Genomic DNA, 138,941 nt, shown 5'->3' with positions numbered 1-138,941 from the left:
GCTTCGGTTGAAGAACCACTTGATGACAAATGGGCCTGGATTCGGCCGGCCCGCCTTCCACCCTCCCAGTCGTTCGTTTGAGATAAAACCACAATTATCTCGCCGTTGATTGTGGTGACCTTTTCATTTTTGTAGTCCGTCAGCTGAAGGACATCTGCATATATACAAAGTATCACCACATTTTGAAGTCTGGCGTGGTGTTCTTTATTTTATTCATCATATTTTATGTACTTAGCTGAGCCAGTAACACAAAAATTGCTCAATAGATTCATAAAAGGCTGGCGTTTATGCAAACAGCATGGCCATATAGCTCACTGAGGCAGTAAAAGATCCGGACATGATTGAATCACCGCCAGTTTATGTGGCAGTGCGAGGATACCAACCGCTGAGCGCTGCGCCTCTTAGGTCATAACCTTGCCTATTACTCCCTTCGTGTCGCATCGTTTTGCGTGTGGGGCACAACAGTCAGCGTTCAAACAGTTTTTGGTCTTGCGGCCGAAATTTCAACAACCAATGAGAAACACACTGTGTATTTACGTTTTGATTTTCAATGCATTTGGGTGGGTAAACCCAACTATCTTTTAAATGCTTTGAATTGTTCCAAGCATCTAAATAGGCAGGTTCTTGGCGACTTTGTCAAATATTGCTGTTTGAATTTTTACATTTTGGAAGCCCGCTTTTGGAAGTTTAAAACAATGTGCTCTAGAAGGAGACCCACACCAAAAGTAGATGGTTTAAAAACCAAACAGATATGTTCAAATGGTGAAAACAAGCATTGCAACATACCGATTAGAAGGTTGTACAACTTGCTGTCTTTAAATGCCTTTTTGTTGTGTTGGCGTTTGTAGTCAAGACCAGACCATGAATAAGTGACCACCAACTCCTTTTTCATAAAGAGGCGCAGAAACTCTCGAATTGTGCTGCGCAATCCTTTTCTTTCCACCCTCAATGCTATGGCTTGTTGGTCCTACAAAAAAACTGTTTTTAAATATTTTGCAGAAAATTGTTGTAAGTAAATCTACAAACCTCAATACTTTCAATGGTTTCATTTAGTTCTTCATCATTAGCAGCAGGTTCAACCATGCTAGAATGACAATTAGATAGACTTTGTAAGTTGTTCATCTCTCCAATTTTTTGCACTAGCACATCTCTAGTAAAAGAGAGGTCAGTGCAAAGGCCAGCTATTTGGGTAAGAGACCTTCTCACATCTGCTTGTAAGCCCTTAACACAGTGCCAGATTTCTGTGTATTCAGTGCCTACTGGCAAAGAGGGGGGCAGTTTTCTAAAAAAACACTTTAGGCAGATAATGTTAGACAGATAAACACAAATTTCCTGTACCGTTTTTGTGCTTTTTTTCCTGGCGAAGATATAATATCACGGGGTCGCCTAAAAGGTGATAAAGTTTGTGGACTTGCAGGTGTTACAAATGTTGGTTCATCTTCTGCTGTTGCATCAGATGTAGCCGATGTTTTATACCCATTTTCCGCATTGCCTTTTTAATACAGCGATCAAATGAATCTGAAAAATGTTAGTTGTTGTCATTCACACTTGTTTATCTTTACTATATTGCAACACAGGTGCTTGGAACTTACTGGATTGACACAGCACCTCACATTTGTATGCTTTCCAATTCTCCCCTGGAGCGACTTTGTCCCTTGCTTGCTGTTGAATATTGCAACCTGCAGGCCATTTGCATTTAGTGTCAGAAACCATCCAACTTTGATGTACCAAATCAGATTGGCCAGATGAAAACTTTACAAATACAAATTCTTTCATTTTTGCTAAATTTCTAAAAACAAAATTTTCAACGTGAGTGAATAAGTTCAATAGCAACAAACTCCGCCTTGTAAGGCAGCATAACACATTTCACAACATTACTATTCAAATTAACCACACAAAATTTTTTATCTAATGGCCCCAGCCTGTAAACTCCAACAGACACAGATGAAACAGGGTATTTAAATAGTGGTCTGACATGAAGAAAATTTTGCACAATGAAACAAACTGATCCACTTTGACATGCAATAGTGCAAACTTTAGCAACACTGGTGGTCCCATATTTAATGATACAATCTGCTTTGAATTTTGTGTTAATGACACAAGAATTTAACAATGTAGCCATTTTGTAATAAGTTACAGACAAGCCTTCTGTAACATGCAAGGTAATTTCGGGGAGTGTACATTTGTATGCAGTTCCCTTTGCCTTGCCACTGTGCAGAGAATGCGTTGTTGCGACAATATTTTCATTTTGGTGAAACACAAGGCGTCCAATTTGCTGCAAGCAATTTTTTAAGATACCTAAATAACTTTCAAAAGGAAAACAATTAATTTTCTCCAATGACCCATAGTTTAGATAATCATCTGGTAGATGTATGAGACAGTGCACATTATAAGATACAAAACCCTTGCCATACAAAGTAATGGAATCTTTCACAAATTGTTTCAACATGTCACAACAATGGGTAACATCTTCATTTTGAGTGCATGGACTAATTAAAAAGCGCAAGGCAATGACATACTTTAAAAAGTGTTTAAAATACCTTTTTGGAAGAATTTTTTCATTTTTTAGAGTAACCATACCAACATATAGCATAAACAACCGAAATTCAGCAGCCTTCCAATATGCCAATTCTGACAATGGTCTTAATTTCCTGTTAAATTCTACTGGAACCCAGGCTTTTACCTGAAGCAATTTTTGGTTTAGTAAGGCCATTCCTTGGGATGACAATTTTCCTTGATGCTGCCTAAACAAAAGCATTTTTTCAGCATTTTTGGCTTTTTTTGCATGTAAAATTTTACCTTCGAATTCCTTTCCACCTTGAAAGGAGCCGCTTCATGACCCCAAGGCAACACAGGTGCATATAGTCCAGCACAAATCCAGTAACCATTTTAACCTTGTACTTCGCAAGGTGTGACTCTCCTTTATGGTGAGATTTGTATTGTTGTGCTACAAAGGCATTATCAGTTCTTAGCGGACAGTTTGTTTCAAGCAAACATACATGGCCCGATGCAGAGTCATATTGTCCATGAACTACACATCTTTCACAACAACTATACCCAGAATGGCTCTTAATACTTTTCAATGAAGACCATGCTGGAGCATCACACACATAAATGCCATTGCCAAGTAATGAGAATATTCTTTTTCCATTAATGATGTTGTTTTCTTTAATTTTTTTAACATCACTCAAGAAATGTTTGAGAAACAACTGAACTGGGGGCATTTCTCTATTGCTTGATTTCTCAGTGGAATAAATCCCAGCACATATTGGCCGCATTTTTGCTTTATAAATTGTCAACAGAATTGGATATAGTTTGAAGTCAGGGGAATGATTAAATAAGGGTAATCCATCAATGTTAATTAAAAGACAAAATGATATATTGCCTTCAACATCCTTGTAAAAATGTGACAACATTTTTGTAAGTGAATTAATCCAATTTGGAAAATGTACATACAGTCCATCCTCCATGGGCTCATAAGAAATGTTTGGTTTGGGAAAGAGGCCTTTATATGATTTTGGAAGCTCATCATGAATGCTATGTAAGCTTTTTAGAAGTCTGGTTATAGACATTTATTTGTTCCACATGTTTACTTGATAACATACTTGAATCACTTTCTTGTTCTTCAATTTCCTGCAGGTCTGCAGTGTGATCAGTGTCACTGGAAGAAGCATTTAAAATATTTATGCCACCAACTGCAGCAGGTCTTTGTTTATTCATCCTTTTTTTTTTTTTTTAGACTTTTACTACGAGGCATTAGATCAAATGACAAGACAATTTAATGCTGCAATTTAAATCTAATAAAAACACAGATTAATTTTAATGTATGAATCACAATACATTCTCTCAACACCATAGCCACAACAGCATAAATCTGCTGTTTTCCTAACCAAACCAATCCAAACTTTACAAACAATTTACAATTTTCGTTAGCATTATCATTTTGCTACCAACCTTGATGCCAACATCAGCTCACAACCACAAGACACAGCGTGGCGTCTGCGAGCACATGGTCGCACGCAGTCCCGGATGAACTTGAAAAAAAGGCAAACGGAACAAACAATTCTCGTTGTAATACCCACCCGATTCGTCAACAAGTGCTCGATTAGAAGCGCTTGTGTTATGAAAAAATCCCCGTTTCTTATCGGGCGGTGTTATAATTTTAGAACATGTGTTATAACACAGCCCGATTTTATCGGCAATGGTAGTGAACCATTACATTTATTTTTTATTGAAAAATATTGTATTTTCTGTGGAAATAATCGAAGGTGAAATGGGTTTTACATGAAATTGGCAGTTAAATGTGAACTGTTATGACAAAAGCAAACGCATTTTAAGCAGTGAAATAGCAGCAGTACCAGATTCTCCTCGATTGTAAACTGTAAAATACAAAATGGGCCAAGGTTGTTGTATCTAATAGGCATCCATGTTCTGATAACAAATGGAGTAATAAAAAGTGACAGTTCAGGGTGGGGGAAGCATTTCTAGTGCTTCATCAAGCAAACTAAGGCCCAGCACACTATCAAATGAAGGACTTGGGACATTGGATTTGAAAAGCAATGATACATGGTAAGTGGTTGTCAATTGTCATGATATGCCTGTCATTCTCAACTGTTTCTATTATTTTAGCAGATGGTAATTTGTTATTTTTTAGGCATGTTTAAAAATATGGTAGCTCATCTCTAGTGTGATCCTGGTTTTGTAAAACATTGGCTTTCATTTCTCCTGGCCTAACTCAAGCATTTTTGTGTAAACTCCTACTTGTTAAATTAAATATTGCATACACTTTTTCTTTTATTTTTTGTTGCAGTTCAACATCTGGAAAACTAAATAGAAGCAGAAAAAAGCAGCAGAATCAATCAAAAGGTAATTCAAGATTGCCTTCGACAACATGGAAGAAAGGAATTGATTGTGGAAGAATGGTGTGGGTGAAATGAGCTCACTGAAGTGTCAGCTAAATCATTGATGCATACTAAATGATTCTTGCCTCATTTGCAGGGGAACATTTTATTTTAAGATATTCACCACACACTTCAGTTTTATATATATCAAATCAAAATATGTGTGTTTTTTGCCGCTGTACTACCCGAAGGCAGGTTTATTTAACAATTCTTGTGCCCAATTTAAAGCAAACTTGTTATGTTAGATGTGTTCAATGATTTGTTGGTGTTATTTTAATCTCGTACCCAAATTAAGGCAAAATTGTTGTGTTGGTTAGATGTGTTTAAACATTTGTTGGTATTAACGCTGTCTTACCAACATGACATAATCATGGCGTCGTTAAAAAAGCATCTTTTGGGTAAATATTTATACATTTTCACTTTGATGTAGGCTCTTTCAGTAAAAGTGATTCATCAGACATGAATGAAAAACCTTTATTTTCAACCAGTAATCTCTATGATAGCTTGTTTGATACAACCTCATCTTTCACATGGTAGCTGGTTTAATTTTATTTCAGTAACTCGCAACACATTGCATTTTCAGCTGAACAATGTTGTTTCACCTTTTTTGTTTCTCAGTCTGTTTACTTGATGACCCCTTTTTAGTGTACTCATTGTAAATGCAGGTTTTTGCTTGATAAATCAATCTTGTAATTATTTATCCTCTTCACATTTATTTCTTCTTTCATATAACTGTGGCACCCAATATGAGTATGTTATTGTGTGGAAATTGGGTTTATGAGGTGCTTTATTTTTTCATTAATAAAATGTTGCCCTTAACTGTGCATTTGTTATTTCATCATTTTAAGTACTAGTCTTAACTGGTTTAAAATCACAAAGGGCTTGATGTAAACAACAACGGTTTTCACAGGTCAACTCTAAACTACATCTAGTAAACGCATAAAAAATATCTTTAGAATCTAACCACGACATCATAAATGAGAGGCGTACATTATGAGCGAACGAAGGGCATGACCGCTTCAAAATGATTTTTCGCGCTGACAACCCTTGTAGAATATACAGGCTCCAGATCACAAACGGTTTAAGGTAAACAAAAACGGTTTTCACAGGTCAACTCTAAAATACATCTAGTAAACGCATACCAAATATCTTTACAATCTAACCACCACATCATAAATGAGAGGCGTACATCATGAGCGAACGAAGGGCATGACCGCTTTAAAATGAATTTTTGCGCTGACGACCCTTGTAGCATATACAGGCTCCAGATCACAAACGGTTTAAGGTAAATGAAAATGGTTTTCACAGGTCAACTCTAAAATACATTGAGTAAACACATACCAAATATCTTTATCTTCTAAGAAGAACATCAAAAACAAGAGGCGTACATCATAAGCGAGCGCAGGGCACGACCGCTAGTGCTGTCGATTTCATGTAGGCCTATAGCATGTAAATTTCTTGTAGCGTGTAGAATACAATCTCAACGTATAGTGATGATGAGCGCCTCTTGATTTTAGGGTAATGATAGGAATTGATTGATATTTTGCATGCGTTCACTCGACGTAGGTCTAGTTTAACGTTAACCTGTGAAAACCGTTTTCAATACATGTCGTTTGTGTTCTGGAGCCTGTACATGCTACTCGGTCGACAGCGCATAAAATTATTTTGAAGCGGTCATCCCCTTCGTTCGCTTGTACGCCTCTCATTTATGATGTGGTGGTTAGATTCTAAAGAAATTTTTTATACGTTTACTAGATGTAGTTTAGAGTTGACCTGTGAAAACCGTTTTCATTTATCTTAATCCGTTTGTGATCTGGAGCCTGTATATGCTACAAAGGTCGTCAGCGCATAAGATTATTTTAGAGCGGTCATGCCCTTCATTCGCTTATGATGTACGCCTCTCATTTATGATGTGGTGGTTAGATTGTAAAGATATTTGGTATGTGTTTACTAGATGTATTTTAGAGTTGACCTGTGAAAACCGTTTTTATTTATCTTAATCCGTTTGTGATCTGGAGCCTGTATATGCTACAAGGGTCGTCAGCGCAAATAAATCATTTTAAAGCGGTCATGCCCTTCGTTTGCTAATGATGTACGCCTCTCATTTATGATGTGGTGGTTAGATTCTTAAGATATTTTTTATGCGTTTACTAGATGTATTTTAGAGTTGACCTGTGAAAACCGTTTTCATTTATCTTAATCCGTTTGTGATCTGGAGCCTGTATATGCTACAAGGGTCGTCAGCGCAAAAAAAATCATTTTAAAGCGGCCATGGCCTTCGTTTGCTTATGATGTACGCCTCTCATTTATGATGTGGTGGTTAGATTGTAAAGATATTTGGTATGTGTTTACTAGATGTATTTTAGAGTTGACCTGTGAAAACCGTTTTCATTTATCTTAATCCGTTTGTGATCTGGAGCCTGTATATGCTACAAGGGTTGTCAGCGCGAAAAATCATTTTAAAGCGGTCATGCCCTTCATTCGCTTATGATGTACGCCTCTCATTTATGATGTCGTGGTTAGATTCTAAAGATATTTTTTATGCGTTTACTAGATGTAGTTTAGAGTTGACCTGTGAAAACCGTTGTTGTTTACATCAAGTCCTTTGTGATTTTAAACCAGTTAAGACTAGTACTTAAAATGATGAAATAACAAATGCACAGTTAAGGGCAACATTTTATTAATGAAAAAATAAAGCACCTCATAAACCCAATTTCCACACAATAACATACTCATATTGGGTGCCACAGTTATATGAAAGAAGAAATAAATGTGAAGAGGATAAATAATTACAAGATTGATTTATCAAGCAAAAACCTGCATTTACAATGAGTACACTAAAAAGGGGTCATCAAGTAAACAGACTGAGAAACAAAAAAGGTGAAACAACATTGTTCAGCTGAAAATGCAATGTGTTGCGAGTTACTGAAATAAAATTAAACCAGCTACCATGTGAAAGATGAGGTTGTATCAAACAAGCTATCATAGAGATTACTGGTTGAAAATAAAGGTTTTTCATTCCTGTCTGATGAATCACTTTTACTGAAAGAGTCTACATCAAAGTGAAAATGTATAAATATTTACCCAAAAGATGCGTTTTTAACGACGCCATGATTATGTCATGTAGGTAAGACAGCGTTAATACCAACAAATGTAACCAACACAACAATTTTGCCTTAATTTGGGTACGAGATTAAAATAACACCAACAAATCATTGAACACATCTAACATAACAAGTTTGCTTTAAATTGGGCACAAGAATTGTTAAATAAACCTGCCTTCGGGTGGTACAGCGGCAAAAAACACACAAATTTCGATTTGATTCATGTAAAACTGAAGTGTGTGGTGAATATCTTAAAATAAAATGTTCCCCTGCAAGTGAGGCAAGAATCATTTAGTATGCATCAATGATTTAGCTGACACTTCAGTGAGCTCATTTCACCCACATCATTCTTCCACAATCAATTCCTTTCTTCCATGTGGTCCAAGGCAATCTTGAATTACCTTTGGAATGATTCTGCTGCCTTTTTCTGCTTCTATTCAGTTTTCCAGATGTTGAACTGCAACAAAAAATAAAAGAAAAAGTGTATGCAACATTTAATTTGACAAGTAGGAGTTTACACAAAAATGCTTGAGTTAGGCCAGGAGAAATGAAAGTCAATGTTTTACAAAACCAGGATCACACTAGAGATGAGCTACCATATTTTTAAACATGCCTAAAAAATAACAAATTACCATCTGCTAAAATAATAGAAACAGTTGAGAATGACAGGCATATCATGACAATTGACAACCACTTACCATGTATCATTGCTTTTCAAATCCAATGTCCCAAGTCCTTCATTTGATAGTGTGCTGGGCCTTAGTTTGCTTGATGAAGCACTAGAAATGCTTCCCCCACCCTGAACTGTCACTTTTTATTACTCCATTTGTTATCAGAACATGGATGCCTATTAGATACAACAACCTTGGCCCATTTTGTATTTTACAGTTTACAATCGAGGAGAATCTGGTACTGCTGCTATTTCACTGCTTAAAATGCGTTTGCTTTTGTCATAACAGTTCACATTTAACTGCCAATTTCATGTAAAACCCATTTCACCTTCGATTATTTCCACAGAAAATACAATATTTTTCAATAAAAAATAAATGTAATGGTTCACTACCATTGCCGATAAAATCGGGCTGTGTTATAACACATGTTCTAAAATTATAACACCGCCCGATAAGAAACGGGGATTTTTTCATAACACAAGCGCTTCTAATCGAGCACTTGTTGACGAATCGGGTGCGTGGCCTGTGATAAAGCGAAAACATGTGACCATTACTGAGTATTTTTTTTTTAATTTAATGACACAATTGATAACTCAAAGTTGTGATTACGGCTGCGCGAACGTCGTCTGCAACCTAGTTTAAAACTTTAGCGAGCATACTACTATGAAAAGTGTGGTGAAGTTCGTGTTGCCATCAATGCCTTGGTTTTAATTTTGTTAAAAGAAGTGTAGAAAAAGTTACATATTATTCTTTGGATTTTCCAACCACTCCCTGGAGGCAATCCGTAGTGGTCGTTACGTTTTTTTTTTGTCCAGGACCTTCGCCAACAGCCATATTGTACCTGGAGTGAGGGACAGGATGCAAAGCTTTATCTGATTTTGAAATGAAATCTGTTTAAACAATTTGTGAATTGAATATAGGGCGATAAATGTAAATTCAGCAATGAGTATGTGAGATAGATATCAGGTGGCCAAACAACAGACATTGTTTATTAAAACTACCTGTTTTTTGGAAGGGATTTCATTTAAAAAAAAAAGTTAACCAAAACCATTTGTTTTAAAAAGCAAACAAAATACTTACCAAAAATAATAAAAACTATGTTGTTTAGAAACTTATCTGTTTGATTTTGACAACAGAAGTGGATTAAAAGGAAATTAATATTACGTTTCTTTATGAAGCATGTATTATGTCTCCCTAAGTTTGGTCACGCAATGAGAGCACACATTTTTGTAAATTGCTGTAATGTTTCTTCGTATCAGAGTTGCTTTGAAATTCAGGATTGCAAATTTTAAACAAAGATTTGTTGTCATTGACTGGCACGGTGTGGCTAACCCAGCTATTACACAGAAATACAACTAAATCACAAATACGAGAATTTAGTCTTGTCCATGGTATATTTAACATACAAAATCAATCAAACAAAAACGGTTAGTGTTTTCCTTTTAAAACACACAATAAACTTTTAAAAACGAATAAAATACACGAGATACATGACACTTACGTAACCTGCAAGTTTATTATCACTTCTATTCCAAAGTTATTTGACGTTTAATGCAATAAATTGCGATTTTTTGCCAATATCTTCACTCTTCACCCATTGCCCGCCATTGTAAAGAAGCTAATGTGTAACGGTTCATTCAAGCGTGACCTGTCTGAGCGATTTCGCCGAGTTGCGCATCTAGTGAATTAAGGTATCTATGGCAGTGCTCTTCAACCTTTTTCCCCGTTGTATACCTTTTACAATTCTGCAGCAGCTTTGTATACCCCACACATAGCATTTTTTTATGTGAACATAGGTTAAATAGTCAACGAAAAATTAGTAGCTGGGTCAACTGAAACGAAAGTATAAGAAACGAAACAATCAAAGATGATTCAATGGCTAGCTTGCTGCTGCATTGTTTCTGCAATTTGGACATAACGTGGTGTTAACACGTTCTCAATAGCCCCCCTCATTAAAGAATCAATGTCAAGTATCGAGTTTCGTTTGTTTGACTTTATCTCGACAAGACTGGAAAATCCTTCTTCGCATAAATAAGTGGTAGGCATCTGTACCAAAATATCAATGGCCTTTTTTGCAATATTTTCGTATTCAGGATATTGTAAAAGAGATACCCAGAATTCTGAGTAATCCACTCCTCGAAATAAGTACTTTTGGTTTAAATCAGCGCGGAGTTCCAGCAATTCCTCGTCCACTGTAAGCTCATCATTAAATGGCTGAATAATCCACGAGTTGGTTTCCAGATATTGGTCGTTGTCGTCAGGAAAGTACGCGGCCAAATTATCGCCAAGTAAGTTCAAGAGACCAACAATAAGGACAGCCAGTTTATCTTCAATAGAAACATCCTCAAACTCCCAACCACACTCTTTCATATATTGGCTTAATAAAGGGAAGTCATTGAAGTTTCTTGATTGAGCATTATTTTTCCAGAGTGGAATTTTTAGTTTCAGTGCATTGATCTTGCTCGTAGAGCGAAATATATCACCCCCTTTACCTTGAAGAGAGATGTTGACTTGGTTGAAACGATCAAAAATCGATGCCAAGTACGCCAATTTTGCAACCCAGAATATGTCAAGGAACTTTATAGCTCTTTCGTCTTTATGTTGAGTGTAATACTCTGTTAATGGTTTACGAAGTTCGAACACACGGGAAAGAACTTTCCCCCTGGATAGCCACCGTACCTCCGAGTGCATAATCAGTTTTTTGGAAGAGGATGTCATTTCATCACAAAGTTTTGAAAACAATCTGTGTTGCTTAGCACTTTTTCGAATTGCGTTTACAATGTCTACAACTGCCCGCAGAACATCGTTTAATTCATGTTCACAGACATCTATCATGCCTGCATTCAGTTTCATTTTCTTTGTTACTAATGCTTCGCGATGAAGAATGCAATGAATTCCTACGCACTTTGGAGACAGACGTTGTATTCTTTTAATCACGCCCTTTTGTGAACCTCGCATAGCTGCAGCGCCATCTGTTGTCACAGCCTTACACTTTGACCAATCTAACTTCTCGTTTTCAAAGAATTTGTTTATTTTGTTGAAAATCGCTTCAGCAGTTGCTGTTTCTCCAACTGGTTGACAAAAAAGATAGTGTTCGACTATTCTGTTTACTTCTACATCAGGAAACCTACAGAAAACCATTAGCTGAGACTCACTACTTACATCAGTACTTTCATCCAACTGTATGCCGAAAGAGGAGGCTTTTAGTAGCTTCTGGATTAGTTGCTCTTTTAAATCTTTGGCTATAACGACACAGCGTCGCCCAACAGTAGTGTCGGAAATTGGAAGTTGTTTGACTTTATCAATTGCCCTTTTTCCTCCATGAATATAATCAGCCGCAATTTCCAAACAAGGCTGAACTACACGTTCAAGTTCAATATACGGACGTTTGACTTTCATTATGTGATGTGACATTTTTAACGAGGCTAATATGAGGTTTTTGTCATCGATTACCTGGTGTCCCATTTGCTTACCAAACAAACTGCTCTGCTTGTTCTGGGCAGCCAATTGTAACTGGAAGAATTTATTTGACTTGTTTTGGTGTTCTGGATGCTGTTTTGTAAGATGACCTAAAAGCTTTGATTAGACAAGATTAACATTGCCATATACGGTTGGCATATTTCCAAAATGTTTCCGAATTCGAACCACAGGGCTTTTTCAGCCAATCACAGCAGCGGAAATCTGCGGGTTGTCGATACGTCACGTCCAGGTTGCTAAGCGGTTACTTTGACTTCAGTATTGTCGACGTTGCAAGTTTTATGTCAGTTTTGAATGAAAAAAACATTTTTACAAGTCGGAACATAGTAAAGACTGATGCATTTTGGATGTTTAAACTGAAGGTAATGTTTATTAGGTTAAGTATAGCAGTAAATTATACACACATAATTTTTATTGGGTGTAAAATCACTTTTGTGCAATATATGCTCCATTAATGTTAGATTATACACTGATACTTTTTATTAAGTCTGAAATAGCTTTTGTGCAAAATATTTTCTATTATTAATGCTATGTGTTTGTTTAGGATAGCAACGCAACCCCTTCAATCCATCAATGTCAAAATTTTACTTTGTATATGATGAGCACTGCATGCAGGAAAGTTTGCATGGCATAAAAACAGTGTATTATGCCTCATTGTCTCTAGTGCAAGCACCTATGATCAACGCAATTTAACACATGCATAGCATGCCATACCTTGGGATCAACAAACTGTTCCTAACCTACGGAGATGAATGGTTTATAATTGTACACAGTGCAGTTCTAACATAAGTGTACACTAGGCATGCCATTTGCATAGTTGTTCCAATTACTCCCCGTATTTTCAGTTTTGAATGTTGTTCTGTGCCACCAATGTATATGTTATTTTGATTGTGCATGCTGGAATTCTGTCGTAAGTTTACAATAAAACAGAAGCGATTTTAAATAGCAAATTGAAGTAGTGTGCTTGAGAACAAATGCAGGATTAAGAAAAACTACTACAGTATAAAGTAAGTTATGAGAAGATTTACTTGTGCTAGCAAATTTATTGTTTTTCTTGTGACATTGAAATGATAATAGTCCCAAAAAATGTTGTACAGAATAGCTGCCATCTAAAACTATGCAGCAGTGTCAGAAATTTATTTTCTTATCTCACCTGATGTGAGCAGCTTTTTCTCAGATATTTTATTTTTCTTGTTTACACCAGTTTTTTTTATTCATTTATAATCACATGTATAATACAAAACACCATTTTACTTACAATACTCTAAATTAGGGTAAGCAAGCTTGGGTAGTATTGACAGCACTCTATATTACCAGTCATATTTGTCAGCAAGTTAAATTAGTTTGTCTTGACCTTGCTACACAGGCTATTTATTTTCCTTCATGGTTTACATTAGTTTATTTAATTGCAACTCTTTTTTGGAACAAAACAGTTGTACCTAAATTAAAACACTATATCACTCATTTCAACAGTCATCCAAAAGTTTGTTTATTATTCATGCAGTAACCACAGTCAAAAATAATCAGTCAACAGTTCTATAAAGTAGATCCAATGATAATCTATTGGTATAATGCAGGTTCTGGAATAGCAAATAGGTAATAACACAAAAATACACGGAAAAGCTGCAGGAAAAGAGTAAAACACAAAAGGAAATGAATTTTTGTACCAACCATACCAAGAAAATATATCATTTTAATGTCAATACCAGAAATACAATGTATTTTGCTATTAAGCATTGCGGTTGCCAATTGAGTTTCTTCCAAATGAATGAAGTGCTGATCTTATTTGTGCAACAAAATGAGCAGAAGAGATAAAGTTCTTAAACCTTTCTACTGCTTCATTAGTTTTCTTTTAATGAAAGTCACTAGAGTGCTTGTAAGCTCAGAACGCTATCAAATTTAAGAAAAGTTCTCTGCAGTGTAGTCTGGACATTCAGTCACTGGTTTATGTTTATGAGGGTCCCGCAATGCCATCAGACAATGAAGTGGGTGGATTGATTTCCATGGCATTTGAACAGCCACCATGATCTTGTGTAGATGTGTGGTGGCCAAATCACTAATGAATTCCACAGATGGTGCCTGCTACTGACCAAAAGCAACTACTACATACATATGCTTCTGAGGTGCTGATCCCTGATACATCCCCAATTGGACTACCACATAACAGGACTGTAAGTGAGGCATTAGTCCGGTCCAGATTGGTTGTAGAAGCCACAAACACCATCTCAGAAGATTGTAACATCATTTTGTCGATTCTTTCCATGATCGGACTTACAATGGCACGAACATAAAATCCTTTAAACTGCTAAAGGCAGATCCTAGCCTCAGATTTATCGGCATACTTCTGTATAGCACAAAACAAATTTATACCACTTGATGCCCCAAAGTTATATTTACGCCACTGATCCCAGAGATAGTACATAGAGCAGGGTTTTGGATTATGGCAGTTGTTAGTGACTGCTGCACTTATTCCATCTGTAACAAGCAACTTGGTCTCATGGGTTTGAACTTTTTAATGCTTGAGACACTAACAATCATTGCCAAAAATTTTTTGTAGATTCACTGATCTTTAGCTAACCAAGGTTTCCGGCAGCTTTAAGCAAGTGATTGTCGTTAACTGGCATACACGGATGAGTAGAAACCAACTTATCTGATGTTTAGTTGACTTGGTGTAAAGTTTGATTTTAACATCCATAGACACAGGACACAAAGTGTTGAATTTGATGCACCAATTTTATGTTGGCAAAACTGATTAAGATGGCATTTAAAGGTTTCCCCAAAATACTTTAGGGTTGAAAAATGTTTGGCATACATTCCAGCTAGTACTAGAAACTACACAAAAAGACTCAAGCCACTCGTCCCAGTCTTTTGCTGATTGTGAGGTCAATCTAAAAACCATTTCTTCATTTCCTTTTGTTACTAATTTTCCTTCAAGTTTCACAATTTGCTGCATGCCTTCAAGTTCCGCAATTTGCTGCATGGAATCCACTTAACAATATCCGATAATTATTTATAAAAAAGCTTGTGATTAATTATTAAAAATGCCTTTTAAAATGCTTTTATTTTAGTAATACAATTATAAAACCACGCACATGTGCGTTGCAACCTTAACTTTCAAATATAGTAACTCAAGGCAGATTGACTGGTTACTACGCAAGCTGTCTTCTGATTGGTTCAATGAGTCGACTACGCTGATTTGTTAAAAAGTCACATGACCCGGGAAAACCCGCCTTTGTGATTGGCTTAAAAAGCCCTGTGGTTCGAATTCGGAAACATTTTGGAAATATGCATACGGTTGAGCAAAAAAGGCACTGGGCAGAAGAAAAAGAACTCTCCTCTTCACCGATTGGGCGACGAAATCCATAATTTATGAAATCGTCATTCCATTTTCGTCTTTTTGGTGCTGTTTTTTGGCGCTTAGCAGCATTAAGCTCATTTGTAGAGGACGTGGTTGGAGATTCTGTGCTACCAAAGTGCTTAAACAACGACATTGCAACTTCCAAACTATCATAAATTAGCCACAGTTGTTATCTTATCATGCAGATTTACGTTCACGCTGCCAATTTATCTCAAACACTAGCTACACTTGAAACTTAAAAGCACAACTAAGCATGTCGTGCACGTAGTCCAGGAGTGTATGCGGCCTATTACGTCATAATCGTTTTTATTAGTTAATGCTTCATAGTTCACATTACTGACGCAATAATAGAGAATCTGGTCAATATCACTTTGGCCAGGATGTGGTGCTTTTCTGATAGGATATGTAAAAACATTTGTTGTGAGAAAATTGTTGTCAGTAACACTAACCTCAGCTGTATTCCCTTCGTATACCCTTGTCTCCTTGTATACCCTAGTTTTGATGCGGTATACACTTGGGTATACAGTATACCCGGTTGAAGAGCACTGATCTATGGCTTAACAATGCAAATAGTCACGTGACTTGCCGAAGTTTCATCTCATGTTTTTAATACTCTTTGCACTGCTGTTTACACTCATGTGCACCCAGGCATGACGAAAACACGTCACAATGTAGTTGCTAAGTTAGACGTGTGCTGTTTTGTTTTTTCACAGTTACAAAGGCTAAAAAATACAAACAACATCCCCAATAATTTTAGGCACGACCCGCCACTGTTATAGAATAGCGAAAGGTAGGTTTACTGTTATTTTAGTTGTGCACAACTTGCGTTCTCCCCCTAATGCCATGTTCAAGCATTTGCTTATACAAGGTGTACTAATTTTGTGCATGCTTTATCCAATACGTCTCACGGTCGACTCGAAGACATTGTATTAATGAAAAGAAAAGTACCAGCATAGTTCCGTTGTCCAATCGTTGCTTCTGTCACGTCTGATAGCACGCTAGACACGTCTGATTGCAGGTATGTGCGCGCTTGTCGGTTGGTTGGTTTTACGCGTCTAAACAAAAACTTGTCCGAGCTTTAGGTTCGGGTGAAGACCGTTTTTGTCTTTGTTGGTAGGTGGTGTTTGGTTACAGGCCAAAATAGGTTTGCGAACAGAACTAGAGTTGTAGCAGAATTGTAAGCAAGTTGTTTACCGCGCAACCACAGGACCAGCTTCTTTTGTTTATTAAGCAAAAGTCTGGAAGTTTTAATTATCCTTTAACTGAGTTTCTGCATGCATATTTATTGGTCGCGAGAAACCACAAAACTAATTTTTAAAAGAAACTGAAGCGTCTTTAGAAGTTAGGAAATCACTGTGCTAGGGTACAGGCAACTGATTTTATTACGATTTAATAAAAGTGTGATCAGAACCTTCACTAAAGTTCTGTAGCTCTTTTTAAATAGGACTAAAACGGGTATTTGTATGTATTGTTTTAAGTAGCTGCATTACAATTTAAAGCTCGTCCGAGACACTATAGCTATGAAGAAACAAGTTGTACCCAACAGCAGGACCGAGAAAGAAAACAAAAATCGCAAAACTTAGTAAACTACATGAAATACAAGCAACAATTCTGAATTTGCACAGCGATAGGGCAAGAATCGCAAAACGCAACACATAGAAAATAAGACACAAATTTAGGAATATATTATTGACATATAAGTTACCACACCTTATATCGTTCTGAACGTAAAGAACCATCAGTCTTTGTAATAAGATATTTCCAAGAGGTAAAAGTAATCGTTGTTGTCAACATGCAGGTTTGCATTCTCTTAAATACAGAAAGTTTAGACATTTTATAAATGAATAGGCTATAAGTGATATTTAAAAAAAGATTTTTCAAAAACATATACAATCTTGTCGATTTAGAAAGATGAAGTACGCTAAAAGTTACTTTCTCATTCTCAATGTGGTACTGGTGTTAACAACACCTGTTGGTACGTTGCCATTGCTGTTGGTACGTTAACTATTAGAAAACTAAAATATGTAAATTTTGTCTTGCAGTTCCTACTTGTTCCAGACCAGATATTTTGAATGGCAATGTGGTTCCAGACTCCGCCGTATATAACAATGCAGAAGTAGTAGATTTTTCCTGCAAAAGCGGTTACACTCTTAATGGAATACCAACTGCAACATGCGTAGCAAACGAAACCGATGCCAGTTGGGACAGTCCAATTCCAACATGCACAGGTATATTTACTTTTACACATAGACAATTAATATGTACACAAATTTGCAAGAGTGTATGTCACATAATCAACAAACCAACGCGTTGGGTTTGCAGAGACTCCAGCACCAGTCTGTGGTAAACGGTCCAGCTCGTTCAGAACGGTAAACCTTTTGCATACTCACTATACTTGTCAGACATTTTTAAACTTTTACGTTTTTGAATGTTCCAGAGCGCAAGAATACACGGCGGGTCAACTTCAACAAGCGGCTCTTGGCCCTGGATGGTGCAAGTGTTTAAAAACAATGTCCTATTCCATGAATTTTTATGTGGAGGAAGTATTTTGTCTGCAAAATGGGTCATGACGGGAGCCGACTGTTTCAGTGACTCTGAAACGTGAGTAAACATAAGACAACACAACAAAACAAACAAAGTAATATGGACCTTAACTTAGGTTGGTGATCTACGCTGGAACACTGACGCTTTCTGAAAATGCGCCAGGAGAACAAAGGTTACCAGTGAGAAGAAAGGTCAAACACCCAAGTTTTATGTACGTAAATATTCAAACATGGACACATATAGTTTGTGTAGTGAAAATATTAAGATACTTACTTTTTCAGAAATTATCAGTCAGGAAACGACGCAGCGCTTTTAGAAGTGTCGTCAAGAATTGTGTTTAATGATGATGTGAGACCCATCTGTTTACCACCTGGAACGAATTACGAATTGCCTCCAAACACAAAATGTTTCTTTGCGGGTTGGGGAAGAACACATGGTATGATTTTAGGAGTAAATTTTTGATTTGTTTGTTTACACCTTACGATAATACATTTATAAGTTAGTCGTGAACAACAATAGGGTCATTCGTCCTTAGGATTTTAAGATATGATATGTGTATAAAACTTATAGGTTTTCATGAACTTTGGTCTTCGATCATTGATGGTTTTATTTAAGCAGGCCTGAATAAGATAATGCTTCCCGCGGAACGATTTTAAATCGTAGAGTTGTAAACGGGCCTGAAACTGGAGCCAGAACACAGCCCGAACCCGAAAGTACAAGCCCGAAACCCGGCCCGATCCCGCATGGTTTTGTGGAAGCCCTTTTAGGTCCGAAAGTTTGATTGACAGGCGTTTAAATTAAAGCCTCAGAAAAACTAAGACAACCAACACAACAGACAATTGGTCTTAAACAAGGCGTTTAAGGGCTGTTCAAAATTAGGTCAGGCCCATCAACTGGCTACTGAGCTAGTTAAAGATATTTAAAAAATGTTGACACCAAGTGTAAAGTTAGGCCCGAATCAAGCCCGCATTTTTTAAGAAACCCAAGCCCGAAACCGAAACCGAAACCGGCCCGCAAAGCCCGGTCCGACTTACAACTTTAGGACGTCTTGTGTTCGAAATGACACTTTTTATTGCTGTTATTATTAGCGAAATCAGTCGAAGGTTTATTGTATAGTTTTGTACAAAATAGGTGAGTGTCTGGCGTGATCCATTGTGGATGTGTGACAAAGAAGTATTGTCATTTCACGGATCTGCATTTTTCACTCAACTTCATTTTACAGACTTTAATTTCAATATTTATACACGAAATTTTGATTGATTAGTTATTTTTGCCGTTGTCCACGATATCTTCTATTTCACGATTACTTAATATAAATGTTATAGCAACAATAGCATCCGTCCCGCGCCAAAGAATTTTCCTGTCGCTAACCTACCGTTTTGACTTGGGCAGGCCTAACTATGACCAAACAATAAACTGAGTGGATCTTTTTAAGGTATGAAGTATTGCAGTTTGCAAAAAAAATCCTGATTTTCCTTTAGACCAGCGTGGTCCAACTGCAGGCCCGCGGGCCAATTGTGGCCCGCGAGATAATTTTGTTGGCCCGCGAAAGTCCCAACATTTTAATGACAACTATAAGTTTTGTCTTCAGTAATTCAATGTTTTCAATATATCAGGATTAACGCACACTAAATGCTATAAAATCTCCTATTGTGACGCATGACACGGCATTGTTATGTAATAAAGGGTTCTGCTTCTCCAAACCGTTCAGGGGCATTTCTGCGCTAGAGTGGAAACTGAATATTTTTGACAGCTTCTGCTAAGTAAATAACTACAAAGTATAAAAATAAACTTATCTGTAGGTAAAAAAGGTGTATAGTTACCCTAGAGTTGGCCCAGAAAAAGTTTTTTCCTGCAAAAATTTAAACCTTGGCCCGCGTAGTAAGTTAACGATTTTAAATGGCCCGCAACAAAATAAAGTTGGACCACACTGCTTTAGACCATACATTTCGTCCTTCTGAGACGTTACAAGAAGTAGAAATGCAGATACAAACCAGGACATACTGTGATCCAAACTACAGAAGATTTCGCGGTGCGTCGCCTGATGGGCTCCCCAGCACCCTTCTGTGTGCCCATGCAGACAACAAAGATACTTGTGCGGTAATAACTACTTTTATGTTTAATGTTTCCAGGCTTTCACTCTTTTATTCCGCAATGGGTAAAATGGGTCACAGTCATATTTGGTCCGTAAATTCCAACTAAAGGGAAAACTAAGCATGTTAAAACCATTGTTTGGGACGATGCGTGAATTTATAGTTTTCCCATACTAAAACTGATAACAAAATAACAATATTATTTCAGGGAGATTGGGGCGGACCACTGATGTGCGATGTTGGCGACGGGACATGGTACCAATATGGTGTGAACAGTTTTAGTGACGACAGATGTGATAATGGGCCAACATTTTACACACAAATGACACAAGTGTACTCTTGGATTGAAACGGGTAAACGAAGTAGAATATACCAAATGTTAATATTTGTCACATCGTTTGGAACTGATTTATTTCATGGGTCATAAATCAATCAATCAATAATACTAATTAATCTGCAACGTAAATAACCGTAGCTCGTTGTTTTTGCAGTTACAGGTTTAAACTTCACTGCACCGGATGGTAAGTCGAGATTTTACATTTTAGTTTTATTTTCAAACTTTTACAGCGTATGTGTTATCCAATTTAGAATAACTGAGTAATATTTCACCACATATTTTCCAGATGTCAATGAATGCGAACAAACGCCTGATCCATGTCCAAATGATAAATGCATTAACTACGTTGGGAGTTATACCTGTGGCGCAATAAGTGGACTGCGCGTTCACCATGCATTTCAAGTCATTTGGGGCGTCTGTCTTATGTTTTGTTTAATCATTTAAGGCTTACATTTTAAGCGCTTGTTTCACCATTTATGTTCCAAGTTTTGATTGTACATTAACAAAAATGAATAATTCATTCAAAGAAACGTGGGTACTAATAAAAATGAAAGAAAACAATTGAAAACCATCTGACATGGCACAAGCTTTTAGAAATCTTTGCATCAAATCTATACGAAAAAATCCACTTGAATTCCCACTTAACAAAGAAATATAGTTTTTACGACGGTAAAATTTACAATCGACTGGTAAAACATAGGACTTGAACGTGCGTAAAGGCGCCACTCATGCGCATCGCGGCGTGCCATTTGCCGTTTTCGTTTACCGCGTTGCCTGTTTATAAACGCCTGATTTGCGTTGCTCTATCTTTTTCACGTTTCTAACATACTTCTGACATGGCTTCGTTGCACAATAAAGCTTTGGCCGCTTCAGTAAACCATTTTCTTATAAGTAAAGAGGACATATAGTGTGTGTTTTTGCCAAGTTTTAGACCAGGGGTGGGGAACCTGCGGCCTAAACGATGTCAGAATACAATTAACGATGTTGATAATACACACTGCACCATGCGCTAAAAACTAGACAGAAACGTATTTTTTTACCTTTATTCCACATTACGATTTGATTGGTTTAAGCGCAGCGGTTTAGAGCCAAATGTTTGCGTACTGGTACACAAAGCGATATCCGTAGAACTGCCAAGAGACCAAGTTTCTACAATCTTACTTCTGCTGCAAACGAACAATTGTTTGCGCACAATCGAATGTCTTAAACTCGTCTGTGATGTCACAAGATGCTCTTAGATTGATATTAATAAACAAGCGAGTTTATATGTTAATAAAATCCTGAATGTTGTGGAGAGGGTAGAAATGTAGTGACGAATTTTATTTAGCTTGGACCGTAAGTCCAGTAGCACATCAACCGATCACGTATAAAACTGCGGGCCCACTTGGATCACTTGGCCCGCTTGGCCCAGCACTTCATGCAATTGAAAAACTGCGGGCCCACTATATCCATTTGCTTAGCCCGTCTCTCGCTGGGAAAAACGGGCCAAGTGCTGGGCCAAGTGCTGGGCCAAGCGGGCCCGCAGTTTTAGACGTGACCCCACATCAACCATTCTGTAAGTCAAAAAGTTTGAATGTCACTGTCCTTGGCCTGAGAAATAGTCTGTGTGGCCTGAACGAGTGTCGATAAACCGTTTGGCGGCCTTCACAAACAAAAAGGTTCCCCACCCCTGTTTTAGACCAATCCAAAACAAAAACAAAAACAAAGCAGAAAGCCATAGCGCAACTTCTCTCAATAACTGGCTACAACGTTTATTATTCGTGAAAATATTTTTAACTTTTATCAGAGTGTCACCATTGGATGTCGCAATTGTTCCACGGTATTTTTTTACGCAGGAGTACTAAAGCACTTGAATTAATTACATACGCCATACACATAGGCGTCGATTTTTCAGCAAAAAGTTTCGTTTGTGGGGTGGCAAAATTTGGCGAAGAAAAGTGGTTTGTTACGTGATCAAAACACAACGTTGTACGCGTTTAGGTTCGTATGGCTTTCGCGGATATTGGCAGGGCATAAACACGAACATTAATCTGTACTCGCAAACTTGCTTCACTTGGATGTGACACCTGTGAAAGTACGTCACACATCGTCTAGTTGTGCATTTTATTTATCCCTTAAGAAAGAGTGTGGTTAAAAAGGTATCAAGACGAACAAATCGCAAATGCGCTTGCAATACCTAAACAGAGAACTGTAAATTAGTTTTACACGTTCAATTTTGCAAAAGTATCGAATCGGCTTTGCAGTTTCGACAAGAACTTTACGCACATGGGTGGCCGCTACAATTCTGTTTCTCGGGCATGGAAAAGGAATATATTCTCGAACTGCCAATCAACCTCCAGAATACACACAAACAAACGTCACGTTATAAGTCCTGTCCAGAATTGCTCTGGCGGACTAAACTTGACGAAAGTCGCTAAAGCGAGTAGCACAAAATCGGTTTTCCCCAAGCGTTGTTTGAAAACAATAAGGATTTTGCGCATCTTGCTTTGCACATGCTCGAAGTGTACCGGCCGTTAGAAAGAGCGCATGTCAATAAAAGAAATGCATATCTATAATGCACGAATGTAAATAAGGCCAGGCAATTTCTGGGGTGGCAGCATAGCTTTTTTATAACGGCTGCCACCCCAGAGATTTTTAATGGGGAGGCACGCCACCCCTGTCACCCCGGGAATCGACGGCTATGGCCATACACACCTAAAAAAGAAACGAGCCAAAAACTTAAAGCAATGGCGGGATTACTTCATAGTCAACATCCTTTATATACTGCTCAAGAAATTGACAGTTTTACCTAAAAGCAGTCGTCACAATACAAAAGCTTTGCAAAATACCTTTAGATGACGTAAAGAGCAGTTATTTAAATGAACAGTGAGACTGAGGTTGGGTTAGGGACTAAATTTTTGGTTTTTAGGTTGATTTTATTGTTATTATTATTACAAGACTCCACACCAACCCTAATAGCCCTATCCGTCAGCATTTTTCACACGAACTGCATTTAAATATTTCCGTTTCGTCACCTACAGGAAAGTAGCAGGCATGTGAGTTCCAGTGTTAGTAGCTCTATCAATGAATTAAACCTATAACACATAGCTTCGTCACACAACGACAATGTCATCATACAAATAAGTAGCAATTTAAAAATACATTGCATGCGTTTATTTTTGAAAATCCAATATATGACACAATTAAAACACGACCGGCATTTAATCAGTGACCCCTTATTTATGGATACTAGGGAAAAAAAACTATGATTTCACCCCAATGTTCCAGGTCCTCCTTGCTATTAGATCGTCATTAACTTTGTATCGCAACACAACAATTTCCCAAATATTGACTGTAGCATATCGCCTTGCCTATAGAGCATGGTCGGCAATCCCTGACACACAAGCCCAGGTCAGCAAGTCAAAATACAGTATTTCGAACAAAAAAATTGACATACAAAGCCATTACTTTTTTACATAAAAATTAAATTTGTCACGCGGTTTTTGAAAGGTTGCCGACGCGGCCGGTGAAAATTTGACCATATTTATAACTGTACCTCTTTAAAGTTGACTTTGGTGACCGGTCTTGGTGCATTTTTCTGATAAGGTCTCTTCTGATTGCTATTTGGCTTTCACCTATTTGAAATAGAGATTTCTGATTGGCAGAACAGAATATCTGTTGGTTTTGTTTCAAGTCAGTAAACACAATACAACAGTTTCGCCAGCAAAGCACCTGAAAATAAAAAAAGAAGTAAGTATTGCATTTTACATCACTGACCGGCGATGTTCCATGTCAATTTCCATTTCCCAATCTGTAAGTTAAGCAACCACTACAGCACTTCATTTCACACTGAAAGTGAACAAACTTTAATACCTATATAGACAGTTGGTGCCTTTTTACTTAAAAATTGGGAACAGTTCACACTTTTGCTGTTTGGTACGTACATTTAAAGTGTACAATATTAATGTAGCATTTAATTCCAAGTTTAAGAATAGCTTTTTCTTCACACACACACATACATGTAAACCTGCAAAAAGAAACAAAACTGTTTTGCACTCACTTTCACAGAGCACTATTTTCACTTGCATTCAGACAACTTTAGAATTTAGAATAAATGCATCTTTATGACGCAACAATTGCTGCCTAAACTGCACAACAAAATGCAGTGAGATTTTTAACAAATGTTTTTTGTCTGTAAATTTGTGCTAGTAAACATTATCAGACGAAAAGTTTACAATGAATCCACTACCACAGTATGTGTCTCATACTACATTGCAGAAACTGTAGGTTTATCATTATTTTACTGTGTAAAACTACTCAACAGTGGCCAGTGGTTCTTCCTGGGGATATGCAAGGCGCGTTTTCCACAAAAGCCGTCGAGCCGAAAACGCCGTTCGTCGCGCTTGTCTTGCTGATAATGTCAGATGCTGCTTTCAAACTTGTTTGAAATGCTGCATCTGGCCTTTAACACCAAACATCTAATTTGGTCAGTGATGATTTGCATTTTACGTTTATCACATTACACCAGTTTGATCGGCCTTTATGTTTTATAATGTCAGCAAAAATGGCACTGATGCAAACAAATTGCACAGTGATTTTTTTGATATTGTTTTGTTTTACTTGTTTGGGTTCGCTTCGGAGATGAGATTATAAGGTTAGAAATACAAGGAATTAATTTAAACATTATTATCTGATTCTCTTCTTTGCCATTGTTTTCACAAACAAATAAATAACACGGTTATATTTAACACATTATTGTGAATTCGCATTTAAATTCATCAAAATCAGTTGAAATCTTGCGTTTAAAAAAAAGTCAAATGCGATAAGCACATCTACAATGCTGGTAGAGTAACGAAAGATAGGTTTTCTGCTGTTTCGGGACATCAGGAGTATGAAGAACTTTATATGCAGGCCAACCCATAAAATGTAGTCCTGCGATGCATGGTCATGTTTAGGCATTTGCTTGTACAATGTGGAGAACTTATTTCATACATCCATCATTCATCCAATCAAACGAACTAGGAATTACGCCTCACGATCGATTTGAAGACGTTATGTTCATGGAAAGTAAAAGTTCCAAGTCCCAACAATGTATGGTCGTCCAACCATTGCTTCTGTCACGTCTAATAGCACGCTAGGCACGTCTGATTGCAAATGTGCACAATTGTCGGATGCTATATGCACGATTGTTGGATGCATTGAGTTTGGCAAAGGGCAAACCCGAACTTGTTCGGTTGGTTGGTTTTGCACGTCTAACTTGTGTAATAATGCTATTTTCTGTTGTTATTGTGCCGGGAACTTTCGACAGACGACAAGTTATAGCTTGGGGCAAGTGCCCCTCTTGCCCCTACGTGGCGGCGCCCATGGTTGCTGGTAATATTGTGTCTCCTTTAAGAAACCGTTTGTCACCAGAAAACGTAAACAAACTTATTGTCATCAAGCACAATGTGTGAAATGATAACTGATTACTCATTTCAATTTCTGATTACTGTAAAAAAAATTTTAGTGCCAGTAGTTTAGTGTTGTTTCTTGGTGTTAAGACTTAAATGGTGAAGTGTTTTGTTTAAGTGATTTATTATACTGTGTGCGTTGTTAAATTAACTGTGATGGTAAAAAAGCAGTTAATGTGTTAGACTCAGTATGTTGTTATATTAACTGTGATGGGAAAACACATTACAAATACATCAGTTTGAAAATGTTGTTGCTTGTTTGCAAAGTATCGGGTATCGGTATCGGATCGCAGTACTTTTGGGGTAAAATATCGGGTATCGGTATCGGTTCAAAATATTGGTATCGGGCCAACCCTAGTTTCTGCATGCATATTTATTGGTCGGTAGAAACCACACAAAATTAATTCTTAGAAGGAATTTAGGCGCGTCAAAAAAGTTTGGGAATCACTGTACATTTGGTTGTTTAAAAGCATCAGTTTTCAGCTTATTTCTCTCAATGTTTTGAAGTGGTGGTATGTATGTTATCAACCTATCACACTCATTGCAAATTTCTTACACAACCTATCCTTCTCAACCCAGAGTTTAGGCCAAACAGCAAGTGCTGCAAGAACGACTAATAACGCGTTACCAACCAAGCAAACCCGAACCAATGATTTACGTCACTGCGGTATTGCGGTCTAACTTGGAGCAATTACGTATTGTTGCCTAAATAGTTTGTTTTCATTTTTCCGTGTAAGACCTATTCCGCGTAAGACTTACATCCTAAAAGTTGTCATTAAAACGGTGTCTATATCTTTAGTGGTTAGGCCAATGCAAAACAGTTGGCAAAAGCGTAATAATGTGGTTGTTTGCGCAAGTTGCTGCTATGCCGCAAGTCTTCTACATACCTTGTGTATTTGCTGCCCCAGGCAATAGTCTTGCAAAACAAGTAAAAGAAATTCGAAATAAGTCACAGCGTCAATATTATGTTGGGATAAAGCTGCATTTTACAAGATGCCGATGCAAGATATTACCACCGCAATAGCTTGCCTTAGAGATAGACGACAAGAAGCCGTCAAGACTTGTTGAAATTACTGTGACATGTGTCTCACATCATTCAACGTAAAAAGCTGTTTAAGGCTGGCAAAGGTCTTTATTGTAGCTTTCATAATGTGTTTTTGAAGGAATGTGGGCATTATAAATAATCATTTTTGTTTGGTACAGGCGCTTCTCTGTGTTATAGTAAACAAGTTCGACATATGTATAGTATTGTTTGAGCTTTGGGTGATAAACTTTCTCCTGGAGCAACAAAATGAATGTCCTTGATCACCCTGTTAGCGGTGTGGCAGTGATCATCGCATGTTGTTTGCTGCTGTTTCAACGATGGTGGCGTAAACCTCATCCCAAGTTTCCACCAGGACCCAGGGGGATTCCATTGTTTGGGGTACTCCCATTTATGGGGACTTTCCCAGCCCGAACAATTAATCAGTTGGCCCAGGAGAAATACGGTCCTGTGATGTCGGTGAGGTTAGGAAGCGAGGACGTTGTAGTTTTGACCAACTGGGAAGTTTTGAACCAGGTGCGTCAATTTCTAAATGCCCAGCCTTATAACAACGGCCGACGCATGTATTAACGATGACATCCGTCCTATAAGACCTACATCATTGTGTTTGTGGCCGGTTAAGGGGGCCCCTTGCACCAGTGACAACTTTTAAAAGTTTTTTACTATTGATGTTATAAATCCTGCAGAATTTTCGTTATTTTTTATCAAACTACAAAAAGCATATTCACAATTAAAAATAAAGGTATTTGTCAAAGCTAGTTTAATGGATCAATTTTACTGGATATAACTGCACAGGTTTTGGTTCGCACCACGTAAGTGTAAACCAAATTTAGCTCCTCTGGCAATTTTGATTTGCTTATCAACGTTTTGACTTCTATATTTCTCTGGTTAAATAAACTGCATTGTGATTTTTTTATGTTTTGTTATTTTCAGGCCCTGGTAAAGAACAGTGCACGATTTTCCGGCAGGCCTTACGTTACGATTTTCAACGCAGTTTCAGGCAACAAAGGCGTGATTTTCAGAGATTACAGCGAGGATTGGAAATCTCAGAAGCATTTTGGTTTAAAGGTTTTGCGAGAGTAAGCACAACGTTTTAAAGTCTAAAGCAGATAATAGCCCTTTGTGTAGTGGTTAAACCGCTACAGCAGGGAGAAAGTTGTTTAAATTGTTAATTCACTATCTAACTTATAATTTTGTTTCAGGTGGGGTTTGGGCAAGAAGCGTATAGAGGATATTGTAAACAGCGAGGGGGATTACTTCCAAGAATGCATTAGAAGCAATATTGGAAAACAAATAGACTTAAAGGTGTGTGCGCGTGCGTGCGTATGTGTGTGTGTCAACGCATATGTGACAAAAACAGTAAACTGATGTATTTTTTAAGAAGACATTGCCTATGTTATTTATCTTTCTTTTTGTACTTTTGTTCTACCTAGAAATATCTCTTTAACGTAACCGGCAATGTCATCTCTCAAATTACCTGGGGTGCTCGTTACGAATACAATGACGTGATTTACAATGGAATATTGGAGGATCTCAAACTTTTGTAAGAAGAAATCATTGTTTGTATAAGTTTGCTAAAGTAACGAGCTGTGATATGTTTTGCCTTGTTAAAATGGCAGAGACAGTTTGCTGAAGGAAATTTCAAACTTTCGTGTTAACTTACTAATACAAAACACTTAACTATCTCCAGTTTGTGAATTTCGGATGAAACAAATATAAACATTAAAGAAAACGACACCTAAAAAAACTATATTTGTTGCAGATTTGGAGACATGGAATATGGTCGAAAGCTGTTCTGGTTATATTACGCACCAGAACTTAGATATTTACCTGGTTTTGAAAGAGCTTATAACCACTTCTTAGAACGACAATACAGTTCTGTAGGTAAGTCCCCACAAGACTGGTTTGATTTGATGTTTGAGTTTTAGAAGTTTAAGTTGAGGCATGTATTGTGTCGAATTACACAGGGAACAAGTCTGACAAAAATAATTTTGTTTAATGTTTAGTTATATATAAGTTTAAACTGAGCATTAAGGCATGTATACTGAAGGAGATAATAGCCTGGGACCGAATAAAATCGTGAAGGAGAATTACTTTAGATTGTGGTCACCAAGCCCAAACGTGCATGCATCAATTAACAACAGCGAAAACGTGTGCATAATTTGCACATGCTGGTTGGTATTTGCTGTATCACTTTTATTTCTTTCTTTTTGCACTAAGAACAAGGTCTGAGCTTTTTTTCTCAAATTTTTCCTTTCACATTAATCTTTTTGTATTAGTAGCTGTTTTTTTACGTTTTATGATTTTATTTTAGAATTCATGGAAAAAAGAGTTGCCGAACACCAGAAGAATTTCAACAGAAACGATATTCGAGATTTTATGGACGCCTTCATCTTCGAACAAAGACATGGAACGGAAATGAACAAAAAATGGTTTACTGTAAGTACTTATTTAACTGATCTTGAAAAAAAAGACTGACATATTTTTCTTTTACATAAGTTATTACTATTTTTTTTAAATCTTGAAATGTTTTCATATTCAGTTTTTGAAAAAAATTATGATGACAATAGTCGATCATAAGTATTTTATCCATATACATCTTAATTAAAAACGGTTACCCGGTTTCGGCACGGTTAAACAAGCCAAGTAATAAAGCTAGAGAATTTCGTAGCAATCGCAACCTAACGTTATATTTCTTCATATATGCTTAAAAGAGAAACTTGTTACAGGATGAGCAACTTGTAATGTATGGAAAGGATTTGTTACTGGCTGGAACTGAAACCTCCAGTACCACCCTGGCGTGGGCGTTTCTTTACCTTCTGCATTATCCAGAGTGTTGTAATCGTATTGAGAGAGAAATTGAGAAAGCATATGGTGAGTGGAGTGCATGTGCAAATGTGCTGGCTTTAGACTTACCATTGAAGGGTTGAAAAACAATCTTTTCGTGGAGATGTTGCATGTCGACAATTGCAAAAGGACGCGCGATTAGTGTAAATGCTGTAGTTAAAATGTTAAAAGGTATATGTTGGATGCAAATTATAGCCCTTTGATGCAAGTTTTTCCCCACTATTAGCACTAAAATATCAATTTTTGTGTGTCCATGAAAGTTGTAAAAATCAAAAGGCATTATTGCAACCACGCTGTATAACATATTGCGTGTTTAAACATGTACGCTACTTTTTCCTTCAAGGTATTAACGGCATTCCTTCATTGTCCAGACGTGACGAAACGCCGTACATCATGGCCTACATACAAGAAATCATGCGTGTCAGAACCCTAGTTACTTTAACTGCTCAACATAAAACAACGGAAGATGGATATTTGAATGAACATTTTATTCCGAAAAACACAACTGTAAGTAAAACAGTTTTATTTACTCCCCTTGAATGTTAATGATTGTTTTGCCATTTACTGTGCACACAACCTAGTAAAACAGTAAAAAACAAAATATGCTTTTATGACAAAAAAAAAATTTTTTTATTTGCAAAAGAGTTTCATACATGATTTGATAATACTTGGTTTGGTTTAGTCTTTGAATCAAATCCCAAAACGCTCCCGTCTTTTAATGCCTATAAGTTTAAATTTTTAACCTGCCGGGCGACGCAGATCATTTGGCTACTTGAATTATTTTCTTTGACTTTACTCTCTAGCGCAGATTAGTGGTAAAGTTTTCATCATTATAACTATAAGTGTGTCTTAACTGTTTTACACTTATAGTTTTCGGTCGTTACAATTTGTGTATGTTTATTTAATTTACATAAAGCACATTTTACATCTGTTTTGGCGTTTTCTGGAGAGTATTTTACTCAGGCAGATTAAAATGGTACAAAACGAAATTTTTCCCTGTATTCCTATGTATATTCTCGCACAAAGGTTGCATATAGTTTTCTTCAAATGAAAATGTTTTTAAATTTGTCAGCTATCGTGATTCGCTAAATTCAGGAGTATTAAAAATTGTTGCGTTTACTTGCAGGTAATTCCTTGTCTGTGGGCTGTTCACATGGACCCGGAGATATGGTCAAACCCCGAACAGTTTGACCCATACAGACATATCGACAGCAATGGCAAGTTTGTTGCATCTGACAAGATTGTTCCATTTTCGATGGGACAAAGATTTTGCCCCGGAGAAGGAGTGGCCAAAGTGGAGATCTATATATTCTTTGTAAAGATCTTGCAGAAATTTGAGTTTCGGGCTTCAAATAATAGGATTCCCTCACTAGAAGGCCTACTCACAACTATTCACGTACCTAGTGAGCTAAATGTAATTTTTGAGGAGCGTCACTAACATTTCATTTCATAACGTTATGATGTCGGTTGTGACAAAAAAAAGTTGAAATGTTACATGTTGTAGGCTACATCCATGCATTTAAACTGTGTAACCAACCATCTAACGCTTGTGTGTGCCAAGTTTGGCTTGTTGTTGTAAAACTTGTTAAATCAAAATTTGATTCAATAAAAATTGTAAATATGTAAATAACGTAAAGGGAGTGTTTAACAGGTATTTCACTGCAATTTGCAGATTATTTTTTGCAACTCAATATCTTGCAACCTTTACCATGAATCCTCAAACCAATGCACCAGTCGAAACCACTCGGGTAAACATGATTAATCTACAGGAGCGAAATTGCACAATAATCAGTCAAAAGCGTTCCTAAAGTTTTATGTAGTAAACCTAAGTCTATTCGTAGAGAATTTTTTTCAAAACATCGGCTTATTAATTAACACTAAGTTGTGCTGAAGAGGCGGAGAGTGGGTATTACGCAAACTAACGTCTTATTAAGTGTAAGACTTAATGTTGCTGAAGTGAATCTAGTTGATCTTAGAAGTGTACTTTTACTAAACGCAAAACTAGAGTTGGACACCAGTTAAAAACTATTTACAGCTGTGCTCTCGATAAAGACGTTTAATGCTTGCCTTTAAGGATCAAAGCCGATGGATGATTTAATCAGTTCTTGGTAAAGGAAGAACCAGGCAGTTCTTGGGAAAAGGAGTATCTGTATCGCCTATTGGAAATAATTAGGGCCTTACTTAATTAAAATCTTTCACAACCTGTTACGCTCATTGGAATTGGAATTATGTTGCAAGATGGATAACTTAGTATACATGTGCATTGCCGGTTGGGTCATATTTATTTAATTGTTACGTCCAAGAGAGTTGCAGATATGAATATAGTTTAACCTATCAGGTTCCTCTAAGGTTGAAGCAATGTCGCTTAATTCACTTACTCAGGAAACACAAGTACAGTAGACGAGACTGCAATTAACCCCAACTCTGTGAACACAGACGGTTATGCTTATCCTTTGGCAGTCTTGGCGACTATTTAATCTAATCTAAACGAATTTTATAACGCGACAGATGAAACGGAATTGGATTGCGACAGACTTAATTGCCCAATTAACACAGGATATTTTTTTCACGGGATTCGAACCCAGGACACTCCCGGGGACGAATGCCGATCAAGCTTTTTATGTCTGTATATGGGTCAGGCGCGCCAGGCCATTCGGCCAAGTTTCATATTTGCCTAATTTTTAACTCTTCATCGACTCTTTAGCACAACTTAGTGGTAATCGAAAAAAAATTCTCCTAGTAAAAGTTAGATTTACTGCAAATAACTTTAGGAACACGTGTGACTGGCCGGTGTAAAATTTAGATGTCACTACCTTAGTTTATTCAAGTTCAAAAGGGTCGCTTTGGGATTTCAAGGTTGCAATTTGCCAAAACTTACATTAAAAATCAAGAGAAACTACCTTCTATATACAATAACACTATAAACACTTTCAGGTTTTTTAATTGTAATGTGTATTCAAAATTCGATTTTACAAGTTTTACAGAAAACTAAAATTGGAACAAACAATTAAATGACAAACAGTATAATGGTTGCGTAGTCCAAATGCTTTAATGTGCAGTAAGACACAACCGGCTTCTTAATATTGTGTAATTAACTTAAATGTTAGTGACGCTCCTCAAAAATTACATTTAGCTCACTAGGCACATGGATAGTGGTAAGTAGGCCATCCAGAGACGGAATGCTTTTATTCGGAGCCCGAAACTTGAATTTCTGCAAGATCTTTACAAAGAATATGTAGATCTCCACTTTGGCCACTCCTTCTCCGGGGCAAAATCTTTGTCCCATCGAGAATGGGACAATCTTGTCAGATGCAACAAACTTTCCATTGTTGTCGATATGTCTGTATGGGTCAAACTTTTCTGGATTTGGCCATATTTCCGGGTCCATGTGAACGCCCCACAAACATGGAATTACCTGCAAGTGAACGCCATGACTTTGTAGAAAATTGGTAGCATATACTTAAACGTATTTAGTTTCAAAGAAACGAAGTGCAATAAGAAAAAATTATGAAAAAAAGTTTATATTGGAACAGATAGTGATAGGTTTTTTGTTGTAGGTTACGTTCTGTACTTCCAGTTTTACCATCTCAATCTTTTTTTGCAATTAGTGAAAGAGTAAAAAAATCTCACAAAAGTCCAAATCATAGGGCAGAAAAATTGGAGCAGAATTTTAAATACCACGATAGAAACTTTACCACTAAACTGCGCTACATTTTAACAAAAATTATGTAAACGTGGCTGAATGGTTTGATGGGGTTATTTGTTCACAGAGTACTGGGTTCGAACCCCGTCTTAAACGCTTGCCATGGCTGCAGGTTTATTTAACCCAAGAATGAACGTAACGGCACAGAAAAAGCAAAACCGTCATTTTATTCTTTCAAACTACAACCCCTAACATTTGGGTGAAGGGAAAAAATCTCTTGCACTTACAGTCGTGTTTTTCGGAATAAAATGTTCATTTAAATATCCGTCGTCAGTTGTTTTATGTTGAGCGGTTAAAGTTACCAGGGTTCTAACTCGCATGGTTTCTTGTATGTAGGCCATGATATATGGCGTTTCGTCTCGTCTGGACAATGTAGGGACGCCGTTAATACCTTGAAGAAAAAAACGGTTAATGAGGTCAATTATACTTTTATACTACGATACTCCCTAAATGTCCACTGCAGCGTATACTTACACCAAACTCTGTAAAACTTGCAACACTTAGAATGTTATAATTGTTTTTTGATGCTAGTTTGTAAAATAAGCTCAGCTCTTGATAAACTGACCAAAGGCCTTTTCAATTTCCTTTTCAATAGGTTCCCAACACTCCGGATAATGCAAAAGGTAAAGAAACGCCCACCCCAGAGTGGTGCTGGAGGTCTCCGTTCCAGCCAGAAACAAATCTTTCGCGTACATTACAAGCTGTTCATCCTATAAGAACAAGTTTTCTTTTTATGGAAATATGACATATTGTTTTGCGAATGGTTAGGCAATTCTCTAGCCCAGTGCAGGTCGGCAACCGCTTGTCCGCGGCCCGGTACCGGTCCGCGAGAAGGTTGTTACCAGGCCGTATAATTTTCCAGGTTAAATGCTTTATACACTTTGCTCATGAATCCCGGGAATAATAAACTAATTTAGACGTTTTCATTGCTGAATATTTGTAGTATTTTAAAGACCGGCCCGGGATAAAATTTTAGTTTCAAAAATGGTCCGTACAAAAAAAGTTGCCGACCCCTGCTCTAGCCTAATAGGTGGGTTTAGTTAACCAAACGGCAACGGCAGCCTATTTAAATTCTGCTGTTAATTGATAGCGATCATGCTCTAAATTAGATAAAATTAGCTCGGTTGTATGTCACATCACATTCGGCTTGACAAAAAACACGACAGTCACGTTAAGTACAATTACATTAAAACTATGTTACTAATTCACATTTTATATTTTTCGAATTACAAACTAGGGCAAAGTATTTAACAGCTACATTGCGATCTGGATTGTGTTTTTAAAATGTCCACTTTTTACATAAATAAGTTCAAATGATTGAAATGTCGCTACAGCTTTTGCACCAAGGTATCATTACTTATATTAAATTTTAGGTATCTTTACATTTTAAATAAAAAAATAAAAGCATTTGGTGCAAATGGGAATTAATCAAAAAGGTATTTTGGTAGTTTTTTGGTTGGAACAGAATATGTCGTTAAAATGGGTAAGTAGTAGCAGAAAGTGTACAGTTTGTCGACCTAAGCTTTCATTAGGGCATCTGGTGACTGTCAGATGAAAAGGTACTGAACATCAGGTGAGATGGCATTGACCACCAGGGTATTGACCGTAGCATTCCGCGGCCACATTAAGGCACATCGGGTCCGTATTATTTCTGATTTCTACTTCAGTTAAATAAGAACTTACAGTAAACCATTTTTTGTTTATTTCCGTTCCATGTCTTTGTTCAAAGATAAAAGCATCCATAAAATCTCGAATATCGTTTCTATTGAAATTCTTCTGGTGTTCGGCGATTTGCTCTCTCATGAACTCTGAAAGCGTCAACATATTTATTGAACGTATGTCACCTTCAAATGTAGAATGAAGTCACAAGTGTCATTAGGGAAAACAATATCATAAAAGTTGTATACATAAAACAGACTCTACTAGTAACTGAAACCTAAAACTGGAATCACCCTTGGTGAATGAAAACTAATGAGTCCTATAGCAATGGACGTAAGATCAGAAAAAAACATTTAGTCGTTCTTAAATTTTAAATGTACATTAAAAAAAATATTTTGCTTTTACAGCATCGTTAATATCTGCAAACAAGCAGAAAGACACCAAACGCAAAGCCCTTCTCCATGCGACTGTCTGGTGAGCTGTGCCAGGTGCAAAATGAAAAAGTTAATGGAAGGGCTGAATAAAATACCACCCACCAGGTACATATTTTGCACACGGGTTTATTTATATGAACACTTTTGGACTGTTTACCAAAAAACAATTCTCCTTCACAAATTAATTTGGACTTAGACTATAATCTCTTGCCGTCTACAATGCCTTGATCATCATTTTCGACGTCTTTACTTTAATATTATCTAACCAAACCAGTTTTGTCAGGCTTGTTCCATATTTATTTCGATCCAATACGCTATAATCTTCTTGGACATGCCTAAAATTAAACTTATGAAACCTAAACATCAAATCAAACCAATCTTGTGCGGGCTTACCTACAGAACTGTATTGTCGTTCTAAGAAGTGGTTATAAGCTCTTTTAAAACCAGGTAAATATCTAAGTTCTGGTGCATAATATACCCAAAACAGCTTTCGACCATACTCCATGTCTCCGAATCTGCAACAAATGTAATTTTTAAATTTTGTTTTTATTTAACTTATTTAGTTCATTTTGGTACACAAACTATACATTCTTTACTTTTTGTTTGTTTACTCTAAATCTTTAGTGCGTGTGTTTTTTAAGGTATTTTAATCGTAATACGATAAGGCTGCCCAACGTTTTTAAAAATCAAAGAGGCAACGTTTTAATTGTATCTGCTCTCTTTGCAATGCAACCCCCAAAAAAATTTCATACACAATTAACAATGAGGTTTAAAAAACAATGATTTTTTTTCTTACAAAAGTTTTAGATCCTCCAATATTCCATTATAAATCACGTCATCATATTCGTAACGAGTACCCCACGTGATTTGAGAGATGATGTTCCCGGTTACGTTGAAAAGATATTTCTGTTTTATAAGATCAATTTTTTTTATTTAATTTGTTACTCTTTTTTTAGGTCGGCACACCTGCTGGAATATGAATTTACCAATTTAGTAAACTTATTTTCAAAATGTATTTGGTGTACATGTATTGCAAAAGTCAATAAATGTATTTTTATAAATTGCATGACGCACGAAATGGAATGTAATTTTCACGCCATAATACATAATGAAAGTTATTTTAGCGGCAGGACACAAACCCACCTTTAAATCCATTGGTTTTCCAACAGTGCTTCTAATGTAGTCTAGAAAGTAATCCCCCTCTGTGTTTACAACATTCTCCATACGTTGTTTGCCCAGTCCCCACCTTCAACGATGTGATTTAAAGTTATAGTTGGTGATTGATTACCTTAACCTTTTTGTTTGTTCACGTGTCAAAATTACAGTACAGAAATAACGTTATGTTGTCTTGCATAACACACCTAAAATTGTAGCAAAATCCCATTACACCAGCGGTTCCCAAACTGGGGTCCGCGGTCTTTTAGGGGTCCGTGAGGCAATTTTGAGGGGACCGCGAAGCGGTTGAAGTAATTCTATAATCTTATTTGGCTTCAGTTTGTGCCTGTAAGTAAGTTTAAATAAAGGTAGAATTGAGAATCGACCGTCTCCTTTGCTAAACAATGGCCTTTATTGAATGGCAACTATCAAAAATGCAATTGTTCGCGCACAAACGTACTGTTTTTGTCCTGTTTGTGATGTCATATGCTGTCTTTGGATGATTGTTATGCGCAATTTTGCATAACTAGCTAAAATCCTGCAATCAACTTCGTTTTTATGAAATACACATTTAGGCTTAAGGGCCGCGAGCCCTCGAAATGATGGCAAAGGGACCGTTTTGAAAAAAATATGAAAAAGTTTGGGAACCACTGCATTACACAATTATCATTTATAAGTTAGATTATGAAAATTTTTTCTGAATTTCTGAAATAATATTTATAAATTGCCACTGGAGACAAAAAATGTTGAGCGTACTCTCGCAAAACCCTTAAACCAAAATGCTTCTGAGTTTTCCAATCCTCGCTGTAATCTCTGAAAAGCACGCCTTTGTTGCCTGTAACCGCGTTGAAAATTGGAACGTATGGTCTGCCAGCAAATCGAGCATTGTTCTTTACCAGGGCCTAAAAAACCCATAACACAAATTAGAAAATGCACTATTTATTTTTTTTATTTAATTTCGACCAAGATTTAGTTTGTATGAAAATATACTTCTCTGATGATTATACACGCCCATATTTGGCTCGTTTTTCTGTATTTACAGTTTGTGGATTGTACTGTTTCCAAGACAAACTCAATTGTAACTTATTTATTAATTGGAATCCAAATAAACGTTCATGATGACAATTTAGAAAAACAAATAGGTGCAATATTTTATAGTATTTGCCGAAAAGCAATAGCTAATGAGTCGGATGTTAAAGATGTTAACCATCGGTAACGCACCTGGTTCAAAACTTTCCAATTGGTTAAAATTACAACGTCCTCGCTTCCAAACCTCACCGACAGTACTGGACCGTACTTCTCCTGAGCCCACTGTGTAATTGTACGAGCCGGAAAAGTCCCCAAAAATGGGAGTACCCCAAACAATGGAATTCCCCTGGGTCCTGGCGGAAACTTAGGATGGGGTTTACGCCACCACCATTGAAACAGAAGCAAACAACATGCGATGATCACTGCTACACCGCTAACAAAGTAATCCAAGACATTCATTTTGTTGCTCAAATAAAAAGTTTACCTCTAAAATTTCATAAAATAACATCTTTAAGTTAAAATTTTTGACCATAAAAACACAAAATGTAACAAAGAAGATGATTGTTAAAACACCTTGAGTGCATCTATTTTCTGTACAAACAGATTATGAAATTTTTAGCCTTACCGAAACGTGTTTTTTCGTTCGTCAAATCGAGGCACTTGGCAAATGAATCCAAGTTTAACACAAGCCTGTTCATTTATACCAACATACGACTGGCAGTGTGACACAATTTAGACTTTGTGCCTACGGCAGCAAACACTTACGACTTAGCAGGCACTTACGCCACCCTAACCCTTTTCGCTCTTGCCGACTGTTTGATATGTTTATTGCAACGCGTATGTCAACAAGCAATTGACGACATTGCTTTACCAGCAGTCTAGACTCCAGAGCTAGGGTCAGCAAACTTTTTCACTGCGGGCCGGATGAGTTTAATATTGATCGCACGGGCCGCATAGTTACATGCCCTAACTTGTTCGCGAGGCGATTGTTTACCCACAAATTACACTTCTTGTCTGTGACGTAACAAACTGGATTTGGATCAATCCAGGGCGTAGTAATCCTATGAAACCAGGAAATATAAATTCTACATTTCGCAGGAAAACTTGCGTAAGGAGTAGATTAGTCTCTGAATGTTACAAAGTTATCAACATGGTTTAGCGAGCCTAAAAATGTGGTAGCGAGCCTGCTGAAATGATCTCCGGGCTGTTGTTTGGTAACCCCTGATCTAAAGCGTCTGTTTTTAAATATATATCTATCGGTTCAACTTGTTGCTCTAATTTGTACCAAAATCATTTGCTACTGCGGACTTTTAACTTTAATCAACTTTACGGTTTGCTTAAATTTTTTTTTTTAGTCAAGTTTGTCATAAAGTTTGACCACCTTATGTCATTTAATTTGAACGCACATTGTATGGTAACAATGTTCACTTGCAACAAACTTACCTCAAATCCGGATTTAACTGTATTGTTCAATGTTGAAGCAAATTTGCAACGTGTTTAAACTGGAAACACGATTGGTAAACAATTTTTCATGTAAGCAGCATATTTTACTTGTCACTTGAAACTCTTTCCGTCAGCGAAAACCCGCGGGGAAAAACATGCGGCTTTTTTTCAGCAGCTTGTGCGTCACGACCAAAACAAATGCTTCTTTTCGCATCAGACTTGTCAATTTGACAATTGCACAGAATCTAACAAAACTAATTCTTCCCCATAACAATAGAATACTTAGCGATACACGACAAATATTTCATAATCATAGAATTAAGATCTCTATTCCGGGGAAATTTAACAGTAAGTGGTAGTTTTAATAATTTGGGAAATAAATTCTAAAACCAAAAATAGTTGGTAAGAGAATTTACTGGGCAAAAGAAACTTTGGATAAGGTTGCACTTTAAACGTTGGTACGGCGTTAACGAGAACAGAACCGAAATCTTTGCCGTAAAATTTAAGCTGTAACATATGGTACAAAAGTTTAGTTGACTTTGGTTCCTGATAATATAAATAAAAGTACAGTACTGTGTATAGCTCGTTTGTGCTTGAAAGTGTGTCATGAACTCATAATGAAACAAAAAAGCAAAACACTGCAAACAAACAGTTGCGCTGTAAAAAAAACGCATTCCCCACAAAATGTCCTTTATTAAATGTTTCAGTATAGTTTTTAAATAATCTTACGCAAAAATTGTGGCCTGACCCTAAACCCTAAACAAAAGACTATTGTAGAAAAACCTAAAACCAGTATGTCAAAGACGCTCTTTCAATACAATGTCAAAAGGAAGCGGTGAAAACGCAATCATAGTCGTGCCTTCATCTAGTGACGGCAATTGGTCACTTGACGGCATTATTTTAAAATTCTGCAAGATTCTTACAAAAATTGAAAATACTTCCATTTTTCCAAGATTTGCGCCTAAACAAAAGCGAGGCCCCATCGAAAATGGTATCACTTTTTCTGAAGGTACAAAATTTCCCTCTTCATCAATGTGTCGATATGGGTCAAATTTAAAGGGATCTTTCCATATTTGTGGGTCGAAATGAGCCGCCCAAAAGTTTGCAGTAACCTGTTTATAAAATTATAGAACACTTGAATAAGTAACAGCAAATGATACTTATTTGTGTTTAGCCAAACTAACATATGTTTCACATTTAATACTGGGATATAGTCGCGTAAATGACAGTAAAAATACGTTTTTCCCAACAGGATACAGTTTGAGTTGAACAAACTATCCAGGCCAAAAAGTGACGGGTTAAACTATGTGTGTTTTTTTTCAACAATACGAAGCAATCTTCTTACGTAACTTCAGTCGACTTGGTGATACCAATTTAATTGAATATCATCTTACCCTGGTGCCTTTGGGTATGTTATAACCGTATAGTTGAGTATCCTCGGTTGTCATGTGAGGTATGTTGAGGGTAACAACAGGGCGATACCTGTATACTTCTTGCAAGAAAGCAAACATCATCGGCATATCTTTCTTTAATGCCATAGAAGGTTTTCCTAAAGGTCCTGACAGATAAAACGACATCGAACATAAAACACATGTCAAGTTGGAATTAAACACCCTGTATGTAAACAAAACACGCAGTACGGTATATGCCAAAACATTCAGAGGCCAGTTTATTCTGGCCAGAGTGTTGATTGTAGTCCTGTCTTGGTTTCTTGTGTTGCCCTCAATAAGATCTATGCATCAGTGAGTTTTAAGCGATTTCCCTACCTAAACGTGCATTTTTGTTTCGAAACTGCATTCGGATATTGATAGCGATGTTATTTAGGCTCAGTATATGTTTATAGATTTAACATCGAATCTGCTTACTAAGGGTATATTTCGATATTATATGTAACACGAGTTTTGTCCTACAAAACGGACCTATTTTCCACTTGAGGTGCAAAAAAGTACAGAGAAACATATATTCGTTGTCACACAGCTACGTCTGAGCGTGTTGCAACTAAGTAAACTTTGCAAGAAACTTTGTGCTTTTAGTAGTACGGTTAGTAAACTACGCTGAAGAGCATAAATTGGAGCGTGTATTCACTCAGAACTCAGCCCCAAATATTTTCTTAACCACTTACCCAGGACTCGTAAAATTTCTTCGACAAGGATATCTTGAAATTGTGTATAATGCAGCAGACACAAAATCGACCACCTCACCATGGTAACAATAGTCTCAACGCCGCCTCCAAAGAGATCGCGAACGCAAAGAAACAATTCACCGTCCTTAAACATATTTTTATCTATTTATAGGCGGCAATTGAGTTTTACAGAAAGGTGCGGTGGTGCGGTGACATAAAACAGTTAGCGTGTTTAAAGGACTTTTCGCACTGTAAATTTCGAATTCTTTCCCTCTATTTGTTTCTCTTTTGCTTGTTCAAGTAGAAACGCATCGATAAAGTCTCGAAGATCACTTGGGTCAAAAGTGTTTCTGTGTTCGTTGACTTCCTTCTTAAATTGATCTAAGAATACCAAGTACATGTAAAATGTTTACTTTCTAAAGCTTTAATGATTTAAAGTTTGCAAAATAAAGTCGATTCGCCAAATAAACAGGGCAGAACAAATGTGCTAAAGAATACAAGCTTTCAATTAGGTTTAAACAATTTTCCACTCAAAAACAGTTGCCAAAAATGGCGTTGCATTAAAAGAGTGTTTAATAGTAAAAATAACGGTCCAAGTAGAAGTAAAAAAGCGACATGCTTTATATTTCAAACGTTTCGGCAAATGCTCATGTCATCATCATTGATAAAGTTATTTTCACCATTAAACCTATGAACAGATCCGTTTAAGTGTTCCAAAATGGTGTTGTTTTACAACTATTATGAAAAATGCAAAAAAGGGTATGTTTATTCAGATAAAGTAGTACGACATACAAAAATAACAACTCACTTATAAGTTCGTTCTGGTAAAGCAAAAACCGCTCACGAGCGCCACGGAAGGGCGGGATGTATTTTAGAGAGTCGAACAAAGTCAGCATTGCAATGTAAAGCGAATCATCGGTGTTTGTAAATCTAGAAATGTGTTTACTTTGCATAGAATTATTTGGTTTGTTAGGAAACCTTTTACACTACACTGCCATTAAGTTAAAAACGACAAGACTTTTCTTCAACCAATTTAGCTATCGAAAAAATAGGGGTAACTTTATTGTGTTGTAGATATGGCCAATAAAATAACTAAATGCCACACATTATTTTTATCAACACAACTTAGGTTTTACCTAATGTACGATAATGGTGAAAAAAGACAAATGGTTTCTAGTGATGCCGCTATACCTCAAACATAGCAGCGTGTTGCCAACTATAGCCTTTGAAAAATATCAGCCTAGGGCACAGCGCGTTAAAACGGCATAGAACAGATTTTAAGAGCTTGCTCAACGATTTCACTTAACAAAGCATCAAACAATCCACGTACGACTTATGAACAAGCCATATGCAGCGACGAAATCGGTGATCATCGGTGTTACATCTCCTTCCACAGGTCAGATTAAAAATCACGTTCGCTGTCACGATACTTAGATCTGTCTGGTATATATAAAGTATATGTACATGACTTAGGATTATAATCCAAACCCAGTGTATAAAATTCTAGGACACAAACAGAATCAACCGTTGTACACAGTATTTTCACAGAATATAGATTTCATCAAGTGTTTATGGCATCCTCAGTTTCTGACAGCGAATACAACATTGTTATTAAAGCTTAGGATTATTAACGTTTTTGCAGAGAAATTGCTTACTTAAAATCATGTGACAAGCACTTATGATTATTAATTTTTGTTACAACTGTTTTAGCGTTGGCTTTGTTAATTTAGGTTTCAGGTGGCTTTTATGGAAGCCTTTTAAAGCAATCTTTCACAGAAATCAATCTACCGTAATGTCAACTCGCTGTCCTATCTTTTGGCGGAATCTGTTAATGAGGCAATCGATCTCATCGTTGCAAACGTCTTCCATTCCCCTTTTTCCATATCCGAATCTGATAATAAAGAATAATACATCTAAAAGGCCTGCAGAGTTTTACTATTTGACTGGTTTATACCAAGCCATAACACCAACATATCAACCATATCAGTTAAAAATCGAAAACATAGACGAACACTGATTGCATGGTCAACGCAAAAGAACATCTGGGCGTTAAAACCTTCTGTTGAAACAAAGTCAGTCGATTCTAGTTCAAAGACATCAATTTGATGTCAATCAATGAAAACTTACTGTTTTAACTTTTGTACGACAAAAAGTCGCAATGCTTTGTGAAAGCCTTCATGGTCCACCATAATAATACCCTGATTCTGTGATATATCTTGCAAAATGTTAATCTGTGGACGTCCAGAGAATGCATTTGCTTGCTTGACAAAAGCCTGCATTTAAACAAACCGTCGTTGTCAATTAATTTAATTAACTTATTTTTTTAGATGTTACTGAAGCTATATTATACTTAACAGATTGTTTAACACAAAATTGTAATTGGACGCGAAAGTGTGGCCCGAACCCTAAAGTAGCTCAAGCCCAATCCCGGGCCGAACGCCCTATTTTAGAAAACAAACCACAGTCTGTTTATTCAAGATTTACCTTAACCTTTATCCCGAACACGAACACGACTTGAAGAGCCCAGCCAGACTTACAATTATGTTTTAATATACAACAGGCTTATTTTGTACAAACCTGTTGAATAGCTTCGTAGCTGTTAAGAAACAGAACATCGTTGAATCCCAGTCTTACAGACATCACAGGGCCATAGGTATCCAAACTCCATTGGCGTATTTTTCTCTCAGGGTAATTCCCGGCAAACGGTAGCACCCCTAACACGGGAATTCCCCGGGGTCCTAGTGGAAAGTTGGGGCAAGGCTTTCGGTGCCAACGTTGAAATAATAGCGCGAAAAGTGCAAAGCATATACCCCAGAATACGTAGTCGAGCGTGCATAAAGTGTTAAAGGCGAGAAACATATTTTTTTTCAAAAATCATTTGGTTTAGATTAAACACTTGTCTGAAACTAGCAAATCAATTTTACCCAGGATGCCTTCACAAAAAATGCCTAGTAGCGCATTAAAACGACTTGCTGACAGGCAAATGTACATTTTTGTATAGCTATGCTGGTAATAATTTTAACACTGGCTACAGGATATGAAAGAGAAAAAAATATGACACCGCATTTATACTGCAGCCATGCTATACAGTGCTATTGTGTTGCTATGTACAGTTTTAAACAGCTCCAAACAGGCTACATGCTCATTATGCAAAAACAATATGCCTGTTTACACATATTACAGAATACTGCTCGAAACTATAGAATACTGGTCGCCATTTATTGCACATTGTTTCTCATAAACCCGAATCTTGCAGATATAACATTAAATTGTTTCAACAACATTATCTGAAAGTAAACTGTGGCCTCCTAAGCAGTACAACAAACCAGCAACCGTCTTCCAATACTAAACCCTGACGAGTGGGCAATAATAGTAATTTGAAACCGTTGAACTATTTGAAACAAGTTTGCCTTGGGCACGACAAGCTGTCAGCACGCATACCATTTTGAAAGAAGGGATTTATCCGCGTGCTGAGCTTCTGATGTTGACTCAATTTTCCAGAACTGGGCAGTGCGGTATTTTACTTTGAAGTATACAGTCTGAATGGTTAAGTTAACAGAGTGAGAATGTGTGTGATAAAATGCACATTAACTTGCCAAGCTTGTTCACTACAGTTTCCGCAGCTGTTTCCGGCATTACATTTTTCTTACATGAACGTGTAGGCTACAATGGGGGATGAATTTGGCCCTGATCATATGTTTAGTTGAAGACAGTGCTATAAACGTAATGGCAGATTAGAGACTTTTTGCTTCAAATGATACGCTAAACCACACTAATGTCCGCATAAACGCAGGGGTATACTAGTCGTAAACACCTGCTTATTTTTGTCACTAATACTTTTGCATGTTGGCATAAAATTCTTAGTCTCTGCGCAACCCAAACTCACTCGTATCTGTTAAACCCAAACGTTGGGACGACAACCATTTAAAGCGCACTTTTTCATTGTGCAAAAGCTGTCTACCCTCGTGCTTTGTCAGAGAATGATGTTTCCGCTTGACTGGTGACGTCAGACGACCTGAAGTGGATAGGTTAGCAATGGTAAACTTACGAAATCTAATTGAGGAAAAGTTGGTTTATTTTCGTAGTTTGCGAATAGTGGGTTAATAGGCCGACATTTGTACGCTTTTTACACTTTTAAAGGCGGTGTTAAAGCGACTATAGTTATCAAGCTTGTTGGGCAGCTACATACAAAGCAAAGTGTGTGATAAATACGAAGACGCTATTGCATAGAAAAAGTGATCATTGCATAGATACGAAGCAAATAAACGTTCATAATATCATCGTAATGTATACACGACAAATTAAAAGGACCCGACAGCTCTACAACGCAATAAAGAACAATACATTCGCAGACAGGAAGCCCAGGAAATGAAAACATTTACTGTGCACCGAAATGTATGATGAGGAAAACGTTTTATTTTTATAAATTGCCGAATTGCTTGATGGAAACATTAAGTCAATAAAGTTAATGCTGTCATTGCAAACTACTTTGCATATTTGTTTCAAAAACGTAGCAAATTGACTATATTAGGGCTACCATTCGAAAATGGGCATACCAAAAACAGTTAGAAAAACGTTTATCTAGTGGTGTAGGCAATAACGTATAGGTTTACTACACTTCGTTGCCTTTTGCTCCAGCATAAAAGCCGAACCCACAGGCAATTAAACCACTCAGTGCAGCTCCCCAACACAAGTAAAAACTGTAGCCAAAGTAATATAGTCCACCGTTGGGCACAGTTTGGTCAATTGTTCCAACCAGGTAAACAATGCCAGCCGCTATAGCAAAGGTGGCTAAAACGAAATACATACGGTTAATTAACTTATGAGGTTCCATGGCTTTTGGTTTGTCCATGTTTGGTATGATAATACTTCAAACTTCAACATAAGCAATCCGTTTTACGAAACAAGTATAGCAAAGAAGTGATGTATATAATCCACTAGGCTGGGATAAGCCATGAACTTATGTCGATATAGCCCTTTACCAGTTAATAGTTTTAATTTATTAGAATCGCGATAAAAAACTCCTTTATTTAAAAAGTAAGTTGTTAATAAAACATAAGATTTCTATTTTAAATTGTTTTGGCCCAGTATTGTTTTTGTCGTATTGTTTGCTCACCCGAGAAAAGGTACAGTGTCGCTGCAGTGAGTCCCTGCTGCCTCAAGTATCGGTTAACGTAGACTGCAAAGAATATAAGCGCCGCGAGAGCAAAAGTAGCACTTATAATGCAAAGCACCGCTGTCACTAAGCTGATCACTTCGTTGCCTGAAAATAAAATGTTTTCTTTACACAGAAGAAAAGTTAATGTCGCAATGAATTGATGTTATTCGGGGCACTATACACACACTGTCTATAAGTCGAACAACGAATATATCATTAATGATTACATGAACAGTGGTGGGATTCAAAATTTTTGTCAGTCGGTTCTATCACAAAAGTCATATTTTTCAGCCGGTTCTGTTACAAAAAGTCCATTGACAGTAACCAGTAATGCTAACCGGTTCGCTGATCTCATAAACTTTCTTGAGACGATTCTATAGAACCGGTGCGAACCGACTGAATCCCACCACTGGGTATGAGCATAGCCTAAACGGCTAAACTATAAAGCATGTCGCCCATTATGTCATTTGGGCCGTTACATTCTTTTTTTTCGCACATTCTGAGACTTTGGTGCTTAAGGTCTGAGCAAGGTTAACCTCCAAACTTACCAAAGACTCCTGTGCATCCTGCAAGTCCACCTGCCGTAGTGATACAGTTAATAAAGATTCCAGTTCCGTTACTCAGCCAAGCTGGAGTTGCAGCCGAAACAATTATGAGAATAAGACTGATCAGACCAAACGTTATGGTCATAATAATGTCAAACATCTTGGTGATTTTGACTATGCCTCCCCTTTTAAGATATTTACGGTCTTTTTTAATAAAAACCTACTAATCTGAAGAAAAATGGAATCACTTGTACTTTCAAAAACTAAAGGAAAAGCTGTATTACAAATGCAGATATTAAAAGTGCTTATTCGTTATGTATCCGAAAAGAACTTGATGTTTATAATTTAAACAAACCTCTTCTAAATGATGAGAATATATACCATTTCGCCCACAGTAACATATCTGCATTATCTATCTCAAAAAGTAGTGTATTCTAAACCATGATTTGAAAAAAACGTACACTGCGTTATATTTTCTGCGTTCTGAATAAGGGCGGGTCTCTCAAATAAATTACCGACTAACAGGTCACGTGGTCTAACCAGGAAACGCATGGTATCCTGTCGGAAAACATTAATGCTTCGTTTTTGCGAAAAAGGGATTCTAATACGCAATGTGTTTGTAGCTGCAAACATGTTAACTGTATTAAAAACATATTGTTAAATAAAGTAAACTCAAAAAATGTTACTACACATGTAACAAAGAATTCGTTTATTTTTACAAGCGCTTTGCATTGAAACATATTGCAACAGGAAACGTGTAATATGTACAAACGCTGAAACAGTGTTAATTTATTGATTTACGTTTATTCAAGTACAGAAACACTTGTACATAATTCAGTAGTGTGTTAATGACCTATTACTTATGTAAAAACCTGTGGTACATCATCAATCTTGTATTAAGAAGCATGTTAGTCGGTTTCGGGCTAAAATGTGAAGATTTGCTTCGGGCCTGACTTAAGTGTAACAGAGTTGTAAGTCGAGCCGGGTTGGGCCTTAGGTTATTTTAATAAGTTTACGAGCTAAGCTGCTAGTTAATAGGCATAAACCAATCCCCAACAACCCTCGTCCATGGCCATTATCTATTGTGTTTGTTGCTTTGTCTTTCCGAAGTATACGCCTACAAATTAAACTTTCGGGTCTAAACTGGCTTCTTAAAAACGATTGGGGTTCGGGCGTGTTTCGGGCTTGCACTTTCGGGTTGAGGCCGGGTTCGTACTCCAATTTTAGGCCCGTTTACAACTATCAACAAATTGGGTCCGACATGTTTTGCAATTGCCAACCTTTTGTTTTCAAACAAATGGTGTTCGAGCCGGGTTTTGGGCTTGTACTTTCGGGTTCGGCTCCTAATACAACTCAGTCTCTAAATATGTAAGCCTTATTAATGCACATTAGTTTGGTTTGTATATATGGCAATATTTTTTATTTTTCATTCGCAAGGTCCGCAATGTTTTAACTTTTGTTTACTTTGCTCTATTTTTGCGTCTAGTAAGACTAAATACAACTCCAAACTGTCAGATGAAACACGAAATAAATGAACGCAGTAGGAACATTGGTAGGTTAGTCGAAGACATCACTAAAATACAAAAATCTCCAAAAGCATCCACTTCAATTGCCAAGGGTGGGCATTTCTCCTCTGTAAAGTGCAAAGCCAGAAAACTTGTTATTTTCCAAAAAGTTGCAACATCTCATAATTTAATCCAGTGGCTCTCAAACAGTGTGTCTTTTTTGGTAGGTAGCCAGTTGCACACTAACGTAATAATACAATACGACACTTAAATTTCATTGCTTATTTTTCACATTCATATCAATGGTGCTCTCTGCGTTTTTATTTATGTCATGCATGAACCCTTGAGAAAAAGTTTGGAAAACAGTGTTTAAAGTGCATGGGGTTTGTTAAGCTATTTATGTGTTAGAACTCATAAATTTCGTAAAGCAAATCATAAACATGAATATAGCTTACATATATAGGGTTTCTGTAAGTTGTTAGGCTAAATTGTTTTATAAATACAACCGAAATCGGTGAAATATAATTATAACCGGCTATGCATAAGAAACTTGAATTTTTGTTTACCTTTCGACGTCCGCATCTCCTGGTTTGTTTTTTGGTAAAAACTGTGAAAGTCTCCAAATCCTTAAAATCAATCTGAATTACAAAATATAACATCCCACTACTTGACTCTACAGGACAAGTGTTATATACAACATCCAACACACAACATAAAACTATTTGGAGACAATTAAGGCTACATCCATGCTTTGGTTAAAATTCGTCAGCTTTTATACTGGAGTGCGAAACAGAAATGGGTAAACTAATAAGTATTGCAGAAACAAACGGGGTGAAAACAGACAAGTTCTCTTGATTTTCTACTATGTGATGCCACGTGCTACCAGGGAGTTATGATCTATGTGCATTTGTGATCAATTTTTTTTAATGATGTCATGAACATAGCGTTTTCTTATAATTCCATTTAACACAGTGCAAATAGTGTTTGGTAATAAGCTATAGGTGAGCACAAAATTGTGTTATTGTTATGAATTTTCTTAAAATGGTGCCATGAACAAAAACAAGTGCACTTTGTTAGCATTCCTTTTAACACAGTGCAAATAGTGTTTAATTAGTCAGGAAGTATAGATGAGTACAAAACATTGGCCACTCAGATGTAATGTTTTTTTAACATTTTTTTTAAAAGCATTACAGAAAAAATAAAATCCAAATTTAGTTTTAACTCCCCCAAAAAATTAAAAGCACCACTGCAACAGCCTTTCCGAAAGGTAGTTATAAAGTACATTACGCTAGACGTTTTCCTAATGGTAGCGAGTTACATTTTTTTTTTCAAAATTTATGATTATTTTAACCCAAAACTGCAAACAGTAAGTTAACAAAAGATCAACACGCCTACACATTTGTGCTAAGCATTACTACGTTTCTTGGATTCGGACAGAAAACGAATTTCTACAGAAACTATTAGTACTTACTTTGGAAGTCGTATTTTCTCCTTTCTATTAAAATGAATGACAAATTAGAGCCAACATTTAGGTACGCATTATGCTGGCAAACGCAAATATCAGTGAAGTAAAAATTAAAACTTATAAGTTACATTGATTACATGTTATCTTTTAATGCTTTTCTGTTGTTTTTTAATTTTAATATTTGTAAGTAAAGTGCAGCATTCGTCAAAATGTTTGTAAACGTGGTATTCATCCTACAAGTTGTTTAAGCCAGAGGTCAGAGTTTGAGATGTTTTGTGGTAAATTTTATCAAGTTAAAATAATTTTCAGTCTAGACAAGATCAATTTAAATATTTTTGTTTTCAAAACTGCCTGTAAGAAATAAACGAAAAAAATGTTGAGAACCTTTGCTTTATGACCTATAGAAAGATGACTAGAAATATAATAAAAATATATTTTACTTTGCTTTACTGTACTTACGGTGGTTTGCAAGGATGTTTTGAGTTTGCCAAGGCATCTTTGTAGATGTTGGAATTGACAAATCGTTTGTAGGAATCTTTCTTCATCAGTTTGTAAATGTGTTCGAGTGCCATGTCAAACGTGTATCGCGTTTTATTCTTCTTCATTTCTTGTTTGACTTGGTTCATGGTCTGTGTGTCGATGTTGATGGGCGTTGCCGCATTGGGAGAAATAAATTCACTGCATCAATGGAAGAAGTTTAAATACGTTCATTGTTAAAGCCCTTGGATGCATTATTTGTATCAACAAAGGTTTAGCTCTTCCAGCGGTCTTTATTATAATATGCCGACGTGTCAATGTCTTGTCTGACAGCACAGCTTATTCATAATTTGTTTCTTTCAGGAAAACATATTAGGCAATTTACAATATGGCATTACAGAAGAGATAGTCATAACTCTTAAGCAATAAAGTAAGGACCTAAGAAAAACCCAAACAATGAAAGTTTGTGTCATTTCAAAAAGATTCAAACAAACTATTTTAAAGTGGTTAAAAAACAATTCGTATTAGACCAATCCAAATAGACCAAACCATAATTTAATGAACGGTAAACTCGATACATAGTCCGCCAACTTCTTTTTACGGGATTCGAATCCTGGACGCTTCTGGAGAATAATCCCAATCAAGGTTTTTTTAAATTTCACCCTGACGAAGACGACCTGTATAGGACGTCGAAACGTCGGAATAAAAATACTTGCAAGAAGAACTCTATAAACTTGATATTATGCCTGGCAGCAATAGCTTATACAAGGTTTTTTTAGGTCTATGTATGGATCAGGCGCGCCAGAACATTCGGCCAATTTGCGGAAATCGTACTAGGAAAATATTTTATCTGATCAATCCATTTTGTTTTGTTTACCTGAAAATATTCTTGATGAGTTCCTCGACTTCACTTTGTGGTGCGCTTCTTAAATAAACGCAATCCAAATAAAAAGAAAGATTTTCTTCACTGAACTCCTTTTTCAAATGTTCAGTGAAGTAATTTAAACCAAGTTCATCCTTAAGTAGAATATCGAAGTTGCGGGCCCAACTCTTGCATTGTGTGATATAAGGACCCGACTCTCTGCAAAAACAATGCTTAAATGTTTGACAACACAAAGTGTACAATAAAATAACCCCAGAAATTAAAACCGGCCAAGTCGCTTGACAAAATAGTACTGATGTCGTAGTACAGGGTTTTAGTTTATTTAAACAAAGACCACTTGTTAACAAATATAATTTTTTGTTTAATTTTTTTTTGTATCGCTTAATTAACTTACAATATTAAATATTTACTCGTTTTTGCTCAGTAAAACTTTTGTGATGCGAGGTGTTTAGTATAGTTAAAAATGTGTTTTAAAAATTGAGTTTTTAGTATATCATCCACACATCCATTACAAATATTTTATTTCGTTCTACAGTAGAGCTATTTTAGTTCTTAAATGCCGATCAACATCTGATTAAAGCAGGCTTTTTATGGGTTGTACTTTTCCTCTTTATATAACACAAGGCTAATATCGACCACATTACCACACTTCACGCACCAGTCGCAGAATATTTAAGCATAAAAATACATTACATTTTCCAGGACGTTTATTTTGTCTCGCTGAGGTAGCTTATGTTTGGCAAACCCTAAGCACATGTTTTACGGCTTTGTCAGGTTACCATGGATCAAAAGCATGTAGGCAACTTACTCTGTCGGTACAATAGGCCATGCACCCTGCACGGTATCAGACTTCCATGGATTGTAGTACATCGGATCATCAATCGTAAAAGGGTCAAAAATATACCACTCTGTACACACTGTGTATATTCTGTGTAAAAAAATAAAATTTTAATGTACCAACATTGTCAGCATGCCACCATCAAAATATTTCTTTTCTCGTTAATTAATATTAGGCTAATGTACTAGGCCAATTATTATTAATGCAGTTGTGGTTTTAACATTATATTTCCCTTAAACGATTAGCATAGGTGTGCAGACGAATGTCAGTGCGAATAAATACTCACTAATAGAAAATTAATTCCTATTTTGAGGAAAAAAGTTATTTTTGCTTATTATTATTGTTAAATATTTTAAGAACCCATTATGACGATAAAATATTAAATTGAAAAATGCTGTTTTTTTTGGTTATTTGTCAACAAAAGTTACTCGTCTTAAAACAGGCTTCCCGCCTTACCTTGTACAGCTTGATTTGAGTATTCTAGAAGGGGATGCGCCCAGAGTTTTTTTCTTCTCTTTTTTACTGACAACTTAAAAATAGTACGAAAGTGTTGTAAAATAACATTAAAGGTTTGAGGAAACGTTCTCATCCCAAGATACGGCCGGTTCTAACTAAACTGGATGAAATTGGCCATAAAAAATGTATGCGATGTCCCTTCTTGACTCTACATAATCTAATGTTGCGTAATTATTAATCCAACTCGACGTGATTGTATTTCGAAAGAGTGAAGTGAATTGTTGCCCAAAAAAAATTAATTTTGTAGACTTTACCTAGATAATTTGATCATAATTTTTGGCTTAAACAATTCAATAGCGTTTGTTGCAATTATATTATCGATTAAAAAAGCCGATCATAATGTTCTCGTGTCAGTTTACAATTTCCAGTCCCAAACAACACCTGTGGGCTTTGGATTTTCTGACGGTAAATTTCTGTTAAGTCCCCGTAGACAGGAATTCCAGCTTTCGGTGTTAAGGCCTCCAGCTGAGCGTTTGTGACATTGCGGTCTGTTAATCTTCCAAAATGCATATTCTTGCCACCTTTTGATGTATTGGTCAGTGATGCAGCATTGTTGCAATAAACTAGCAAAAATACAAACAGATGTTTGCATGGCTCTTTTGGATTTCAGCAGTATGGAAAAGAGGAAATACTACGTGTTAGTTTTCTATGACAAAATTTCTTTGAAATTTTCACATAGTAGTTTTATCCTCAAACAGTTGTAGGTTCGAATCCTGCCTCTATTTTTCCTATTTAAGGGATGATTTTGGCGCAATACAGTGAAATGTAATAAAGCAAAAGACCAAAAAAACTTAACCAAACTTTATCAAAAAGGTTGTAAATGTAAAAATCCTTTTAGAGAAATGAAATTGCTCTTAGCTTAACTGATTTCAAACTTAAATGTTCCATAACTAAAAATTTAACGGGAAACGGTAAAATCGCAGGTTTGCTGAATTTGTAGTTAGTTGAAAGCCACATTTGTATTTAAATTAATAAAAAAGCGTTGGTCAAACGTGACCTACTTTTCTTTGACGGCTGTTGCTCTATTGCTGAATCCCCACTGATGACTCAGCATCTTTTCCAGGTGAGCTAAGCATTTCTTTACACAAAAAAGCTTGAGTTAAGTCATTTTGATTTGAAGACAAACTTTAAAACATGTATTTCAACATGTGAAGTACACATATGGATCACGAACTTACAGTTTCGTATTCATCCAACGGAGCAAAATCTGGATTCATTTCTCTCGAAAGGAGATAACAGGCTACAAATACAAAATGCTAATTGGCAATTTGTTTAAAGCATTTCAATTTGCCTTACCGTGGTCATTTTCTGTGGCAGCCAAATTTTCTGAAGGCCAATGGTAGGGTGTCTGTGCAAAATGAAAGTAATAGTTATTTTGTAATAGACCTATGCGGATCATCTGTCCGAGTTGAAGTTATTGACCTAAATCAAGCTTTTGCAGAATACGACTTGAGTCAATTCAATAACTTTAATGTGGCAAGTGTGAATCAAAGAGAAAATTTGTTTAACAAATTAACGTTTGGAGCCATAAAAGTGAGTGATATTGCTAATCAAGTAGCCGAATAAGCTTCGTGCTCAAAGAAACGTAAGTGGCATTAGAATCCACAACCAAACACAAAGTGAATGCGGTGGAGCTAGTAACGTTAAAACTAACAGCAGAAAAGGTTTGCTAAATGCCGATAGATAGCGTAAAGAGTGCAGTTATTTAAATTAACAGTTAGACTGATTAGGAAAAAAAATATATAAAGAACTGGGTTTTTAGGTTAACTTTATTGGTAAGTATTATTATGAAACCTTAGACCAGTTCTTAACCGGTGGGAAAAATTGAATGTTTTTAGAGGGAAATTATGTGAGTCAGAAGTCACCCAACTCGGGCCCGTGGGTTGAAATTAACCGTTGAAAGTTAATTTATAATACAATATTTTCCGCAACAACATGTAAGATTAACTTCACCTAGTTTTACAAGGCGCATAAAATCCAAAAAATCGTTTGTTACGTCACAGACATTACTAAAAGTATCAATGACTTTGTTATTGTTCGCGAATAAATGCATTTGATCTGTTGATTGTGATGCAATAAATGACTAATGCAAGCACATGAGATTTTTCAAAATTCCACCTGATTTTACTTTCTCACGAAATCACTATTCAAACTAAATAAGATTGCAGTATCCCTTTAAGGTCCTGACCAAATCGCTTCACAAAATTATTTCGATTAAAGAATATTTTTTTGTTAATGTTGGGCACAAAACATCATTATAAAAATAACAGAGGGGGAAATTCGAACTTGGTGATTTACTTAAGTGGGAAACCACACCAAAAAGGTTAAGAACCACTGCCTTAGACAAACCCTAACAACCCTAACCGTCAGCATTTTTTTTTTTTTTTCACGGGGATTTTTTACACAAACTGCATTTAAAATATTTGCATGCGCCACCTACCGGAAATAAGCAAACCTGGCTACCGTGAGTTCTAAGGTTAGTAGCTCTACCGGTGAATGCGCATACTGCCAACATTTGCCAATGTGAAAACCATGCCTTTAACTGGATTCAGTTTTTCAAACTGTTTTAAAGTTATGGGGCCGTATTGTCGTTTTTTGTGCTAAATAAAAGCATTATTACCTGGTATCGGTAAAAGACATTATCATCTTGAACCCCAACACTTAGTTCGCTCGCATTCCACTCTGTCGTGCATGGAAAAATAAACCCCATTCTGCACATCATGGTTGCCAGGTGACAGGCCTCTAGTAAAAACAAATACTTGTGATTAATCACCACAAAAAAATCGATATATTCAACCAATGTAATGGTCTTTTCAATGAGCCTGGATCTCTCTTGTGGGTTTCTTTTCAATGAGATGGATCTCTCTTGTGGGTTTCTAGTGTAACCAAAATGAATAAAATTTACTGATTTATTGATCTTTGCACAGAACAAGCTGCTTATAATTCGTTTTTGTGACTATTAATACATTTAGATAGTGCGTAAACGTATATAAATTTATTTAACAAAAGAGCTTTACTCTTGGCGATAGGTACTGTTCAAGTTACCTTGATGCGTACAACGATTGATTTCGTACATTTGTTTCAACTATAGTAACAGATACACGCACTTATGCACTAACAAGTCGAAACATAGTTGGAAGTCTGAAATTGTTTTTTAACAGTTTTTTAAACGATTAGGCTAAAAATGTGATTACCAACGTGAAATTACCATACATGTGGTCAAGTGAGTCGGGCCCTAATCCAGTGGTTCTCAAACCAAAGTTTGTTCATAACGCTTCTTTTTCCACTATCTCGAGGACTCGCGGTCTATACAGCTTTATGTATATTTTCGCCAACTTAAAATTCTAGTTAACAAACAATAGCCAATGATGCTTATAAAAGCGAATAACATTTGTTTTCGCAAAACAAATAAAACACAACGACAAATTTAGTGGAAACAATAGCCAATTTTCTTACATTCCACAGAATAGAGTTTTTAAAAAATCAGGATTGTGCGCGAACAATTCTATTTATGTTAATTTCGTGTGATTAGATAAACAGCATTGTTCAGTAAAGAACGTTAATCTTAAGTTCTACTTTGAATTATTTTTTTTCATAGCACAATCTCACAGCAAATAACTTGAAAATTCTTCAAGCTCTTAGCGGTCCCCGCGAAATTGCTTTCCGGGCCGCGGACAACGGTTTGAGAACCGCTGCGGCCTAAACAAACCTGTTTCATTTGGACTGAACCAGGCCCGACTTGCAACTCCGCAAACACCCAAGCAAATATAAACAACCAAAAACTTTTACGGGAAGCATGCCTTGTTACGTACCTCCATATGACGTTATGTCAAGGGTGGTCGTGAGCCATTGGATAAGTGTAGAAGCCATAAAAGCGTCGGGAACACCGGTTTTTGCACAAGGTGCGTTCATTCCACAGGTTGCCTGGCAACTGGATGTGTCACAAATTCCCTTAAAACTCTGAATAACGGTTGGAAGTCCCGTACTTGCGTGCTGCATTTCAACTATTAAGGCCGTAAGCTGTAGAATAGAAAAGAACTAAAACTGATTTGAGTTGAGTTAAAATTTCTATATAACTTAGCAGTTAGTTAGTAGCAAAGCTATAGAATTTCTCGTAATCACAATAGTGGTAAAATGTCAGTTTTAAAGCAAAATATTATTTCTCAGTGTAGCAAAAGTGTTGCAAATTAAATTGTAGGTTTTCCATTATCAAACCATTATACTTACGAGAAACTAGCAAGTTTTTTTATATGTGCCTTTTTGGTAAGAAACTAACATTTTTTACCAAATAGGAAAACACTTTCATTCAGAACCCTTTGAATTCTCTTGTCAAAAATATACTTTTGTAAGTATTTTTGTAAATTTAGTACGACTTTATCGGCTCTCTTTGTTTAAAACTAGTAGCCCATATGTTGTAAAGGAATAGTTTCTCAAAGCACACGATCCTACATAAAATATTTAAACGACGTACTGTAAAAATAAAACATTATATTATATTAGTTGTGCAGGCATTATAAGGCGGGTGTGCTAGTATAAAACCGATACAGGTTCAATGGCGCACCAGGGCACCAGGGCACAACGCCCTACAGCTAGAAACCTACCGTCATTCATCATTATGGTAATCAGAAGGAGAAACAACATTTTACACAAATTACCATTTAACTGTACACCTTGTGCAACCGGTTTTAATTGGATTGCAGTAGATTAAATGGTTGTTAATTCTAGATACAGGCAAGACAATTTAATTACCCTAGTAAGGACGCTTTGCCGCGGCGGAAACTGCAAACCTTGATCAGCTTGTTTGTTTTTTCCTGTTGTGTTGTCTTCTTCCTGCATAAAATTAGCAAGAATGTCGGTGAAAATATCGATTGCAATAAACTCGTTAATTTATCCTAACCAGGTTACAGTAATGAAAACCTATTATAAGAATTTTTGCAATTATGGTTGGGGGTTCTCAAGATCGGAAATCACTCGCTACAGCGAAAAAAGTGAATACATTTGGTTATAACGAGTCGCAGTACATTTATTGCAACTCCGTTTAAATGGATTCAAAAAGTTTTCCTTTGTGATAGTTTGAACATTAGTTTAGACCAGTGTTTCCCAACCTATGGGTCGCGACCCAAAGTTGGGTCGCCTGACAATTCTGTTGGGTCGCCTGTTTTTGTGGGAATAAAAGCATCTACTCCTTGACTTCGTTTCGTAGCGTTATTTTATTATTTCCCAAGGCTATAAATTGTTGCCCAATAATAATTTCATGACAATTTGGCATGGTAGTGGTTAATTCTGATTGTGACGTCATAATATTTGTGTGAGATCACTGTTAAGCGTTGTCTGGCTGATAATGCTTTGAACCAGCTCTAAGTCGGTTAAAAATAAACGAATATTATTTGATTTTTCAAATTGGCGCAGTAATTTTCGAAAAGCTTTCCTGATTTACAAACAAAAATCAACCCAAAATAGTATGAATGTATGTTTATGGGTCGCGAGAATCCACAAAACTAAATTTTGGGAAGTATTTGGGTCGCGACAAAAAAAGGTTGGGAACCACCGGTTTAGACCGACCTGTCGGTTTCTTATGGTTTGAGTTGAGTTGAGATCATTTCGCTTAACAAGATTCAGATAGCGACATATGTACACTATATAACAAGGCCTTAATAATAGTGAAGGGCACAATATAAGTTCATGCTTAACCTGCTACAGCTTTACCATGCCATTAAGCGATTGTGACAATTGGACCAACCATATGCGACAAAGGGGTAGCTGTAGACACGAAACCGCATATGCGCAAAAAGGTGGTCGACCATCAACTCAGTAATCTGTAACCGTTTTTTTATTATTATTGATTGCACTGTTTACCTGGTCAAGAGCTTGTACGTTGAGCAACACTCCATCGTTGTGGTCACTACTTATAATCATGGTGCCATCATCGAACAAAGGCGAAATCAAGGCCCCCTCAAGAGCTCTTTTCCAGGTTGATCGAGCCCATTGAGAGCCCCTTCTTGGATTATTTGTAGTCATTATGTTAATGTGGTGGTGCCAAATTTTCGACAAATTTTATCAACTATCTATTGTCACCAAGTATTCATCTGTACAAGATAAATGAAGTAAATGACTTTAAAATTTGGAAACAGCACATCAACAAAATTAACTAAAGTTAGTGTTTCCTTTGAATGCCAGTCAATTTTTAGATATAAGTTATGAATATATTAGTTTTTTTCTGCACATGTCTAAACGCATAGTATCCATCATCACTGCAACTTAAAGGGTCATTTTCATTACTTTGAAATCACAGGTAATCATACTTTAGCCTGGTTACCTGACATTATACAAGTTTATTTGGCGGTCGCCCTCGACAATGCCTGAATTCGTACAATAAAACGCATGAAACGCTATGTTAAATATTTTAAAACCTTGTGCTCGCAAAAAAACATCTGACTGTTATGCGCTTTATATCATTACGCATTTCAAGCCTTATTTATTTCACCCTAATTAAAGTTTGTCTTTTGCGAGACCTTACGTTCAGGTCTGTAAATTATGCAACATTTACTTAACTTTCTTGCTCTAATCTACACTATAGACAAATTTGTTAATATTTTTATACGTTCTATTCGTATTTTCAACAAGCAAACTTGGCAGCACATTGAGTTACATAACTGATCAGTAGACCCTGAATTAATTGCATGATTGAAAAATAGCTTGTATTAAATTATTTATTCACTTTCAATTAAAGCCTTGTCCTTCCTTTCACTGCCTCTATAACCCAACCTTGATTGCCACTGAGGCATATAATTGATTGTACACCAATATTTTACATCCATTAATTTATGCTTTAAAATGCCCATTTTTGTCGTATCATATTCTTCAGTGTGTTTAAACTTCAAATAAAAATCAAGTTTCAATTAGCTTAAAAATAATACAAACTGGCAATTTGTCACTACGTTTGAATTGAACTTAAACTCCTACATCACCTGTTTTTTTTACATTCACTGCTTGTCTACCTATGAAGGTTTCTTGAACTAACTAACAATACCGAATAGCATTGAAGACATTAACAAACAGGTTATAAAATTCTGTTGCATATGCATGAAATTCCAAAATCATAAGATTAACAGATTCGATTTAAAATGTAAGATACCTTACTTTTTACATTTCGTGTTGTCTGATCTAAAGAACTAATTAAACAGCGTTAAACTTCTGCAAAATTTAAACCTTTTGCGATAGGTGTTTGTCTACACCTCTACGAAGTGTAGGCCTACCCACACTGCGTCGAAACTCTACAACATTTCATGGAAGGAAAAGCAATACATTTTAAGTCCGACAGGACAATCGATTTAGGAAATTTGCATCGCCTTACCTTCGCTGCATTAGTGATTGCGGCTGAAGAACCTTGTATTTTCCTTTAATCGGATGTCCCATAAATTTGTGCTGACTAATCCAAACCTAATCTCAAAATATTCAATCGGCAGTCATTCGTTTTCTACTTAGCTCGTGGTATAAAATCAATAGCTAGTAGAAATGAAAGATTGTCGAATTGCTGCCATTCTTAAACATTCTCTCCAGAGTGTGCTTTTGCCCGGTTATTGCAGTTCCCTAAAAAGATTTCAACAGTAAGTTTAGATACAAACATTTAGTTGTTACACATCAAAACATCCTGTTTGGCTGTTTAACTAATTTACATGATATCTTAAAATACACACGTAAAGACTTGCGCGTATGACAGAAATCCCCATAGAGATCAGTGACTTAAACTTATTTTTGATTTCTATGTTTGGGCAACACCTGCTAATTTTGCAGTGCGCAAGCAAAACGTTTTGTTTTGATCTTTTCCAGTAAGGTTTGCACTTTGCAGATCAACTTTTCAAAGTCATGGGAAGATCACGTTCAAGGTCGAGGGAACGAGATCGTGATCGAAAACGATCGCGCTCAAGAGAACGAAAACGGGAAAAACGAAGATCCAGATCTCGTGAACGAAAAAGATCAAGATCTAAAGAAAAAAAGTCGAAAGATAAGCGTCGTTCAAGATCGAGAGAGCGAAAACGGTAACAAATGACCCACACATATTTTCACATTTTGCTAACGTTACATTTGTATGAAGATAATAAAAACTCTGTGTTAACAATAAATTAAACCAACATTTATTTTACACACCAATGTATTTGTCATACAATTCTATTTTGTAACAGCACTTGTATGTTTTTAAATCCAGAGTTAAACGTTCACCGGCTCATAAATCAACCGCTGAGACTGTTGTCAAACAAGAGCCCGAAGAAGAGGAAGAAGTGCCAAAGAAAAAGGTGAAATCAGTCTGAATTCCTAAACTCTTGCTCCTAAACCAAAAAGGGATTTTAATTTTTTGTGTGTCACAATTTTTAAATAGGTTTTTTTCAATTTTATAGAGCTCTTCTGGTAATATTTTTGTATCAGAATTTTGATGTTGTATGCATGTCACCTTCATCAGGATAAATTTTATTTTTTGTTAATGCAGACTCAACCTTTGAGTTTGGAAGAAATGCTTTTCAAGAAAAAAGCAGAAGAAGCAGAGGCTGCAAAGGTAAGCCACATTTGTTAATGTCATGTTTCGCGAATAATTTGAAGCACTTCACCATTTGTGTAACTTCAACTTTTTACATTTATCTTAGCCCAAGTTCTTGACCAAAGAGGAGAGGGCTGCTGCTGCATTAGCAAGACGACAGGAACAGGTGGCCAAACAGAAACAAGAAATAGATGAGCTTAGAAAAAAGCAGAGAGAAATCTTTGATGAAGGGAAAAAACAACTTGGTGAGATACTTGCATTTCACTAACACAATTTAAAAACTTTTTTTCAGATTGTAAATGTTTGTAAACCAACATTGTAAAAAAATGTAGGATATCAGTTATTATATCTTTCCTGAAACAAATCACAATCTGGTATTTTGTACCATCTTGCAATTTTTTTTAATGCACTTTGGTACAACAACTTAAAGCAGCTAGTTCCTTTTTAGTGTGGAAAATGCTTATCCAAATAAAATGAAAACACATTTCACTTACCATGCAGAGGACCCACGTGAGCGAGATAGACGGGAAAGAGAAGTTCGGCGGAAACAACGAGCAACGGGAGATAGAGATGCTGCTACTGAGAACGGAAGAAGACCTGATAAAGACTCTGAGAAAGAATTAAATGTAAAAGAAAATTTACAAATTTTTTGTTTTCTTTTCAATGTCAATGATGGTTTGATTTTCTTTTTCACAGCTTAACTCGTTTTTCTTTTTCACAGCTTAAAATTTAAGGTGTGATATGAAACAATGCTATTGTGTTTTTAGGCAATCAAGGACAGATATTTGGGAATAGTAAAGAAGAAAAAGAGAGTTAGGCGTTTGAATGATCGTAAATTTGTGTTTGACTGGGATGCAGGAGATGATACATCAGTTGATTTTAATCCAATGTAAGTGTAGGATAGCTTTTTTTCTGTAGGTTGCTCTGTTTCGCTGGGCTAGATAGAGCTGAATAAATACTATAGTTCAGTTTTTGATATTTAGTATCACCATCTATAAAGATGGCATGTACCTGCCCATCTTTCTTCAGAAAATCTACTAACACCATACCTCATGGGAGACTCACATTTAGCTAATTTTCGACAGGTGGCGCAAAGAGCCATTTTTTACATTTAAAACGCTATATCTCCAAAAATGTTCACGTTAGGGCTATTAGGGTCGGGGTAAAGTATTAGCATTTACAGTTCAATAAAACTAACCCAAAAATTTAGTCACTAATGTAAAAAATTAAAAAACTTATTTCCGGACCCAGCTCCTCTTTAGCCGTTAAATAAAAAATTCAGCTCTTTATGTCCCCTTGTGGAAGTGAATCTCTCGTGAGGTATGGTGTTAATAGCTCTACCTCTGTCTTCCTGCTATTTGGAATCAATTTAAAAGAGAAATTTTTAAATACATGTATTAGTTTTTACATAAACTAACTATTGGATCAGACATATATTGTATTGTAACATCCCTAGTTGCTTTGGCAAGCACCAGGTATATTATTGTGAAATCACAGATAAAGTCATGAGTCATCATATATGCCAGATAGACTGTACTTCTTGATTAACAAACAAGTAAAAGCAATGTTATTTGAATTTTCAAACTTTTCTGAATCAAATTTACTTTCAGTTACAAAGAAAAGCATCAAGTACACTTGTATGGTCGTGGCTTTATCGCTGGTATCGATATCAAATCGCAAAAGAAACATCAATCAGAGTTCTATAATGAGCTGGTTGAAACAAGAAGAAGTAACAAAGAAAAAGAACAAGAAAAGTAAATTATGAACATTAACAGTTGTGTTTTCTCTACAGGCCAATGCGATTTTAACCGTTCACTATTTACTTGCTGTTTCTATGAAAATTATGTGGGCAATCACATTGTCCAGTTATTCAAACAAACAAGCTTGGCTAATTATGGGTCCCCTTTTCTGAATAGTGTATATGCAAGGGCAATATGTGCTAAGCCACCCTTCTAGTTGATTATGTGATTAACTGCATTTACATGTTTTTTTTATAATTTAGTGGCATTTACAAAGATAAGATCATTTTCCATATTAAATGTATGTTCTTAGAAATTAACAGGAAAGTATATTGAAAATTGTTAACCGATGTATCTTTTGTCCCAGGAAAAGACAGAAAAATGTTCAGAAGAAAGAGAAAAAGAGACTATGGGATGATCGTCACTGGAGCAAAAAAGATGTCAGTGAAATGCAGGAAAGAGATTGGAGAATTTTCAGGTAATAATAATGAAAGGCATTTTTATGGACATGTATATCTAAATACTTCCGCATGATGTGCTGAGCTCGACTGGTGGTCAGTAAGTAAAGTTTCTTGTATTGCTTGTTGAATAAAATAAACAAACACAAGTTATCAAATTAAAAGGCTATAAAAATCTGCAAGTTCTGACATGAAAAAAAAATCAGGGCTTATTAATTTACCATTCCAAGGCTCAACATAAAATATATATATAACTTAATATCAGGCAATAAATAAAGAGAATAGCATTTGGTTGCTGCAAAAGTTTACTATGCAATCTGTTTTAAACATATACACCAATGAGATTTTTTACTGAGACTGCGTAGCTCAGTTGGTAGAGCATGCGTCCCAGAAAGACTCCCGACATTGTTATATGAGTGTGCCATAATCGCTGGTCTGCATAGACCAGGGGTGTGCAAACTTTTCAGCGCAAGGGCCGCATTCAAAAGTTCTTAATCTTATGGGGCCGCATAGTATTTCACCAACGGTCCCCAATTGCTTGCTTGGTTTTGTTTTTTTAAATAACTGGTGTAAAGAATTAGGTTTATATCATGTATATACAATTCAAAGCCGCTTCAAATGCTCATATTAACATTGTCTAACTTGGTGCATAAGTTTAGCTGAACGGATCTAACTGTTTATGACGTCATAATCGGTATTGTGACGATTGCCGTGCCTGTTTTTTTGCATTGTTTGCATACAATATGCAGATAAAAAACCTGGCGCATGTGGTTCTTAGGATGGTAATCTTTTTTTAGTCTCACGAAATCTGTTTTTAGCAGTTTGAAAATCAAAATATTTGGCAAAATAGTTTTTGTTACGTCACAGCAGCCAGTACATGTATTTTAACATACATGGTCACGGCTGCACAAACTTGTCTCCGCGGCCGCATGTGGCCGTACGGCCGCAGGTTGTGCACCCCTGATTTAGCTCAAAATATTAACATAGTATATTTTCAGCTATGTGCAAATACGTTTGTTGTCACTTTGTTTGCACAAACATTGGTTGAAACGCTACAATTGTAATTGTTCAAAAATAAACAAGCATTTGTTGCAACATAGGCTGCACCACGTTTTTTTTTTGTCAATAAATTCCTTGCGCCAACATTAAACAAAGCGAGCTGCTTTTAGTATCCATCTTAAGTGTTGTGTGGTATGTGTTAATGATTCTAAAGCCGTGTTTAATGTCCGTTTGCAATGTACTGCAACGACCTAAACTTGATCCAAAGTGACCAAAGTTTTGGCGTCAACAGTACAAAGTGGGCTGTATTTGAAAATGTGAATAGCTTTTACTTTTATCGAATGAAGAAATTGTTTCAAGTGAATATTTGCATGATAAAGTGGCAGAAACAGCAGGCTAATGCACGTAAACATCCCCGATATTTTTCAAAACTATGCCTGAACTTTAAAATTTCCCAACATTTGGCGGGCCGCATGAACTTCTTCGCCGGGGCCGCATGCGGCTCGCGGGCCGTAGTTTGCCCACCCCTGGCATAGATGCTTCAGGGCTGATCCCAGTTATGAATTTATGTTTATCTCAACTGATACTAATGCGGTTGTTTTGCACCCAGAGAGGATTATAACATTAGCACAAAAGGAGGAAATATTCCCGAGCCATTTAGAAACTGGAGAGAGTGCTCAGATCTTCCAAAAGAATTGCTTGATGTCATTGACAGAGTGGGATACAAGGTATGTACTGTTAAGAACACAGATCATGCTTGCGTACTGTCTGGAAGACCTGTGTTAAACATTGGCCTGGCCGAGGGCCATTTAGGTGAGAATGAAATGGATTGGTTAATCAAGCTATATGTTCACCATAACCTGACACCTTTTGACAGTGTTGTTAACTTCGTGCAGAACAACATTGTACAGAAGCCTTGATATTGAATCATTTTGAAACATTAAATGCGTTTTCTCGAATTACTAGAAGATTTATTCAAAACAACATTAAAAAACTATTATAAAATGATCATCCTCAATCATTGTCAGGAAACGAGTAATTTAAGCGGGTGTTTTAAAAACTAAAATATATTATTTTTCAGGAACCCACTCCTATCCAGCGACAAGCTATTCCCATAGGTTTTTTTAATCGTGATATCATTGGTGTTGCTGAAACTGGCTCTGGAAAAACTGCCGCTTTTCTTATTCCTTTATTAACATGGATTATGTCACTTCCCAAAATTGAAAGGTAGGTTACACTGGACTTATTTTCCTATTTCTAACTTTAATCACTTAAATTTTGGAACCAACCTTTGTTTCAATATTGTAGTTACATACTTAACTGTCCGAAAATCATACCTTATTACATCAAGCACATTTACTACTTCCCAAGTTTTATACTACATGTTAACTATTCTTTGGTAAATTTATTATTGAGTCCAAATGCTATTTTCTTTTTGCCCTTATTACTTACTTTGACGCACTGCTTTTAAGACCTTAATATCTCAAATTACTGCACAATGCTCCAACAAACAGCATTTTAAACAGTCTTGACTTTGGTAGTAGCGCTGAAAATAAAGTTACTTTTACTTTTTTGCACCAAGACTTGAAGATGCTGACAAAGGCCCTTATGCCATTATTCTTGCTCCTACTCGTGAACTGGCACAGCAAATTGAGGAAGAGACAATAAAGTTTGGTAAAGAGCTTGGAATTCGAACAGTAGCTGTGATTGGTGGTTTGTCAAGAGAGGATCAAGGCTTTAAACTTCGAATGGGATGCGAGGTAAGGGCAACCAGAAGCCTTTTTTGTTTGCCACATTATAACAATATGATATATAATGTAAAAGCATCGGGCCAATATATGATATGCTGCATCCAGTTTCCTCGGTGTTTTTTTGCTCAGTTGTGGCATCACACAGAATAGGTGAGGCACAGGTTTATACCCTGTTGCTCCCAACAAACTGGAGTGTCGTTGGATGGCTACACTAGCCGATCTTTGTCACCAGTTGCACTGATGAGACCTTATTGGTCGAAACAGTGTGCACTGTCTGCAGCTTATATGACATATACTTATTGGCCCAATGGCTTGCTATGAATTAGGTTTTTTGCAATGGATTATTGATTGATAAATGAAAAGCCAACTGTGGATGAGAACATTGTATTCAAGTAAACAGCAGCAAACAAAAGTTGTATCAGTTTTAAGAACACATTTTTCTGGTTGTACGACTACCTAAGTTACTGTTAAGAACAGCTTCAATGTGTATCTTTTTTACAATACATTTAGTTAGTCTGCTTATCAAAATGCTTACATCGGTTTTTAACCCTCTAGATTGTGATTGCTACTCCTGGTCGATTGCTTGATGTCCTTGAAAACAGATACATTGTGTTAAGTCAGTGTACATATGTTGTACTGGATGAAGCTGATCGTATGATTGACATGGGTTTTGAACCAGATGTGCAAAAAATTCTTGGTAAGCTTTGAATTGACAAAACCACAGTACTTGATTTCTTTGTTAAATTGACCAAGAATCTTATTGCTTTTCTTTTTTTGTATATGTTCAGCAGCCTACAGGTGGTGTATGTGTTACAAAAAATAATTATGTGAATTTTTATTTTAGAACACATGCCAGTGACCAATCAAAAACCTGATGCAGACTCAATGGAAGACAAGAACATTTTGAAATCAAACTTTTTGTCAAAACACAAATATCGTCAGGTAGGAGGCATTAGAAAGCTTAAGAAAATGTAACATACTTTTTGCTAAAAAAGTAACAAAATCATCCTAAATGCCAGCCGAGTTGACAAGAAAATGATAAACTTTGTAAAAAGTTTCTCAATTTACAACTGCACAAAATAAATTACTTAGAATTACAGGCTGTTTTGCTAACATAACACGCAACCGTTAAATGTATTCCCTAAAATTGGGCTTTTTAAATTAATTAGGTATTCTAATTTGTGCATTTTTTCAACTGAGTTTAAAATGTATAAATTACAATTTCTCTTTGCAACAGACTGTCATGTTCACTGCCACTATGCCTGCAGCAGTGGAGCGCTTGGCTCGTTCGTATCTACGCCGCCCGGCTGTGGTTTATATTGGTTCAGTCGGTAAACCTATTGAAAGGGTGAAGCAGATTGTATATCTCGTCAAAGAGAATGAAAAGAGGCAAGTTGTTCTTTGCTTCTCTTCTGCATAATCAAATCTATGCATTTTTTTTAACTTGAAACTGATATACAGGAAGAAGTTGCTTGGAATTCTGGAATCTGGTATCACGCCACCAATCATTGTATTTGTCAATCAAAAGAAGGGTTGCGACGTTCTCGCAAAGTCGTTGGAAAAAATGGGGGTAAATAAATGTCCTGTAATTGTGCTGAACGTCGCCATTTTTTATGCTCGATAATTTAAACCATCAGTTATCAACCTGTGGTACGCGTACCACTAGCGGTACTCTGGAGCTGTTCAGGTGATACGCGAGTAGCTTACAGTCATACGTAATTTAAATCAAATCAATAATTGCTCAACTGACCTAACTGATCAGCCCTGGTTCTGGGCAAAACTTTTGGACATTCTTTTAAAGTTGCTATCCATGAAAGGGTCGAGAACCACTGATTAAAACAAATGCTCAGAAAGTACCTCAAGTCAGAGTTATGATAAAGAATCATCACCTTTCGTATTATGAGGATTTTCCTGCTATCGTACTTTTTCAACGCCAATTGTAATGTTTTGTAGGTTTGGTCAACAAAATATATTGTTAGGGCCGTTAGGGGCATGTTTTTTGTTACGTCATGTGTTAATGACAAAAATGATTTCTTTTTTTCTCAGATTTTAAAATTTCACTTCAACCATCATAAAACAGAAGTTCCTCCAACTAGGCTGTTTTGGTCGTTTCATTAACATTTGTTTTATATCACAGCACAATGCCACAACGTTGCATGGTGGTAAAGGCCAGGAACTGAGAGAACTCGCTTTGAGCGGACTAAAAAGCGGTAGCAAAGATATTCTCGTCGCGACAGACGTTGCCGGTCGTGGTATTGACATTCAAGATGTTAGCATGGTCATCAACTTTGATATGGCAAAGACCATTGAAGGTGAGACGCTGGTTTCAGCAACTTAATTTGTCGCTAAAGTCAGGGTTGTCGGTTAAACACAATTTAGTTAAAATGTTCCGACTTTAAAGCATAAACAAAGTCTTTATGTTGTCCTCGCACAATTTATTGCTGTTTTTATCCAAATTGACCAAAAAAGAAGATTAAAAAAGACTTATTTCGGAGTCCTCCCCAGCAACCCTGTATTGAACGCAAGACAGATGTTTCCCATAACTGGCCAAAAGACCATGCTGGAAGCGAGTCGTTGTTTCCGTGGCACAAGTAAAGTCGAATCATTTGCCCAACGAGTCAACTCTGGGCGGTTGAGTTGATTAATCATGACAGAAAAAGTTTAAAATTAATTTCATCACTTTGATGATATATTCGTTTACAGCTCTAAGAGGCCAACAAGGGTTGATTTGACGAAGTATGTGAAAGAATAACTTGCTCAAAAGCGTCCCTTGCTACTTAAAAAAACATTGTGTGTATAACTTGAACCAAGTGGAGTTTTTACCAGAAAATGACTCCAGTCTAACTAAACCGTCTCTGTATAGTCCTCATATTTGCCCAAAACATCAGTGATGTACGTTGCTTTAAATTCGCATGAGCTTTTAAGTAATGGCGTTTTTCAGATTACACACATCGTGTTGGCCGAACTGGAAGAGCAGGGAAAACTGGAACCTCCGTAACTTTCCTCACCCAATCCGACTCTTCCGTCTTTTACGATCTCAAGCAAGCTCTCATGGAAAGTCCTGTGTCCTCATGTCCTCCGGAGCTTGATCGACATCCGGACGCACAACACAAACCAGGAACCATTCTCACCAAGAAAAGACGAGAGGAGACTATATTTGCGTGATCGCCACCTAGCGGTAATAACATTTAAACAAACCAGTGTAAAACCAATGTTTTAAGCTGTATATTCTTTTTAGGCCCGGGCTATAGGTTTTCGTACAAAAATGAAGAGGATTTGCGGGGTAACCTTTCCCCAGCGATATTCCTTGTGAAGAAATCGACCCCGCGTCTTGTGCAAAACCGTGAAACATTTGTTATTGTGTTTTTTTCTTTGCCTCTCGACGGTAATGTTCCTCAGCTTGACTGTTGTGAAATTGGCGCGAATAAATTCAACAGGCTCTTTGGAAGCCAAACTGTACTTTTGATGATATTTAAAAACAGTATTACGTAATTGGGTTGTGAAAAAAACAGTGCGAATCCCTCAAATATCAATTGAACCAAATATTCTATAATCAAAAATAACACGTGGATTTGCTATCAAGGAAAAAGAACTAAACTTCCTCCTACACGTATGTTGTGTAATCCAAATGCAGAAAGTCTTATATCTATAGATTTTGTCAAGACCAACTTACTAACCAATAGAGATCAGTATTATACGTGTTATACTACTGATAAGAAGCAAGAATCTTTCTTTTTTACATTCTATTGTCTGCGGGAGATTCCTTAGGTTACAAAAAGTTTTTCAATAGAGATCAAATATACTTGAAAGAAATATGCAAATTAGCAAACCCCAAAAAACATGTTTTGTCGTGTAGGTGCAAATTTATAAGCGAATTTTAAATGGACGCCCAAAGGTTGGACCTTGTCGGTCTGTTCAAAGAGCAGTTGAATGAATGAACTAAAAATGTACTGATTTTGTTCGTTCTACATCACGTAGTTAACCGACAAAAAATAAGTTTAGCAAAAATCTAATAACTGCGATATTTATTTAAAGAGTTAGTAGTAAACGTGTTAAATTCTTTGTCTGATAATGAATAACATCAGAATTTACCTTTGGTTCGCTGCGGTTGAGCCAACATTCCTGACACGCCTGTAGCCTACTCATTACCCAAATGCACGTAGTCAATGTAAACCTACAACTTTGATCACTTGCAATGTGTTTGATAAAGATTATTACATAAAAGGTGGTTGAACAAAGGTCAATTTTTTTTAACTTGAAACCGAAACTGATTTGGTCCTTAATTCTGAATACAAAATCAGTTTTGCAATTTAAAAAAATATAAACTTACGTATTTTAAGCATTCGGATACATTTGCCATTACCAACCGAAAAACAGTTTCTTTCCTAATAATTTGTATAATTTTTGCGTTTTCGTGCACCCACTATGGTAACTCTATACCAGTAAGTGCATAGCCAAGTTGCAGCGATATATATTACTTCCTTTGATACGTAAACGTTCGTAAGTCGTTTTAGTCGGGGCGTAAGCAGTCAGTTAGCCTTGTTTGTTTGCATTACGTGTATTGGGAACTTGAAATCAATTGTGCAAATAACAATTCTGCTTTGTACTGGGCTTGAACGTGGATGTCTAGTCCGAGCCCGTGGTGTACTGATCGTGTGAACGCCGGGTTGTTCAAACAGTCAAGCCATTGCTTACGTGCAGAATGGGACGAGCACTGTAGCTGCTTATGCTAGCGTAAAGGGTTTTTATTAAATTTACTGTTAAAAGCTTCCGGATGCAAGAAAACGGCACTGACAAGCTGCTGTACCGGACTGCCAGCGGAGAAGTGAAAACCACCACAGCGGCAACTAGAAAAGGTATCCCAGCGAAAAGTAACGCTGAACCTCCTGTTCTTTTTATGGTAACACCGCAAACTCACGAAAGAGAAGCGCAATGAGTCTGCGTTTTTTAAGTTTTGTCGCAACTCAAGTAGTTTCTGACATCATCGGAATGCCTTTAGTTTTAGTTGATATTTTTATATGATTGTAATTTCCGACATTGTTATGAGTTGACTATGTCGTTTTCTGTTGCAGTCAGACAAAGATAGGATATGGTTTACGTGATGTCGCAGTTTACTGTAATGGACGCCTGGTATTAATAAAACGCCACTTAAAACAACGCTATCGTTATTTTGTGAAATTCTTGGCTGATTCGGTTTCAAACCTAAACGTTTTGCAAGGGCAAAGAAGTTAGACTATTTATACACATGTCATTTATAAACTGGCCTAATATTAAATTTTATGGGCCCTCTTTTCCACTGAAGTCATTTATTTACACAGTTTTGCAAATTTTTTGTGCTGAATACTTGCACGGTAGAAAAAAACTGCTAAAACACAACTTTCTTGATTTTGGGGGACAGAATGAGTCAAAATTTAATGAAGTTTGTAGTACACCGGATAAAATTTTATCCGGATAAGTAGCGCCTGATTTGTTACATAACGTAAAACTTGGTAAACGTGATGTATGTGAATTGGTAAATGGAGTGTACTATTATCGAATTACTATAAATTGCCTCATGAATTTGCAAACAGATTTATCTAATCACGGCAGTGCTAACGAGAAGGTCATTGCGTGTACAAAATGGGTCTGCATTTTTGAACAAAACGAAACCTTAAATTCACGAAAGTTATGATAAGAAGTTGGATTTAGAACTGTAATACGCTGTTTGTTCACACATTTCAAACCCCGATGTTGGATATTTTAGGTGACATGGACTGATAGCTTGCCATGTTTTTTTCAAAAAAAGGATATTTTTGGCATTTAGGATGAAGGAGACCAGATGGTATGCTTGTGGCCAAAATATATTTCTGATTTGCCATTAAGTAACCTAGTTAGGTAAACTTGCACTAAAGTATTCATTTAGCCAAAAATTGGTGTCATCTTTAAAGTTTTTAAACAAGCCTTTACATGAAAAAAAGAAAATTTATTTTTAATTTAAAAAGATAATTTGTTTCTTTAATTTTGGCTATTAGATAATATAAACTCGTAGAATAAAATGGTATTACACATTTTTTACGAATCAATTGTCATTTTAAACCTTGACAAGAACAACAAAAGGGTGACACTAAAACGCTGAATGGGCGGGATGGGTGGAATGGAGGGCGGGACGTCGCGGGAGATGGCGGGACGTCGTGAAAACCTCTAAATATCGGGTTAAATTGCTGACGGTTGGAGCTATTAAGGTTGGGATAAGGTTTTATAATAGTAAATCATTAAAAAAAATTCCGCCGAACACTACATTCCGCGCCCGAAACGTCCCGCCATCTCCCGCGACGTCCCGCCATAGCATTTTGGCCTAATGTCAGGAAATAGTTGAATAAGTTTTAGGCAGGGACATTTTTTGATTCATATACTATTATAAAACCTCAACCTAACCCTAATAGCACTAACCGTCAGCAATTTACCCGATATTGAGCGATTTCCGCGACGTCCCGCCCATTCAACGTTTTAGTGTCACCCCAACAAAATATAGAGCAGAGTAAAAAGAATGTGCTCTGAAATAAGGGAAGGTTGGCAACCATCCATACCTAAACTTCACACTTTTTAAAACAAAGTTTATGTTTTGCTGAAGTATTGTTTTCTTGTTTGTTCCTCTGATCAGCAGGAACCTATATATAGTCATATTGCTGTTGACAATCATTTTGTGTTGAAAAAACAATGGTGCGCCATAAGAGGTGATGTTGTGACCAGACAAGGGATGTCTAATTATGTCTTCACAAAAATGTCAAGTGTGCGATAGTGAAGATAAACTCCAGTGGTGCTCAAAATGTCATAGCGCAGCATATTGTAGTAGGGAACACCAGAAACAGGACTGGAAAGCCCACAAAAAGGCTTGTAAAAAAATTGTTCAGCTTAAAGAAGATACTAATGGATTAGAAAATAGCATCAGAGAGGGCATATCAAATCTTTCTGTACAAAATGGAGAATCATCTGCTACCACCAGTGCCCTAAATGATGCAAATCCTGGCAAGAACAAGCTTCTCATTTATTCCCTTCTTAAAATCAAAATGTAGTTTGTAAAGCTTATCCTTAACTTATGGTTATGTACACAAATGTACAAAATATGTTGTTTGTTGGCACAACTAAGATCAGTATGATCTTCCAGTTGTGGTGGGATTCAAATTTTTCGTCAGCCAGTTCTATCCCAAAGTCATATTTTTCAGCCGGTTCTGTTACAAAAAGTCATATACAGTAACCAGTAATGCTAACCGGTTCGCTGATCTCTTGAAATTTCTTGAGACGGTTTTATAGAACCGGTGTGAACCGGCTGAATCCCACCACTGTCTTCAAGACAAGATAAATAAATTAAAATAAAATTGGTTGGTTGCCTGATAAATGTACAAGTTCATTGATTTAATGCTATTTTTAGAGGAACCAAACGAAGCACCTGCAGTCCAATCCTCAAAGCTTTGGGCTGCCCAGAATTCAGTAAAGATGGACCCATTTAACAAATCTGACGTGACTGAAGTTGATGAACAAAAGGCCAGAGCCATATGGAGCGACATGGAAAAAATGGGCATTTGTATGTTCGATAACTTTCTTCCAGAAGATCAAGCAGAAATGGTAAATTTAAAGCCAAGTGCCTAGGACTTATGTATGGCAGGATAGCTGTCAGGAATTTTAAACGCAAAAGACTGTATCATGCTGCTTTAAAATCTGCAAATGGTTGGCTAAATTGTGTTGTATTTTAAACTAAATTAGACTTTATTTACTTTTTTTGCAGTTGCTGAATGATGTAAAGGGTCTTTACTCAAAGCCAGGCCATTTCGCTGATGGTGAAATTGTTAGACAAGGTAGCAATTTGGGCACCACAAGAATACGCAGTGACCGAATCACATGGGTTGATGAAACAGTTACAAAGTGTGAAGGTGTTCGCTATCTATGCAAGCAAATGGACAAATTTGTGCATCTTTGTAGTCAAATTGGAGACTGCCGTATTCTTAGTAGGACAAAAGTAATGTTTTTCTTAAGTTATGTATCCCCTGACATATGCATTAATTTTGCATTTTTTGCTTAAGTTTAGCATTCTTGATCAATGTAACATGAAAATGACATAACTACAAAAAAGTGTAAATGTACCAGAATCTATTGACTTGTCTGTAATCAGAAATTATGACATCTTTGCTAAGTGATGTATTTTGAACTGCAGCCAATGGTATCTTGCTATCCTGCCAATGGGACACATTACAAACGCCATGTTGATAACCCTGCAAAGGATGGTAGAATTCTCACATGTCTGTATTACCTCAACAAAGACTGGATCACTTCTGTATGTTGGTTGTGTGACATGTAGTAAACAGTTTCCTTACAAGTATATTTCATCGTGCAGAGAGATGGTGGGGCATTGTGCATTTATCCAACATGTTTGAATCAGAAAAAAGTTGTCTGTGAACCAAAATTTAATCGTGTCATTTTGTTTTTTTCTGACAACCGAAACCCACATGAGGTTATGCCTACACATAGAGAAAGGTATTTTACCTTATGTTTATTCTTTTTACAAAAAAATTTAACAATACATTTTTTATTGATGTACAATAATGTACCTTTTACAGTAATGTAGTAATGTATGCGCAAACTACCAACCTCCTGTTTTTAGGTTTGCAATAACTTGTTGGTATTTTGACTATGACGAAAGGTTGAAGGCTCTGGATGCATGGAAACAAAGTATGTCGATTGAAACTTGTCATTCTTGTAATTTGGTAAGCTATTTAATTTTTTGTTGTTTTCAGATAATGCTGCACAAGCCTGAACTGGATGATGAATTCCATACCTGGAAAATAGAAAGTGTTTTCATCCAAGAAATCAACAATGTAGCAGTTCACGAGTTACAATTGTAAAGCCCTACTGCTTGACAGTATTATGTACAGAAAACACATCTATATTACTGATTTCAATAAAATGTTTTCTTAGTCGTTCACCTTTATCTCATTTTTGTCTCTCATCGTGCTTGTGTACATGTTGTTTTTAATTTCTGCCATTTTATGTATTTCGATGCCTTGATAATTTATTTGTGCCTGCAAGTGCTTCTTGTTTATTTTAAATTGTCTATTGTAAAACAGTTACAATTTGTAGTGATGGGACGATACCAGATTTTTAAGCGAGTACCGATACCGAGTACGAGTACCACGTTAAAATACCTTCGATACCGAGTACGATTACCGAGTACTTAAGTATAGTGTGGTATATCACTGGACAAATTATCTACCATGGCCGTGGTACAGGCGTGCACACACACCCGCCGAAAAATGTAATCACCACATGATAGCGAAAAATATATACATAACCTTGCGGAAATTTTTCCCGATTTTGTGCTGTCCGAAGGAAATATTGGCAAAAAGTTGCCCATATTCTTATGATGTATACCGGCATTTGGTATCGAAAACTGAGACAAAATATTTCGATACCGAGTACGAGTATCGATACCACTGAAACCGTTCGATACCGAGTACCGGGTACCCGTCCCATCACTAACAATTTGTAAGGGCAAAATTACATGCAGCCTCAATTGTACACTTATTAAGGAACTGTAAAATAGGTATATCGAAGAACCCGGATTTCAAGTACCAGCAAGTAAAATTTACATTTTAAAATGTGCTATGCGAATTAATGCACATGATTCCCAATGCCTGAAAAGACATGTGAGTCACATAATTTGACGACAAATGTTCTGAAGAGGCGATTGCCTTGAACTTTAAAACAAGAAAATAGAATAGGGGACGATTTTTGCAAACAGTCAAAAGCTGCACTGCAAGTGGTAATTATGGGTCCCCTTCCCTGAAGGGGACACATATTGTTTTTGTCCGTATTTTTTTTCTGTCTAACGCTGGCTTGTTAGACGCGTTTGGTTAAGAAAGAGTGCTTCAAATTTGCACAGATGTTAGTTATTAGCCCGAATTTGATCCTCCATAAGTTTGACCCCGAATTACCCAGCGGTTCACCCACAGGCCCCCAAAATGCAAAGTTTTTAAAACATGGTTTGTTATATGCGTTTGGTCAAGAAAGAGTGCTTCAAATTTGTTTAAATTTTGTCAGATGTTAGTTATTAACCAAAATTTGATCCTCCTGAAGTTTGATCCTGAATGACCCAAGGGTTCACCCACAGGCCCCCGAAACGTACAATTTTTAACGCTGGTTTGTAACGCTCGTTTGGTAAAGAAAGAGTGCTTCAGATTTATTCAAATTTGGACATATGTTAGTTATTAATCCAAACTTGATCCTCCAGAAGTTTGACCCCGAATTACCCAGCGGTTCACCCACAGGCCCCCGGAACGTAAATGTGTCTAACGCTCGTTTGGTCAAGAAAGACACTGTAGGCAGAAGACCCAAGAGAGTAACTCACTGGTTTACGATAGCAGGAGGGCTCAGCTTGACGTCGGACAGACGTTTTACGAAACGTCGTTTTGGTGATCAGAAATCAGCTGTTTTGCACAGCAATGCTGTTTCGTTTTATTAAGTTATCACTCACATTTTCAGTTTTGGTAAGGGTTTCACACCTATGACGTGATTTAAACCTAATAAGCGTGCTTCGGTTTCGTATATGTCAAGCAAACCTTGTTAATCAAAATAAAGTTGAAAAAATAAACTTGACATTTTTGCAAGATAAATGTTTTTTTTTAAATGCTCGTTGTCAGGTCGGCCGCCGCATGACCACGGGTTACTTAAGGTCAACTAGTAGGTATTACTAACACAGTTCAGAACTTTCTTTCGTCATAACGTAGCGTTTTTTTGGCAATAAATTTAGGAATCAACACTCAAGGCATGTATAAATTAGGTTAAACGGTGTTGTTGAACAGTAAGGACGGCGTGCTATTGAAAACGGTGTCAATAGGTCAAACAGTCGTTGCACCCTGAGAGGTTACTACAGGTCAATGGTTTTGCGAAACAAAGTTAAATGAAAAACGAATTGTTATGTGTACACTTGTAGCAAATTGCTTTTTAATTTAAAGTGTCTGTAACACAACTGTTACAGCTTTCTAGAAAAAAATGTGTTTAAAACCCGACCTTGGACGACAATATCTGGGTCAAAGCAAGAGATTAAATTAAAGTATTTGTTTCGTTCTTTTTTAATGTTTTTGTAATTAAATGACAATAATAGTGCAAAAAGAATACGTACAAAAAATGTTTATTGTTGGGTTAATGCTTTCTAAAAATTTGTCCTTAAAAATCTAAAAGTCACCGCAACATTTGTTTACCGTAAATCCGCACAAACACGCGTGTGGGGACCCATTAGTTTTTGTTTACAAAAACAATCATATGTGTAGATCAAATGATGTGTATAGTAAATTGGTAAATATCGTATAGAATATATAAAATGGAAGTATATCAGAAAGCCACCCTTCTAGTATTTTTTATGCGCTTGTATATAGTTATGAACTTTGTTTCTTTAGTACATATGCTTGCTTATTAGAAAAATGAATTCCAAGCATCTTAACCCGTAAACTCGCTTGTGAGGAAATGCTGTGATTTAAATTATATTGAAAACATGAATGCTAGTTAACTATAGGCCTACTACTAAAACAGAAAGCAAATACAGAAAATTTACTATTTATATGTGTCCGTACTAGGATCCCAGTTTGGGCTTGGAATATAAACCATACAGCGAAAACGATTACTGCACCGACAAAACATTAATCGAAACCGTGTCCTCTACTGCAAATAACTTAAAACGCAAATGAAACATTTACGAAAGTAAAAACGGCGGTAAAATTCTGATTGGTGTGACCGCTAGGTGGAGCAAATATCACATATATTTTTAAAAATCACATCGGTAATGAATTCTATGACGTAGGCTACCTGAAGAATGTGTTTTTTGAAATTAATTTCTGGGTTTTGTTGAAGTAGCCAATAGACGTCGTCCTAGCGTTACACAACTTCTAACGTAGGTGCGGTAAATGCATTTTTTGACTCAAATCGAGTTAAATTTCTATTGTTTATCCCTTATTCACACCAAAATTGTTTAAGTTCAAAATAGACGATATATTATGTTTTAGGTAAAATGCTCTTTTCTTATGTCGATTTGTTTGTTGTAACTACTTGATTGCTACGGTATAATCAAGTATTTCTGACTCTAGTTTGATATTTATTCTGAATGGATATATACTTGACCTGTTTTAAAACCCCTACGTCAGAGATAGGGATTATGTGAAAGTTTGAACAAACTAGCCAGATTATATGTCAAAAAGTCACACTTGTCGATGTGAATATAGTTTAACGAATTTTTTATCAACTGGATATCCAATGCTTGTCCTAAAGACATCTGCGACATCCAGCAGGTAAGCAGGCGTTGGGTTGGGAAGCCTTCTGCAAGTCGTGTTTAACAAAGCAAAAAATCGATGTCTCATTTTCTCTCTTATTTTTCGTACCAGCTCTTTCGAGCAGCAAATTTAATAGCACCATGGGTTGGCTCGGAGCCAAAAACAAAACAGAGCATAAATTCAAGAGAATATCGAATTTTGTGACGACATACGCCCGTCGCGAGAAGCAGGTGTTTTTCGTTTTTTTTGGTTTGTTTTCTTTTGTTGTGTTTGACTGTTGTATGGCGTGCTAAGATTCTAGTGATGTATCGATTACTAAAGAAACGTCCAACAGACCCCAAAGCTGTCTCAATGTCCAAGAAGCGTTTCAAATAAAAGAAATCCCAAATACTTTCGATATAGAAGATATATTCTGTTGTAGTATTCCACGGAATAAAATTGAAGCTTGATAGCTTTCAAGGCTGTAATTTGTACGTTTGTGCAATGTAAATTATTTGCGATACGGGCGATTTAAAACGTTCGCACCAAAAACTGTTTGCATAACTTTGGTTTGTCTGTTTTATTTTACTTTGTGGCCACAGTGGTTAAATCCAAACGAATAAAAGTTTATACAGACTATTTTTGTCTCGCTTTTTTATTCATATTTAGGCTACTTGAATTTTAATTGCACGTTTCATCTATACGTTTTTGACACCTTTGTGATTTTTTCCACAAATTTTCATCATTTCAAAATGTAACTGACAAACGTTTGAAATTTAATATGTTGCTTAATTACCTAAAATTTGCACAAATTTAAAAACAAGTTGTATGAAGTGGATTTAAAATTGTTTTGTTCAAATCAAATAGCTGCTATTTGGCATATGTTGGGACACAAACAAAGTAATATACTAACTGTGTCAACTTTTCAGGTCGCATCACTTTCCTAACACATCCTGGCGAAAATATTGCATGGAATTTTGAATTAGTCCCAGATTGTACCTTAGTTTCGTTTTCCCTGTGTAATTTATACACAGTTGCGTTCATTTTGGACAATAAAAACCCAATAAACATCTGCGATTTTTAAGCAAGCCTTTTTTTCGCAATAACCGCACGGCTTAGCATATGCGCCTATGTTTGCTGAAGAATTTCTACCATCTGTTGCGTGTACAAACAGAACGCCCTATTGCCTTGTGACCCTGACGCAGACCCCATAGCGGTTATTGGAAAATCTTTCTTTTGGGGATTTTATGATTTGATATGCCCGGCCACGCAAACAATTTTATTACAACACATGTGGCGCACGGGGTTAAAAGGTAATTGCTGTTTGCTTTTATCTAAATGAGAGTTTTTCTACAACTGACAGCATAGAGTTTTGCAGTATAACAGGCGCCCAATTTTTCTGGTTAGCTGTACGCGTACGGGTAAAGAGCTTCTCCAAATGAATAACTGTCAACAAATTGCTTGATGTTGATTAAAAGTTTAGTACTTTTAAAAACCCCAGTCGCTAAAAAAATGTTCTTGACTTATATTTGCTTCATGATAGCATCCTACAATTTTTATATTTATTTGTAATTTTCAAGAAATCCAATCATGTGTATAGGTAATAGTAGAATTACAAGCCATAACATAAAAATCAAGCATGGTTGGGCATTTTGTCGGATATTAATGGATTATTGTTCATTATAAACTTTTTCGGATGAAAATACACGATATGTGCTATTTCTCAGCTGTTATAACAGTGCCTTTGTCAACACAAAAGTAGCTTGTCGGAGAGGTGCTTATGTCTTACCGGGGCAAATAAAGTACAGCAACGATGTGCACGTGAGCTGTAGTTCAGTGTGAGTATGTGCTGTTTTTCGGTTTCGTTGTCGCGTGCTTGCACGTGATCCAGTAAGACCGTTCGCAACGTCGTTGAATATGTCTTCTTGGTGAAATATTTAAGACAAATGTCTGCAGTGTGAATGGTGTATGAGTAAAGTTATAATGGTCCTAACGAAATACAATTAAAAAATACCTATTTTTGTTGTAGAAATAAAGTTGCTAAACGTTACTATTGCCTTTTGCTTTAAACTAAACTCTCTTCAGTGAACTCTGATTAAGCAGGTGTTTTACTCCAGGCAGTACATAGGACTTTCTTGTTGCTCAGAAACCACGGAGCTTGTGTACTTAAAATGTGACTTTCGATGTAGCAACTTTAATTACACAGTGGAAATTACGTGCAGCACTAGCCAGTTGATGTTGGTGGTATTGTCTGGAAAGTCATAAGGGTAATATGCCTATAGGATTACGTGTATGACATTACGTTGACCTAATAATTTAGCGCTAAAATTAGCTTTGTGGCTGTTTCGATTAAAACAATAAACTACAAATATTAAATAAATAGCTGTTGTTGACACTGTTTGTCTCTGAAAATGAATAATCCATATACTTAAGTTTTTCTTAAACGTGACATGTTCATGGATACGTAAACAATGTGGCATGTAACAAAAAGGCAAACTCAACAACAAAATTTGTCGCTATTTTTTAATTTTGAGTTTTGAACATCAGTCTGGTTATGTGCATATTTCGTTATCTTACTTTCGTGAAACTTTGAAACCCGCCAAGTCTGTGTAATTAACGTGCTCACAGTAGCGAAACTGTAAATACATTAGTGTGCTGTTGGACAACAATTATATCGGCATCGCTGTAGGAATATATAGACATCACAAACAAATTCGCGTATAATATTCAGCTTAAGAACACAAAACCAGTATCTGAAGTCTAAAACGATTTTGAAAGATTACAGGATGTTCAACATTGCTGGTAATAGTGTTACACCGCACTTTACGATCACAACGGCAAGCTTTACATTTAGTACCTGGAATAAATATAAAACCTAGACACGGTATTATCTCCTGTTGCTTGGAGCCTCATCAAATGTCATAAAAACCTGTCACCGGGCCGCTGAATTTCCTTTTTGTCACATGGCCGGCGTATAGCATGCGTATCGTAGCTTTTTTAACAGCATAAGGGCGTATATTACCACAATATACCACGTATGTCTTTGTTAGCCGAGCAAATATAAGCAGGTTGCCGTTGCTTTCTTGCTTGAATAGGAAATAGGCGAGATATGAGGCGTTAAGGTAACGATCGATTTTTGTTCCCTATATATTAAACCGATGCTGGGACGAGAATCTTACATTCGACTACGGCTTCTGTAGGTCAAATAGCGCTGTGTTGGTGCATGTTAGCGCTTCTATAATATGATTTCTACGCGGCCACCCAGAGGTACAGGTTTTGGTTAATTTGAGTATAAAGCCTGTCGGTCTTGTTCAAGCAAGCACCGTTTACATATGTAGTGACAGGCATTCTTTCAAGGCCTAGCGTCAACTGCTAAACCTTTTCGATCAAAGGTCAGTACAATTTACATGTAAATTTTTCAGCGTTAATAAGACCCTTCGCAAATATGTTAGTATTGTGAATCTTTTCGGGAATGAAGATAATTGGTAAATTCTTTTCAATGCTCCAGATATAGGTGAAAGTTATACCAAGCGCAACGACTTCATATAAAAATGGTTAGTTGATTTAAGAACGTGGTATGTGGGGTAAATACTGTTTTGTCAGGTTAATTTGTAAACTGGTCGTTACCATGAACTGGTAAAATGTACCTGAATTTCCCTTTTTTCGTGCAGCTTACAGACTTGTATCGCAACGTGTGAAATGGTAGTGTGACATTTTGGATGTTGACTAAAACGCTTGTCTAAAAGCATTGTTTTCATTTATACTTTGTTGGGTTTTAAGTCTCTACATCATTTTTGTTGTTTAATGGCTTTAAAATATAAAACGAATGTAGAAAACTTGTATTAATTCGTTGGCTTAAATTCTTTTTACTCGATAGTGGATTTTAATACAATGGTTGATTTTGATAATGTAAGACGCATTGAAGTGCTGTTGTGTGTATAAGTTTAGCTACAGACAGCTTACGATTTTAGGACTTCTTTATGTTACTAGACAAACATAGGTGCGACTTGCAATGTGGTAGACTACACCCAGTGCAGTTCAATAACTTTATAGTATGCTACAGAAGTGGGCAAATACATAATAGCTTTTAAATTTAATGTCAATATTTGAACGTATTCTTCTGATCTTTAGAAAGATGTTCGTCATTCAGTTTGAAATAGTAGTTGTTTGTTCGTTAAGTAGTCTATAGCTAGTGAATGAACTTGCTGACCTTTGTAAAAACTGGGTTATAGGCCTGAAAAAGACCTGGTTTCATTTGCGTTCTTGACAGTTTAAACCAAATAAATTATTTTGCAAAAAAAGATGTATTCAGTAAAATGGATAGAGTAAATCAACAACGTATCCAAAAAAATAAAATTTAGCTTTTGGTTATATCGATCATAGGTGAGCCCAAGGGTTTAACCATGGGTGTTTGTTATTTGTGCAGTTTAAATTTCGCTTAGGCTTCTGCAAAATATTTTCCTCTCTAAACATTGCAAATTTAAACAAATAAGGAAGTCAAAATGCCATCGGAATAATGGAAGCAGGCGTATGTTTAAGCATTTTTGCCACCAAGATGTTCTTTAATCTAAGAGCATGCCAATTCAATACCATCATCATCCGTTGTATGGAATATGCTGTTAGGTGGTTGATTGACATTTCCTAGATCCAAAAGGTTTAGCAAAATGTTGGTTTCAGTCCTATGGAGATTAATGTACACCGGACGAGATTTTTACAAGGCATTTCGGTACATTTTAGCTGTTATGTTGGCAGTTTTCTACCAACGAAATCGGCAATTTTTGATACAAGCACAAAGCCAAGTGCTGATTTTTATTCGGTTGCTAATTATTAGAAGTCGCTGAAAATGAGGAAATACGTAGCCCCAAAACCAATTAGATGCGTAGCCACAATGTGGTCTTACATATACCCCTCTTTCTGTAACATGCGGTTTAGTACAACCACTAATGCAAGCGGCTGTACATAATCTAAATTCACTGAACAACACCTTTCATTGCTCTCCTATGGGGTTTCGGCTTTGTTAACCTTACCACGCCGTTTGTCGTATTGTGTACAAGCAAAAGGTTCTTTTGTGTACGGTTAGGGATTGTGTAAGGTTGTGACATGCGCCATTGTTATCTTGTCGGTTTAATTGGGCAACCAGGGCCGTTGGTGATAGCGTGATGATGTATTAAGGCCGTGGATCATAGATTTAACGTTGCTCGCGCAGAAAAATCGATATGTTTGGTAACCATCAGGTGCAGAAGGGAAATTTTCCGGCTGTGACCTTTATCATAATTTAAGCGTTATGGTTGTTACCTTGTGCATTTTCTATGCTTGTCACGCTTATTCAACAATAAAAAAGCAAAATACATTTCATTTATGCGGGTTAACATGTGGTGTTGCGTTTCGGTCGAAATTTCTTACCACACTGCACCTATTATGAACGGACGTTATAATTGCTCTTTTTTACATACAACAGACGCTTGACTATACAAAAGTGTATTTTTGACGCTTTTAAAGATTATGCAGACTTAATCTTTTTTCTATTTTTTTCGTTAGATTAGCGATGACTCATGATGACTGGTTTGGGTTTTACCCTGTCGAAACGCCATTTGCATGTAAGTTTCGTTTTATTTGCTACTTGTTGCGCCACCTTCATTGGCGCTATAGTTAATGTTTACTTTAGGGCCTATGTCACCAACAGGTCCTAAATCCTGTCAGTGTTTGCTGTAGCCGTTTCCGCTTATCGGACGTCGTTAAAACAAAAGCATGCGTTTGAAACCACAGAAAACATCCACGACTTTAAGAAAAAGGTCAACCTGCAATTTGGCATCTCTGTTTAAAATTTAAAAGCATAATTACAAGTTCATTGACCAAAGATTTTGACAAGACAGGTTTTTACGGGCTTTGAACCAGAGACTAACCCAAAATGTCCTTTTTGGGTTTTTCGTCGTGTCCAAATGGGGAAAACGTCATCTGTCTTAAAGCCCTATGGAAATTGATTTACTTATCTTAATGTGATTCGACCCCAAAAGAGTGTCGGGTACCCATCCTGATCATTTTTGTTTGTGTATGGATCATTCTTTTTTTATTTATTTTTCACGGGGTTTGAACCCAGGACTCTCCCGGGGACGAGCAGGGTTCCCGAACAGGTTTTTTTATGTCTGTATATGGGTCAGGCGCGCCGGACCTTTCGACCAAGTTCCTGCCCGTGTATGGATCATTCAGTCTAGACTCTAGAGGAAATAATTTCGGCTTTTCGGCTCTAGCTATCGGAGGAAACGTTGGTCGTGCAAACAAAGCTTGGTGGCGCTGTTGATTGGCCTGCCTTGTTCGTTCGGCTCGCGTCTTCTACGCCAGCACAAACTACTTCGAAAAGCAAGCATCTTAAATGATACTATTGCCTTGGAACTCGAACTGTTAATAGATATCGGTAAACAACATCAGTAGGAAAATAACATATGTTTGAATAATCTTCTTCGTTTGGTTTCCTTTCCTTTTTTTCTATTTTGCTTATTTTGTTCATGTTTAAGAAATATTACCGCCTGTAGGCGCAAAACATAACACTATCTGTATTACTTTTGCAGAATTTTTGATCAAGCGTCTTCGTATGACAAGGAACAACAAAAGAACGAAACTGTAAAAGAGATAAAATTAAACATAGTGAAAATTCTCTTTCGGCGATGTACTGGAAACGACAATGTTCCTCGGTCGGACTTCTCTACCACCAAGCACCGGCGTGTGGACAGTGCGATGTCTATCACTTGGTGGCGTTGAAGATGCTGTGGGTCTGTTATTAAGTGCGACGACAGGATACGATAAACTTCTTCGAGGCCTCAGTGTGCTTACAAAGCTATTCGTGTTGTGGCGTAGTTTTCGCCACGTCAGTCGAATCAACGAACGGCTTTCTTCGTTTTCGACCACCGTGACGAAGAAGAATATCACACCTGAGTGAAAATAATTATTTTAATGTCACTTGTTATTAAGTCAGTGACTAGTTTGTCCCTAGCCTAAGCGTATGCTCTATACATCTCAGTGCTTCACTTAACTTTGGCTTTATTGTCGTCTTTTAAAAATATGTTGTGTGTTATTAAAAGAGAAACCGTAAATACACAAATTAGTGAAAAAAAAAAAAAAAAAAAACGATAAACACTAAAAAACTTGTCCAGAATTGGAGCCTTAGCCTAACTTCTGAGTATAGTTTAGCAATTAATTTGTTTTTTCCGCTGACTTTGTGGTACGCTTATGTAAAAATCTTTTTTTGGAAGCATTAACTAACCTTGTATTCCATTAAGACACGTGTGTACGAAGATAAGATAACAGAAGTATGGTTGCGGAACAAACGAACTAACGAATCCAATAATCCATGGAAATCCAAGCAGCGGATTGAGCTTAAGAAAAGCAATAAACGATTTTCTTGCAGCCTTTATGTTGTTTTGGTTTTCGGTGCCTTGCTGTCCGCTGGGCTGAAACAGTATATACTTTTGTTAACAAAATAGTAAATGGCCTGGTTAGAAAGGTCTTCTAAAGGCGAATTTTTAATCGGTGTACAACACCAGCACAAGAATAATAAAGATGTACCCATAGTGCATTAGAAATAACAGAGGCATTATACGCTTTTTTACAGTTTAATTCCGTCATTTGAAAAACACTATTATTTTTTATTTTTTTAAATACAAATAAACAGTTGTCAAAACAGTGAGGACAAATTCAACGTTCAAAACTTTGTAAACATTATGTGTCAGGACTCGATGACTCCAAATGCATTTTTTAAATGTTAGTTTCAGTACGAACAGGTGAAGCCCTACCCTGTACTTTCGACTTTCTTTTTTCAAACGACCAATGACAGCTACGAGTCTGAGGGTGATTGCAAAGTTAAGGATATAACTCATCAACACAGGAACAAACGCTGCCCAGGTCAGGTCCTTTGCCAGGTAGCACACATCTCCATCTGTACAAAATAAATGAGATTGTCCGTTATATAACCATGTGTTTCATCTTATATGTCAACAAAAAAGCGAAGAAGTAAAAAGAAACAAAAAATAACAAATTGGTTTTCTGCTCAGTACAGTCTAGCTGCCTCGTGTTTCGTCATTCAGCATACAGTTATTAAACTGTGCAGTGGTTTAAAATCATGTAAAACGGTCGAGTATCAATACAACGCAGTTTATCACCAGCCTACCTTCGTCCTGCAGCATTGTTGTATTAAGCATGTGGTCTGTATCTTCTGACAATCTCACATATGGCACTAAAAAAGCACAAACGATACAAATAACGAAAATTTTTTTCTACAAAACTGAAATTATCCAAAAAGTATTGTTATTGTTTTTACCTTGGGTAACCATGGCAACCGTTAACGTCCCGCCAGCGATTACCATCGGCAGTAGCCAACCAATAACGTGCTTCCATTTTCCCAATGCTTTGTTGCCCATGACAACCAAAACATAGAGTAAAATTCCCTCCACCGACATCCATGCAAAGTTGCACAACAGGAAAAAGTGCGTCAACGCCGTTATGACGTAACAAAACCAGTCGGGTGACGCGTGCGGGGCGCCACCGGGTATGTGTAATTTCATGTTTGAGTTGTCCATCAGTAGAACAAGATGAAGGCAGAGCATGGAAAGAGCAAAGCACATATGAACCGTATTTCGTTCAACTGTCCTCTCCGATGTTTGACGAGCGTAGGCAAAGAAGGCGACGCTGACAGTTAGGAATGCGATTGAGAATCCACTGACAACGAAACTTATCATCTGGAGATAAAAATATTTTAATTACGCTTTAAAATACCGAGTGTTTTGTGAACATATAACAGAGAACCAGGCATATTTACAACAAAAAATACAAGCTAATATACATGTACAGAGCACCACAACGTTTCTACAATTACTGCGCAGGCAATTGGGGGACAAACGCGGTACACATTAAACAAAAATTTAGTCTCTTCTGTGGCTTTTATTTGACCTGACGATGACAAGTAATTGTCGAAATGTTATGATGCTTTATAATATACGTATTGTATTGTTTTGCTGATAATATTTAGAACTGTGCATTGTGTACCCAGGTCTATTTAGGTTTTAGGGACACAGAAAATAGTAACCTGAACAGTCTTACCTGAAGAGTAACACCACATAGGCCATCAGAGGGCGCCATGTCGTATACATCGACCCCAACCAATTTCTCACGATTACTCGGCACCAGAAGCATAATAGCGAAGTTGGTTGTGTGGTTGCAAAAGCATGTAAACTTTCCGTCTGATACTGACTTCATTTCGCAACCGTAATCCGACCATAGTAGCTCGTATACATCGTAATACACACACTTTGATAACAAAGTTTTCGAAGTTGTTTCCGTCCCTTGGATTCGAAATTTCACAGGCATACTCTTCTTAATATTAGTCTGGTATGCTGTTACAGATAGAACGTTGGATCTTTCAGGAAACGTCCATACTCCTTTTGGTGGTTCTGTGGCGTTAGGGTACATATGTTGGCATAAAGAGTCAGTGACAAAAAAACCCTTTTGGGAGCATGCATTCTCTTCTGTGCCATTACTGTCCATTGGTACTATCTCATTCTGAAGACTTTGCATTGAAACTTCAGCGCAAGCCTGTAGTATTTCTGGTACGCTTTTGTAATTGGCGGTTACAACAGCCAGACTTCCAACCTGTGTTGCATTCTGAGAAAGTGATCTTATGGGTCTACTTAGAGTGCTGTTTGGAAACCGCACGGTGCCATCTGCGTTGACGTCCAGATGTGTCACATTACTTGCAGCAATGTGTTCCAATCGTACTTCAAGTTCATCGCTGTCGAAAATCAACTGCTGTGAGCCTTTTCCGAGAGACGCTGCAGAAAAATCTAAAACTGCGTCCATTTGCTCAAGGAGGGCTGACGGTGTCAGACTATCTAAAAAAACATATCATATTATGCGGATCGCTTAAACCAGCGGTTCTCAACCAGTGGGCCATACAAGCATTTTGATTGGGCCACAGATCAATCAAATAGAAAGCTGTTTTTAGGAATTTGCTTTCATTTGTGTCGCTACACTCAGTTTTACAAAAATAATGGCTTGGGGAGAAATTGAGAAGGGATGTAAATTAATTTGAATTTAACTATTTACGGTATAAAGTTACTTTGAGTTTCTGCAACACTTTATGTTTATGATGTAATAAACTACTTGGGATTACAATAAAGCCAGATAGCAGCATATTCATTGTCCAATTACTCGGTCATAACTGAAAGTGCTTGATTAAAGAAGGGAAACTGCTATTTTATGATTTTGTTTCGCATTGAGTTATATTGAACTTATATTCTGTTTGAAATATGTTCTGCTTTTTTTCTGAACCTGTTTTATAGTTGTTTTTTTCTTTCATAAAAATTTACTGGGCCACAGAATTTTTGAGCAATGAAAATGGGCCACGAAAGAAAAAAGGTTGAGAACCACTGGCTTAAACCCAAAATAACGTTGAAAACCTCAAAGTGTAAAGTAATCACACCTCAAAACCAAACGATTTCCCGAATTTGATTTTTACTAAACAATTAAGTGTCGTCGTTGTTTTTTGAAAACAATTTACCTAAATTATCCGAAAATAGTTCAGGTAAGAGGCCAAGTCCCATTTTGCTATGTTCGTGTTGATCAAGTACATTTAAGTAATAATAATTAACCATCTAATGTGGGTTTTTAATGTCATCCAATTGCAAAGATCTATTTGTTGTATTGTTTTTACAAAAATATTTCCAGAAATTGTTTCAAAACTTTATGTGCAAGAATATGAAAGATATTATTATCAAGCGAAATAAACCTTTTACCATATACCACGTCCAAGCTGTACATCATTGAACCGTCTTTTATCTCTTTACTTTACTGTATTTAACTTGTTATTTTTTTATATTTACCTCGATTAGAGATGTTCTTAGACGAGGCAACTTCTTTCCAAGCATCGGTATTTTCTGATTTCAGCAGGTTACTGGTTACTCTCATAAAACTCAGTGCGTAATTTGAAATCAAGTCATCCCTAGCCTCCTACAAACACATTTATCCTTAGCAACATCACATATAAGTCAACGCGTTTGTTATAAAGTTATTGTATCAAAATAAGCATTGTTTCAAAAGCATGAAGCCAATAAATGATTCGCGGACAGTGTACATTGTTTTGATGGCTATGCTAGTCACTACGGCCGATGTCTTGTCACCAACGTCACTGATGGGATTTCAATTTCTTTATAAGTCAAAACAGTGTGCACTGTCTGCAGCTTTAATATTGATTTCCTATTTAATTAGCTAACTATACCAACCTCTGCTTCTTTGCTTTCATGCGGCCCTCTAAAATCATTTGCTGGCCCTTCCATGTGGTGCGGTGCGAGCATGGGCAGTAGGTCCTCAACAATTGTTGACAATTCATTCGGTAAAATCGGTGCAGAATCCGGAGATTTCTCTTTAGATGGCGTCTCAATCGCTGAACTGATGTTGTTCATTAAGTCCGAAGCGCTAGGTAAATTCTGGGGGCCAGAAATTTCAACGACGTTAATGCCAAAAACTGAAGGAACAGGTGGTTGATTTTCACTGCCTACAGTGGCTGACTCAGCATTCGCCACTGATGAAGTCGTTGCTGCTGGTGACTCGACATGATCGTATTGCTGATCGGCATATTGTTCATGTTTTGAATCCTGATAGACTTTTGTCCTTTCAGGTATTGTTGAGTCGTTTGTGTGTTCACTAACATTAGCATCGTCCGAGTTAAATTCGTGGATAGGCACAATACCATCAAAAAAACTAAAATCGTCGCTATTCTCCAACTTATCATCGCTTTCGGGGTCTTTGCCGTTTGTATATTCATCACTGTCCATTGAAACTTGATGAAAACTGCTTACATCTGTTGCTGTCCTATTTAGCACACTTGTAGAGTTTGACAGTGTACCGTTTCCGGTTGTATTCCCTACCCCTACAGTGGTGTCCCGCTTAGCCAATGGTTGCTTGTGCAGTTTTATAGTGGTAGCCTTGATGTGAGGAAGTATGGTTGACAAGCGGCCATTCAAATGTTTCAGGAATTCTTGCTTCTGAATTTCCAGCTCTTGCTGGGTAAACAATGGTGATGTTTTAATGCTTCTTGTCGGTATTATTTCGGTTTCTCTTTTGGCGTCTGTTTTGATACCTGGGACTGCAGTAGTTGGTTTGAAATCAGTTACTTTAATGGCGTTGCCATTTTCGTTTTCACAAAACCTTGCGTTGATTGCTGTGAACAAAGGAAAATAACAAATATCACAACAGGGAACGAATCTCCAAAACAAAGCATCTCAGCCATAAATTAAAGTTATCCAAAGCTGCCACGCAAGGTATACAATTTGTTAAGTCAGCCCATGGCAGTTTCATAGCCGAGTTAAATAATTGAGGCTTAATGGTCGTTGTGTAAACTTTCAATACTTTTAGTAAGCGATGGCGTAGGGAGTTTTGAAAGTTTATTATTGCCAAACTCAATTTGCATGATGAAAATTTAATGTGTCTCCCGCCTTCCGCTTAGTTAAATTAAAAAATTAGCATCTGGAAACAAACTAAGCTCATGGTAATTTGTAAGCTATCTTGCAATGAAGTTTATGTTGCGTATGCACATTGCACATTATACAAATACACTAAAACCGAATTCGGCTTCTCCGTGAAACTCATCAAATATTAAGAAGAAGAAAATCTACGCAGTTGAAATCACGCCTAGTACGTCCTGACGCCGGGTAACGGCGATATGACGTATAAATTTCAATTGACGTCACGCCTGTCATGCATTAAATTCTAGGTAACGAATTCTCTGAATTGACGGCTTGAAGATATGTTTAACGAACCTGTTTGCCTTTGGCACAGGTAACCCCTGGTGATCGACTTTTTTACTGGATTTATGATTGCAACGAGGTGTGGCGGGGTCGGCATGACTTGATACTCATTCAGAGCTTTTTGGAAGCCATCTTCGAGAATTGTACCGTTAAGATGTTCAATGGCTCCTCGTCTACAATGATACAGATTGAATAATACCATGTAATAAAACTCCTGATTTATATCAAACATAAGTTATAACTGTGAAACCGAAATTTGTATCTAAGTGTCAATGTAAGTTAACTTACCGGACGTTTAGGTGCAGACCGACTACAGCTTGAGGTAAGTTATTCTCCTTAATTTTCTTCTGAATGAATTCAATCTGAAAAGCAAGCCAACTAAATTAACAAAACACGACTTTATTATGAGCAGGTGGAAAGGTGATGAAAATGGACCTTTATAAAAAAGGCCTATAAAAAAAAATCCCCACAGGTGAAAACTAAAAGTCTCTTTTACACAAATTGGAACTTAGCAAGTCTTGGTCAAAACAAATGCCGACTTTAAATTAACATAACTTCGGATATTTCCCCTATAGGCCAGTAATGTAGACTACAACGTTTGAGAACTGAGCCAAAATGTTTAATTTTGAGTCGACTTAGTAACAACCGCTTGCGATAAATCATATTGATATTTCGCTTAGGATCCAAAAATTCCGGTCAACAACGAAATTATTTCCATTTTTAATGTTGTTCTTTTCCGACCGGTAAAGTAATCGGCACTAATCGTTAATTAGGCATATCCGCCTTTGAACACAGTCAACTTCCTTGCCGGGCATTTTCAGTGATGACTCAAAACAAGTCCAGGTGCAAACAGCTTCAAACGGAAAATTTCCAACATTCAATCACAGTAGGCCTACGGCTGTTCGAGAATTTTCGTTTTATATAGTTGGCCTTAATAAACTTGTGTGTAAATATGGGTAAATCTAGACGTAAATGCCCCCAAAATTTCTTTGGGCTTCATTAAGCCAACCTGGTAACTGTAGAAACATTGACAATTTTACCAGGACTTTTTGACTTCAATGGTCTTTGCGTTGTTTAGCAGTTTTTGTTGGCGCCACGGTGAGCAAAATACACTGGGTGTGCTAATGTGCTTTAAGCGTGGCTTTTTTAATTTATCTCGTTAAGCCGGAAGTGTGTAAATGTAAATTTTCTATTGTGTAAACCAATTTCGATGTTTCAGTGATTTGAAAAGTTTTAAATAGAAAAAAAAAACGTTTTTCTATCCTAAATGTTTTAAATTAACTATCGACTTTGTTTTACCATGACGTTTTAGCACCCACCTTTTCAACACTATCTATCGTTGCAAGCTGACCTCCAAACTGACGACATGCTTCGGTCGAATTCTTTGGAGTTACTGCCCTGGTTAAGAATTTATATTCCGTGCCGGATTTGTCACAAAAAATGGATTTTTCTAAAATACAAAACATCGATTCTCGTCTTTCTGGTTGTGGTGTTGTACAGTTTCCGTCACACATGGTATTGGTTTAAATTCTTGCAATAACTACAGTAAAAACGGTTAATCCTGATCTTCATCTAACTCTATAATACAAACGATTTATGATGCTTTTTCTGAACAAACGCTTTGTTATCTTGGAATATGGTATCTGGATTTTGGCCTAATTCGGAGAATAATTGCTTTGTTTGCATCTCCTAATCTGGATATTTTACATTGCAATGACAAATTTGTAAATTAAATTACACTGAAGTTACGCGGTGGTTTTTGACAACTGCTTACTGTTTGATACTTTTTACATTGTAATGTTTGCTGTGTTTATAAAATTGTGTAGCGTTGACACTGGATTCATTAATACTTCGGGTCTGGCCGTCATTAATACCACGCTTATGACAATAGTCAAATGCCAATGTTTGTCCCCCGTTAATCTTTAGACACTCAGTAACTATACATACCAATATGATGGACAAATATATTTATTTGTCTTGAATTGTATCGTTATTGGGTGGTTAATTACCCCAAAGAAGTTGATTTGTAACGATCACTTATATCCTAGCGCAAAGCTTAAAAAACGACATTGGATAAATCGGTTCTTTGCCTAATCCGAATAGATTTTTTGGTCAAACAAGTCCGGTTTAATCGAGGTTATTAAAATAGGAAACATGCAAAATAGTATCATCTTACCTTTATGCTGGGTAACGTTTGCATAAACTTGTATCGTTTTTAGAGACAGCAGACAACAAACATAAATAACGTACTTTAACATATTTTTTTTAATCTTATGTCCATATTTTCCTGAAAAACGCACACGTATGATTTAACACTTTTCCTGGTCTTGCTTTCAATTTACATGCCATGCAAATCGAAATCAACTCCACTTCCATACCTCAGTGCTAATGAACTCCAACCTTGCATCAGAAATAAATTTCAGACCTAGATTTGCTTGACCAGACGTTTTGAACTGAAAAATTTAATCCATTTCTATTGTTTTTTTGTAAACCTGTGGCTTAACAAGCGTCTGAATTTCAGGGCATTGTTTACGCCTGGAAGGCTGTTGTCAGGTCAAATGTGCCAATCACGAAAATGAAATTTGTGCACTTCCAATTACCGTTAGACTGCTGCAAATTACGTTTTTTTCTGGCAAGCGCAATGTGATCATGCAAAAATATTAAACATTTTCACGGAATAACTTAATTGCAGTAAATGCACCAATCATAAACATTCTTCAGGCTTGAGAATTTCAAAATACGTTTATATTTAACACGAACGCGGTCAGGGTTGTGCGGCAATTCTCCTATTTTTGTCTTGTGTTGTTCTAAATTTGTGACAAACATATGACGTGGATGATGACGTACTCCTACAATCATGTTCGAGACAAAAAGGTTTCCCCAAAGATGTAATAAAATCGTAACTATTTGTTGCTTGAATGTGTTTTCCCGGTAGAAAACTTTCCATTTAAAACAAATTTAGAAAATTAACTTCTGTGATTTTTGCAATTGTTTTTGTGTACAAACATGAAACTTAAAATTTACAAAATCCCTTTGTTACACAAAATACACATCACGGTTTTTATTTCTCATCTTATAACATATTTTCTGGCAACAGAACGAGTTCTTTGATATCCATCTCCCTGTATCTTTACAAAACTTCTTCAAAAAGATTTTTACCAAAGCTTTCCTTCTGAGGAAAAATTAACTCCAAACAACACAAGTTGTGAGGCAAAACAGCAACCTCCACGGTAGGAGCCTTCCACTAATCAAGCCTTGATAATCTTTTGGCGCGCCACTCAGACTTCTACACAAGGTCATCCAACCCAGGCTCCTTCGACTGCCGTTTGAACTGCCCTGGTTCCAACCTTACGCGCCATAGGTTGCCCGGCTTATCACGCTGCCATTGCGTAGATACGACTTCCGGCAATGTATTGGCGGAAAAGGTGCCTGACTTGAAAACAATTTTCCGAGGCCTAGTGAAACAAGTCTTGCCATTCACTCTAGGCAGCTGTTTGGCATTCGAACTGCTCCCGTCGTATACGTCGTCTGATTGGGCAGGATTTGGCAAGGCGCAGTCGTCACTGCCACCTTGATTGCTTGTTTATACGCTCTCTTGTAGCGTTTCGGCTGCCTTATTGGGTATCGGCGAAGTTTTCTTGTTTTTATTGCGTCACTCAAGACGACGGGCACTCCATCATGTGGGTTCATTCGGTCTGCTGTTTTTAACGTGGAACTTCCAAAACGGGCTGTTTTCTTCAAAACTAGTTGCCCGTTTTTTTTCTGTCGCACAAAAATAAAATGCAATTGTTCCACTGCATGTTTTCAAGATGGCAAGGAATATTTCTTCTTTTAATTGAAAAACCACAAGGCATTGTGTTTTTCCCAGTAATTTTTTTCCTGCTTTGTTGTTTGAGTTTATATTTACAACTAATGTTGTTTGTCAGTGTTACAAAATATTGCTTTAAGTTGACACAGAACAAAAAGTTTAATTTTCTAAATTTTGTTTGTTTACAAATTGGTTAGGCTACGTTGGTTTTAAAAGATTTAGTATATGTTTACTTTTTCTTTTATATCATTGGACTTGTATAAAGTTGATTTAATGTTCAAGACACAAACGATTTGCATCACTCATAGCGTGCATAGCTTACAGTACACAAAAAATTGTTGAGAAGCTAATGGTTCTTGTTTTTCTCTGCCTTTGTAAATGTCTTATTGTAATGGACTTCATTATGTGTTTATTTAGCCTACTTGGGGTTCAATTTTGCACAATGACGGAGGACACTATTTTAGACGTATAACCGTAATGTACAAGCCAGACGACCAAGGTTAAACTCAAGGTCATCTGCTTTTTAGAAACTGCAATAAAATGATAAACATTTCCAAACATAGGTTTAAGTGAAGTGTTTTAATCTGAATCTATGATCAAGTGCGGCAAATCACTTTCCGGGCTGTGTAAGCTATTTTTATTCGACACATACGCTACCATATGCTTTATCATGATACTATTTCAGGACATGAAGGTGTTGCTCAATCACAGTGAAGGTCGGAAATAATCGACTGAAGTGCAATGTATTGCGCACTTGTAGTTCGTAACAAAATTTTATTTTGGCCAGGAAACCACCATAATTCACTATTATTGGGGCAAAAGTCAATGAATGTGTTTATTGATTTGACAATCTACCTGTCCCCAAAGTTCGGCCAGTTATGTTGTAAATAGCAAAAAATCGTTCATTAATCCATTAAAAATATCTTCTAGGACGCTGAGTAATTGTACTTTATTTGGGGATCTCCCTTTTTATGACGATCGTGACTTGCATTATTTTTGCAAAACAAACAATGCTGCCGGTCTGTCAACTTGAACATTTGTTTTTTTGACACTTGGCTTTCAACTTGTTACAGATATTGTGATGAAATGTTTAAGCATTTAAGGTGCTACTTGGGTAAAATTAGTAACTTTACACAGCTCGATAATATTTCGGTCAGAGGCATTTCTTCCGTTTCGATACGAATGGCAAGTTCAGGCATAGACCGCAAACCTAACAGATTGATCAACGAAAGATCTCCATACCTTTTACAACATGCTCACAATCCTGTTGACTGGTGAGTTTATGTATTTTTACAATAAAATTGGACCATTTTTATGCATAAATAATCAAATGATAAATAAATTGAACAATGTCATTGTCATGGACCTCAACATCCTGAAAAAGTTCATGTAAATTTTAGGTCTGAAAGTATACATTTACTGGTACAGAAAAATAACATTTTTAGGTACCCTTGGGGTGAGGAGGCGTTTGCCAAAGCCAGAGAGGAATCGAAGTTGATTTTTCTTTCTGTTGGTTATTCCACTTGTCATTGGTGCCATGTCATGGAAAAAGAATCGTTTGAAAATGAGTCTATTGCAAAAATACTCAATGAACATTTTGTTCCAGTGAAAGTGGACAGGGAAGAAAGGCCTGATGTTGATCGTGTTTATATGACATTCGTGCAGGTTTAACAAACATTTTTTTTAATTATTGCAGTAAACATGTAAAACAAATTCATGTTAATGTTTTGAATTTATATTTTGTTGACTGTTTGAAAGATTACAAATGTGTTTTTTACTTCCCACAATTAAAAAAAATGATCCATTATTTTTGGCAATTTATCCACACAAAATTTTTGAACTAACATCTTTCCTTTTTTAATAATCCAAACAGGCTACAAGTGGACAGGGTGGATGGCCAATGAGTGTTTGGTTAACACCAGAACTGAAACCTTACATTGGTGGAACCTATTTTCCCCCTGATGATTCCATATCCAGAAGAGGTTTTCGAACTGTTCTTGGGGTCATTGCCAAAAAAGTATGATAATGGAGTTGTCACTGTTATTTTTATTTTTATATATTTATGCTGAGAAGATCAATTTTAAGATTTGATTTTTTTGCATTACAATTACAACAACAATGTTTTCTATTAATTTGTTGTAAAAGTTAAGTAATGTTTCTGTTTATGTTTGTAGTGGAATGATGACAAGGCCAACTGTAGCACAAGTGCATCTAAAATAATTGAAGCAATTCAAGTAAGAAATTTATGACAGACATGTTTTTATGACAATTTTCTGTTTTCTGTAAACTCTTAAAACTGTATGTGTATTATAAAAGCTTAGTATGTTTATTGTAAACAATGTAGAAAGCTATTGAAGTGAAAACAGACACCTCTGCCTCTGTCCCTGACATGGAGTCATGTGACAAATGTGCTAAGCAAATGTCACAGAACTTTGATGAGGAACTTGGTGGATTTGGTGGAGCACCAAAGTTCCCACAGCCAGGTAAGCATTTTTATGGCATATGCTTAGAATCCAATTAAATTAATACATTGTTGTTGGCACCTCACTCCAAACTACCAGCCTAAAAAATATCCAATAGCTCACTCTAGGGTTGGCAAGCCGGTCAATTGACCGGTCAAATACGGTCAATTGACCGGTCAATTGACAGCACTTTATTTAACCGGTCAAATACTATTTTTAATTTCAAAAATAAAATGTGGTAAATTTTCTTGGACTTGCTTTTTGGTTGTTGAAAAGGGTAATTTATTTCTAATAACCCTCAGGTAGAACAGTTTAGGGCATACTCTTGTATTAATAAGTGATTTTTAAGCTAATGTAGATGTGTTTTGTTCATTTGAAAAAAATCCCATAACAATTAGGATATACTTTTCATTTGAAATTAAGATCTGATTTACGTTATGGCAAACTTTGCAAGGTTTCCAATGCAATTAAAAAACATGGATCACTTCTAGCACCGTTTTATCTTAATAAATTTGAGTGTGATAGGTCCATGAGGGGAAGTTAGTTCATTGGTATTTACTTAGGCATTTTGCAAATGTTGCACATTTTTACTGACAGATAAAAAATCTAAGTAATTTAAACCATCTGTGTAAACTTGTAGCCCCACAGTCCTTTTTTCTATAGTTGATCCAAAAATTGTTTGTAGCTATATATTTAGCTTATAATTGCCCAGAATAGATTTTTGTAGATAAGTTACTGTTCAGTACTTATTGGGATAAAGTACGTACATATCAAGCTTTTGTATATTCCTTTTTTGTCATGAATGGACAACAGCTTAACAGCATAAATTACGATTTTAAGCAGGATAAGCGAGTTTTGCAGTTAAATCTCAGTCAAAATTAGACTTTAATCTGATGTATATAGAATATTATGAGAATCCAGTTCACAAATGTGATTACTGAATGAAAATTACAGACACACAGGTGGGGCCATTGATGAAATGAAGCATGCAATGCACTGGCGCCCACTTACGGGGAGGCGGGGAGGCACCGCCTCCCCGGGTATCTGCGTCGCTTACTACGTCATAAACACGTTTTGTGTTAATTTACAAAATGATGACAGTTGTGTATTAAATGCACAGGCAACGACAGCCTAGTTTGAACAGAAAAACCTTTCTGAAAAATTTAAACAACGCACATTGTTACGTCACAAACGCATACTTTAAGTGTTACATGCAATGAGCCATTGGATAAAAACACGCAAGAAGTGTTTACTAAATGTCGGTCCGCAACATGGACACAAATTCAACATAACATCGTGACATCGGTAAACAATTTTTTTTTCTGGGTGAGCCAGATGATAAGAAAATGACAGTTGATGGCCACATAGCTTGCAACGCAGCGCCGTTTCGTACGTAATTGTTTACAAAGTGCTTTTGCGAGACCAGCAGGAGCTGTAATGTTATTAAGAGTCAGATAGCGCCACTGTCGAACAATAAAATTATTTGGTATAAGTTACTAACTACTCATTTGTTTCATCACAATTAACGAAGAAGGGCACCTGTTCGCGCACAGTAACGGAAGCATTGATACTTTAAGTCTTGTCTGTGATGTAACAAACTCTTTTTGGATCATTTTTATGCGTCCCGTGAAGTGTAAAACTAGGTAAACTTAAGCCCACATGTTGTTGTGGGAACACTTTCGTAGCAAATTAACTTTCAATGGTTAACTCGTTTGTTTCCAAAATGTCTTTTTAGAACAAATACCTTCGCTGGCTTTACTTTGGTATAACACCTGTTTTAAAATAAATTAAACTTAAAATGCGTTGCATACAATTTGCTGCGTAAATACACAACATGGTTTAAACATACCGAACGACTTAGTAACGAGTAAACGATTATGACAATGGCTTATTTAGACGCGTGTGCGCCTTGTTGCGTAAAAAAAGCATTTTTGTAACAGTTGTTGCAGGAAAGAAAAAACGTAATATGGCTGGGTCGGTATCAGCCGCCTCAGTACAGAAACACACGGCAAAGGGTGTAACTAGCGACGTTGGGTGACGTCTGGGCTGAAAATAATTTTGTCTTTACAAATTCGGCCTCCCCGCCGATTTTAGCAAGTGGGCGCCAATGATGCAATGCAATCGGAAAAGTCTGTAATATAATATAAACTGAACATTTCCTATTTCACAAACAAATTTACATGAGTTGAAACCTTCATTTCCATTACTTATGGTTTAGAAGAAGATTAAACTTCTAACTTTTAACTAAAATTGCGATTTAATAATGTGAATAGTATTTGACCGATATTTGACCTATTTGACAAGTATTTGACCGGTCAATTGACCAGATTTTATTTGACCGGTCAAATGCCCAACCCTAGCTCACTCTAAACAACCCGTTCTTAAAAGAAAACAATCAATTGATCTAAAATGTATGAACTCAACGGCCTATATCTAGTGTTTCAAAATTGTTTTATGAACTATTTTTTCGTTTGTTCGTAGTAAACTTGAATTTTCTTCTGCGATACTTTGCTTGTCATCCTGGAACGGATCTGGGGCAAAAGTCATTGGACATGGTTTGCAAAACGTTAAAGGCAATGGCAGATGGTGGAATTCATGATCATATTGGATATGTATGATTTTTTTAAAGTTTTTTGTTTTTTGTTAGCCTGCAAGAACCAAGCTTCTTACTCTAAATACTAAAAGACCCTGGAATTTTTCATTGCAATGATTTACTACAATGATAAATGTTTTGTGATTTTTCAGCCACTTTTCCTGTCATAAATTTCACATCCCCGTTTCATAGGGCACACATTCTAGTCTAAAGTTAAATAACTTCGTTTGCATTTTGTAGGGTTTTCATAGATATTCTACTGACCAATATTGGCATGTTCCTCACTTTGAGAAAATGCTGTATGACCAAGGCCAGATTGCTGTAGCCCTTGCTGATTGTTATGCTATCACTCAAGACAAACAACTGAAGGATGCTCTGGTCAAACTGTTAGACTATGTTTGCCGTGATCTTACCCATCCAGTAAGCAATTCATTTTTTTGTACATTGTATTGTATTTTGTTCACATGCACCTTGGCGCAAAAACACAGAACACACTTTTGCTTTTTTTAACAAGTGGCAACTTACTAGTATATTCACTGAAAAATGATTTCAATTTTATTTTGTACATGGAATTGTTCATTTTAGTTTTTGAAGTTTCAAGATATTACAACCGCAAACTTTGCAAGCACATGGTTGTTAGGCAGATGCTAACTAGTTTGTTGACAAGATCCAGAAAATTGAGCAGAGCACTAAACTATTTTGTGTCAAATGTTAAATATTTAATGTTTGTCTAAGATTACAGTAGTGTTTACCCACACATTTAGGGGCAGTTTTTTATTTACAGAATGGGGGGTTCTTTAGTGCTGAAGATGCTGACTCATTGGAACATGAGGATGACTCAGCTAAAAAGGAAGGGGCATTTTATGCCTGGACACAAACAGAGGTTTGTTGCCCTGCAAAATTTGCATAAATTTGAATAGTTTACTTTCATAAACGTTGTAGCATGTTTGTTTTCTGATTTGAATGCATTTTTTGTGTGTGTTGAAGACATCCTGCTCTGTGCATAAAAATAATTTATTTTCTGTATTTTAGATTCAAGACATTCTTAAAGATGAAAAACTGGGCGCAGTGTCATTATCTGACATTGTTTTGGAATATTATGGAGTAAAGGATGCTGGCAACGTTTCATTTGATCAGGTAGGTTTTTTACTGATTAGGCCAAATGAAACAAAAGATATTCACTTAAAAGTTAAAACGTTTCAAACATCTGAAAAATTGTAGATATTTAACCATTACCTATGCTATATTATGCATCAGTTGCTTTTTATGATAAAAAACGCATTCTTTATGACACATTTTTCTATGTGATAAACAACAGGTGTATTGCTGTTTCTCAAAGGAATCCAATTCCCATGCCCAATTTAGGCCTGACAAAAAGGTCAACCAAATTTTAATACACACCACAGAGACCAAACACCATGTTGCAACAAAAATGTTCATACCAACATGTGCATACAACTCTAGTGCTTGTGTGTCTGACCACAAATTACGTACATCGAGAAAAATGACGCACATAGGCGAATGCATTGGTGCCGTTATTTTTTTCACAACACCGTGTTTGTGTGCTGCTGTTTATAATCACGTAGCCTCAGACGTTGGTTAGCTGTTTATGTTCAAAAGCAAAGTTTGTGGTAACCGCATGAAAATCGCATCGGTTGAAGAAGAATGTCGGTCTATTTGTTTTGTACTACAGAACAACTAGTAACAATACTCCTTTATAGCACTACTATATCAAACACTGGCACTGAAACCACTTTCAGATAAACATTTCGTGTTGAAAACGCCTGTGCACACTTTTTCTCAGCATCTGGAATCGTCTTTGCAAAGTATTGTTCGCAGCTTTAAGAGAGTTCAACGAAATCCAATTGTTTTAATAAACTGTAGGACAAATCATGCATTCCATTACATTACATTATACACTAAAGGCCGGTGTCCACATTAGGCTTCGAGGCGATTCGGGTTTAGTCAAATCCAGCGTACGTACCAAGTGTATTTATACCCAAACCTAATCATGGCTTTATAATGTTTACACATTTTTGTGTCACGTTGCTAATGAGTTCCATATGTTTTCAAATTTCTTAAAATCGTTTGAAGTGAAGAGTTTCTTTTCTTAAGGACCCACATGGAGAATTGCGAGGGAAAAACGTCCTCATTATTCGAGGCGGCGTCAACGCATTGTCTGAAAAATTCAAACTTCCCTACGATGATGTCATTGCGGGATTAGCTAAAGCACGTGATCTTATGATGAGAGTGCGCGAAAAACGTCCGAGACCACATCTCGACAGCAAGATGATTACTGCATGGAACGGTGTGATACTTATGTTGTTGTTTCAGAACCTGAAACTTTAAACCAATTTTGAACTAATTTTTTCTCCGTGGTCAAACAATTATTTAAAAACGGGGCAAAACAGTTTCTTCCGGAACTTAAAAGTCCGTGCTAAAAGAAACCGGTTCTGTTTGTAGAGCCTTAAAGTTAAGCTCGCAAATACAACTTTAAATCGCTGAAACTTGAAGCCGTTTACTTTAAAGGGCGATTTCAAAATTTTCGCTACCCCTGCATTACCATTTCACAAAATGAATGAATTTGCGAAACGTTTCACAATGCAATGATTTCAAGTGTAGAGTATCAATTTATTACCAGAAATTACAAACGTTAGTGTCATTTGGGAATGCCTCGATGTAACACATCGTTTACACTTGTTTTAGCTCTGATGATATCAGGATTTTCTCGGGCTGCATGCGTCACTGGCGAAACCCGCTACAGCGAAGTAGCCACGAAAGCTGCACGCTTCATACGCGAACACCTCTATGACGCCACGAAGCAGACGCTGTTACGAAGTTGCTATTGTGGGGAGGACAATAGCGTAGAACAAACGTTGGTTTTACTTCGAAATTCTTTACATTGTTCGACTAAAGATTTTTATACATTGATTCTACTGTATGTAAAACTATTAATGCAGAGTGCTTTGGATTAGTTTGTTGCTATTTTTAGTATTCTAAACCAGGGGTGGGATTGTTCCGGTTCGCACCGGTTCTGTAGAACCGTCTCACGAAATTTTATGAGATCAGCGAACCGGCTAGCATTACTGGATACTGTCAATGGACTTTTTGCAACATAACCGGCTGAAAAATATGACTTTGTGATAGAACCGGCTTACAAAAAATGTGAATCCCACCACTGTTCTAAACATATGTTAAATTTACCAACAAACACGAGTTAAATTACACAAAGTTTCTTTCATGACTTATTTTAATGCAGACTTATTCATTTCCGTCGAAGGTTTTGCTATAAACTGAGTAACTTTTAGGCTATTTTTTTTTCAGTAAGACACCAATCGAAGGGTTTGATGCAGATTACGCTTATCTTATTCGAGCATTACTTGACTTGTATGAAGCCACACACGACGATAACTGGGTGGAATGGGCCAGTCAATTGCAGGTTTGACACCGAATTAAATACGAACAAAAACTTTGACTAATGGTTTGATTTTATACTTTGCGCAGGAGAAACAAACAGAGTTGTTTTGGGATGACGAGAACGGTGGCTTTTTTACAATCGCCCAGGGAGATTCTTCAATCCTTTTACGCTTGAAAGAAGGTTTGTCTTTGCGAATGGAAAACTTGTTAACATGTATATTTTAATGACGAAAAATAAACTGCCCAAATAGACGTTAAAAGCGACGTGCTTTATTTTCAAACGTTTCAGCAAATGCTATAATGCTATCATCAGTGATATAACATGTAATGACCTTGTTGCTAGAAGTATATTTTGCTTAGACCAAGATGGCGCTGAGCCGAGTGCGAATTCAGTATCAGCAATGAACTTGCTTCGACTATCCGCCTATTTAAATCAACCCAATCTTGAAGAACAAGCACAAAAACTCTTAAAGTCATTTGCAAACAGACTTTCTACTGTGCCTTATGCTTTGCCTGAAATGGCCTCTGCTCTTTTATGGATCTGGAAAGGTCACAAACAGGTTGGTTTTTTTAACTTGTTATTCGCACTGTTGATCTACAAAGGTTGTATAATAGTGTAAACTAACAGTTTGCAACAAAATTAGTGTGTTTTTGTTGGAACAGGGAGTTTCAATACATTTAAACTAGTGATGTAGCGAAGCCGTCCAAGCGATTCAGGCTAAAACTGTTTGTTATTGATTTTTTAAAATACCATATGTTAGGCTACTTATGCAAATAAACTCGTATACGACTGTACATCAAAATTCTCTTGTGATGTTTGTCTCACGAAACATTATTTATTTTAGAGAATGTGGCTCTTGTCTTCGTTTAAACAACAGTGAATTAGTCACATTTTTTTTTAATTTTCGACATATTTTTGCAGATTGTAATTCGTGGTGACGCCAAAAACCCACAAACACAAAACTTGGTCAAACATGTGGATGCAAATTTTCTGCCATTTAAGGTAGGTTATTGCATATTGAGCTCATCTGAGAAAACTACATATTATTTTTCCTTACAGATTGTCATCCCGCCTTCGATCAACTCATCAGACAGCTTTCTTTATCGCCATCTAGAAGGACATTTGTCTGGAATGACTGGGCCACAAGTTGGCGTTTCGGAGGAGTCTCGTGTGTTTGTGTGCGAAAATTTCACCTGTCAGTTGCCTGTAAAGACAATCGACGAGCTCAGTGCAGTTCTAAAATAAAATTTGCAACAAAAGAAAAACTAATCTAGACAGTAGTATATGACTTGCTGCTACTGGTGATTTCTTCTTTCCTTTTTATTCTGGCAGAATGACAAACAGGTGTTTTTCCAATGTTTTATTGACATCATGGTTTCACTTTCATTTCTTTTTGGTATTATCACAGCATACGCAAGATGCTGTTTACAAATGTACAGTATCATGTTAAATGGTTTGATCGATTTTGTTCGTTATACCCCCTATATACGCATTTTATGTCAAAATGGATTGATTTAGCAGATAGTATAGTTATTTATTCGGTACCCAAGATTGATAAAAATTACAAGCCTATGCGGTAGCGGTATTTAAAAATACACTCAGAAGAAGTGTATTTTCGATTTTACAACTGTTTAGTGTTTCACAAAAAAAATGCTCGAAAGAAAAAACTGCTGGAAACACTGCAAACGCAGCAAAGCGTTGACTTGGCTTCCTGCTCCGTTACACTTGACTTGAGGTTTGCACTTAGCAGTCAAGGAGCAACAACTTAAAGTTGCATCAAGTTTAGTAAGTTAGGTATATTGTGCTCACAGACACTCATTTAGATTGTACAGTCTCAATAATGTTCTTTCTATTTTGAATTATGTCAACAATTAGCGATAGGTTATAAAGTCTGAAAACAGGTATCGAATTTTCTCAAAATGAAACTTCGACGAGTAATTTGTGTCAACAAGATTCGTCCCTTTCTTCCGGTCATCATTGGCATTTCATTGGGATTTAGTATGAGCATAGTGCGAATGCCAATATCCCATGAAGATTGTGTCCATTTGTCAAAAGATAATGTTGACAGAAAACTGAATTCCATTTCCAGATCAAAGGTATTTTAACATATGTCATAAGTTTTTGAATTTGACTCAACACAACTTGAATCTTGCAAATATGTACAAAGCCTAATTTGTGACAAAAAAGACTTTCGAGTTATACAAAATGACTATTTTAACTGTTTTTAAACAGGAATCAATGAATGATCCAAACAACCCAAATGCACCATTTGAAACGATGAGCAAGGAAGAAGCTTTTCGATATGTAAGAAGTTTGACTTCAACTTTCTGTAAGATTCATGGCAAAAAATAACGGGAAAATTATTGTCATCAGAGAAAAGATCGCGATTTTGCACCACCAGTCTATGACACTTTAGAAGATTTTGAGCCACGAATCATAACTGACCCTGCTCTGTTACCAAAAGTGGACTTTCAACCAGGGAGCAACAAAAAAATTGTCCGTCCACGGTTTATCAGCACAGAACTTGGCATAAGGGAAAAACTAGTCAGTTCTATTATAACTTCACGCAACACCTTTGAAACACTTGGTATGTATGAAAAGTTGCTCCATAGGTAATACAAGATATATTGCTTTTATGGTTTGACTTTACCAACACTAGAATAAAATACTTGCGCCTAAATAATGTTTTCATGTGTTTAGGCGTTGCACTGAACAAGACCTTTTCTCATCACATGAAGAAGGTCATCTACTTCGATGGACTGATGAAGTCACATAGTAACTTGCCACCTTCAGCTTCAGGAATTACCTTGGTGCTTCATCCTAATGCAAACCCTGTTCACATTCTTTACCAAACTCTCTCCTACCTCAATTCCAAATTTGGGTCAGCCTTTTTTGAGTTGGATATATTCTTAACAAAAAGCAACTAAACTCAATCAAAACTAGTTAGGATTTAAGTAACCTATATATAAAATTTTAAAAATTTGTATATTTATCTTCTGTATTTGGTCTTCTGTTTAATAATATGTCTTACTTTGTTTCCAGTGAGGAATATGATTGGTTTTATATAACTACTGATCAATCATACTCGGAAGGTGACAGAATTAATGAAATTGTTGATCACATCAGCATTAACAGGAGACTGTACCTTGGCAACACTATGCAATATGAGGATGAAATTGCAGGAACTGTGACCTACTGTAATGTAAGCATTGCATTTTTAAGTTTATATTTAACAGACTTGGTCACTAGAAACTGTGGCAATTGAAATATAAGGAGGTTTTATTGTGGTGTATATTTGTAACTGATTCAACTGTTATGTTTGAATAACGTAAAAGATGTAAAAGAGATTGGTATAAATTATGTTGCCTTTAACCACTTCATGCCCAAATCTTAAGTTTATCAGACACTTACAATACCTGATTTGAAAAGAGTAAAACAACTTTCTTCAGCACTGCAACTGGAATGCGTTTTCAAAAATATTATTTTTCAGATGAACAGTGGATTTATAATTTCGAGGTTGCTGTTGATTGATCTTGTTCCTGGTCTTGACCGTTGTTTGGAGGACATGGCCAGTGTCAACACATTAACTCCTGACCAATGGTTGGGAAAGTGTATCAAAAGGATCACAAAAGCTGCAGTAGATTGTGTCAGTGAAGAAGAGGTAAACAAATTTCCATACATATACTTTGGTTGGAAGGGGGCTAATGATTATTTTTACAGTATGTGTTGTTGTTTGAAACTACAGGGCATTAGTTTTGTACCCCAAAAGATTTTCTAAGTATTAAAATCGATCAGTGTTTTAGGTGTTTAGGTATGTCAAAATTGTCTTTTGAAACTACACAGCCATATGTTACAAGGATTTAATGTGCTTCACTGGCTAGTTCTGTACAATCCAGCTATTTAAAAAAAGTGTTTTCGATCCTAAATTCAGTGGTGGGATTCAGCTGGTTTGCACCGGTTCTACAGAACCATCTCACGAAATTTTATGAGATCAGCGAACCGGTTAAAATTGCTGGTTACTGTCAATGGACTTTTTGTAACAGAACCGGCTGAAAAATATGAGTTTTGTGATAGAACCGACGGACAAAAAAAATGAATCCCACCACTGCCTAAATTGTAAACCCACACAATATATTCAATTTGAAGCAGTGAATGATTTGCTGCTTTTAAACCAAATCATGGTACACATGGGTGTTCCCCGTTTTGACCTTTCTCAAATGTTAAACCAGTGTGTGAACTGAGTACCTCCTTTTCCAAACAACACAACCATTGTGGGTGTGTTTACCCAAGCGAGTAACACATCAAATATTTTTCTTTCCAATCTTGCTTTGACCAATGATTCCTTTCATTGCAGATTTTTGTTTGCATGTATCACCAGCCCTATAAAGTTTTGACATCAAACAGTAGCTACTGTAATGTGATAAATGTATATTATATATGTGTGCTGATGGTATGTGTAATAACTGGGTGTTAGTATCCATCCAATTAATTCATGCACAATTCATACATGTGTACAGTGCAGTAGGTGATTTTCTTACATCTATAACTGGGAGCAAACTGTAATTTTGTAATAATTATTATTATTTATTATATTTATTTTTTTATTGTATTTTTCGACAATCAGGCGGCAGTCCGAGAACTGAAAATTGCCCTTTGTCGTTCACGGGATTCGAACCCAGGATACTCCCGGGGACAATTATTTATGATATGTATAAACAGTTTTTATGAATAAACAGTAGTTTGCTTGACCTTTTCTGTTTAATAAAGTAATGAAACTTTTACATTAGCGTTAAAACAATCATAAACTCAACTCTTCCAGTTTTCTATACAACTTATTTTTTATTTCCTGGTACAGTAACAATACTGATAACTGGGTAGTCTTTGTGGTTTTGTCAATTACACTGACTGTTTTCTGTGTCACATATACAGTGGTACAATTTTAAAGCACATGAATATAAAAAACGTAGTTAAAATTGTTTGCCCCCATGATTAAAACAACTAGTTTATTTCACTAGCTTGTAAAAAATAGTTGATTTTTTTGGTAGTGTCTTGTAAAGAAACGCCATCTAGGCATTTTGTGATCCTAATGACTACAACTACCTATTACATCGGGGGTGTCCAAATGCGGCCCCCGACGGCATTTTAAGTGGCCCGCGGCTGTTTTTTTTTAAATTATGTTGCGTATGACCCGCCATAGTTTGGAACTTTGGATTAAGTTTTTAGGTTATGGCGACGCTACATCACGCAAAAGCTTTCCGTGGAACTTCATTTACCGGTAAAAAGGAAGGTGCTGACTCAACAAAATCACAAAATTTCCTTAAATCCTGTAAATTTGTGTCTTAATTCTGAAAAGACGTTGGCCCGCGGGCGTCTTTACCTGGTAAAATTTGGCCCCCGTTAAAAAAAAGTTTGGACACCCCTGTATTACATATATATATACTTACTTTTTAATATATGGTGCCAAATAACACTACGTTGAACCATTGATGTTCATGCTAGTGTTTAAAGTGACAAGTCATGTTCATTATGGGTCCCCTTCCCTTTTTGCTTTAATTGTAAACAATAACATGTAGTTTGGAATGCTTTTTTTATTTTTATTTCTTAAAAAAACACTTTGTATTCACACAAAAGATGCAAATATTACATGTCAAATTATTTCACAGACTATACACATTGTATATGCTTGTTTTACAGGGTGTGGTGTATCATACATTCGATTTAAAGAATGCTGCGAGCAACTTTGACCCAGACACAGAGAACAGCGATGCATTCAAAAATGCTGTATCTGTTAGTGGGGTAGAAACACCTGAGATGATGTATCTCCTGCATAAGCGTTTTTCACAAATCGAAATCGATCGCACATACAAAGAAATTGTAGCGATTCAGGTAAGGTCATATATTTTATGTTTGTGGTATCATTTTGGTAATGTAGACTTGCTTGCAATTCTGTTAGTGGATCTTATTTAGGCACAAGGGTTTGGGAACTGTTGGATACCATTGTATATCACAGTTTGTTGGTAGACACTGTTGTTTGGTTAAACTATTGCCCAAACAGAGAAGGTTACAATTTTCAGTCTGGCAACATTTTTGTGTTTGACATTAATCAGGGTTCAAAATATGTAGACATGCATAAAACAATTACAAACACTTTCATGTATTTATGGGTCCCCTTCCCTGAAGGGGACACATATTGTTTTTGTCCGTTTTTTTTTCTTTTTTCTGTCTAACGCTGGTTTGTGAGACGCGTTTGGTCAAGAAAGAGTGCTTTAAATTTATTCAAATTTACAGAGATGTTAGTAAATAATCCAAATTTGATCCTCCTGAAGTTTGACCCCGATTGACCCAGCGGTTCACCCACAGGCCCCCAAAACGTAAAATTTTTAAAACGGCTGTACTGACTAAAGTACAGCGTCTTGGAGTTTCTTGATTTGTTGTTTGGTGCAATGTAAGGTTTTTTAAAGAATTTTGTATCTTTTTTTCGGATTCAACAATTTTTCACCCTTTAAACCCCGAAATAATCGGTTTCAGTTTTAAGGCAGAAATACAAGCCCTATGGTGCAGAAATATTTAAAAAAATAACAATTGTTTAAGCAGGGTATTCGTTTAGTATTTAAAATTTTGCCAGTTACCTTTACAACCCATAATATGTGTACGCTATCAGTCAGATATAAGTCCCAAGGGAGGAATTCACTGGTTTACGATTAAGGCGGCAGAGCGGGAGTGCTCAGCTTGACGTCCGGACAGATGTTTTACGATACAGTCGTTTGGGTGATTAGAAATCAGCTGTTTTTTTTGTGCAGCAATGCTGTGTCGTTTTATTGAGTTATCACGCGCATTTTAAGTTTTGGCGAAGTTTTTACACCTAGGACGTAATTTAAACTCGATAAACGTACTTCGGTTTCGTTTATGTCAGGCAAAACGTCATTGATCAACATAAATATGAAAAAATAAACTTAACTTTTTCAAACCCTGCGTTAAATGGTCTTTAAATTCTCGTTGTCAGCTTGGCCGTCGCATAACCACGGGTCACTAAAGGTTAACTTGTACGCATTACAACACAGTTAAGAATTTTTCGTCATAACGTATCTTCTTTATTTTTGACAAATCAATTCAAGAATCAGTACTTAAGTGATGTATAAATTAGGCTGAACGGTATTGTTAAACACTAAGGACTGCATGCTGTTAAAACAGTGTCAAAAGGTCATTAAACGGTCGTTTTTAAACGGACAAAAACTTTCAAAGTTTTTAAAGTTAAAAGTTAATGCTTTGTGAAAAATTTGTCCTTAAGGATCTAAAAATAGCTGCAACATAGGTTTACCGTAATCTGCATAAATACGCGTGTGGGTACCCATTAGTTTTTGTTTACAAAAACAATCATATGTGTAGATCAAATGATGTGTATAGTAAATTGGTAATTATCGCATAGAATATATAAAATGGAAGTATATCAGAAAGCCACTTTTCTAGTTAATTTTAAACTTCCTAAAATTACAGACAATACAGATAAAAACCAAGCCTCGGGCAATACATACTAGCTCTGCTATGTTTATCTTAATGCTATAATCATAGGCTTAACAAATAATCTTGTGCCTAATGCATTTTTTGATCAAAATGTGCAAGCTGTCCATAAAAATGCTGGTCAAGTTTGCTCTTGAGCAGTGGTTCCCAAACTGTTTTTAGGGCGACCCAAATGCTTTGTTTTGTGTTTTTGTGTGTGTTTTTGTCTGTAAAACAGGATAACTTTCTGAAAATTTGTTTTCAATGAAAATCGCCAAGCCAATTCGATGGTATTTATATTGCTCACTAATATTACAGGAGGAGATCAAAGAACTGGCCCCAAAACTGCCGAAAGGGGAACAGGAATTGTCTTGGCCAATTGGAATTAATCCTCCCTTTAAACCAAGCAACAGATGGGATATAATTGTTTGGGATTACTTCACAGAAGACTACACCCTTACTTGTCCAGGTATGTTTATTTTCTGCTGCCCGAAGATTTGTTTGAATTTTGTTTCATGATTAAAACTTTTTTATAAGCACTCCAATGTGTGTGTGTGCCTTTTGCAAATAAATGCACATGGAATTAAGGCCAAATATTTAAACTATATTACCTGATGCAAACAACTATTGCATCATTTAGCAAAATTTTTGTTTCATGATTTTTGTGGGTATTCTGAACTGATTTTAATGATTTTTGTGCTCTTGTCTATGCTAAAATTTTTATTATTTTGTGTTTTGAACTTTAGGGGAAGTGCCAAAGTGTGAACTCACTGGTGTTGATAAGCTGGACATTCAGAACATCTTGCAAACAGCAATTGACCGTTTGAATGAGAAATACAACCCAAAGGTTTATATAATATTATGCTTATGAGGGAATTTTGCCTTGAAATCTAAATTGTAATGATGTCCCACTTCTATAACTTGATTCTTTGCAAACAATATTTTATCTCATTACTGACTGACTACATGAAGTGGTCTTGGGTTCTGTCGTCTTTATTCATGTCCTGTACAATGTCCAGACTGCCCACTGCCTTTCAGTAACAGATAAGCAGTGTGCTACAAACCAGATCTGATTTTTTTTTAATTCTTTTGCAACAGTATCCAGATTTATTCAAGTGGTAAATGGAAAATATGTAGAGAATTGGCAAATATACTATGTTTAATACAGTATCTTTCTTTTCCCTCTATACTAAAAATAAAAAAATTCTGATTTTGCCTGTTATTTATAGCTATGTGTAAATAGAGCTATTCTTAAGTGCACTTTTCACAGTTTTGAATAATCTGAGCAAAAAATCAGGGCCAGTATATTTGTGTAAAACGGCACCTAGTTGCATGCCTTCTGTAGCTTTTCATTCTTATGTCCTGATGATGACAATATCACTTGTCGAAACGTTGTCATGTTTTACACAAATATACTGGCTCTGATTTTTTGGCTCGGAGCTATTCTGATTTATCCAAAATATTTTAAGTGTGAAAATCTACAATTTTGTTACTTGTATGCATTTAACAGGGCCTCATAGTTGAAAAGAAGAAGCTTATCAATGGCTACCGAAGATTTGATCCCCAGCGTGGCATGGAATATATTCTAGATCTTGTTCTTAATGTGATTGTTGAAAAAGAAAAAGAGGAGATCGAAATAAGCCATCGTGTGAATTTGCTTCGTCCACTCAGTCAGGTAAGCTTTATCAATATCATCTTCTTTTAGGTTCCTGATTGGTCAACAGAAAAAAAGAATCTGTTATTAGTATTTCTCATTGTTGTTAGATCAGTGATACCTGTTGTTTAAGCTTAAACAATTTGCAGATAATGTGTAGTGCAGAAAACAGTATTTTGTGTGTCCTAAAATTTTTAGGTCTTTGCCTCAACCCTACACATGGGCTTTTATTAGAGTATGAGCGGCTAAGCTGTTTTGATGAACAATCTTTTTGTAATTTGTTAGAGAAGAAATGTTTATTTTAACTTTATCTAAATTTTTTGAATGTTTATTCCTTTTTTGTTGCATTGTAATAGTTGTCCACACATTTCTTCTTTCAGATTGAAATTATTCCAATGCCTTATGTAACGGAAGCTGCAAAAGTGAACATCATTTTACCTCTGACAAGGGATGAAAGAGGCCATTTTGAAAATTTTATGAAATTTTTTGCAAAGGTATACCTAAAAACTTTTAACAAATATTTAATATGTTGTCAATATATTGAGTTTTTGTGATACAATTGTTATGTGCTAAAATATTTTTGGCCCTGGAAATAAAAAAATATTTTCTTAAAAAAGTTTGGTTGTCGTGGGTGCTTGTATTTTGATAAAGGATGAATTTGTATAATTGTGAATGCAGGTTTGCCTAAATAATGATGAAAATGCTGCCTTGATCATTGTGTTTGTTTACGATCCTGAAACTGCCCAGCAAATTCAAGACAATGACATTTTTGCTGCGCAAAAGGAATTACTCAAAACCTATGAGGTGTGTAATTACTCATAACCTAAGTTTTAACAAACTAAAAAATAGAGTAGGTAATACATAAAAATTGAGATTTTATACAGATACAGTGTTTTTCTACCTTTAAGCAGGTTTTATACCTGTACTTTCATTGTTTAAAAAAGATATCTTTGAAATGAACAGATTACAATCTCACAAGGCATTAAATAATAATTTATAACATATGTAATAGTCAGACAGTTACATATTCTAAAATTCGTGGTTTAGGAATGAAATACTTTAATTTCAAGCGTTTGACTGTCAGATTTTAGCCTGTTATTTTGGTTGAGTAACATATTTGTATTTGCACAGGCTCGTTACAAAAAAGACGAATCCAACTCAAAACTGATTCCATGGGTCAGTATTAAGACGGAAATTCCCTGTCAGGTAATATAGACTTTCATGTATAGTTGGGTTTTTTATGCAAATTGTTTTAAAGCATTTTGCCACTTTTAGTTAGTTTAAATTTTAAAATCACTTTCTTTTCCAAACCTAGAAACTTAGTTTTGCAATAAACATAAAATTTTGTTTTGCAGTTGAAAATTATGGACGTAGTGGCCAAAAAGTACTCCACTGACTCCTTGTTCATGTTAACAAGTGTTGCTGCAAACATGAACCTCAACTTCTTAAACCGTTGCCGTATGAACACAATACAAGGTAGAGTAACATTAAAAATCCCCAAATCTTTGTTGACTAAACCTTAATAAAAAATATTTTTGTGCAAGTTTCCGTTGCCCAGAGGTTTGGGTAAAAAAGATTTTTATGAAACAGACTGATTTGATAAAGTAATTACACATATAGGAAAAACCTTCCATACCTTACTATAGGAAAAACCAACCTTCCATATCACTGTTATGAAATTCTGTTATGGTATAAAATACACTATTTAAATAAGTATTCAAGATTTCAGCCTGCAGTAACATTAATGAAGGTAAAATTTCCCAAATATAAACTTGTGATGTGGACTAGCATTTTTTTCAAATTGTTGTAAGCCTAAAGTGAACCCTCTTATTTCATACTTAAAAGTATATTTAAGTCCTGGATACACCTACCTTTACCTAAAACATATGATTGTGGTTTTAGGATGGCAAGCCTTCTTTCCTATTCCATTTTCACAATACAACCCTGATATTGTACTCAAGGTAAGCTTTGCAAATTACAATATATATGATTTAACACTTAGTTGCTAACACAAGCATTTGTAATGTAGCTGTCTTTTAAAAATAGGTGGTTTGTCTAAACCAGGGGTGTCCAACACGTGGCACGCGTGCCAAAAGTGGCACGCAGAGCATTTGCACGATTAGATGGTAAACATTAGGATTTGTCACGAAATTAAATTTGTTTCTATTGATTCTTCTTGGCCTTTATTCTAACTTTAGTAAAAATTATAAGTAGTAAAGTTACACAACCCACTAATTAAATTGTTCGTTTTTCGACCAAACTTAATTAGCCCTATACCATGTGCAATTTTTGTTCCCGTACGAGAGTTTGGCAGTTTGCGACTAAATACCAATACCTTTTATGAGTTTAGACTGTAGTTTCTGTCACATCTTTTGTAAATAGTTCCTTGACACAATATCTTTGTGTGGTTGGGACGTTTGCTTAGAAACTTGTGCACGTAACGAAAGGACGATTGGCCGAACCAGCAATTTTATCAACTATTTAGTTTTTAATTAATTGTTACGGCGGGAAATAAAAGTAAAAGCAATTCACGTTTCAAATATAGCTTACCGTGTATTGTTGACGCCTAAACTTAAGTCATCTTGGACCAAGTTTAGGCCGTTGCCGATTTTGCAAGCGGACACTAAACACGGCTTAGGAATCGTTAATGCAAACCTACATAACAACATCTAAAAGCGGCTATAAGCACATTGTATTGTTTCATGTTGGCCAAAGGAATTTGTTTAACCAAAAAATTTACAATTATTTTTATTTCAGAAAGTTATTGCGTCAAATAATACTAAAACCGCATGAGTGTAAGTGTCATGTTTATGTTGCAATAAAATGCCCGTTTATTTCGAAACAATTGTAATTGTTGCGTTACAATCGATATCTGTTCAATTAATTACGTAACAACAAACGCATTTGTGTTTAGTTTGAAATAAGTTTTGAAACCGATGTAACTTGAACAAAGATGCGATTTCGACGTTACACAAAGCACTCTGTTTGTATCTTGTGTCGCAGAAACAGAATAAAAGGTTTCTGGAGTATCATAAACCAGTTTACTCGCATTTGACATTTGATATTTTTTTTCTAACCATTTAATAGGATTCTACATGTTGGCCAAATATTCGCAGTCAGCCCAAGACGTTTCAGACATGGTTTGGAAAACGTACCAAACGTTGGCACGCGAGTATGTTTTAAAACAAAAATTGGCACGGCGGTGTGTTCGAGTTGGACGCCCCTGGTCTAAACACACTGCTAAAATTCACTTTAAATTATAAAAATTGTAAGAAAATGTACATGAACTATGCATGCCATATCTAAAACTGTATAAGGTTTTGATAGATTTTTTGTTAAAATCTACGTTGTATATGGTACATTTATAATTGCAGAATGCACCAGTACCAGAGCAAATTGACATCACACCTTCTAATGGACATTTTGATATCTATTCCTTTGATGAAGTTTGTTTCTACAACTCAGATTATATGGGATCAAAAACAAAGATGGTTGCGTCAATGGGAGACAGAAATACTGATGTAAGTAGGGTTCTCAGTCCAGTGTATGCTAATGAAAGGCATTTTGCAACAAAATACTGTACAAGAAAAGTACTCAGCTGGGGTTCATTTATCTCATTGGGTAAATTTGTCATATTTTGGGGTTAAATGAAAGCAAATTTTTTAAAACACTTCTTTATCAGATGGACATAAATATTTGTTCACGTTTTGTAAACAAAATGTTGATTATTTACTAAATAATATTTAGTATGGTTTATCTAAATTAATGTTACTTCATTGTTTTTTTTTTCAGAACACAGATGCAGTTGAAACAGTGGACATATATGACATGTTTGTAAAATACTCACAATTGCATGTCTTCCGTGCAGTTGAGCCACAACTTACAAGAAGATACATACACAGGTACAAACAATTGTTGGTTTTGCTTGTTTTTTAGTTTTTTAAAAAGTTTGCCCTCTTTGAGGATACATACATAAATATGTGGTTATAACAATTCATCTTGGTTGACCCAGCAGATTACCTAAAGGAGCCCGAAACGTAGCCAAATATGTATTTAATGTAGTTTGGCATATAACTGCAACTATTGACCAACAACTTTTATGTGAACAGAAACTGCAATTCAAGAAACGGCGACGCAATATATCAACGTTGTGACCGCAGCAATGCGGAAGGACTAGCGTCGCGTACTCAGCTTGCTATGGAGCTTTTTCCAGATGATTCAAAATCGAAGCAAACGTAAAACTTCTTTATTTTCCTTCCTTGTACTGTCTTATAACACTCGTATATGTGATAACTGCATATCCGGGCATTTTGTTTGAATATGTATGCAACTGTTGTTTTTTGATTGAATTCAATATTTCTTTAGTTTACGTAGATCATGTTGTCAAATTTTTGCTGAGTCGGAAAAAAACTTAATTTCTTGTCGGCCACTTTTGCTGAGTCAGCAAAAAATATTTTTTGGTTTTCTGCCAAACAAACGAACTGGCCTTCATCAGCTTGTAATTCTTATTTGAAAACTGTCTAATTCAAACATCAAAGTCATTTGAACGAACTGTATGGGAGAGGTGATCATACAAAATATAAAGCAAATTCATCACAAAATTAAAAGTGTGTATTTTAAAATGGAACTGTTTGTTACTAAAATGTGCTGATATTGGTTTTGCATTCGCCGCTGTGCTTTTAAGTCTTTTTTGTTGTCACTTAGTTTTACTGCAGTAGATCTGTTTGTTTATCACCTATTTCTGCTCTCTTTTCTGTGTAAAATATACAGTGCCTTTTTCCGATTGCTACACAAATCATGGCATGCATTGTTTATTACTATGTCCCTGCGTTTGGAATTTTGTCATCGGCCTTCTGTGATCCAACGTACTTTTTAACATTTTTTTTTCTTTTTTAAAAATCACCGTTGTTTTCAATCCCGTTACATCCTACGATTATGTTACATATATTTTTGTGACCTATTTACACCCAGTTGGTCATATGGTGCATCGAAACTGAAAGCAGCGTTAAAATTTGATGATTTGAATTTTAGCTTGTTGGCCAATTATTTTAAACCATGGATTTTTTAATGTTAACACAGATATTGGTTGACAAGTACTTTTGTTTGCTAATGGAATCGAATTGTTTTTATTTCCAATTTGAACAACGTTTTGTTCTAGGGAAAAACACATATAATACGATCTTTTTGCTTTTTTTGTAAACAAATTGCAAATGTGCTTTAGGACAAACATTTTTTCTCGACGTATCAAGATTGTGTCTTGCACTTGATTGGAGTCATTTTTTATTATTTCCTTTCAAATATCATTCTCTTTTGTATTTGAAGCCATCTTTTGCATTTGTAGCCTATGCTCTGCTGACTGCTAGGAACTAGCTGTGCATTATCTATATCTGCTATAACAGTAAAAAAATAATATAAAAGCAATTAGATTTTATTTCCATAAAATTGTTTGATGTAATATGTTACGATGTCGATCTAACACTAACGGCTCCTTATCAACACTTAAGCTACATTTTGTAATTTGATAGTGTCTGACTACATTTTGCTATCCAATGTATTTTCATTCGGTGCTATAGGTCGGTCTGCACTTGTTTTATTACATCGTTTGTTGTTTCTTACTTGATATCCGATTCAATTTGTATACGTCGCATTTAAACTATATTCAATACAGTCTTGACTCGGCACATACATGCACTATTATTACTTTGTTCATTTATACCAGGGGTGTGCAACCTTTGGCCCGCGGGCCACAATCCGGCCCGCCAAGCCGTGTAGTGTGGCCCTTAACAAAACTCTGATTCAGAGAAGTAAAAATGCACATATTAGCCAAAAATCCCCGCTATTTTTCGGTAATTCTTCTAAGTTGCTATACGTAACAAGAATAAGCTAAACCAGCGCATGATACTTAATTCACCCAGACCTATGGTCTTCCATTCGCACTAGGTGCTTGTTGCATATCTATACGGAATGTGACGTAATATACCTCCTTGTCTAGTAAACAATTGCTTTTGTGAAAGGCAGTGTTGCGACGAAACTTACTCGCACCTATCATTTTAAAGTTGATTTTAAACGCAAAATAAAGCAAAACGCAGGGATGTGGAAATAATATCGAAATGAGATTTTAATGCTAGCTCCACTACCAGAAGGGTAAAAAAACGTGTAAACACGTTACAAGAAAAATGTGTGTGGCTTGATGTCCGAAATTGGTTATATGGCCCCCCGACGAAAAAGGTTGCACCCCCCTGATATATAGGATAGGTAAGGTTTCTTGATCGTTGACAGATGTTTAAAAAACAGGTGTTAACGCAACGGTAAAAATTTACTACAAGTCGACTAACAAAGTTTTTTTTTTGTTTAAATGTGATCTCAGATCGGACCTTAGCCACACCACAAATTTTGCGGTTTTAACTTTTCAATTTTACTGCAAACGGTCATATACATCCTGGCTTTTCGGTAATTCACATGTGATAACACCCTACCAAAATCATTGGTGCTGTTTTGGATAAATAATGCAGGCCTGCAAAGACCAGTGTTTGTGGTTAGAACAGTGATTTGCCAATTTCTAAGCAGTGGCTTAGCCAGGGAGGGGCCAAAGGGGCCATGGCCCCTCCCAAATTTGTACATTGAGAAACTTTACTTTAGTGTAGTTTTGTCCCTCATCATTGTGGTTTCGTCTTTCAACTATCAAAGGAATGTATAAATTAATAAAAATGACTGTTGTCACCAAGTCATCAGCTGAAATCCATGTTTTTTATATTTATGTAGACATGGAATAAATCAATAAAGCGTTTGGCTGTCCCGTCGAAAAGTTTGGCAAGTCACGTGTTAGGTAAAAGCACGCCTTACGCCGAGCATTAGCAAAAAGTTGTATTACGCAGCAAATTGTTTGGCCCCTCCCCAAATTTTCTAAGTCTAGGGCCTAGACTCCAGGGCTAGGCGAATACAATAGGTCAACACGGTCGAGTTTTGTTTTATGTAGGCCTATTTAAAGTGTTATGTAGGCGTATTTGAAGTCTTGCTTGCCGTTTTATGGGTGCAAGGTTTAATAGACAATTTTTCCAAGCTCAGAAATTCTTTTCAATGAGCATTTTAGTTCTACACTGGTCTTATTAAATATCGACCGAAGAATTTTATACCCCAAACTTAATTATTGTACTTAATTATTGTACAACGGATGGCTCCGTTATTGTACACCCAGTTGGCGGTCTTTTTAGTCAGGAAAGCAGGGTGTCCTGTCAACTGCAACTTTATCACGATTACAATGTAACTTCTTTCACAGGTAAATTGTCTGTTTTTGTCGTAATTTTACATTTTTAATGAAAATTTCACTGAAATGCGATATCAGCACACAAAACAAAAACGTAACAGATTGTTGGTAAGCTTCGATTCGACAAATCGACAATTAGGACAGCTAACTATAATGTCAAAGATAATTCTGTTCTCTGTGATAGCATTTTTATCACGGAAAACATTGTCTGTATCTAATTAATAAATATCAAACTATTGACAGCAGTGAGTCATTTTATCTGTTTGATTAGGGTTTGTGTTTTTATTAATTTTACAGATAATGTGTTTGATTAAAGTAACTTTAAAATCACACACAAGTGTATTTGTGCTTTTTTATGATTGTCATTCATTTTTCAGTCAGTGATTTTCGTCACTGTAGCTCAAAGTCAATACATACACATGTAACGCTGTATTTCTACATGTGTTTTCATTTAGCTTTTTTTACAATTTAGTTTTGGCTTGTGCCTGTGCTCCACTCTCCCAAGATGTTTTTCAATGAATGTCTGTTTCTATTGAAGCTGTATTAAACTCTTTTCCACCCATTCCATTGTGCTGGGGACTTGTCATCATCATTTGGGCTGAATATGGAGGATTGGATGCATCTGACAAAATAATTGGAGTGGGTGCAATAATTCTGCTTTCAGGCCGACTCCGCATTGATGATGATGGTGGGTTTACTTGACCACTGAATGAAGTGGTCCCAGTGTCAATAGTTGAGAAATCTTGAAGATATTGTGGTCGCTTATAACTGTAATTATCATGGGCATTGTCTTGTTGCTGTTGTTCTTCATAGTGGTTTAAATCAGTGTAGCTTGCACTAAGTGCATGAGCACGTTGGTTTGGTTCCCTTCTGTTATATGACACATTTGTACGAGGAACAAACCCTCGCGCTGAGCGACTAAAAGGCTGCGGCGTTGTAGATCTTCCTGTATATTGCAAAGGTGGGGGTGGCAAACTTCTGAAGTCATCGGTCTGATTTCGATGGTTATGTGTTTCATACGAATTTGAACTTTTGGTGGGCAGGTAGTCATCGTGACGAGTTGGGTATGTGTTGTAGGGTGTAGTGTATCTTGTTTGATGGCCGCCCTCAATGGAATGAGGTTGCACACACTGGTGATTGGCGACAACATAATCTTTACCAGACCCTGTACAATCAGCAATGTCAATGTCAAAAAATTGACAGCAATTGTAGTTTTTGTTGGGATTTATGTGATTATTTATAGTACATAATGGTTCATCGAAACCAACATTGTTGGGTTTATTAAAAACATTTTGATAAATCAATATGCAGCATGATTGTTTTGGACAACAAATACCTTTAATATTTGGATTGTCCACTTCTGTTAGTGTTCCTCGTTCAATGTCATTTTTTTTCTGTTTCCTTTTGCCCCCACATGCCTTTTCCTGAAGTTGATATTTAAATATTATTATTATTATTTATAGAGCTCTCTCCAAAAGTCACACATTTTTTTAAATATCTGACTTACCTTGATTACTTCATAGACATAGTCAAACAATTCCAGGATAGTAAGAATGCTTGCTCCAATAAATAAGCCCATTTGACCACCAATATCACCTAAGAGAATGTGTTGTTATGTTAATTGTTCACCAGTGTTGCTAAATATTCCTTGTGTATAAGTTATGCATTACCCTTTGTAGTTTATATTTTGTTAATGAAATGATTTTGTGATTAGATACATCTTATAATGTTGATTTAAGATTTTTTTGTAATTACGGCTGTTAATTTATTTAACATGATACTAAACTTTTGTTACTCATTAAAACAAATTTTAAGATTTAGAATAAGACTTCTTGGATGAAGTCATGAATGTCCCATGCTTTTCACACTACTATGCTCTGTCACGTGACCTAAAATCAATGCCGGAGTTTTCTGCTTTTTGCCTACGTGTTAAGCTTTTAACCCCACGTGACAAGCTACAGAAAATTTCTGACCGCAAAATTTCGTCCGCGCATTACGCACAAACCTAAATTTCCCCCAAAAGCTTTTATCGCGATGCATACGTCACTGAGCATAGATGACGCAAGTTACTGCTTACCGAATAATCCAGGAATTTCGTAAGCCACCTTTTGTTCAATCGTTTCATAGTTGAGCGCCTCAAAGAATATGTTCAGCTTGACATAGTTGTTCCTATCAAAGTTAAAGATAATCGATTTTCACATATTTATACATGGGAATTACGTGTGTAGTGTTACGTCGTACATTACCAAATGTTACGTTTTAATGTAAGCAAAAAAATGATGGGTTTTGTTTCTAACAGATTGCCAACTTTATTGTTACTAATTTTACGTTCGACCATTCCAGGCAAATGTTAACAGCCATGTGAAATAGTTACCCATATATTCAATATTTCGTTGTGAGCTTACCGAACGTTACGTTTAATGCAAGCATTGAAGTTACTTGTTTTAGTCGGTAAGCTTTATTGCCACTAATTTTACGTACATTTCGACTATTCCAGGAAAATCTTAAATTTTTATGTAGTTTCTTAAACTGCAAGGAAATTTACAAGTAAATAAGTTTCTTGTGACCAACTGGTCATCACTTACTTTACATAATCCTCTGTTTCTTGAAACTTGTAGGCCAAATAGCTAAGCGCTTGTGTGCTGGGCAATTGGAGTGTCGACATTTCCAAGTTATATCTGTAAGGCCAGAGACGCGAGTAAGATAATGTGTTTAGTTAATTTACAGTTAGGCGACTTGCATAAGCCAATATAGTTACTTGCATAAGCCAATACGAATGGGCCGAACCGAGCCAGAACCCGAGTACTCGGTACCGAGCGTCGCTGTTCTTAATGCTCGGTGCTCGGCCGAGCAGTTGCACAAACTGACCCGAGCGTTAAATTTACATATTCATGCCCTGCTAACATATGTAACTAGTGTTCTAAAGGGTGTCTATGAACAAAAACGAATGATTTTTCAAATGCACTAGATGGAGGAAGAACGCGTACTTTATGGGCATGTAGAGCTATAATATAACACCGCCGGTGACGTAAGGGGCCTTGTAGAGCTAAAACGTAGAATGTTTTTTTACTGACGTCATAATGCACCGCGCGTGCTCGACCAAACAGAACATTTGCAGTTTTGGCACATCCCTATAAGCCAATATAGTTCAAATAATACTTTCATTGAAAAGGATATTGCCCTAATTTTAAATGTCCCCTTTTTAAGTATTGCAATTTTATATGGTTTACAATAAGATTTCTAACATTCACAGATCGAGTACCTTGTAACATCACATGGAGTCTCACAAACGCACTGCTTCACGTCTTCTTTGACCAAAAAGTCCAATGCTGAATCGGCACACTGCATGTACTGCTCGGGTGTGCAATATGGTGTATCACCTGAAAAAGGTAAATAAATTTGTGTTGTAATCTCAAGTATCAATTCATGTCAATTGTTGCTGGCTTTACAATTCCGATTTATCTTAATCTATTTAAACCAGTGGTTCCCAAACTTTTTAATATTTTTTTCAAAACGGTCCCCTTGCCATTATTTCGAGGGCTCGCGGTCCTTAAGCCTAAATGTGTATTTCATAAAAACAAAAGTTGATTGCAGGATTTTAGCTAGTTATGCAAAATTGCGCATAACACTCATGCAAAGACAACATGTAACATCACAAACAGGACAAAAACATTACGATTGTGCGCGAACAATTGCATTTTTGATAGTTGTCATTCAATAAAGGCCATTGTTTAGCAATGGAGACAGTCGATTCTCAATTCTACTTTGATTTAAACTTATTTAGTGGCACCAACTGACGCCAAATAAGATTATAGAATTACTTCAATCGCCTCGCGGTCCCCTCAAAATTGCCTCACGGACCCCTAAAGGACCGCGGACCCCAGTTTGGGAACCGCTGATTTAAACTAACAGGGCATTGCAGCTTGAGCATTGCGAATTAGTTTATTCTCTAACTATTAGTTTTTCCCTAAAAATACTATTGTAAAATTTTATAGCAGAACGCTGGCAACAAAAATGTATTATTTATACCAGTTGGTTTACACATACCAAACTTTATGCATATGTAACTAAAAGTAAGTACTGTAGTCTTACCTGGCATATGTATCATCCTGCATTTGCAGTTATCGAAAATGAACTTTGTCTCGCAAGTGATCCTGCATGCCGATATGCTGTAATTCTTAAAATGCGAATGTTGTGATTTGTCGAATCCCTCGATACATTTTCCCCAGGGGTCAGGCAAAAAGGTGATCTGAGAACAGAAAGTGCTGCTTTGCTTTGTGTTTTAAAATGCTTGTAGCGTAAGTAATGTTTTTGGCATTAAAACGGTGCTTAAAGGTTGCACATGGAAAGGTCGAAACGGGTTTTCGGTTTGTTATTTACCCTAAATGATTTAGGAAATTAACTCCTAATCACCCTCCTACAATAGTAGGATCATAAAATGTCTTTTTTTTGTTTTTTTACCTTAAAATTCAAATTTGTTGTAAACATACAAAACAATACGGGTCGAAATTTGTGTTTGTCAGAAAAGCCTTTATTACTTTAAGCAAAGGTGTTTTTTTTCGTTTTTTATGTTACGTTTTAGCTGACGTAACGTAAGGCAAGCATGTAAAACAAGATGAAAATCGAATTAGACATTATGTGGCATTTCGGCATAAATGTATAGTATAAGCATGGCACTTTGGGATAAAATATGTGTACATGAATTGGAATCCAGGCAAAATTGATATGGGGTCGTTGTGCTTAAATTTTGATAGACACACACCACAAAACAATACGGTAATCAAGCGTCTATTGATTTTTGATTTTCCGCCCATTACGACATGATAATAACTTTCCTATCCATCTTTCAGTCAACTTGCCTTACCGAACTGTATTGATCCGTTTATTGCGCAATAACACAGTCCACCCACACCCATTTTTACAAATGATATATGTTGGTGTTGTTAATCTATCATACATCGTGTATTAAGTTTTGGAAGTAATACGCTATTTTTTTTCAAAAGCCATTTATTGTTACAAGGCAAACATGTTTGCTTTGTTAACTTTTGCGTACATGTGTGTATTATCATGTTTTTCGTTTCACAAAACACTTACCCGTTGTTCTTGTGTCGCAACTAAGGTCTGGAAACCAGGAGCAACTCCAAAACCGAGTTCGTGGATAAAAGGTGGCTCGGTTTGTGAATGAATTTGAACTTTGAAGCCAGCCTCGACCGAGATTTCATCTGACAACAGAAAGAGGTATGATAAGGTTTACGCCCTTTAGCTGGCTACCAACGAAGTTTATCCTTTTTTATGAAATCCTGTTTCAAGAAATGACTATTTTTGTGACCTGTTGCAAACATGCTTCGGACTTTTGTTGTAACTACCAAACAATTTGCATCACTAAAAACCGTGATGGTCAATTGTTCTACATGCATTAGAACTACTTATAAATGCTTTTTATACCAATGCATTTGGTGCACACAACTCGATTAGACTTTCGAGCTTTTTTAGTCAATTATAAAACAATTATCATGTTTCTACCAAATGATACGTATTCTGTTTGGAAAAATCGTAATTACAGTTATGACTTTAAAAATCAAGGGATTACTCTAATTATTAAACGATCGACAAAAAAAAGAAATCTAATTTTTACGGCGCGGTTGTATCAACATTGTTTATCTGCTCTAAATGATGTCGAATACATTTTTTTCCAACCTGTTTCCTTCCATACTGGCATGTATTGGTCTTGCTGGGTATCAAGAAGGATTTCCAACCCGTTGTCGACTCCTCCCTTGAGGGTTTTCAGCGGCGGCGAATTGGTCCCAGAATTGAACGTGTAGCATTTTCCGTATCTCGTGTAGACCTGTGGGGAGATCGGGGATTTTTTATGTCAAGTATTACGGTTCGATAAAGTTTGTTTTACATGACAACACGTCACACGTTATTGGATTAGCATGCAAAATATTACTCAAAGATATCGCTGTATTAGGTGTCCTAGGTTTAGAAGATGTTTTTTTGTGTGCTGTATTGAGATCCCTTACTGCAAAATTGCATGGGTTAAAATGCCAGTGTTTCAGCCAGCGTCTAATCCTGACATCACCTAGGCTTGGGCCAATCTCTACAGAATTGTCGTAGAATGTTTGCGATATAAGTTTGCTGTTTATTTTATTCAGCACCAAACATAAAATAAAACGTTGTCTGATGGTTTCTTTTATTAGGCGAAATGCACAATAAAACACTTCCCACAAAACACATCAATGTCATAAATGTATATACTTACCGGTATCCAATATTTAGAACCTTCACATGGGGTTCCTCTGTACCTACACCTCTTAACCGTACCCTTCATTTCATGCCCAGTGCGATTGTAGAACTCAAACATATCGAACTTCTTGTTTCGCGGTTTGTAATCAGACCTTTGCACCAATATTGGTTGAAGTTTTCTTGAAACGTCTGGCCAAGTCCTGTTGTCTTTGAATCTACATGTACAGTAAAGCATTTTGATCATATTATACAAGCGTAAAGTATGTTTAAATTTATGAAATCACGTTGGCTTGTTTTGCGCTAAGATACGACATACTTTCGCATGCTGTGTGTAGTATTTCATATAATTACGAGTCACCGGAGACTCAGTACGAGGGATGGAGACAGCAGTCGTGTATAATAACAGACTGAAAAGTAGTTCTACTTTCATATACATGCCATTTTTACGCAAGGATTACTGGTTGTTTAAAAACGTTTATGCAATACACAATCATATCGTCTATAGTGAATGGAAAGTTTAACCAAATTTAACAAAAAACTCTCTATTGGGATGTCTGTGAGAAAATAAAATGCACTCACGTGACTTGCATACTGTAGTCGTCGTTCAAAAGGCCTAAAATTTTTCCAGCATAGTAAAAGTCATCGGTGGTGATAGCACTTAGACGAAACGAGTTCATATTACAAATGGTAATGGCCGGAAAGTTCATTTCCAATGCTTCCTCTTCATCTAGTTTGGTCACGTGTGGATGTGAACGGTAATAACTGTATCTGTCGTATGCCTGAGAAATGGCAATGATGTAGTTACATAACGAAGGTATTATTTGGCAGTGTTTCTTCTCCACAGTATATAATGCACAAACGCTTTAACTTGGCGGTAATGTCACATTGAATGCCTAACCAGATTGTCAACAGCGTAAACGTATTTTGAGTTTGTTGTGCACAAATGGCATTGGTGTTGTTTGTACTATATTTTTGAATCGAAAAGTTTTTAAATGATTCCACGATTAAGCTTTTGACTTTATTTGGATTATTGTCCTTTGAGCTGCACATGTAAAATTTTTATCCTTTAATTGAATGGACGAGTGTGGCAAACAAAATCTGCTTTCAATCGATCCTCTCTTGCTTGGACATGTTATACCAGCAGTAGATTTGCGTCACTTGACGGTTACTATGGAAACGGGTGGAATTTATTTTCTTTTAGTTATCGCAAAGACTTTTCTTCGCCTTGATGCTAAATTTCATATTTCATGTTTAAAAGATGAGGCCGTAAAAAAATATATTTTTTCGTTGGTTACTACAGTAAACCTCGGTTAACCCGGCCTGTTAGGATACAAAAAATGTCCGGATTAGACGAAGATCCGGCGTAACCGATGTTGATTAGTTCATGTCTTACCACATTACAAATCGTTTGTACCTCGAGATTAGGCGAAGATCCGGATTAACCGAATACGGTCTTACCGAGGTTTACTGTAATATCAAAGTCCACCAGAAAGAGTCAATTTTTTTTACCTGAACCAGAAATAGACTAAGCGATGAAAAGAATGCGACTGCCCACAATGCCTTTCTCAATGTAAACCTTCCAGAAGTAATGATGTGGCTTATACCGTGAAATGTCGAATTGGATGCAAAAAATACAAAATCTGATGGTTTTAGATCTTGACCATTTTTGTCCTGTAAAAAATACCAAACCGTGTGTGATCTGTATTTTTAAAGAAATACATCAAAATCAATTCGTGAAAGCATTTATGTTTTACGAAACTTAAGAGTTTAAAGGAGCGTGTAACTTGATGTTAAATGTGTATCTTTTTGGACATGGTATTGTTTTGCGAAACAGTAGAGATATTGGTCTTAAAGTATAACTTAGTTTAAAGTGAAATCAACCCCTTCCAATCGCAGTTTTCCGGTGATTGATGTTCTCAACAAAACCAAAAAAAAACAATGTATAAACATTAGGCCAAACAGAATCAACTGGTATACAGAATATATGCACAGGATATATATTTCACCAAAGTTTTTTGGCATCTTCAGTTCCTTATTCAAATAGAATTCAAAAATATTGGTTATATAATGCTGGTAAAGGTCCGAAAATTCTCTTCCCATGCCGTAAAAATTCTCATTTGCGTCTTGAGGGTTTGATCTCCCCAAGGAGACGAATACGAATCATTCGTAATGGGAATTAAAAACTCCTTGTAGCCAATCGCTTTGGGAATAATACCTTCTGTTGTTTGGCTGTAGTTTATGTGCACACCTTAATTTGTTATTCCCGAGAGGACCGTGGACAAGACACGGACAAGATGGTCCGAGCTGCTCGTATATTTACAATCATTGGTTTTAGATTCATTTAAGTTAGGAATCCATCCGAAAGGAAATCTTGCATGTTATTTTTTTGTAAACAAAATTTATGGCATAAAATAAGTTGAAAATAAAATGATTTTTACCCCTTTTTAACATGAATATTATTTTACTTTACAAATTCCATGATTCGTAACATGGAATTTTTAGAATCAAAAAAAAAAAAAGTTTGGCAAAAACGGTGTAGAACCTGGTTTGGATGCTCTTACAAACAGCATAGCGCGTTTCAATTTTAAAAAATCTTAAAGTCATTTACATACCTCATCTTCTGAAGACTTGATTGACGCATTGGCTCTCGACGACTTTCTACTTTGCACATTGTCTTCGAAAATAGGCTCGAACTTGATATCGTCAGGAACTTCTTGCTCACGCATTTGTGGACGTGCTGTCGGTCCGGATTGATTTCTTTCAATCCGCGACAGTGAGGCATAAGTTACACCGGTCAAAGGCTCATGTGTGGTAATCACATTGTCACTTGCCGACCAATTATTGTTTGCATACATTTCTGTAATTTATTCTATGTTCTGCACAACATATACCTTGTTTTGGACAAATATTTTTCAGCTACAATTAATGTAAAATAAGGTCTCAAACACTGTTAAACTATTCACTCTTGTTACCTGGACATCTGATGATCTTTCATATACACTGTAGTCGCTAAAGACATTACTACAGTTTCTTAAACCGTAAACGATCAGCAAACTATATCTTTCTTTCACGTAAGACAAAATTAAAACTGCTTTTTTTTTAGTTTTTTTTTTTTTAGTTTTTTTCTCCACATACAGTTGCTCCAGCTAAAAAATGTTTTATCAGAAATAAACTTTTATCAGAAATAAACTTTTACCACAAATATTGAGCTTACCCGATGTATGACGCACATAGTGTATCAAACTCGCTGTGTAAGACAGTCATACAACTAGGTTAAAGTTCTTACGATTAGAAGACGCGGAAAAGCCCCCAACAAAACTATGATAAGACAAACTTGTCCTTATCCTTATCGAGCTTTTTATCTGCTGCTATTGGCTGCGACCTTTACCTCCAAACCTAACTTCCTCACCTCGTTTTAAACATTGCTTCCACAAGTTGCCTTTTTCGTTGTCACCAAGCAGGCCAAGGGTGGCTGTCGTGCCCTGTTGTCCCCATGCAACTTTCTGCCCTAAAAGCTTCCGCAAACTGTACTTTCGGATGTGAAAGATGCTGCATTAATGAAAACTCAACAAGCAATAATATCGACCCTAATGTTCAAATCTTCTAACTGTGCCATTTCAGCCACCTTTCGAGACGTTGTAGTGTCAATACCACCTCTTCCCGAACAACAGTACTCTTATCACGTTGTCGGTACATTATGGCCATTAAACAATGCACTGTGATCCCAGGAGACCAGCAAAATAACCGCACTGACAGACTGCTCCTATAACGTCTCGACTCGATGAATTTATTTCCTCAAGAAAGCTACCGTACCGTGGTCGCTAGGCAACGAAGCGAAGAAGTACAAAGCTGGGGATGGGTTTTGTGATTAAGAGTGTGTGACATGAGTAATTAACGACTGAAAGGCAATTTTTGAAGGACGGTAATAGTGGTTGCAAATTGTTGCGTTGTTGTAGTTTACGAGCGTTGCATTCATTGACTGGTCCCACAGCGGTACGACGAGCCGATATTGATTGGTCACGTGATCGAAAAACGCGACTTTTGTGCGTGTTTAATTTATTGAAAAATGTGTCGCCATCAAGTCACTTGTCAACAGTGGGGCAACACGGGACCCTTTAAAGCCTTTAGATTGAAACTCTTGCTTTTATTTTAGAAAAACGACATTATGTCGCGTTAATTAACTTCTATTGTACCCATTCATGCAGCACTGTAGAGGCAATGGAACTTATGGAATGTTTTTGCCAATTTTCCCCTAAGGAAATTTACTAACAATAGATATGAAATTACTCAATGGAATTAAGATGAACTAAGGGTTAATTACATGACACATTTTGTGTCGTTGATTAAAACCCTGCTTGTCGAAACCTCGTGGATCAAATCCTAGGCCAAACAAATTTAACTAACTTAATTCTGTTTGGTTTCGGGTTTTATGCACAAAATTTCGAAATATATTGATGCAAAGGACAGTTATGTTTTGAAAACTGCAACAGTAGGCTTTGATTTAAGGACAAAAAAACTATACTTTATTTTAAAGACTTTTATGTGGTTTTACGCTACACCTAAATGTTTATAGGTTCATGAGTTTCAGTACATATATTTTTATTGTAAGGTGGTAAAACTAATGGTAAAAGTAAACCAGTTTGTCCTTTAGGAAGGGCTATATTTGGAACAACTTTGTCATGCAGAATGTTTGATGATTCTAGACTTTGACAGACCGAGAAGTCACTGACTTTTGCACGTCCTTTACTTTTGACTTCTAAAGGTTGAAAAATCAGGGGACACTTCATTGAACATTCCTAATCCTTATACCATGGCGCGTACTATCAATTAGCGGCATCAGTGTCGGTCTAGAAAACAGCCTATCCCACTGTATCATTAAAGAGGCATTGGCAGCATTAATATTTCATGGTCATTTTCCTGCGAAAGTCCCATGGGAGCCCGAACAAAGCCATCAGACTCTGCCGCTGCTTCTTTTCTAGTCATTGTTTTACACCAGCTTGCCTCGTGTTTACTGATAATTAGCGGCCCTTGGATATCGGAATGTCCATTACAGGGACTTGTATAAATGTCACGCCGCTAAGAAGATCCCATTAGCTGGACTTGTTTTGTTGTCAACAAACTTTTGTTCTTGCATTGAAAACTAACTTTGGATAATGCGGAAGATTTTAACGCCGTCCATGTTACTTTAATATTATGTACCTGGGACTAGTTAGATTTTAAGCTTAATTATTTTCCGTCAATTTTTTGCTTTGCTTGGAAAGCTTCGGTTTTTGAGGTGTAAATTATTACTTTCCCTCATAATTAATACAATTTGTACTTGTTAAAAATCTTACTTTTCCATTAGTCTTTTCTAGATGAAGACTGAACAAAGTTTGGAACACTATACACGGATCCGTTCATAAGTTTAATGACGAATATAACAAAGTTGGTTTAGTAAGGGATTTTCCATCTTAACTACGTTTAGACCAAATGTAGGTGTTGCGTTTTGTAAGCTTTTGCCGTGCTTTGTTAAATTAAGGATGATATTTTGTTTAAGAGTCGGGGTGAAAACCGAGTCATATTTGTAAGACGTAACAATATATCGACGCCATACATTTTTTTCTTTGAATGGTAAACGTTTCCGCTTGTTCATTTACAAAACTTGTTATTTCATTTTTTGAAGTATAGGGTTTAAAGAAACTGACATTTTATCATTACATACTACATGTCAGGTTTTGGTCTAACAACAGACTTTACCATTATTACTGACTACCCGGGTACTATAAGAGCTCTACCTAACGCAAAAAAAGAAACGATGGCGATCACGTGACTGCGTGGCAAGTGAAAGGTCGCAAAGGACTCTGGAACTCTTTAGCGTGCCCTGGCGGTTAAGCATCACAATTTATTTAACCTCTAGGGGGTATTGTAGGGTTTGGCTGAGATGGTACATGTTGTGATTGTTGTTTGGTTGACAAAGGGAAAAGGCCAAAAGGATTGGTTTAGTTTAGCTATTTCATTCGAACGTTTACAAATACTTTTACACTTTTGATCATGAAATACTGTCAACCCTTTGTCTGTTTGTATCCTTTGTGCAGAAATAATGCAAACTTATATATTGTGTGAGGAGTGTATATGTCTAAACTCTAAACTGATGAACTTATGCGCCTTAGCTGCAACCGATTTTTGCGCAATGCGCCAAAGTGGCCCATAAAAAATGTCCTAATGCGATTTATTTGAGTTGCTTAACTAGGCTTGTGAAGTCCTATCTGTCCAATGTGTGACATGCGCAAATGACCTGCCCTAATCATTGTTTCTGATTATTATTTTTGCACGGTTTATTTGTTTACGGCAGTTTATGCAAAAAATATTTGCCACCCATTCGCTGTTTAAAAAAAAACAGTACTATTTTAAACAGTAAAAAACAACGATTACCAAGGTTACGTGTTGTAGATTGCAGCGTGATCAATGCAGCACCGCCATTGTAATTATCCTTGTAGGTGGTTGCCCACCGCCGGGGCTAATGCATTTTTTATGTCGGCACGTGCCCAAAATCAGACTTAGACCGAATCGCAGGGACCTTATCCACTGTAGTCCCATGTTTCAGAGTCCACAAATTTGTTTGTGATGAAGATTTGGAAAATGAGGGTCTTTAATTATTTATGCCATTTCGGCTACGGTTGTTGTCTGGACCTTCTGCTTGCTTGGAAACAGATTTTCTTGCTGATGTTACAAGTAATGCTGCCATATGTGGTTACATATAAAATTATACATAATGCATCCATGTTGCTTGTAAATCATTGTGCGTTATAGGGTTGCAATGTATAGAAATGTGAACTGGGATTCCATCTCAAGTAGGACAATTACCGCAACATTACATGTTTGTAACTTTGTTTTAAAACCAGTATTTGAGATATATTTTGAAAGTATTTAACTGTATGACGTTAAATAATACAAAATTAAATAATAAAATAGTCACAAACATGACCACACCAAGTGTTTTTGAACACCCTTCGAGGGTAATTTAAAAAAATATCATTTTAAATTCAAAGTATTTTACATATAGCCTACATGTATATAAGTCGTAATGTCCAAATACGGTCTTGGAATAATTACTATTTTCTTGTTCGTATTTTTTATTATATTTGCTGTGATGAATTTCAACTGTTGAAACTCAAAAACTGCGAAAAATGTTCCTTGTGTTCGTGGCAAAATAAATTTTAATAATTTTTTTACCTCCACCTAATTAGTGTAATATCTTATTGTGGTGATGCGTTTCGAATAACTACAATTTTTACTTTACAAAAAATAATAGGCTTTATATTTAACCGAAAACAGGTAAATTGTAATTAGCAACACTGAAAACAGCAAAGCCAAAACGAACACTGAAGTTTTTCTGCCACATTAATCAAATTGCGGTCAGCATGTCTCCGAATAAACAGGGGAATTCTAATCACAGAAGATTTAATACTTGCGCACGCCGACGCTCATTGATCGTTAAAAACTTTCGCCAGGCGCCTCACTGATCCCTGTTGAGAAACTATGAAGGTGCTATTTGCTGGTAAATCGATAGTTACGAAGCGGTGGCTTTAGAGATGAACTGTCTTGGGGTCTATCTGATAGTATTAATAGCAAATATAGTTGCTGCATTGTTTCACGTGCGTCACGTTGTGCATTGGCCCTTATAAATGTATTTTTAGAAATATATTTCTGCCCAGATAAGACAAAAGCGACGTTTAAAGCATAATCTTGATCAACATCTCACTAAAGCGGCCTCTTAAGCTATGATATGATTGTTGTGGACTTTGTATTTTGATACACTCTTAAGGTGCATTTGACCAAGTGCGTTAACCAACTGGAAACTTTCGGGCAAAACTTAATCTTGATAATACTTAAAAGCGTACAGTCAGTGTATTTTTAAGGCCAAACTTGGATTTGACATTGTTCTTAGATGTTTTATTTGACAACGTTCTGTTATGTTTTTTGAGTAGTTGCAAACTTCCGCGTGTAAAAGATCAATTTGATAAGTTTTTTTTAGATCGTTTAGTTTGTTTGTAACATGAAACACACCATACCGCATTTAGTAACAGCTCAGCAAGCCACATGCAAACAACACCTATTCGGTTGAATATAAGCTTTTCATACCTCAATAAACGACGTATGGTTGCAAGTGTCTCCTCTATATTTGCAGCCCAGTAGATAATCCTTTATGTTGTGTCCAGCACGAATATAGAACTCGGACATGTTGAAGTCTTTACTCCCCCTTGATTGAAATAATTCGACATTTAGGTAAGAGCACCATCTTGAATTTTTATACTTTGTCGCGAAATTAGGTACATTCGAATTTTTGGTAGTCTGTGTGAAACTCGACGTGATTGTCATTGCGCTTAGGTTTATGTGACTAATCAAATAATCTAGTTTTTTAACGACTTTTTCACTAAGTTAAAACCTTATTTTTTGCATCTTATCAAAGCACCTTAAAATTTACTTACTTAAAACCATTGAAGTTGGCAAGTTGCTCTATTCTCTCTTTAATTCTGCGCATTTTGGGTTGTAGTGAGGGATCAAGACTGTCGATGTCATCGAAATACGCAGGTCGTATTAACGTATCGTTGTTGTTCAGAAAGCCCAGGAATTTTCCTGTGATGAATTTAATAAACTTAGGGTTGGTGTTGTGATGCAGAAATGTTTTTCTGTCAAATCTATCGCATTTTTAAGGCTTAAAGGTTGTCGCGTTTATTATGTGATACACTATAAACAGTAGAGCTATGTTTGTTTTTATAGGTGTATTTTCTAAATACTCAAGTACAAGAGAAAAGTAAAGCCCGAAAAAGATTTATCCTGTGTTTTACGTTTGTCTTATGGTGCAGCTTGTTTTATAACTCTCACGTCTTTATCATTTCTGATTCCAATTTTAGCCAATTCTTCTCATTTTTCAATTTCTAAAGAGCTTTTTACCCACATACAAACTTTCCTTTCTAGTACACCACGATGTAAAGGTTGTTAATCAAAACGGCAATCTCCGGAATTCAGTTTGCTCACCAAATTTAAACCAAATTGGCTTGGAACTATAGAGGTTAAGTTGGAATAAGCCGGAACCTGATGTTGTTTTCGATTTTTTATGTATTTTGTTTAAATTTATTCTTTTTTACCGTACTGGACCTCTGTCAAACATGCTGGCTGAATAACAAAACATTTTTACTGTTATATTTTGCTTACCGACATGGTACATATCGTTTTTTGTCATTTCTCCAAATCGCAGCTCGTTGAGATTGCAGATAGTTACTGCAGGAAAGTTCAGGTCTCCCGCCGTTACTTCATCGATTTTTGTCACATGGGGATAACCTCGGTAGTAGATAACGCGGTTGGAACTCTGATAATTAAAATTTGCATTTAAGGCAAATCATTTCATGTAAATGACAGGATTGTGTTATTTATTTCACGATTAAAAAACTAAATTTTAGGTCAGACTTTTGCAAATAAGTTTTCAATATAAACTGATGCTGAATTCGAAACACGTTCCAAAGATATATTTCTATTTGAATAAGGAACTGACGGTACCAATTTTTGGCGAATTATTTATTTTCAAGCTTTTACACCGACTGATGTTGTTTTATTTAGAACGTATTTCCATATTCGGCATTGTATTTTGACAAAAGAGTTTTAAATTTGCTTATCATAGTAAAATACTGCTCACTCCATTTGATTCTCAGTTAATAAACATATTTCCATGTAAAACGTCAGGATGTTTCTACAATTACTTCGTTTTTGCCTGACCAAGTTACACTACCCTTGCTTATTTTAATTTACCTAAAGATAGGAGTAGTTATACCGTATATATCCAAACGTCGCAATGTTTTAACCATACAAATTTGCGTGTATTCGCTTTCTGAGAACATTTAAAACTTTTGTTTAAAACTTTTCTCAAATTGGTTCTTACTTGTAAAAGAAAGAGTGTAAGACTCGTAAGAAACGCCACGGTCCAGGCAAATCGTCTCAGCGACGAATGGTGAAGAGCGAAAATGTGGCTAAATCCATGTAAAGTTGACGAAGCAGAGAACATGTGAATATTTGAAGGTTTGTTGAGATCGTCGGTGTTTTCACTGGTTGTGGTGCTGGTGACGTCATCGTCATTATTGCCGAACTGTAACGTAATCTCATTTCGGTTTCTTAGGGACGCTGAGAGACTGGTGACTTCGTTGTTTTTCATTTCAGATTTATATCTAGTATCAAGTTCGTTTTATGTAAAACAAAGACGCTACACAAAAAAGGAAAAAATTAAAATGTTGAGCGTTACTATCGTAAGTTGGAAAAGTTTTCTTCTTATTTGTAAATTGAAGTGATTTACGGCTCTTTTCAAAACGGATAAATTCTTCCCCTCCTGTCTTCACGTTTTAACGCATAAAACAGTACTAAAGTTGTATATAATTGTCAAAAAATGTAAATTATTTTATCACCCATCAATTCAACCGATGTTATAATAATCAATAGTACTTATGACAAAAAAATCTTCACACTAATATGTAAACTTTTTAATAAAAATTTTACGTCAACTTTTGCTGCATCAGTTTAACACTATTTTAGTGCAATCTAAATGGAAATCTATAACTTAACTATTGCTACTCTCCCCACTGAACCAATTCACCACTGCGCAGAATGTTACCCTCGCATGTCAAACTGTCCTGAGCGTCAGTATCAAAATACAACAAGGTTCACCGCAAAAATATCATTACTAGAAACTCTCGTGTCATTGATTTGCTTTCACGTCATGCTTGTCTTTGTTCCCGACCGCCGTGGCCGAATTGGACGCCTGTGACGAATTAAATTACAGTGATTTTGATTATTTTTCTGCTGGAAATAATTATTCTTCGCGTTAATGCACTCTTTTGAAATCTTGATATGATGCTCTATCGATTTTGCATCATGTCTGCTAGTGCAAACTGCGTTTGACTGCATGCTGCTCGTCTACCGGGGCAGGATTGCAGGGCTTTGCCGCAGGTCACGTATGCTGTCACACTGTTAAGCAAAACTACTAGAGTTTAAAATCAAGGTAAATAAATCCTGGTGTTTGACTTAAATGTTGCGTCTTTCTCTTTCCAAAAAAATATGATGAAACACACTCTCCTGGTACTGTACTGTTCCATTTGATTTCAAAACTTAAACTAAACCTTTACGAGGCACGACAGCCTTGGAAATATTGTTGATAATTCAACTCGAATGCCTTTTAAGAATTTTTTTTACATGATCATGGATTCTTTTTTCATCCGTTGAGGTGAGATGACAGCTTAACATCTTTACCAAGAGCATTTTAAATACACGTCACAATACTCTATTTGAATTTGTGTTTGTTACAAACAACGTGCATTAGGCGTGCTATAGAGGTGTACTATATACATACATATATACATATGGATTTATTCCTGGACGTTATATGCACCAGTGAGCAAAACGTCTGTAACGATAAACTAATCATCCACTGCTACAAGTCTGCCAGGCGCCTTAGTCGTCCCACAGCTAATCAGTCCCTGTTCAAAATCCATTTCCTAATTCCATTAGAAAATCCCCGATCAATGACCAGGTAGAAACTTCCATACTTCTGATCTCTGTCGACTTATCACGTTCAATTCCCCAATTTCAAGATATCGGCTGGCGACAAAGCCTATTTGATTGCAATGATTTTTGTAAATATGTCAGGTACCTGCTCGTATACAGGCCACTATTTAACTATTCCTAACAACTTAAAAACTTTGATACAGAACAACTAGATCGCAAACTTTGCAAACTGTTGCGAGTACGCATATACATTAAACAATCGAAAGATTCTGAAAAACTTTTCTTAAGTACGGAAAAAATGCAAGCAGTGAAATTATGCTTGTAGGTATGTAAGTTGTACAATAAAAGTTCGTTTGTCACACTGATGCCTTGCCTGAAATAGATAAAAAAATCAAGTGAAACGACTTCCTGTGACCTTAATAACCAATTTCGAACTGAAAAAGTTCAAATCAACGAAGTTAACCTGCACAACATCATACACTTTTTGATCATGTATTAAACAAAGCTACGAACACCTCTTGCTTAATGATATGCTTGCGTATCACCACATACTTGTGGCAACGATGTAATATTTTCGCAACAATATAAAGCTTTTTTTGCATTGGACATGTGGCCAGTTTGCAAATTCACACCTACAAACCTTACCTTAAAGGACACAAACACCAACCACTTTAAAACTTCTTTGCTGTTACCAATTACTTTTTTAACACTGTCCTCTAAATTAGCATGCTGCCTTTCACCTGACTTGATCTATTGTGTTTCGAATCTAATCAGCAACGTATAGTGGTGCTACACTTAGCAAACCGTCTTTGTCTGTCGATCAACTTTTCTTCACGTTCTGTGCGAGCAATTCCCTAAAGCATTGATTATGTCATAACAAAAGTCCGACCATCGATTTTTGCTGTTTTTTTCTAAGGTTAATAAGAACAAGCCCACACGCCTAACCCGTCGAGACGTCGCCATTGACCCTTCTCAGTTAATGGCCAATGAGCTTTCCTATTAAGCTTATCTCTTTCCATCATTATATGCCTGTCATGTATAGCACAAGGCAATCCTCAACGGCTCTGTTTGATGCATGTTATCACCTTGTGATGATTTACAGGTTAAATCGTTTTTGCAACATATTTTTTGTCTTAAAAGTTGTTCATATGGATCTTTAAAACGCAATCGTTACTGTTCAATAAACAAACGT

At 36.4% G+C, this 138,941-nt stretch overlaps 16 protein-coding genes, 3 long non-coding RNA genes and 1 pseudogene across 25 annotated transcripts in view; 8 read left to right on the top strand and 12 right to left on the bottom strand.

Annotated features, from left to right (window-relative positions):
• LOC145218284 (uncharacterized) overlaps window positions 1–1,495 on the bottom strand; it is a 1,565-nt gene extending 70 nt beyond the window's left edge. Inside the window, exons 1-4 of the mRNA XM_080085692.1 lie at window positions 1,339–1,495; window positions 1,027–1,282; window positions 787–967; window positions 1–154 (exon numbers count right to left, since the gene is read on the bottom strand). The exon at window positions 1–154 is cut by the window's left edge and continues 70 nt beyond it. Of these exons, the coding sequence (XP_079941818.1) occupies window positions 1–154; window positions 787–967; window positions 1,027–1,122 (431 nt within the window). The 5' untranslated portion in view covers window positions 1,123–1,282; window positions 1,339–1,495. The remainder of the gene's footprint in view (window positions 155–786; window positions 968–1,026; window positions 1,283–1,338) is intronic.
• Window positions 1,339–4,075, bottom strand: LOC145218283 (uncharacterized). Of its 4 annotated transcripts, XR_013857561.1 has the most exons (4): window positions 3,606–4,075; window positions 2,800–2,947; window positions 1,593–2,744; window positions 1,339–1,518 (listed from the first exon to the last, which is right to left on the bottom strand). XR_013857561.1 is itself a non-coding variant. In XM_080085691.1 (2 exons), the coding sequence occupies exons 1-2, from the start codon at window positions 1,774–1,776 to the stop codon at window positions 1,421–1,423; spliced, it is 282 nt and encodes a 93-aa protein (XP_079941817.1). In that variant the 5' UTR covers window positions 1,777–1,801; the 3' UTR covers window positions 1,339–1,420. The 4 variants fall into 4 exon arrangements, 1 of the variants encoding a protein (XP_079941817.1); XR_013857559.1 differs by having other exon boundaries at window positions 2,800–3,673; XR_013857560.1 differs by having other exon boundaries at window positions 1,609–2,744; window positions 2,800–3,673.
• A 126-nt stretch (window positions 4,076–4,201) lies between these two features.
• LOC145218286 (uncharacterized) lies at window positions 4,202–5,725 on the top strand. The gene is made up of 2 exons (XR_013857563.1): window positions 4,202–4,569; window positions 4,811–5,725. It is a non-coding gene; the product is annotated as an uncharacterized LOC145218286 (long non-coding RNA).
• A 1,834-nt stretch (window positions 5,726–7,559) lies between these two features.
• LOC145218285 (uncharacterized) lies at window positions 7,560–9,293 on the bottom strand. The gene is made up of 2 exons (XR_013857562.1): window positions 8,704–9,293; window positions 7,560–8,462 (listed from the first exon to the last, which is right to left on the bottom strand). It is a non-coding gene; the product is annotated as an uncharacterized LOC145218285 (long non-coding RNA).
• Window positions 9,294–10,548: 1,255 nt separating this feature from the next.
• On the bottom strand, window positions 10,549–12,090 carry LOC145219835 (SCAN domain-containing protein 3-like). The gene has a single exon (XM_080087142.1). It carries the CDS (start codon window positions 12,088–12,090, stop codon window positions 10,549–10,551), a length of 1,542 nt encoding a protein of 513 aa, XP_079943268.1.
• Window positions 12,091–13,626: 1,536 nt separating this feature from the next.
• LOC145220453 (uncharacterized) lies at window positions 13,627–15,443 on the bottom strand (annotated as a pseudogene).
• A 2,115-nt stretch (window positions 15,444–17,558) lies between these two features.
• On the top strand, window positions 17,559–17,991 carry LOC145218839 (uncharacterized). The gene is made up of 3 exons (XR_013857755.1): window positions 17,559–17,739; window positions 17,834–17,880; window positions 17,949–17,991. It is a non-coding gene; the product is annotated as an uncharacterized LOC145218839 (long non-coding RNA).
• Window positions 17,992–19,999: 2,008 nt separating this feature from the next.
• LOC145218833 (mast cell tryptase-like) lies at window positions 20,000–21,179 on the top strand. The gene is made up of 4 exons (XM_080086241.1): window positions 20,000–20,155; window positions 20,357–20,501; window positions 20,640–20,669; window positions 20,772–21,179. Exons 1-4 carry the CDS (start codon window positions 20,036–20,038, stop codon window positions 20,927–20,929), a joined length of 453 nt encoding a protein of 150 aa, XP_079942367.1. The 5' UTR covers window positions 20,000–20,035; the 3' UTR covers window positions 20,930–21,179.
• A 6,026-nt stretch (window positions 21,180–27,205) lies between these two features.
• On the top strand, window positions 27,206–31,241 carry LOC145219834 (cytochrome P450 2H1-like). The gene is made up of 9 exons (XM_080087141.1): window positions 27,206–27,472; window positions 27,890–28,035; window positions 28,159–28,261; window positions 28,390–28,499; window positions 28,719–28,840; window positions 29,271–29,395; window positions 29,686–29,830; window positions 30,147–30,310; window positions 30,930–31,241. The coding sequence occupies exons 1-9, from the start codon at window positions 27,206–27,208 to the stop codon at window positions 31,239–31,241; spliced, it is 1,494 nt and encodes a 497-aa protein (XP_079943267.1).
• Window positions 31,242–32,820: 1,579 nt separating this feature from the next.
• Window positions 32,821–36,839, bottom strand: LOC145218882 (cytochrome P450 2J5-like). The gene is made up of 7 exons (XM_080086281.1): window positions 36,743–36,839; window positions 36,396–36,505; window positions 35,993–36,114; window positions 35,190–35,314; window positions 34,072–34,216; window positions 33,734–33,897; window positions 32,821–33,218 (listed from the first exon to the last, which is right to left on the bottom strand). Exons 1-7 carry the CDS (start codon window positions 36,821–36,823, stop codon window positions 32,907–32,909), a joined length of 1,059 nt encoding a protein of 352 aa, XP_079942407.1. The 5' UTR covers window positions 36,824–36,839; the 3' UTR covers window positions 32,821–32,906.
• A 592-nt stretch (window positions 36,840–37,431) lies between these two features.
• LOC145219833 (cytochrome P450 2W1-like) lies at window positions 37,432–38,261 on the bottom strand. The gene is made up of 2 exons (XM_080087140.1): window positions 37,976–38,261; window positions 37,432–37,656 (listed from the first exon to the last, which is right to left on the bottom strand). The coding sequence occupies exons 1-2, from the start codon at window positions 38,240–38,242 to the stop codon at window positions 37,432–37,434; spliced, it is 492 nt and encodes a 163-aa protein (XP_079943266.1). The 5' UTR covers window positions 38,243–38,261.
• Window positions 38,262–39,308: 1,047 nt separating this feature from the next.
• On the bottom strand, window positions 39,309–44,284 carry LOC145218689 (cytochrome P450 2B1-like). The gene is made up of 9 exons (XM_080086099.1): window positions 43,926–44,284; window positions 43,476–43,621; window positions 43,137–43,239; window positions 42,679–42,788; window positions 42,157–42,278; window positions 41,599–41,729; window positions 41,349–41,493; window positions 40,621–40,784; window positions 39,309–40,338 (listed from the first exon to the last, which is right to left on the bottom strand). The coding sequence occupies exons 1-9, from the start codon at window positions 44,205–44,207 to the stop codon at window positions 40,024–40,026; spliced, it is 1,518 nt and encodes a 505-aa protein (XP_079942225.1). The 5' UTR covers window positions 44,208–44,284; the 3' UTR covers window positions 39,309–40,023.
• Window positions 44,285–45,405: 1,121 nt separating this feature from the next.
• Window positions 45,406–47,297, bottom strand: LOC145218673 (uncharacterized). Its single transcript, XM_080086079.1, has 3 exons — window positions 47,055–47,297; window positions 46,465–46,611; window positions 45,406–46,139 (listed from the first exon to the last, which is right to left on the bottom strand). The coding sequence occupies exons 1-3, from the start codon at window positions 47,209–47,211 to the stop codon at window positions 45,961–45,963; spliced, it is 483 nt and encodes a 160-aa protein (XP_079942205.1). The 5' UTR covers window positions 47,212–47,297; the 3' UTR covers window positions 45,406–45,960.
• Window positions 47,298–47,745: 448 nt separating this feature from the next.
• On the bottom strand, window positions 47,746–58,816 carry LOC145218688 (regulator of G-protein signaling 7-like). 3 transcript variants are annotated; one of them, XM_080086095.1, is made up of 15 exons: window positions 58,592–58,816; window positions 57,485–57,565; window positions 56,548–56,755; window positions 55,356–55,477; window positions 54,032–54,083; window positions 53,914–53,975; window positions 53,737–53,813; window positions 53,117–53,298; window positions 52,676–52,748; window positions 52,190–52,309; window positions 51,376–51,579; window positions 50,481–50,699; window positions 50,028–50,051; window positions 49,123–49,194; window positions 47,746–48,684 (listed from the first exon to the last, which is right to left on the bottom strand). In XM_080086095.1, the coding sequence occupies exons 1-15, from the start codon at window positions 58,751–58,753 to the stop codon at window positions 48,657–48,659; spliced, it is 1,686 nt and encodes a 561-aa protein (XP_079942221.1). In that variant the 5' UTR covers window positions 58,754–58,816; the 3' UTR covers window positions 47,746–48,656. The 3 variants fall into 3 exon arrangements, with proteins under 3 accessions (XP_079942221.1, XP_079942222.1, XP_079942224.1); XM_080086096.1 differs by having other exon boundaries at window positions 49,123–49,182; XM_080086098.1 differs by lacking the exon at window positions 50,028–50,051.
• A 1,693-nt stretch (window positions 58,817–60,509) lies between these two features.
• On the top strand, window positions 60,510–69,674 carry LOC145218652 (putative ATP-dependent RNA helicase DDX23). The gene is made up of 18 exons (XM_080086057.1): window positions 60,510–60,774; window positions 60,942–61,029; window positions 61,221–61,286; window positions 61,375–61,513; window positions 61,770–61,894; window positions 62,036–62,157; window positions 62,879–63,022; window positions 63,375–63,485; window positions 65,075–65,192; window positions 65,546–65,691; window positions 66,047–66,224; window positions 66,771–66,912; window positions 67,060–67,157; window positions 67,453–67,604; window positions 67,677–67,785; window positions 68,353–68,527; window positions 69,157–69,393; window positions 69,454–69,674. Exons 1-17 carry the CDS (start codon window positions 60,602–60,604, stop codon window positions 69,378–69,380), a joined length of 2,310 nt encoding a protein of 769 aa, XP_079942183.1. The 5' UTR covers window positions 60,510–60,601; the 3' UTR covers window positions 69,381–69,393; window positions 69,454–69,674.
• A 3,134-nt stretch (window positions 69,675–72,808) lies between these two features.
• Window positions 72,809–75,277, top strand: LOC145218755 (prolyl hydroxylase EGLN3-like). Its single transcript, XM_080086162.1, has 7 exons — window positions 72,809–73,220; window positions 73,624–73,817; window positions 73,978–74,208; window positions 74,404–74,523; window positions 74,584–74,723; window positions 74,851–74,918; window positions 74,984–75,277. The coding sequence occupies exons 1-7, from the start codon at window positions 72,962–72,964 to the stop codon at window positions 75,001–75,003; spliced, it is 1,032 nt and encodes a 343-aa protein (XP_079942288.1). The 5' UTR covers window positions 72,809–72,961; the 3' UTR covers window positions 75,004–75,277.
• Window positions 75,278–85,120: 9,843 nt separating this feature from the next.
• LOC145219831 (uncharacterized) lies at window positions 85,121–93,547 on the bottom strand. Its single transcript, XM_080087139.1, has 12 exons — window positions 93,455–93,547; window positions 92,598–92,728; window positions 91,567–91,640; window positions 91,291–91,451; window positions 89,755–90,692; window positions 89,356–89,482; window positions 87,578–88,365; window positions 86,799–87,216; window positions 86,649–86,714; window positions 86,275–86,417; window positions 85,746–85,932; window positions 85,121–85,413 (listed from the first exon to the last, which is right to left on the bottom strand). Exons 1-12 carry the CDS (start codon window positions 93,534–93,536, stop codon window positions 85,121–85,123), a joined length of 3,408 nt encoding a protein of 1,135 aa, XP_079943265.1. The 5' UTR covers window positions 93,537–93,547.
• Window positions 93,548–96,114: 2,567 nt separating this feature from the next.
• LOC145217841 (spermatogenesis-associated protein 20-like) lies at window positions 96,115–105,081 on the top strand. The gene is made up of 16 exons (XM_080085184.1): window positions 96,115–96,360; window positions 96,532–96,751; window positions 96,960–97,103; window positions 97,261–97,320; window positions 97,431–97,569; window positions 100,030–100,160; window positions 100,382–100,561; window positions 100,926–101,024; window positions 101,174–101,278; window positions 102,257–102,449; window positions 102,848–103,016; window positions 103,466–103,580; window positions 103,646–103,739; window positions 103,919–104,118; window positions 104,481–104,561; window positions 104,619–105,081. The coding sequence occupies exons 1-16, from the start codon at window positions 96,173–96,175 to the stop codon at window positions 104,802–104,804; spliced, it is 2,304 nt and encodes a 767-aa protein (XP_079941310.1). The 5' UTR covers window positions 96,115–96,172; the 3' UTR covers window positions 104,805–105,081.
• A 334-nt stretch (window positions 105,082–105,415) lies between these two features.
• Window positions 105,416–118,395, top strand: LOC145217840 (chondroitin sulfate glucuronyltransferase-like). The gene is made up of 18 exons (XM_080085183.1): window positions 105,416–105,655; window positions 105,792–105,863; window positions 105,933–106,146; window positions 106,260–106,440; window positions 106,602–106,761; window positions 107,050–107,220; window positions 109,254–109,445; window positions 111,375–111,525; window positions 111,803–111,903; window positions 112,567–112,731; window positions 113,091–113,204; window positions 113,389–113,514; window positions 113,842–113,916; window positions 114,066–114,186; window positions 114,613–114,671; window positions 116,085–116,231; window positions 116,503–116,612; window positions 116,820–118,395. The coding sequence occupies exons 1-18, from the start codon at window positions 105,479–105,481 to the stop codon at window positions 116,947–116,949; spliced, it is 2,466 nt and encodes an 821-aa protein (XP_079941309.1). The 5' UTR covers window positions 105,416–105,478; the 3' UTR covers window positions 116,950–118,395.
• Window positions 118,396–119,898: 1,503 nt separating this feature from the next.
• LOC145217439 (acid-sensing ion channel 1-like) lies at window positions 119,899–136,450 on the bottom strand. 2 transcript variants are annotated; one of them, XM_080084704.1, is made up of 13 exons: window positions 136,137–136,450; window positions 135,416–135,569; window positions 134,689–134,836; window positions 134,342–134,459; window positions 125,672–125,819; window positions 125,069–125,196; window positions 124,067–124,223; window positions 123,237–123,354; window positions 122,560–122,652; window positions 122,052–122,143; window positions 121,482–121,570; window positions 121,311–121,398; window positions 119,899–121,139 (listed from the first exon to the last, which is right to left on the bottom strand). In XM_080084704.1, exons 1-13 carry the CDS (start codon window positions 136,404–136,406, stop codon window positions 120,487–120,489), a joined length of 2,256 nt encoding a protein of 751 aa, XP_079940830.1. In that variant the 5' UTR covers window positions 136,407–136,450; the 3' UTR covers window positions 119,899–120,486. The 2 variants fall into 2 exon arrangements, with proteins under 2 accessions (XP_079940830.1, XP_079940829.1); XM_080084703.1 differs by lacking the exons at window positions 134,342–134,459; window positions 134,689–134,836; window positions 135,416–135,569; window positions 136,137–136,450 and adding exons at window positions 126,237–126,435; window positions 126,800–126,999; window positions 127,730–127,891; window positions 128,833–129,285 and having other exon boundaries at window positions 119,907–121,139.
• Window positions 136,451–138,941: the final 2,491 nt, after the last annotated feature.

Source organism: Phallusia mammillata, chromosome 3 (assembly GCF_965637545.1).
Source record: "Phallusia mammillata chromosome 3, kaPhaMamm4.hap1.1, whole genome shotgun sequence".
Taxonomy (NCBI): domain Eukaryota; kingdom Metazoa; phylum Chordata; class Ascidiacea; order Phlebobranchia; family Ascidiidae; genus Phallusia; species Phallusia mammillata.
The sequence above is the reverse complement of the archived record's forward strand: the minus strand, read 5'-3'. Positions and strand labels throughout refer to the sequence as shown.

Excerpts from the sequence above, each read along its gene's own strand:
- LOC145218283 (XM_080085691.1), bottom strand. The coding sequence starts at position 1,776 with ATGAAAGAATTTGTATTTGTAAAGTTTTCATCTGGCCAATCTGATTTG. Across the intron at positions 1,519-1,592 it reads TGAGGTGCTGTGTCAATCCA|ATTCATTTGATCGCTGTATT; the intron begins GTAAGTTCCAAG and ends AACATTTTTCAG.
- LOC145219835 (XM_080087142.1), bottom strand. The coding sequence starts at position 12,090 with ATGTCACATCACATAATGAAAGTCAAACGTCCGTATATTGAACTTGAA.
- LOC145218833 (XM_080086241.1), top strand. The coding sequence starts at position 20,036 with ATGCAGATACAAACCAGGACATACTGTGATCCAAACTACAGAAGATTT. Across the intron at positions 20,156-20,356 it reads ACAACAAAGATACTTGTGCG|GGAGATTGGGGCGGACCACT; the intron begins GTAATAACTACT and ends ATATTATTTCAG. Across the intron at positions 20,670-20,771 it reads AAACTTCACTGCACCGGATG|ATGTCAATGAATGCGAACAA; the intron begins GTAAGTCGAGAT and ends CATATTTTCCAG.
- LOC145219834 (XM_080087141.1), top strand. The coding sequence starts at position 27,206 with ATGAATGTCCTTGATCACCCTGTTAGCGGTGTGGCAGTGATCATCGCA. Across the intron at positions 28,262-28,389 it reads GAAAACAAATAGACTTAAAG|AAATATCTCTTTAACGTAAC; the intron begins GTGTGTGCGCGT and ends TGTTCTACCTAG. Across the intron at positions 28,841-29,270 it reads ACGACAATACAGTTCTGTAG|AATTCATGGAAAAAAGAGTT; the intron begins GTAAGTCCCCAC and ends ATTTTATTTTAG.
- LOC145218882 (XM_080086281.1), bottom strand. The coding sequence starts at position 36,823 with ATGGAGAATGTTGTAAACACAGAGGGGGATTACTTTCTAGACTACATT. Across the intron at positions 36,506-36,742 it reads GAAAACCAATGGATTTAAAG|AAATATCTTTTCAACGTAAC; the intron begins GTGGGTTTGTGT and ends CTTATAAAACAG. Across the intron at positions 35,315-35,992 it reads ACGACAATACAGTTCTGTAG|AGTTCATGAGAGAGCAAATC; the intron begins GTAAGCCCGCAC and ends TGACGCTTTCAG.
- LOC145219833 (XM_080087140.1), bottom strand. The coding sequence starts at position 38,242 with ATGAATGTCTTGGATTACTTTGTTAGCGGTGTAGCAGTGATCATCGCA. Across the intron at positions 37,657-37,975 it reads ATTGGAAAGTTTTGAACCAG|GCCCTGGTAAAGAACAATGC; the intron begins GTGCGTTACCGA and ends TGGGTTTTTTAG.
- LOC145218689 (XM_080086099.1), bottom strand. The coding sequence starts at position 44,207 with ATGTTTCTCGCCTTTAACACTTTATGCACGCTCGACTACGTATTCTGG. Across the intron at positions 42,789-43,136 it reads GACAGCGAGTTGACATTACG|ACAGATCTAAGTATCGTGAC; the intron begins GTAGATTGATTT and ends TATATATACCAG. Across the intron at positions 40,785-41,348 it reads AGAAATTTTACGAGTCCTGG|GACCTTTAGGAAAACCTTCT; the intron begins GTAAGTGGTTAA and ends TTTATCTGTCAG.
- LOC145218673 (XM_080086079.1), bottom strand. The coding sequence starts at position 47,211 with ATGTTTGACATTATTATGACCATAACGTTTGGTCTGATCAGTCTTATT. Across the intron at positions 46,612-47,054 it reads AGGATGCACAGGAGTCTTTG|GCAACGAAGTGATCAGCTTA; the intron begins GTAAGTTTGGAG and ends TTTTATTTTCAG. Across the intron at positions 46,140-46,464 it reads GACACTGTACCTTTTCTCGG|CCACCTTTGCTATAGCGGCT; the intron begins GTGAGCAAACAA and ends ATTTCGTTTTAG.
- LOC145218688 (XM_080086095.1), bottom strand. The coding sequence starts at position 58,753 with ATGACTACAAATAATCCAAGAAGGGGCTCTCAATGGGCTCGATCAACC. Across the intron at positions 55,478-56,547 it reads TGACATAACGTCATATGGAG|AGGCCTGTCACCTGGCAACC; the intron begins GTACGTAACAAG and ends TGTTTTTACTAG. Across the intron at positions 50,700-51,375 it reads CTCATCAAGAATATTTTCAG|TGAATTTATTTCTCCCAATG; the intron begins GTAAACAAAACA and ends CCATTGATGCAG.
- LOC145218652 (XM_080086057.1), top strand. The coding sequence starts at position 60,602 with ATGGGAAGATCACGTTCAAGGTCGAGGGAACGAGATCGTGATCGAAAA. Across the intron at positions 61,287-61,374 it reads AAGAAGCAGAGGCTGCAAAG|CCCAAGTTCTTGACCAAAGA; the intron begins GTAAGCCACATT and ends CATTTATCTTAG. Across the intron at positions 63,023-63,374 it reads AAAGAAAAAGAACAAGAAAA|GAAAAGACAGAAAAATGTTC; the intron begins GTAAATTATGAA and ends CTTTTGTCCCAG.
- LOC145218755 (XM_080086162.1), top strand. The coding sequence starts at position 72,962 with ATGTCTTCACAAAAATGTCAAGTGTGCGATAGTGAAGATAAACTCCAG. Across the intron at positions 74,524-74,583 it reads ACAAAGACTGGATCACTTCT|AGAGATGGTGGGGCATTGTG; the intron begins GTATGTTGGTTG and ends TTCATCGTGCAG. Across the intron at positions 74,724-74,850 it reads ATGCCTACACATAGAGAAAG|GTTTGCAATAACTTGTTGGT; the intron begins GTATTTTACCTT and ends TCCTGTTTTTAG.
- LOC145219831 (XM_080087139.1), bottom strand. The coding sequence starts at position 93,536 with ATGTTAAAGTACGTTATTTATGTTTGTTGTCTGCTGTCTCTAAAAACG. Across the intron at positions 91,641-92,597 it reads CGATAGATAGTGTTGAAAAG|ATTGAATTCATTCAGAAGAA; the intron begins GTGGGTGCTAAA and ends CTTGCTTTTCAG. Across the intron at positions 89,483-89,754 it reads ATGAAAGCAAAGAAGCAGAG|GAGGCTAGGGATGACTTGAT; the intron begins GTTGGTATAGTT and ends ATGTGTTTGTAG.
- LOC145217841 (XM_080085184.1), top strand. The coding sequence starts at position 96,173 with ATGTTTAAGCATTTAAGGTGCTACTTGGGTAAAATTAGTAACTTTACA. Across the intron at positions 97,104-97,260 it reads TTGGGGTCATTGCCAAAAAA|TGGAATGATGACAAGGCCAA; the intron begins GTATGATAATGG and ends TTATGTTTGTAG. Across the intron at positions 97,321-97,430 it reads AAATAATTGAAGCAATTCAA|AAAGCTATTGAAGTGAAAAC; the intron begins GTAAGAAATTTA and ends TAAACAATGTAG.
- LOC145217840 (XM_080085183.1), top strand. The coding sequence starts at position 105,479 with ATGAAACTTCGACGAGTAATTTGTGTCAACAAGATTCGTCCCTTTCTT. Across the intron at positions 113,205-113,388 it reads TTATGAAATTTTTTGCAAAG|GTTTGCCTAAATAATGATGA; the intron begins GTATACCTAAAA and ends TTGTGAATGCAG. Across the intron at positions 113,917-114,065 it reads AGACGGAAATTCCCTGTCAG|TTGAAAATTATGGACGTAGT; the intron begins GTAATATAGACT and ends TTTGTTTTGCAG.
- LOC145217439 (XM_080084703.1), bottom strand. The coding sequence starts at position 129,075 with ATGTATGCAAACAATAATTGGTCGGCAAGTGACAATGTGATTACCACA. Across the intron at positions 126,436-126,799 it reads GACTACAGTATGCAAGTCAC|ATTCAAAGACAACAGGACTT; the intron begins GTGAGTGCATTT and ends CTGTACATGTAG. Across the intron at positions 125,820-126,236 it reads GTTCTAAATATTGGATACCG|GTCTACACGAGATACGGAAA; the intron begins GTAAGTATATAC and ends ATCTCCCCACAG.